We start from the raw sequence: 135,750 nt of genomic DNA, 5'->3' as shown, positions 1-135,750 counted from the left end.
GGAGTTTTTTCTCTTTTCTGCGTCCATGTATACCTGGAGTTATGAACCCTCATGCTAAAGTTGTGCAACAATGGAACAAGTTTTTCGTCATTTCTTGCTTAATAACAATTTTTGTAGACCCACTGTTTTTCTTCCTGCTGCTCGTTGACCAGGTATTTCCTTGGTTCTTCCTTGTCATTTTTATGATTTAGTTTGGAACTATCAGTTAACCGAGAACTAGTTTGGTTTTCCAATTTACACACTTTAGGTATTTATTTGTAATGATAGATTTCTATGGAGAAGATGAGAACTTTTTTATTTCATTTCGTTGTGATGTTGCTTTCCTTTGAACTTGATTTCCCCGTCTTTGAATGCAGGATAGTAACTGTATGGTTCTTGATTGGACTTTGACGACAAGACTTGTGATTTTCAGAAGCATCACTGATTTCATATACCTAATGCACATACTCCTTCAGGCAAGATTTCCTTCCCTCTCATACATTCAGATCTCATTTAGAAGTTAAATAAATGTTATGGATGAGGTAAGTTGATTAGTCTCAACCCTTGACAGATAAATGAATCTCTCTCTCCCTCTCTCTGCAGTTTAGATTGGCTTATGTGGGTCCTGAGTCTAGGGTAGTTGGTGCTGGCGTTTTAGTTGACCATCCGAAGAAAATCGCTCTGAATTACCTTCAAGGATATTTTCTACTAGACTTTTTTAACGTATTACCGCTGCCTCAGGTAAACATCTCTCTCTCTCTCTCTCTCTCTCTCTCCCCCACACACACAAACACGCGCATGATATTCTGTATTCTTGGTTTCCTTTGCTTTATTGGCATTTTTTACACCCATTTATTACTTCATGCAAGTTCTCATTGCTTTTTGCCATGGAAGAAAACTGTTTTTCAGTGGCTTTGCCGAGGGAGGGTGATAAACCCTGCCTGTTGCCCTCTCAATCCACCCTAAGTTGCATGCATCTGTCAATATATCTACTCATACGCTAACATGACATTGTAACTTGTTCTGTCTGATGTTTACACATCATTTTTTCCATGTGGTAAGTTGTTCTTCCAATTGTTTGCAGATCATAACGTTGTTATTTCTACCAAACAACTTTGGATTAAGAGGAGCAAGCCCTGCAAAAAATCTTTTACGTGCTTCAGTTCTCGTTCAGTATATTCCCAGGTTATTTAGGTTTCTGCCTTTGTTCGCTGGTCAGAATCCAAGTAGCTTCATATTTGAGTCAGCATGGACAATTTTTGTAATAAATTCTCTCACTTTTGTGTTGGCTGGCCACGTTGTTGGATCGTGCTATTACCTCATGGGGCTACAGGTGGGTGGAAAATGTTTAATTCTTAACTCTCGGAAGTTTCCTGCGATAGACATGTTTATGTTCCTCGTGTGTCTTCATTTTGCATGTCCAGAATTATTCAAGATTCGTATACAATCTCTTCTCACCTTTTTGTCAAACAAGGAAACAGACTTGGTGATAATTTCATGCCTGCAAAAATGGGAAAATTTGCATCTTTATCTACTTGCTTAAACTTACAATGTTATGATTCAATTTGATAGTTCTTTTTTTCATTATTGTATTTGTAATGAATAATATCATGAATTTTAAATAATGTAGATGGTTAATCAATCATTCACTTACTTCCCCTCTTTCTTGTCCCAGAGGATTAATCAATGTTTTGAAGATGCATGCGGTATCTCTGGTATTAATGGGTGTATAAGCTTCATAGATTGTGAGCATGGAAATGAATTTGGAGATTCTGGAGTAGATAATCCATCACTTGATAGCTGGAAAAACAATGCGAATGCTAGTGCGTGTTTAACTCCAACTGGTTATACTTACGGAGTTTTCTACCAAACTGCTGGTCTTTCAACACAAAAGAGTGTAGTCACTAGATATATGTACGCATTGTTTTGGGGATTCCAGGTATCGCTTCCATTTGTCCCTTCTTTTGGCCAAAGCCGAATCATTTAAAATAACTGTATAATTCTTACTTTATACTCAGTTAAGTTAATTGTCCATCATAATCTTTTGATTGACTACCCTTCTACCCTAAAAGCTTAAACTGTAGGGATACAATACTTGACCCTTCTCTGTACTGTGACTATTGTCCTACCTAGTTCAAATTGAACTGAGTTGGTTCTGAATCTTTTTATTCTGAAATGAAAACTCAAAGTTGATGGCATCAGTGTTTGACCGAATAATATTTTCAAGAAAAAATTTACGTTTCTTTATCTCCTGGTGTACGGATTGTTTTGGCATGGTCTCATTACAAAGCTAAATGAAAATAACCATGTCATTTACATTATGCAGCAAATCAGTACCCTGGCTGGAAATCTAGTTCCAAGCTATTATGTTTGGGAAGTCCTATTTACAATGGGCAGCATTGCCGTAGGTCTCCTGCTTTTCGCTCTTCTCATTGGAAATATGCAGAACTTTCTGCAGGCTCTTGGCCGGAGGTACAACTTTTATCCTAAGATTTATCTTCTTAAATATTCCAACATTTAGAGTCACTTGATCGTGACATATAAATGGAAATATCACTATTTTTTTATCGAAGCCGTAGATCTTTGGTTTTTCAATGTTTTCTGCCTAGTAAGTTCCTCTCGGTTTCATAATCATCCAACTGTATAAATGTTAGTAACTCTCTCCTGTTGTCTGAAATTCAAAGTTTTATGTCTGCTTTTGATTAAGTCTCAAAGTAATAGAGCAATAGATAACAGCAGTTAGTTTTCCGAGTTGACTTGTGCTATGATTTAAGAAAAGGAAAATCTGTTTCTCTGTACAGACGGTTAGAAATGTCCCTTAGACGTCGTGACGTTGAGCAGTGGATGAGCCATAGACGCTTGCCAGAGGAACTTAGAAGGTATGGTGTATCCATAACGTTTTTTTTTTTACAACTGAATTTCCTCATGCATTATGTTATACTATCCATTGTAAAAGAAATAAATTACGAAAAGAACAATCCCTTCATAAATCGATAATTCCGTAATGTTAAAAATTGACTATTAAAGCCTCACGTATTGTGCTCTGAAGGCAAGTGCGAGAAGCTGAGCGGTACACTTGGGCAGCAACCAAAGGAGTAAATGAAGAAATGCTTTTGGGATTCCTGCCTGAAGACCTTCAGACTGATATAAGACGCCATCTCTTCAAATTTATTAAGAAAGTGAGCATCTTGGTATCACGGCATAATAATATATCTAAGATTTTTAATCCATAAACTGAAACTTATAATGATCCAAATATCGGATTTTCTGCTTTCTGCATGAATGATGGTCTTCTTTTTGCTTAGAATTATTAGCTGGCTATGGTTCAAAGTTATCAGGTTGGAGCATATTAACTCATAATGCATGTTTTAAATTCCGAAAATTCTGCAGGTACGAATTTTTTCCCTGATGGATGAACCCGTCTTAGATTCCATTTGTACAAGACTCAGGCAAAAGACATACATCAAGGGAAGTAAAGTTTTTTACCCTAGTGGTCTCATCGAGAAGATGGTTTTTATAGTGAGGGGGAAAATGGAGAGCATTGGAGAAGATGGGATTATAATTTCATTATCTGAAGGAGATGTTTGTGGTGAGGAGCTTCTCACATGGTGTCTAGAACATTCTTCAGTAAACAAAGGTATCAGTCTTGAGCATTCTTCAAAAGTTTCAAAAAAACAATGTCAATTTTGTAGAAAAAGGTATGTAGGCTAAAAAATATATTTGTTATTGATACGTGAATGTGGAAAAATGGAAGAGAATGCAAATGGAAGAGAATGCTTATGGAAGAGAATGCAAATGGAAGAGAATGCTTAATTTTTTCATTATATTTCTCTACAAGATTACAAGGATATATATACATGATACAAATGTGTAGGTAGGACAAGGTAGCCGTCCTAGTGTGTAGGTAGGACAAGGTAGGACGGCTGTAGAGGACAAGGTAGCCGTCCTAGTGTGTAGGTAGGACAAGGTAGGACGGCTGTAGGACGGCTTAACGGCTGTAGGACGGCTAGTGTGTAGGTAGGACAAGGTAGGACGGCTGTAGGACGGCTTGACGGCTGTAGGACGGCTTATTCTTCCAATAATAATATTATATACAATTACACAAGGACTCCAACCATATTCCTTATTTGTCTAACAAATTTATCAATGTGGTTTCTGTTGCAGATGGTAAAAGGATCAGGACTCCTGGACAGCGGTTGCTTAGCAACAGGATGGTAAGATGCTTAACAAATGTTGAAGCATTTTCACTCCGAGCAGCTGACATTCAAGAAGTCACCAGTGTTTTCTCCAGATTCTTGCGCAACCCGCGTGTTCAAGGAGCCATAAGGTTTTTTTATTTTTAAAAAGCTATTCATATCTCATGTATGCATACGTTTGAGAATTATTTCTATCGAAATGCATGATAGAAGACTGGTGACATGCATAGATGGTCTGCGAGAAATCGTCTAGGATGCATGTGGTAGTAGTTTACGACGAACATTGGTGTTGAAGTTTGGTTTTTGTTGGCAGGTATGAGTCACCTTACTGGAGAGGCCTTGCAGCAAGATACATTCAAGTAGCATGGAGATACAGGAAAAAATGCCTACAGCGAGCAGATTCCTCTCAGTCTCAATCTCAATCTCAATTCCCATGCCGATCCCAATTCAATCATGCACTGTTATAAGCTAATTAGTGAACTTAATTTGTTTATGTACAGATGCATGTGTACTAGTTGTTGTACCTTCATTTTCAAGGAAGGCCATCCATATATATGTAATATGCTGGATAGTGTTGGAGAAATAAAAGTATACAAATATAGCTAATTAAATCGATTGAAAGCATATGCAGAACAAACAAAAGAAGGAAATAATTTTCGCGCACTTATTTTTTGAAAATTTCCAAACAATATAGGAGATTTGAATCTTGTCCGGAATATTTTGAAATAACATCGATTCCAAAATCTTAATTAATTAAATTTAACGACTAGTTGAGTAGTTTTCAATTCCCGATTAAGCATATTTAACATCAGCTAGGGATAAAGAGTTACCTTACCAACCTTTCCCTGACCTTGTGTTTTTCGCTTACCCTGATTTGAACCGCCCCAACTAAGTATATGCTGTGTATTATATAGCTTTCCTCTCTGCTTTTGTGTTTTGGTTACGCAAATGTGTGTATGTAATTTTGGTCGTAGCATTAATCTGTAAGTAGTGCTGAGTTTGAAGATTGGATGTAGTTACTAATACAAATTTCATTTTTGATTATTTTATATAAACTTTCATTTCGTTATATTTATATGAAGAAATTAGGTTCACATCCTTCCTTTTGCCACTTCTTTGATTAAAACCTTATTCATTTTCATTTTTTTTTTTTATCAAGGTCCTTGATATTAATAGCATCATTAATTATTTCAACAATTAAATATTTTTTATTTCAAAATATCTTCATTTAATGTTAAAAATGTTACAATTAGTATATTTATATTTATGGTTAAATTTTTTATCATATATTTTTAGTTTTAGTTTGTACCCAATTTTAATTTGCAACCCTTTTTTAATTTGTACCAATTTTCTTTTCAGTTTTAATTTGTACCCATATATTAATTTCTTTTTGTGCCCATATTTTATAAAGTTTTATTTGTATTTGTACCCATATTTTTTTTATTTATTTGTACCCATTTTTAATTTTGCTAAATGTACCCATGCTAATTATATGTACCATTCATGTAATTTTTTTCAAAATTTTAATCTTAAAATGTACTCATTCTTAAATATACCAATTTGTTATATGTAAAATGTACCCTTATATATATATATATATAATCTATTCAATTTTTTTTCGAATCTATTTTTCTTTTTTCTTTGATTTGAGAATATATCCATGTTAAGTTTAATCAAAGAAATTTACTAATTTTATTAAGCCTAATATCTTTTTTTTTTTTTTTTTTTTGTGATTTTGAAGAATGTACCCATGTTTTGATACAATAATTTTGTTATTAATTTTGATGAATGTACCAATGTTTATATATATATATATAGACACACACACACAATAGTATATTTATATTTTAATATTTTTAATCCCACAAATTATGGTTTTTTATTTAAAATCTCTAATATAAACAACTATAAATTTTAATTTTTAATTTAAAAATATAGTAACGTACATATAAATAAATTATCACATTAATTTCAGGAACTTAGATAAAAAATTAAAAATCAACAAGGTTTTAGTCAAAGAATATTCATAATTAGGGACCGCATCCAAAGTTTCTCTATTTATATATTTGAGTGGTGCACCCATAATCGGGCTGTAGTATTTGTGTTATGTTTGAGTATGTACCTATATACGTGCATATTACATCGGAGAAATCTGTAGTATGGGGTTGAGAGCCTTTCGACAGAGAGATTGGGGAGAGAAGAAGAGTGTTGGAGAAAAGCCCCCTGCCGAGCAGAAGATCCAAGCGGCCGCCAGACTCGAGGATCCGAGGCTCGAGATGTTGACTGACGCCCAAAGACAACACTACAAGTCCGGAGCACCTCTATTAAAATTGACCATGAAAACACAAATTTAAACAAATTGCCGACTTAATCAGGACTGATGACCCCTCGGATTCCTAGATCCAGCCTGTAGTATAGCCGAGATAATGAGAACCGAGTACCAAAAGCAACACTCATAACTTGGTAGTTTCAGCTGTCGACCCAACATTTGCTCGGCGCATATCAACTACGGTCCTCCCCGATCACAACCTAAAATGTTCACCTAGCTTGAGCTCGAAAAATGATCGAGGCGACCTCATCATGGATGGCCTCGTTTTGGTTGACCGTATGAGGCTAAAATGATTGAGCATGGTAGTATGAATAGCCAAGTTTAGTGTATTTGTAAATGGCTTGGTCCGCTTCAATTTCATGTAATTGGTTAATAGACTTTGTTCTTAGCTAGGAGGCGTATCTGACTTATTCTGCTATTCATTTTTTTTAATTAAGTCAAATCTCTAAAATATTTTCCATTATATTTTTCAATATTAATGTAGCCGGCCACTAACCATCTCAGTTAGACCAAAGACGCCATCATTGAGAGTTGGAGCTCTGATCCTCCAATTTTCCCCAAAAATAATGGGTCGGGTCACGCCACTACTCTCCTTGTTCATTCATCTCGGCTCAAGTCTCCAAACGATAAGAGTTTCTCCTAGCTTAGAACAAGTTTTCTCTCTTTTAGTTCAAGTAGAATAGCAGAATAAGTCTTGTTCAAAAAAAGAAATTTGATATAGGTTTTTTGTCTTATGGACAAATGATTTTTTTGATTTATTTCATAGTATTGCTCATCTGTAGTTTTATAAATACCTTCTTATGGAGAAGAATAATGTATTGAAGTTGTATTTGAGAACTGTGAGATTGTAGAAAATTATAAATTTACTCTAAGCCCCTTATTTTCAACTTGGTATCAAATTAGAATTTGATTCTTGGTTGAACTTTGTTGTGAGCGCTTTCTTGTGCTGGAAGCTAATTTTCTTCGTGCACCCACATGTCATGAACTTGAGGGTGAAGATTGTCTACAATTGTTAGAAGAAGATAAATTTCCACTACCATAAAGAAGAAAAAGGTTGTACTTTCGCTGCTTTGGAGAAGAGATTCGGAAAAAACTAAATAAATAAATTTCATGGTAGGATCGGTTTCCTATCATGTTTTTTTTTTTCTTGTGAAAACAGTTTGTTTTTTAGTTTGAGGAAGGATAAAAAAAAAGAAGGATAAAAAAATTTAAAAAGAAAAAAAAAACACATTTGGTGAGACGTTAGTTTCAATTGGGCTTTCGAAAAGATTAGCAATTGTTCTAACTGGACTTCTGAAAAGAAGCGTTAGTTTTAGTTGGGCTTTCGAAAAGATTAGCGTTTGTTCTAACTGGACTTTCGAGAAGAAGCGTAGTTCCAATATATCAAGAGATTTATTGATCGGGTTTTCAAAAAAAAAAACGTTAGTTCCAATTGGGCTTTCAAAAAAGATAAGCGTCAGTTCTAGTTGGACTTTTGAAAATAGGAGTTAGTTCTGAGGATCATGATTTGTCAGTCGGGTTTTTGAAAAGAGGCGTTTGTTCTAGTTGGGCTTTTGAATTTGGAGCAAGTTTGAGTTGGGCATTCGAAAAGAGACATTAGCTCTGACGGATTGTGATCTGCTGAGCTTTCGGAAAGATTGACATTAGTTTCAACATATCAGTGTAGATTTTCGATACGTGTGGCTCACTTAACGCGTGGTCCCATGTGAGGGGAGGTGTTGAATTAACAAAGTTTCAAATTAGATCTTATTTTCTTCTTGGCAAACTCACGATTTCACATTATGAGTTTGAGGGGGTGTTGGAAAATATTTTAGAGATTTGATTTAAATGGGAATTTGATATGATTTGACTTGATATAGGTTTCCTTGTCTTGTGGACAAATGATTTTTTATTTATTTCTTAGTATTGCTCCTCTATAGTCTTATAAATATCTCCTTATGGAGAAGAATAAAGTATTGAAGTTGTATTTGAAAATTGTAAAATTGAAGAGAATTGTAAATTTATCCTAAACCTTTTATTTTCAACTAGTAATTGTGCTGCATCTTTCATCGTCCTTCTCCTTATTTTCTGATCACACCCAAATGAATGGCTCAGACGACATATTAATAAGGTGGTGGCAGTGGATATTGGTAGTATGCTGACCCAAAGAGAAATTTAGGTGCCCTGATCAATTTTGGGGCGAGGTGGTTTGGAGGAACACATTGCTTGTTTGAAGTGGATTGGAGAAGCAGACTGTTTGTTGTTTTGGACGAGTCGAGCAGATCATTTTGTTTGAGGTGTCGAATGATTTTATCATGATCTCGGTGTTACAAGAAATTTAAACTCTCTTTTGAATTTGATGGTTGGTAGGAATAGCAGATGTGGTCTAACAGAGCATAAATTTTCTAGGCCGAGCCGATTTTGTTTTCGATAAGACTTGTGGCTGCTGCATTTAGGGCTCGGCTCGGTTCTTCTTGTGCAGTTTTCGATAAGAGATTTAGAGATAAGTAACACACATCACTTTTTTGTTTAATATTATGCTTAAAACATCCGTCGGAGGGAGACTAGCTACATAGGAAGATAGATAAATTATTACATAAGCAAAATCAAACAATGATCTTCTTATTTATTTACTATTAGATTTCATATAATTTGTGTAGCCGTTTTGATTAATGGTTGTTGTACCAAAATTGTTTCTGAAGATAATTAACCATATTATCGTCCACCTGGAATGCCTTGGCCAAAACATCAGGGTTGATGGGAGGGTTGGATCCGAAGACCGCATTCGCGATGGTGATCACTCCCGGGTTCTGGCTGCTGAGACCCGCGATGGCCAAAGCGTTGGTTTTTCCGACATTGAGTTGGAAGTGGATGAGACCGACTGGGAACACAAACACATCTCCCTTGTACAACACTTTGGTGAACAGTCGATTGCCGTCGCCATTGGATGTGACGAATCCGACGTAGAGTGAGCCTTCCAAGACTGTGAGTATCTCCGTGGCACGAGGGCGAGTGTGAGGAGGATTGAGGCCATTTGGTACAAAGTCTAAGCGAGCAAAGGATATGCCGAGAGTGTTGAGTCCGGGTATATCGTCTACGTTCGCAAACGTAACAATTGAACCAACCGGATTCGATGTGTTTTGGGGGTACCGGAGCTTGTCAGAGAAAAAATCATCTGCTGATGCAAGTTTTGGGTCCTTGCAGAACTTCCCGTTCACAAATACTCCTAGCAATGAAACACAAACAAATTAATCTTTTTATGTACGTACTGTTGGCAGTCCCACGTCAGTGAGAGAAATCAACAAGAGTGGTTTTAAATATGAGTACTCTACTTTAATTAATATCGAGGTTTTTTTTTTGTAAAACCTCACACCTGACGGATTAGATAAATGGTAAAGTTAGGGACTGTGTCGTTAGACTGGGCCTCTTGAGCCGGTCGATCTAAAAAAAATTTCAACATGGTATCAGAGCCCACGGTTACAAACCCCTAAGGCTTGCCACAAGGAAGTGTGGACTTGAAAACAAGTTTGGACTCTTGGATTCATAAAGCCGACCTCTGAGTTCTTAAGAGGCACTTCCTGAAAAAATTGAAAACAAGTCTAGACTGTCGATGTATGGATCTCCATGTGTGAACCACTAAATAGGGTTACACGTGAGGGGACGGGGGCGTGTTGGCAGTCCCACATTGGTGGGGAAAGTCAACAAGGGTGGTTTTAAATATAATTATTCTACTCTAACTAATATGAGATTTTTTATGGTAAAACTTCACACCTCCGAACCCGTTGATCTAAAAAAAAAAAAATTCAACATGTTGCACTTGCATGGATGATGAATTTTAGTTGATGGAAAAAGAATTTTAATTTATACAACAGAAGAACAATTTTAATTAATGATATTGTATTTACATAACTAAAACGTATAATTATACATACCAGCAAAATGAGTGTTATTAATTGCTACGCATAAGTCCTGAAGAGGACTAGGATCAGAGGCAGAGGCAAGAGGATGGCGAATGCTAATGCTAGCTAATAGGGCAACAGCAATAACAGGGAAATGAACTCCTTTCATCGCTCCCCATACTCTATAGGGGATTATCCTATGATATATGTTGGAGCAATATTAGAAAATATGAAAAATAACAATATAATTTCAATGATAATAATCATAAAGAAATTCACAACATCAATTATATATGAGATTAATATAAACAACTAGAGAAAAAGTTAGAAAAACTGACATGGAGATTGAGGCTTGCATAAATGCAATGTCTTAAAACAGAATTTCTCCCTTACTCTTGTGCTTGTAGTTCGGTAGGCGTCTGCCTTCCAGAATTCATTATTTGGTGTTTCAATATACAATATACAATTTTGCTTGAAAAAGAACAAGGGAAGAATATCTTGTTAAAGATAACTTTAATCCCACGATTGTTGAGGGCAACTGACAAATGCAACAAAGAAAAACTGCAATCTGAGATGAAAAACTAGAATTTTAAATTTTTGGATCATACGAGTATTCGATTCAATCGAGGGTTTTTCCCTTTTTTTTCGTTTTTTTAACTTTTGGGTTTTTCTGTGCTTTTTCTGCTCAACGATGGCGTTGGCGTCGGCTTTTATGGAGATTCTGAGACGACCCATGATAGTTGAGGTGCTGGGGGAGTTGATGATGTTGATAACCCCTCTGTCGATTGTTGTGATTGTTATTGGGGGTTTGGTTGGATGGGAGTGGAAGCCCAAATGGGCGAGCTTTGGTTGGTCGAGAGAACTTAAGAGATTTTTTGTTCCTAGTTTTTGAGAGAGAGCTGGAGAGATTGAGAGATCTGTATTGGAAGCAGTAGAAGAGCATTCCACGATGACCAACACGTGGGTTTACCCTTTCAAGAAAGGAGAACAACAGGTGGAACTCAAAGACGCATTATACCCACACACGTACCACATAAATAAAACTGTCATTTTACTATTAAGAGTGAAAATAAAAGAGCAAAAGAACAGCAAAACAAGGGATAAAGCGTGAAAACACTGAATGTTACTATGTTATAAAATATGTAATTTCCATTATTTTTTTCTCGTTGTAGTAATCTTCTAGTCAGGGGTAGTCATGTTTTCATAAATTGGGCAATGAACAAAGTTTGGCCCAAATCCAATGCGGACCTGATTTCTCATGTAAATCCAAATTGATCAGAAGTGAACACTTAACAAAAATATGTCTACGTTGGTGCACTTGAATTTCGAAGTGGTCCAATATAGAATGAGTTTTACTATAAGGAATATATGGGCGCGGCTTATTCAACTTCAAATATGAAGTGTTTAGGATTGGATGGAGGTCAGTTCAACTTCTCCTACCCTCGTCATGTAGTTACATCACTATATGTTAACTGGAGAGGTATCAACTACGGAACGATTCAAACCTAACCCACTAATGTACCAAGAACAAAAGTAAACAAGGAGGATACAGACTGTTCAGCTCCGACCCTCCCCATTTATTTACATCCCAAGGAGTCTTCTGTCCTGTTCTAAATTTGATCTCAAGTTGTCGTATTAAACAAATAAATATGCAGCAGCAACTAGCAAGCTTCTTTTATTTTTGTGTAAAATATTGTATTGACCGGTAGCAAAAACAAATGAAAACAAGGATAATCGTGTCCGGTCCGCACTCCTTGCTTCCATGGGAAATTTCAAGCTCCTCAAAAAATCCAATAACAAACAGTCAAACACCCCTTTGCCTGCGTTCCCTTGGAATTTCCAAGCTGCCCTCTTTTATTTAGCCCTCAAGTCCTTTGCAGCTCTTTTATTCAGGTAAGTTTCACACCTTGTTTTCAGGATTTTTGAACTCCAACTCAAATTACAATGTATGCTTTTTTGCTCTCTCTATTTTTTTGTTTTTATAATTATAAATGCAAATTTATGCCTTCAAACTAGAAATTAAAAAAAATTGGAAGCTGTAAGTTGCAGTAGGTTGTCTTATATTGTTTTTTGATATCTTTCCCTGCAGAAAACAAAGACTTTTTGAACCCAAATGGAGCTAACTAGCATGATCACTTGTGTAATTCTAACATTGTACTAATCGTATAGTAATTCTACTCGAAAATCACAATCTTCGTTTTAAGGTTCGATTTGTGAGAAATGGCTGCTGGTTATAATGGAACTGAGGTACCCATCCTACCAAACACTCTTCCGCAATACTCAGAAGATAATGACCAGCTACTGTTCGACACATTTGTGTCCCAAAAGCGAAAGGCATCAGTTTCCATTCCCATGAGTTCTATGGGCTCGGGCACGTCATATGAAAGGGAACATAGACTTGAAGGTCATACTGGTCCATTAGGGAGCCAAAGCAAACCTCTTTTCGGACCTGTGAGTGGTCCATTATATGCTAACGACAGGCCTGATAGCATTTTCCGGGCAGCTCAAGCTCTAACAGCAGGGCAAGAAGTGGTGGAACCTGCAGGAGAAAATTTTCCTTCTACCAATGCAACAAATCAGAACGAATGGACGGATGAAAACTATGCGGCTAAAAATGAACACTTGCTGAGATCTGGCCGGCTGGGGCTGTGCAATGATCCTTACTGCACAACTTGCCCAACATACAATCCCAAGGCTGCTCATCGAAGGACTTCAGAGATAATTGATTCCAAGGTGTTTTTCTCTCCCTAATCAAAGGATTTTTCTTTTAACTTGTGTACATTATTTGTAGACATTTAGGTGCTGTCTTTTATTAAATGCTATGCATTATTGCCACGTAGTAAATATGTCTAGTTCTGCATCTAATCCTGTCAAATGATTAGGATATTGCTGCATGGTAAAAGCTCATGTAGTATATTACACTACTTGATAAGTTGACGAAGGGCGCAAGTGGCCCTTTAGTGGTGGAAAGGAAAAGTTGGACCTTTGCATAACGGCATGAGTTCGTACACTATCGGTGACTAATCTAACAAAATATATCGTTTGACAAAAAAAAAAATGAGTTGACGAAGGGCAAGAGAACATGACTATTTTTCGTGTTAACAACGCAATTAAGAGCAGTGGAGATTCTGGAGAGCATGAAATAATATCTGTACTAACATTCTCAGTGTGCAAAGCACTTACAAAGCAGTAGTTCCTCTCAAGCTGCATTGTATATCTTTGTCTTTCTCGTCACTGCTTCCTTCCCTATTTCTTTTATTTTTTTGGAATGACAAGATATAAGCACTCCAAGAAACTTACGCATATTTCTTTTATCGTCAACTGTTTGTAGTTTTATAGTGCTCTGTATGGGGATGCCAAAGGCAGTGCAAGGAGTTTCTTTTCTTTTCTGAGTCCATATATACCTGGAGTTATGAACCCTCATGCTAAAGTTGTGCAGCAATGGGACAAGTTTTTCGTCATTTCTTGCATAATATCAATTTTTGTAGACCCACTGTTTTTCTTCCTCCTGCTCGTTGACCAGGTATTTCCTTGGTTCTTCCTTGTCATTTTTATGATTTAGTTTGGAACTATCGGTTAAGCAAGACCTAGTTTGGTTTTCCAATTTACACACTTAAGGTATTTATTTGTAATGATAGATTTCTATGGAGAAGATGAGATCTTTTTTAGTTCATTTCGTTGTGATGTTGCTTCCCTTTGAACTTGATTTTCCAGTCTTTGAATGCAGGATAAGAACTGTATAGTTCTTGATTGGCCTTTGACGACAAGACTTGTGATTTTCAGAAGCATTACTGATTTCATATACCTAATGCACATACTCCTTCAGGTAAGATTTCCTTCCCTCTCATACATTCAGATCTCATTTAGAAGTTAAATAAATGTTATGGATGAGGTAAGTTGATTAGTCTCAACCCTTGACAGATAAATGAATCTCTCTCTCCCTCTCTCTGCAGTTTAGATTGGCTTATGTGGGTCCTGAGTCTAGGGGGGTTGGTGCTGGCGATTTAGTTGACCATCCGAAGAAAATCGCTCTGAATTACCTTCAAGGATATTTTCTACTAGACTTTTTCGCTGTATTACCGCTGCCTCAGGTAAACTCTCTCTCTCTCTCTCTCTCTCTCTCTCTCTCTCTCTCTCTCTCTCTCTCACACACACAAACAAACACGAGCATGATATTCTGTATTCTTGGTTTCCCTTGCTTTAATGGTATTTTTTTACATCCATTTAATACTTCAAGCAAGTTTCTCATTGCTCTTTGCCATGGAAGAAAACTGTTTTTCAGTGGCTTTGCCGAGGGAGGGTGATAACCCCTGCCTGCTGCCCTCTCAATCTACCCTAAATTGCATGCATCTGTCAATATATCTATTTATACACTAACATGACATTGCGACTTTTTCTGTCTGATGTAAGCACATCTTTGCTTCCCATGTGGTAAGTTGTTCTTTCAATTGTTTGCAGATCATAATACTGTTAGTTCTACCAGACAACTTGGGATTAAGAGCAGCAAATTATGCAAAAAATCTTTTACGTGCTTCAGTTCTTGTTCAGTATATTCCCAGGTTATTTAGGTTTCTGCCTCTGCTCGCTGGTCAGACTCCAAGTGGCTTCATATTTGAGTCAGCAGGGGCAAATTTTGTAATAAATATTCTCATTTTTGTGTTGGCTAGCCACGTTATTGGATCGTGCTGGTACCTCATGGGGCTACAGGTGGGTGGAAAAGGTTTTATTCTTAACTCTCGGAAGTTTCCTGCGATAGACATGTTTATGTTCCTCGTGTGTCTTCATTTTGCATGTCCAGAATTATTAAAGGTCCATATACAATCTCTTCTCACCTTTTTGTCAAACAAGGAAGCAACTTGGTGATAACTTTTCATGCCTGCGAAAATGGGAAAAATTGCATCTTTATCTATTTGCTTAAACTTGCAATATTATGATTTAATATGATGTAAATCTTTATGGGGAAGGACCCTTATTTTTTTTATAAAAATAGGGATTAGTTGTGGAATCCACACCATATCGAACTTTAACGATCAGAACCGTCTATTTTTCAAGTTGTATCTCATAGATCATCCTTGCAAAGATTAACCAAATTGGAAATGTATAAGACATCTAATTAGGTTCAAAGAAATGAACGAATACTTTGTTATATAAGAAACAATGAAATTGGATCTTGATAATTAAATAGGCAAATGGTTTCGGATTAAATTGAATTTTTGCAAAGATGATCTATGAATCGAGACTAACAAAACGGTTCGTATCGTTGAAATTCGATATCGAGTGGGTTCCACACCTAATCTCTATTTAAAAAAATAAAATAAAATAAGGATCCCCTTGTTAAAGGATCTTTTAATATGATAGTTCTTTTTTTTCGTTTTTGTATTTGTAATGGATAATATCGTGACTTTCAAATAATGTCGAGGGTTAATCAATCATTCACTTACTTACCCTCTTTCTTGTCCCAGAGGGTTAATCAATGTTTTCGAGATGCCTGCGGTATATCTGGAATTAATGGGTGTCTAAGCTTCATAGATTGTGGGCGTGGAAATGAATTTGGAGATTCTGGAGTGGATAATCCATCACGTGATAGCTGGATAAACAATGCGAATGCTAGTGCGTGCTTAACTTCAAGTGGCTATACCTACGGAGTTTACAACCAAACCGCCGCTCTTACGACACAAAAGAGTATAGTCACTAGATATGTGTACGGATTGTTTTGGGGATTCCAGGTATCGCTTCCATTTGTCCCTTCTTTTGGCCAAAGCCAAATCATTTAAAAGAACTGTATAATTCTTACTTTATACTCAGTTAAGTTAATTGTCCATCATAATCTTGTTTTGGCATGGTCTCATTACAAAGCTGATAGAAAATAACCATGTCATTTACATTATGCAGACACTCGGTACCGTGGCTGGAAATCTAGTTCCGAGCTATTTTGGTTGGGAAGTCCTTTTTTTAATTGGCTGCATTGCCCTAGGTGTCTTGGTTTTCGCTCTTATAGTTGGAAATATGCAGAACTTGGTGCAGGCTCTTGACCGGAGGTACAACTTTTATCCTAAGATTTGATTTAAGAAAAACTAATGAAAATGGCTTAAAAACTTTAAGTTTTAATGATAATGACAGAATAAAGGATAAAGTGAATAGTACTATGATTGACTTTTTAGTGTAAAAATGTGGTTTTTCGTTAAAGTGAACAGTACCGTAGGTTTTTCGTTAAAACTCTCTAAGATTTATTCTTCTTAAATATTCCTACACATTTATAGTCATTTGATCGTGACATATCTTACTTAGTAAGTATTGAACATAGGCTAATTGAAATTGTTGGAATTTTGGATTGACGGGCTCGGGGCCCCATTATAACGACCCTCATACCGTCCACAAGGTAATCATATTTAAATTGACACGTCCCGATCCCGATGTCCTCGGGATATCGGGTTGATCACTTGCTGGCCGACACCTGAAGGTGACGCAAGCCATTTAGAATGCATGAGAACAAGAATTAAATGACTTTATAAATTTAAACATAATTAATATGTCAAGAGGAACATGTTCAGAGCACACATCTAATCTAAAACACTAAAAGAAAAAATATAAAAATTGAATGAACAAGGAATGGGTCCTACACCAAGAGGACTCGAAAATGCCGATTCGGAAGTGCCTTGACGCCAAGATCGTACGCCTCAAATCTAAATGTTGAGGGGGCGCAAAACAAACATGAGTGGACCAAGTTGATATATATATATATATAATACTGAAACGGTTATCAACATACTAACCCCCAAAAATTTATGAAAACATCAATAGTCTAATATGTAATAGGTTTTTCCGAAAACCCTAGCATGCCATAAAACCTTTCATAAACATATGTCGTATATAGTGGTATCAATATCAGTAACAGTATCAAAGCTCTTCATTTGCCAAACAGGTATATCTATCACTTGCCAAACAGGCATAATAGTATCATTTGCCAAACAGGCATGTATATCATTTGCCAAATAGGCATATTAGTATCATTTGCAAACATGCATATAAGTATCGTTTACCAAACAGGCATATAGTGACCATTAGGTATGCACAAAACGTTGAACATAATCTTTCTAAAACATAGGTACATATATCTCGAACTCATATTCATAGTATAAAGTCATTCATCATCTATACTATAAAGAAATGTTATAAAAACGTGTTTTAAATAGTATATCGTCATCCATCAAATATCCTACAACAACATGGATTCGCTAGAAAATATGCATTCCAAAATAAACTCAGTATAGCATGATAATCAATTTCTCGTAAAACGTTCACAAAACGTATTCAGTAAATCATGATTTTCATGTATGCATTTCTATTATTAAAAAACGCATTTTAGAAAGGGGTCCACTCACATATATTTCGCCACCAAAGAGCCACGCAAACTAGTGAAGACGGAAACGCCACAAATATCTAAGCACATAAAAGGTACAATTAATAAAACTATATTATAAGAATTGAATTTGGAAAAATGAATGTCAGAAATGGATTCTGGACGTCGAAATTAGTCTAGGAGGGTTTCTGGGTTAAGGGTTTTGGACTTGGATTAGGGTTAGGTCTAGGTGGGTTGGGCTTAAGATAAAGGGTTAATGCGTATATATTAATGGTTTAGGGAATTGGGTTGATAAAAAGGCCTGGGGTAAATAATTGGGTTTGGGCTTAAAAGGGTCACGGGTTGGGTTGGAGGCTCAAGGGTTTTGGGCTGGTTTCAAAGGACTTGGGTCGGATTGACCCGTTTTTTGGTCAATGAATTGGCCGGTTTCTAGGCACCACTTCAAACGTCCATAACTTATTTGTTACTCAACGAAATCAAGTGAAACAAAAATGAAAGTTGTATTACTCGACGAGATGAAAAGATTGATACCCTGCATGCCGGCCCAATAGCGGTGGTTTGGCCGGAAAACGCCTCGAAAGGGGCGGTGCTCGCCGGAAAACTGGGTTTTTGGCCAAAAGTTTGAGTAATTTTTAAAGCTTCGTAACTTCTTCGTTTCATAACCAAATTGAGCGATTCAAAAGCCAAAATGTAGTTAGGAATGTGGAGAAGAGATTCATAATAAGTGGGGACCGAGTGGTGGCCGTAGTTGGCCGGAGGACCTCAAACATGGCCAAAGGACCACGGTTTTTGAAGTTTCCAGATTTCTGGAAAATGCCCCTCGAGTTGTTTTTCATGCTAAAACCATTTTTAATCACTAACCAAGTAATGTAGACTACGGGAAAGGAAGATCAAAGGAGTCTCGAAGCTTAACTTCGCCGGAGACGGCGATATGTCATCGGAGTTCGTCGGGGCATTGAGCACCGTGACTGCCACGGTGGAGCACTCCCTTGGTTTGGGGTTTTCGTGATCACAGTCCAGGTGTGGTGGTGGTTTTGTTGCCTCTCAGGTGAAGTTCAGAGGTGAGAGAGAGGGCTTGTAGAGAAGGAGAGAGTGCGGGAGTTTTGAGAGTGGGAGAGAAGTGGGACCTGGCTTTTCTGTTCTTCCAGTTCTCATACACTTTGATCTCTTCTTATTTGTGCAGTCATAATTAAGTTACATCAATTTTTTATATCACTATTGTTTTTTATCTTATTATCTTTATAAAAAAATTAATATAAAATGTTGACGTGACTTAATCGTGATCGTACAAAACAAAAAATAATAGGAGTGTATGGAAGTAAGAGGGGCAGAGAAGCCGGGTCCAGAGAAGTGAGGAAGAAAAAGAAAGAGAGAGAGAGAGAGTTACAAAATAATAAAAGGGATAAGAAAATCCAAAAGGTGAGGGGGGATCCGGATTGGGCCAAAATTCTAAGTGGATCCTCTTGGTTCGTAGTTTAAGAACGTACAAGACGAAACATTGATCGAACGTAGAATTTTCGGAATCTTTGTTATAAATCCAAAATCGAATCCGTTTGCATCTCTGCGTTTGTGGCGATAAGTATGTTAAAAATAAATTAGTAGAATTCAAACCATGCATTTCGACGAAGCGGTCAAACAAAGTCAACTCAAAGGTAATTCGGTAGCTCATAAATCCATTAATATGAAAATTACACTTAAATTGGGACAGGATTTCACATAAACTCATTATTTTTCTTTTCCCCACCGATGTGGGATAGCCAACAAAAATATCACTATATTTTATCGAAGCTGTACATCTTTGGTTTTTCAGTGTTTTCTTCCTTGTAAGTTCCTCTTTTTTTTTTCAAAATCATCCAACTGTACAAATGTTAGTAACTCTTTCCTATTTGTCGGAAATTCAAAGTTTTGTGTCTGCTAAGAATTATTAAGTACCATGAGCGTTCGCTTGTCACTGCGATCATGATGCGATTCATTCTTTTGATTAAGTCTCAAAGAAATGGAGGAATAGATAACGCCAGTTAGTTTTCCGAGTTGACTTCTGCTATGATTTAAGAAAAGGAAAATATGTTTCTCTGCACAGACGGTTAGAAATTTCCTTCAGACGTCATGATGTTGAGCAGTGGATGAGGAATAGACGCTTGCCAGAGGAACTTAGAAGGTATGATGTATTCATAACGTCTATTTTTTTTTTTACAATTGAAATTCCACATGCATTAGGCTATAATATCCACTGTAAAAGAAATAAATTAATGCTTTATAAAAAGAACTATCCCTTCATAAATCGATAATTCTGTTATGTTAAAAATTGATCATTAAAGCCTCATGTATTGTGCTCCGAAGGCGGGTGCGAGAAGCTGAGCGGTACACTTATGCAGCAACCAGAGGAGTAAATGAAGAAGTGCTTGTGGGAATCCTGCCTGAAAACATTCAGATAGATATAAGACGTCATCTCTTCAAGTTTATTAAGAAAGTGAGTATCTTAGTATCAGGGAATAATAATATATCTAAGATTTTTAATCCATAAACTGATAAACTTATAATGATCCAAATATCGGATTTTTTGCTTTCTGCCTGAATGATGATCTTCTTGTTTCCTTAGAAGTATTAGTTGTCCACGGTTCAAAGTTATCAGCTTGGCGCATATTAACTCATAATGCATGTTTTAAATTCCGGAAATTCTGCAGGTACGAATTTTTGCCCTGATGGATGAACCCATCTTAGATTCCATTTGTGGAAGACTAAGGCAAACGACATACATGAAGGGAAGTAAAGTTTTGTACCGTGGTGGTCTCATCGAGAAGATGGTTTTTATAGTGAGGGGAAAAATGGAGAGCATGGGAGAAGATGGGATTAGAATTCCGTTATCTGAAGGAGATGTTTGTGGTGAGGAACTTCTCACATGGTGTCTTGAGCATTCTTCGGTAAACAAAGGTATCAGTCTCGAGCATTCTTCAAAAATTTCAATTAACAACATCAATTTATCAATGTGGTTTCTGTTGCAGATGCTAAAAGGATCAGGATTCCTGGACAGCGGTTGCTTAGCAACAGGATTGTAAGATGCTTAACAAACGTTGAAGCATTTTCACTCCGAGCAGCTGACATTCAAGAAGTCACCAGTGTTTTCTCCAGATTCTTGCGCAACCCGCGTGTTCAAGGAGCCATAAGGTTTTTTTTTTTTTAAAAAAAAGCTATTCATATCTCATGTATGCATATGTTTGAGAATTATTTCTATCGAAATGCATGATTGAAGACTGGTGACATGTGCATACATGGTCAGCAAGAAATCGTCTAGGATGCATGTGGCAATAGTTTACGACGAACATTGGTGTTGAAGTTTGGTTATGTTGGCAGGTATGAGTCACCTTACTGGAGAGGCCTTGCAGCAAGATACATTCAAGTAGCATGGAGATACAGGAAAAAATGCCTGCAGCAAGCAGACTCCTCTCAGTCTCAATCTCACTCTCAATCTCAATCTCAATCCCGATCTCAATCTCAATCCCGATCCCAATTCAATCATGCACTGTTATAAGCTAATTAGTGAACTTAATTTGTTTATACGTGCAACAAAAACAAGTTTGTTTGATTGGCCAAGACTTTTTCCTTATCTCCAAAGGCACAAGGACTAAACCACTAGCACTAAAACCATATTTAGTATTATCCTTTGCATTTAATGTGTTTTATATGTATTTGTATACATGTAATGAAAATTTAGAGGCTTTTCCGAATCAGGGCCCTGTGTAGTGGTACATTTTGTACACTATCAGACCTAACTCTCTGTGTATTAATTATTGTACCTTCATTTTCAAGGAAGTCCATCTATGCATATGTGATTTCATGGATAGCGTTGGAGATATAAAAGTAGACAACTATAGCTAATTAAATCTCCTGAAAACAGATGCAACAAAAAAAAAAAAAAAAAAAAAAAAAGGAAATAATTGTCAGTACACTTATTTTTTTTTAAAATAGGAAGTTTGAATCTTGTTCCAAAAATTTTGAGACAACATCGATTCCAAAAATTTCGATGGTGGAAACTAGAAAGACAGTTCGATTTCGAAGTATTTTGGATTGAAATTTGGAAACCTCCTACGGTTGTTCTACTTGTGATGCAGGAGAAGCCAAGAGTTCTTGAGGAGATGAGGGATAGATAACATGGGAATCACTCAACCAGGGGCAACGGAGTTAGCTCACGTCGCTAATCGTGGATTTGCTCACACGACCAAGCTAAATGCTTGATTGGGGAATGAGAGAAATCACTCACTTCAATTGCACAAAGCAAAATATATTTTAATTCATTCAACTCCAGCAATGGCTTCTAATACATCAATCTTTAAAGGAACTAAAGATAAAGAAGCATAAATACACCACAATTTCCTAAGAAACTCTCTAAAAATGACTTAACAAGTTCCTATGTCATTAAAATAAATTACAATGCCTTTATTATTTGAATTTCCAATGCCAACGAGAAGTTTTCAATTTGTTTTTTTTTTTTTTAAGCCTTGGCTCCCTCATCATTCTCCTCTTCTGGAAGAAAACTCGTCCTCGAGTTTCATTTGGTCTTCCCCGATCTTTGGGAGGACCTTGTAGATTGTTCCACAACAACCACAATAGTAAAATGAATTTCACAGTGATCAAAGTGTTTCAAGCCACAAAATATTCATGAAAAGACCATTTCCCCATTCTTTCAAACGTTGTAGGCCTGGTTCCTTCTTTTTGATTGAAAATGACCTCCAACCACTAGAATGCATCTTGAAACCCCTTAGAATGTACTTCGTGATGAATCTATAAATTCAACCTATCTTTAAACCCCATTTAGTTTTGTCTTCATAACCGCAACTTATCACATGAGTGGCCTCTTTAAGCATCACTGCTGGGCTTGAGGAAGAAGGGGCACCACCTTGTTCCATCCATGTTGAAGTCACAAAAATTGTAGACTGTCTGAAATTTTTTTCAAAATTCATTCACAAAATGATTATTGGCTTCATCTTCATCAACGTACTCATCGTAAATTGGTGGTGAATTCCAATCTACGAAACTAATCTCTTCAACGATGTGATCTTGAAATGGATTGATAATCATAGCCATGATCTTCAACTACAGCGAAAAACCTGCTCTGATGCCACTTGATGCAGGAGAAGCCAAGAGTTCTCGAGGAGACGAGGGATAGATAACCTAGGAATCACTCAACCAGGGGCAACGGAGTTAGCTCACGTCGCTAATCGTGGATTCGCTCACACGACCAAACCAAATGTTTGATTGGAGAAGGAGAAATCACTCACTTCAATTGCACAAAGCAAAATATATTTTAATTCATTCAACTTCAGCAATGGCTTCTAATACATCAATATTTAAAGGAACTAAAGATAAAGAAGCATAAATAGACCACAACTTCCTAAGAAACTCTCTTAAAATAACTTAACAAGTTCCTATGTCATTAAAATAAATTACAATGCCTTTATTATTTGAATTTCCAACGCCAAGAGAAGTTTTCAATTTGTTTTTTTATTTTTAAGCCTTGGCTCCCGCATCAGCTTGGATTTCTCCATTTTGGGCCTTTGGCTTCTAGGTTTTCCCTAAATTTGTGTACGTGGGTGTGACATGCGTATACGATAGAGTGTACTAAGCTTAGGTATATATTTATGGCAAATCTAGCAAAATAAGTACGACATGACTCACAAACTAATTAATAAGCCACATTGTATGGACCATGCATATCCAATCGGATAAATACCACATTAAAAACCACAAGGCCACTGCAACCTCCCTGCATGCCTTCTTATGCCTTGATTTGCATTTTCTAGCCAACTATATTTCTCTCAGTTAGGTTTATATCGTTGAACAAGCATGGTGAACTATAAATATACACCTCAACAAGTTTCAGATTTTGTAGTACTGAGCTTGAAATCTGATATCAGCTTAATTTCTTATTTCATTAGTCCTGGTTGGGAAATTTCTTTGAATATTAATTAGTTGAATTTCTTTCACTTTAATTTTGTATGCGTAATAACTTCACAAGTAAGATGAACCACCATGTAACTTACGTACTCATAAAAATTTATCTGCACATACAATCGACTTGTTGTGCATTGATGCAATGGTTGTCTTTGCAAGCAAGGAAATGGGATGATTATAGGAAGCTACAGATAAACAGAGGCCGAGCCACTAAGGGATCAGAATATTTATGAGTCCGTCGTGCCTTTTTTATGCTACTTTATCAATCGAATACTAATAAAATTCAAGTGTGCCTCTTCTCAGTCCAAACTCTCTTTTCCTTTACGCCGCCTTCTTTCGCTCCATCTCTCTTACATCCTGCTTTTGTCATCAAATTTTCTTTGTATTTTCTTTAGTCCTTTGGTAATATTTTTTAATTTTCTTGCCATAACTCTTTACCTCACATTCAAGTGTTTAAGTTTGTACAATGTTTTTAGTTCTCTGTATTGAATTTGATAGGTATTTCGATGTTTGTGCAATTTACTCCAACTTCATGTTGTGAGGCCCCTCCTCATATGAAATTCTGACTCTAATACTGCATATAGATATAAAGAAAAGCAACCTTTTTCTAAATTAAATTAACAATATTAACCAGTGTTTAATGCTGATAACCTCCATTACACCCGAACTTTTAATCTCAATCATGCATGTTGTGATTTAAGTATTCTCCATTTTCATAGGCTGAAGGGAGAATTGTTTGATTGTTTTTGTCAATATACATTTCAATTTTCTAGTAGAGGTATTAAATAATCTCTTTAAATGGCTCTTGAAAAAACAGATGGAGATGCAGCTGCTACCCAATATTAAGTATTTTCCCTGCCACGAAACCTTCCATAATTTAATAGCAATGACTTGCTGCAACAGACTATTAAGATCCTTTAATATTACTTCTGCTAATTCATATATCAATTTGATTAACTCGCTTAATTTGCTCGGTGCTCGTCATTCCAAATGGCTTCTTAAATGAACACGCGTGATATGATAATTTGAGAAATAATGAAAACATTAATTGGATATAATATAATATATATATATATATATAGCTATTGGATAATAAGGCTATGATATATACTGGCTTGAATCAGCTGAATTCAGAAACTTAAGGATCGAGAAACTGTCCATTAATAAGGTTAATTTTGTGTGTGCACGTACGTGTGTGTCTCACATAAGCTAGGGCTTGACCGGAATTGCAATATACATACAGATCATCCGTCAATTAGAGAATGACCGTTCTTCAGATCATTAGAAAAATATATATGCCTGTATATATAGGGAGGGAACAAAGTGCATATGTGTCTATATTAAAAAATTATATATAAAAAACGAAAAATAGACGAGGAATAAACGACACGAGGAGTTTTATTGATCAAGACAGAGAATAAGCAAGGTGGACTAGAACATGCATATTTCCAATTCAGTCTTTAAATAGATAAGGCATCAATAATAAATATCAGGGCACCTCAAACCAAACAAAATAACCAACACCAGACAAAGTAAACCTAACAAGTTGATGCATCATTCAGTTAGCTTCATGACGAACAATATAAGTTTATGTATGATACGAGGATGGATACGTGTATGGCGACATAATTTCCTCCAGCTAGCTAGGGAGCTAGACTACTCAAGAACAATATTGGAAGTTTAGAAACTGTTTGCTCAGACTTGATGAGTAGGTACGTAGTAGTATGCTACCACAACATCAACAACAACAGAAGCGATATAATATATATATATATATATAATTTTATGTGTATATATGTGTATATACGAGTGTATATACAAGGAATTATTAGTGTTTCAAAAATCTAATTTGGCACTCCAAACTTTCTATAATTAGAAAGAAAAATACATTTGTGAGAAGTATAGAATAAGATTTTTGAAGTACTAATAACAATTATATATATATATATATATATATATATATGAAACCTAAACTATTAATTTATTGGATCTTGATCACATCCTCCTACTCCCTCAAGAATACGAATTTGAAAGGAGTTTGGATTGATTTTCAAATTCTTGTCATGATCCCTAATTATTTACAATCCTCTCTCATTTAAGCCTGGTAAAATTTTTTATTTGGAACCGCTGCACTATTACCGTTAAAAATGTAACTGCAGCAGGATTTGGGCTTGAATATTAGAGGTAATTCTGATATATCATTAACACAAATATTTACTAAATATTTTAAATTTTCAAACAAAAATATATTTTGAGCAAGGAGCCTTTTACCACATAGGTAGGAAGGAGTTGAGCCCTTACATGGTGTGGGTTCGAACTGAGTTAGTGGTTAATCTAACAAAATCTATCGTTTGACAAAAAAAAAAAACAAAAATATATTTCAAATTTTATTGTAACCTGATATCCTGATAGATTCACATATGTAATTAATCCAAATATAGTATTTTACTTTCATTAATGGAATACCTAAATAATTTTATTATTTATTATTTTGATCGTTGAATACCCTTGAATTACGCACCCAAATATTTTCAACTGAATTCCATTTCTCATCCTACTCTGGGAAATCAGCTCAAAAACCACCATAAGATATTATCTGACGAAGGATAAATGCATGTATCGATCGAGTATTAATAAGGATGAAAATTATGAAAATATTCAACACCTTTTAATATGCCTTTGAGCTTTGATCTCTCGTGAAGACTCATCACTATTCGCGGAAAGGTTAAGACTTTCTTAGAGAAAGCAGGATACAACCGCCTGCAACAATGCCTCGTTATCCACTTAGTAATATGATCTAGTGGTATCTATTTTTATTTGTAAGCAAGAGGTCTTTGGTTCCATTATCGTCAAAAGCGAATTTGAATCAGATTATTGCTAGCTTATTATGAGGCTTAGCCCAATATTAATATAGATAATATTGTTTGTTAAAAAAAAATCGTAATAAATGGATTCAAAGAGATCTATTTTATCTCGTAATCATTCTCATTCCCTTGTAGCCGTTACGCAAATTCGCACAAGTGAACAAACACAACCCCCACAAGATTTACGAGCACCCCTTCCTGCATATCCATACATGCATGTCTTCCCTTAATTGGACTATACAGTACTCATCAATCAATTTTCCAACTATAATTAATATATTAGGCATAAGCTACTACCATGCATATATACATATATATATATATATATATATATTAGACATGTTGATATAAGTATTTAACATGCATTGTAATTTATGGAACAATTAAGTTAATTAAACTCACCAACTAAATTAAATCTCCATATAAGTAATTGAACCACTAAATGAAACAAGTATAGTGCAAATTAATCTCTCCTTAATTAGTGAAACAAATTCATTGAGACCTTGTAATTAAAACAAGAAGGCATAATTGCTTTTAATATAAGTACTTAACACAAGGCTTCTAATACTTGGTACTGACTGCTTTTAAGCACTTAACAACGAGGCTCAACTGCTTTTAAGTGAAACTACTGGTGTAGGAGTAAAGGTAAAAATAAATGGAATGGTTGAAATGGAAGGTGGGTTTGACTTGTGTTGAGAGAATTGCAGTCTCAAGGTAGAATTTTTTTAGTGTGTTGGTAACATATCTCGGTATGGAATGGTTGAAATGGAAGGTGGGTTTGACTTGTGTTGAGAGAATTGCAGTCTCAAGGTAGAATTTTTTTAGTGTGTTAGTAACATATCTCGGTACAGTAAGTGTTATAATACAAATCATTATAAATAATTCAAAATTATAAATAATTGTATTATTACACTTGATGTCTGATAAATTTAAAAAATCTCTCTCACAAAGTGGAATCATGTTTGACTTTCGACACATGTGGTAGTCAGTGTGAAAAAAAACTCTTATAAGTTACAAGTTACAACCATGAAGGAAGGACATGAATCCTCTCTGGATCCATTGGTCCTAATCCATCAAATTTTGTAATCTGGACTATTGAAATTTTTTAGTTGTTAGATCAAATTTCAATTGTCCGGATCACGAAACTTAATAGATTAGGACCAATGGATCCGGAGGTATCCATGTCCATGAAAGAATTTAGCGGAATTAGAACGAAGGGAGGAAAGTTATAAAACAATAAAGGTCAAACGTAAAAGTTGTGGTGGAAACTGGGAAAGGATAAAAAGGGTATATTTGTCATTACAAGGGAGTGGGGAGCTGCATGAGGCAGCCGGGAAATGAGCAGTGTTGTCCACCGGTGGGTAGGACTAGCAAGTAGTAAGGTTTAGGGAGCTCCTATTAAAAGCTCAACGACTGCCCACCTGGCCCTGAGAATACCCCCTTCTATATTTGTGCCACCACACACAGAAAAAAAAGAAAAATACTAAGTAAGACTCTTTCAAAAGTGAGAACTTTCATGAATTATCCGTCACCTCATATTTTTTTACGCAATATCGTATAATGGTTGCATGATAAGTGTGCCAAAAAATATAAGATGGTAGAGAGTCTCACTTTTGAAATCGTCTCCTTAGCATTTTTCCACAGAAAAAACCAGAAAAATATTATGCCCTCCAATGGGGTGTGTTGAGAGAATTTAATTGCTTTGCCCATTTGCTTCTCTCTCTCTGACCTTCAGGTGGTGTTATTAGTAGAAAAGCAAACGCTTTTAAAACTATCAGTTACGAAAAACACAGAAATCAGTGGAAGCGGGGATATAGTGATTTTGTTAAAACCGGGTTGTGGAGGGTTTAAGGAGGAAATGTGGTGGTTCGGAAAAATATATAGGGAAAGAGCATCAGTTATGGAAGCCAAGCACAGAGTCATTAGTACACCAAAATTTTGATAAACGGCTGTCAAGAGATTACCAAAGATTTCGACTTGATTTTAGAAAAGATTAAATATTGGACCGTGATTAACTTTTACCTAACAAAAAATCACCCACAAGTAAAAATATAATCTCTTGGCAGTGATTTTGTTAGGGTAAAAGTCAATCATGGGTCAAGATTTAATCTTTCCAAAATCAAGCCGATATCTTTGATAATCTCTTGATAGTCAGTTTATGAAATTTTTGGTGCATTGAAGCATCCTTTACTGATGCTCACATTTCCTCCTTAAACCCTCCACAACCACAACCCAGTTTTCCATATCCCATACACGTATGCGTGTGTATATATATTACACAACCCACACACCACACCACACCACAAAGTCAAAACCCATATAAAATATCACAGTCAGTCTTGTTGTTTGCTTGCTGTCTCTCTCGTGGGACTTGGCTTCTTCTGCTGATCATAGAACCATTTAGTAGCTTTCTTCTATCTCCTTCCAAACTCAAGAGCGAGCTATAGTGTGAGTGCGACGAATTAATCCGAGGAGTACAAAAAATGGAGTATGGCAGCGGAGGCGGTGGCTCTGGTAGTGGAGACCACCACGACGAGGCCTCCGGCTCTCAGAGAAGGAAGAAGCGCTACCACCGCCACACTACTCACCAGATTCAGAGGCTTGAAGGGTAAGTCTAAAGTCTACGACTTTTGCTGTGCTTTTTTATGGGTTTGTTTGGTTGGAAAAAGCGATTAATTTGGTTGCATGTGTTTGGTATGAAGAATGTATAAGGAGTGCCCTCACCCAGATGAAAAGCAGAGGATGCAGTTGAGCAGAGAGTTGGGTTTGGCTCCTCGCCAGATCAAATTTTGGTTTCAAAACCGCAGGACCCAGATGAAGGTAAATTCTCTCTCACTCGCTCGCTCGCTCTTCCGCTTGAAAGTTACTGCACTTTTTTCTTCATTACTTTTGTGCCTCACTGCTGTACTACTAATGGCAGGCGCAAAACGAAAGAGCAGATAACTGCGCGCTTCGAGCAGAGAACGACAAGATCCGATGCGAGAACATTGCAATCAGAGAGGCCCTCAAGAATGTGATTTGCCCCTCTTGCGGTGTCCCTCCACTCAACGAAGATTCCTACTTTGACGAACATAAATTGCGAATGGAGAATGCCCAATTGAAAGAAGAGGTTTTTACTCGATTTTCCATTTCGCTTTTGTACTGAAGTGTCAAGCTTGATGCAATTTTCTCTTCAGTTACTGTGTTTATCTATTTTTTGGATATTCAAATTTTCGCTCTCTCATTCATTTGCAGTTAGATAGAGTGTCTAGTATTGCTGCAAAATACATTGGGAGGCCAATTTCCCAGCTCTCACCAGTTCAGCCTATTCATATTTCGTCTTTGGACTTATCAATGGCAAGTTTTGGGGGCCATGGGATGGCCGGACCTTCGCTTGATCTTGATCTTCTACCTGGGAGTGCTTCATCTTCCATGCCCAATTTACCTTACCAGCCTAATGGGTTTTCGGACATGGATAAGTCCCTCATGACTGACATTGCTGCCAATGCCATGGAAGAGTTGCTTGGGCTTTTGCGGACAAATGAACCCTTGTGGATGAAGTCTTCTACTGATGGGAGGGATGTTCTTAATCTCGAAACCTACGAGAGGATTTTTCCGAGGGCTAATAGTCATTTGAAAAACCCCAATGTTAGAATTGAAGCATCAAGAGATTCTGGTGTGGTTATCATGAATGGTTTAGCATTAGTAGACATGTTTATGGACCCGGTAATTCTCTCCTCCTCCTGGTTCTCTCTGTATTTTCATATAATTTGCGATTCCCAAACCTGAATTGTAGCTTAACTGTTTACATCCAAGAGTTTAACAATTTTAAGTTTGCAGAACAAATTTGGAGAGCTATTTCCAACAATTGTCTCAATGGCAAGAACAATCGAAGTAATATCATCTGGAATGTTGGGAAGTCATAGTGGTTCTTTGCAGTTGGTATGTGGCTTAAAATTTTATTACACTTCTATTTTGCTTTGTCTAGTCTTATGCTGGAATTATGCCTGGATAAGTTCTTATCACTTGAAGGATGTTATTTAGATGTACAACGAGTTGCAAGTGCTTTCTCCATTGGTACCAACTCGGGAGTTCTACTTCCTTCGTTATTGTCAGCAAATCGAGCAAGGCCTGTGGATAATTGTTGATGTTTCTTACGATTTTCCACAAGATAACCAGTTTACAAGCCAGTGTCGATCTCATAGGCTTCCTTCCGGGTGCTTGATTCAAGACATGCCTAATGGATATTCCAAGGTTTGTTTCACAAACAAAAAGTATTTTTTCTGTATGTAAAATCTAAAATGTAATGGTATAACTTCGCTTACTTCTTCCATCATTGTGGAAAAAAATAGGTTACTTGGGTGGAACATGTGGAAATAGAAGACAAAGTTCCAACTCATCGGATTTATAGAGATCTTATTCACAGCGGATTAGCATTTGGAGCTGAACGATGGCTTGCTGCTCTGCAGAGAATGTGTGAAAGATTTGCTTGTCTAATGGTTTCAGGAACTTCTACAAGAGATCTTGAAGGAGGTAGCTTCAATTTTCAACACCAAAGTTATTCAACGATCATTTACCATTCTCCCCTAGAAGCTTAATCTCAACATTATTTTCTTTTTGTTGTGAATCAATCAGTGATTCCATCCCCTGAAGGAAAGAGGAGCATGATGAAACTAGCTCAAAGGATGGTGAACAACTTCTGCGCAAGCATTAGCTCATCCAACGGACATAGATGGACCACCCTTTCTGGGACGAACGAGATTGGAGTGCGAGTCACCATCCATAAGATCACTGATCCTGGCCAGCCCAATGGCGTGGTTCTTAGTGCGGCTACTACTATTTGGCTCCCCTTATCACCGCAGAATGTCTTCAATTTTTTCAAGGATGAAAGAACTCGACCTCAGGTACATTTATGCTTGCTAGAAAATGTTTTTCAAATCTTGTAACTTACTAATCAGATTAAATTAGCTGCAACTTATAAATTGGTTTTGATTTTTCCTCTAGTGGGATGTGCTTTCAAATGGCAATGCAGTGCAAGATGTTGCCCACATAGCAAATGGCTCACATCCAGGGAACTGCATATCTGTTCTTCGAGTAAGACAACTCTATATTTGCGAAACAAGTTATTCTGTTTTTCACATTAGCACTCCAAAAATGTCTTTATGTTCCCCTCCCCGTCTTTATTTTTACGTTAGGAAGAAATGTAAAATGACCTTTTTGGAGTGCATATAGCAGCTCTCTTCGTATTTTATTGTGAAACGCAAATTATTTTAAGGACTACTTAATTAATCGCATAGTGCAACTTATTTTCCTTGTACTGTATAGGCATTCAACACTAGCCAGAACAACATGTTGATACTCCAACAGAGCTGCATAGACTCATCAGGCTCACTTGTTGTGTACTCCCCTGTTGACCTACCGGCCATAAACATCGCAATGAGCGGTGAGGATCCTTCTTACATTCCTCTGCTGCCCTCAGGGTTCTCCATTTCTCCCGACGGGCGGGCAGATCAAGGGGACTGCGCCTCATCGAGTTCTTGCAATGCAACTGGAAGTGGATCACTAATCACAGTGGCATTTCAAATTCTGGTGAGCAGCTTGCCATCCACTAAACTGAACTTGGAGTCGGTAAATACCGTTAATACCCTAATCGGAAACACTGTGCAGCAAATTAAGACAGCCTTGAATTGCAATAGTTCCTGATGATGATCACTCTCTGCTACACAACTGTTTTTTCTTGTCTACCATTGATCTTAAATATTTCTGATCAGAAATGATCAGAGGTATTCAATGTGGGACAGATCATCTGCGTTAGTTGAAAACTTTGAATGCCCTCTCATCAAAGATCTGAAGCTTCATTTACTTCCACTGCTGCTGCTGATGGTTCAGAAGAGCTGTGTTTTTGCTTCCAAGGTTCATCACAATTTACACCAACTACAAATTTTTTTATTTTTTTTTTGGGTGGGGTAGGTTTTTGTTCTGGCCAGTGATTTTAACGCTCGTCTTTTAACCTCATGTACTCCTTCTGTGAGTGCGTAAAAAATTTTAACGCTCGTCTTTTGACCTCATGTTGGGATTGCGCGTGGATAGAAGAGGTGTTAAAATCACTAGCCTTTGTTTTTGAGTTGTCTTTGTTATTTTGCAAATTTCGTTTTGGAAAAGTAGAGCATTAAAAGAGGGAGTCAAGAACGCACCATACCCGTCTTCTTTCTTGCTGAATTTCTCTCCGTCCATCTCTCTCCATCAAAAAAAAAGGTTGTATGGTTCGGGCATTGACTTCTTGTTCATCAACTTATGTATCTTAATTTAAACCATATTTGAATTTCCTCTCAACTTTTCCTTCTTGACAAATCAAACGTGCCTTGATTAATTTGTGTATATTTTTCAGTTTAGCGAGCGGAGGGAAACGTAAACAAAGTTGTCTGATGGGAAAATTTTCAATTTTCAAATTGAACAGACTAGTATAGGTTAAAATTAAAATACATAATTTATAATATGTTTTACGAATGACGTGATCAAATACTCTTACCTAAATTTTTGTTATTTGAAGAGGGACGATAAATATTAAATAGCCAAGAATTGAGTGCAATGAAACTAGGGCCAACACGTTGACCATTGGAGGGGATCCTTGGCTTCAATTTGTGGGGCTCCGTCTCCATGCTTTTCCTTGAGGCTGGAAACGTGGAAATTGAGCTTAAAGATCTCAAATTTTATGCCTCGGCATTCTCCGGAGGGAAAAAGCATTTCCTTGATGAACTTTGATTGATATGACCCTGATTGACTAACTGTCCATTTATTACGTCACTTAACCAAATTCTTTGAGTTTGAGTTGGATTGGTCAATTTGTTGAATAAAGGTAGATCCCATCAATCAATCTAGGACTTTTGAACCTTTTGGAGCTTTCTTTGTCTAAATAAATGGCAACCAATAGGTACTACTAATTAAAACTAAGGTTTGGCCCTTCAAACTAAATATTTACATATTTTTTGAATCACGTTGGAACACCAAAAAGTTTGAGAATAAAGAATGCTAAAATCACTTGCTAAACGAGGAGCGTTAAAATCGGTGTTTGCTAGAGTCATGGGAGAAGCGGAAGAAGAAGGTGAATATCATCATCAACCCCAGCTTACATCTTAAGCCATGCCGCTACAGAAACAGTCGGTCATAATTCATAAATATGGGGTTCATCAAAGTTAGCAGCACACAAGATAATAAATTGGACTTGGTTTGTTATTGCCTAATGCCTATGGATCAGCCCAAAGCAAAACTTTATATTAGTTTAATGTTTGTGAGGAGACTGAGCAAGCGAGAGCCGAAGGTGCTGCAACAAAACCAGTATGGTATAGTCAGCCATAAAGACAGGGTCTTAAAACACCATCAATGCTTCATGTTACTCTATCTCTACAGCTAGCTATAGCTTCCCACTTTCCACACCCTCCATCCATCATCATTCACCATGCAACCCTAGCTTTCCACCACTCTACTCGGTAAACCTATTAAGTACACTACCTACCTTTGCCTTGTTACCTCTTCGGGTTGAACTGCGGGTTATGTTTCGTTGACATGATCATAAACCCCCTCCCCAATAAAAATTATTAGGTGTGGATGATCAAATTGCGTGTTTGTTTAATTGCAGATAGAAAACATCTATCTTACACGCTACTTGTTTTTAGCCATTATTATCTCATTCCCTTATGTTTGGTGCATGTGTACGGACATCCGGATTAAAGAATTTCTCTCAAATCACAAAAGACAAAAGTATTTTATTAATTAAATCCATCTAATTTGATTTGTATTATATGATATACTATACAGCCTACCATGTGGTTGTCTGCACAGGTTTACTTCATTAGTACTATGTAGGGTTTTATTAAATGACCTTGATGGTAGAGTTACGATCAGAAAAGAGGAAATTAGGAAGGCAGACATTGACATTTCTCCAAATGCAATAACCCCACAAGCCTAGACTCTAGACCTTATTTTTCAAATTTCAATTGATAAAGCTATCAATTTTAAGTATGCCGTCGATTTATGATCGCTATATCATTGTTATTTAATCGTAATATAATTAATATTTAATTTTAATCAGTTAAATAATTGAGATTTAACATGTGAGCATTTTAGGCCAATTTTATATATACACCACATACATACATACATACATATATATACATATATATATGTATATATATGTATACATAACAAGAGGGATCCCTATTTTTTTTTTTAAATATGGGGACACCTTCTTGACCGTTAGATTTGACCTTAATGAAATTGTATGGTTGAGATTGGGAAACCCTCTTGTTAAAGGATTCCTACACACACCCACACATACATACATTGCTAAATGTTTGGTTTAGAAGATTGGCCTGAGTCTGATAAGAGAGTTGGCAAACTGGCGAGCCTATGTTTTATGGGCTTCTCACCAACAACACTCAGCCCATTATGAACATATAACAATGCCCAAACTCCTAAAGCTGAAGTGGGCTTTTAACATGAATTTTCGGAAGCGTGAAAACAACATGAATCTCTGATTCTCTTGGGAGAAGGCCATTTTGGGAATCATACATAATACCACTAATGCCTCTCCCTTCCTTTTTTTTTTTTTTTTTTTTTTTTTTTCTTCCAATAATGCCTCTCCCTTCTTACAACTTATAAAAATTACAATTTATTAAATAAGGGCAAATTATGTTTAAAAAACCCACTTATGGTGAGTTACAAACCTTTTTTAAAATTATTTAAAATCATAAACTGTAAATTAAGCGTTTTTTTCCAAATAAAATTAAAACATCTAGATTAAACTAAAAGTTAAAATACAAAAAAATTAAATGGAGAGAGTGAGGAGAAAGCAAGGAAATGGAAAAGGGCATTTTATTTGTCTTTATAAAATGTGAATGGGTTTGCGGGGCACGTGTCAATTGTCTGTTGCAGCTCAAACTTGATCCCAACTAACCAAGAAAATATAAATTAAAGAGTCGGAAATCTTGCCCAACGATCCTCCATTACAGCACATACTTGAAACCTACAAACTTGTGGTTGCAAAATTTCCATTTCTTTATCTACTTTTGTTTTTGGCCTAAATTCTATTGGGTGGGTTCCACTATTCTCCTTCCGGAGAATGGCCTAAATTTTAATCAGTTTAATAACGTCATATTTTGTCATTTTTAAATGAGAGGTTTATGTTTAATTTTGGTAACAAATAAATTTGAACTAAACTATTCTAACTAGTTCATCGTTAAATTTAACCAAATCCCACTATATAATGTCAATAATATCGAATGTATTAAAAATCCCATAGTTGCTGGTATGTTGCTATCCATGGAGAGATGAACAGGACTAGGGTGAGTAAAAGTAAGAGAGATAGGTGGCGGGGCTCAGGATCGTATTGATTTTTTGTTTGTTATGTGTAGGGTTGTAATTAAGGGTATGTGTGAAAAAATAAAATTTGTGTTTTTGCGAAATAATTTCTTTAGTTTGACATATAAATGGAGTCCACACAGCACGAGATGAATTTAAAAGAAAAAAGATGAAAAGCAAATAAAAAAGATAGTTAGCATTTCTCTAGATTGAAACTTATTAAGGTGTATTTTAGTGTGTAAAATTGTTCAGATAATATTAATAAAAAAAGGGGGAATTGGATCCTCTCCAAGGCAAAGCCTTGGGATCCTTCTAACCGAACAACATGGGGCATTGGATTTTAATCTAACGGCTATAAGATCAAAATCCAACGGTCCATGTTATTCGGTCAGAAGGACCCCAAGGCTTTGCCTTGGAAAATATCCAATTCCAAAAAAGGGAAACCAAGTTATTGGATAAATTGTTCGGATAATATCCTCTTGGCCGAATATATATATATATATATATATATATATATATATATATAGATATATAGATATTCAAAGAATAGAAATCATTAGTTTTTTGTGGTCAATATATGAATATGGTTGTTTTGGCTGGACGAATAGAAAGAGAGTGACGGTCACAATGGTGGGCCCAGCGGGGCCTGCGAGCGTGGCGTTTAAATAAGGAAGACACGAAATAAAGAGCAGCTGATGTGTCAAAAAGCGCAGATAATGGTGGAGTGGGGACCACCCAGTCCCTCTCGCTCCCACCTCCCCACATTTTCAGTAGACTTACCCAAAAAATCACATTCACATGATATTTAGATATATGTTTGATATATATTAATTGGGAAACACCCGTGACATTATATTTATTTTTATATATTTTGTTTTTTGATACACGTTTTTTTAATAATCTGAATTATTTATCTTTTATAAAATCATTCATAGATTATTTTTTTTTAAATTAGACAAATTCAAAACTACTAAAACATTTATTTGTAAGGAAAAAAAAAAGGACACATACAATTCCATAAAGAAATTATAAACTCTTAATTCAATGGTCAATTTTAGTAATTTTGGGTTGATATGATTTTTGAGAAAAAAATATAGAAAAATAAACGATTGGATCGTGTAAATACCTTACAAAGTGAATTATATTGTTAAAAATTAGATAAAAAAAAATATATGGCAGGGATTTGCCATATATATTATGTGTCGAATCTTTATCATATGATCACGATCTGAGGTTGAAGGGACACCACTTGCACTTTGCACTGAGAAGTGAAGGGGACTTGGCTTTTTGTCTCTCCTTGTTTCTCGTGGCTGAGATATTTTCTTCATTTTATCATTCAATTATCACCCTTTCTATTCAACTCTTGTTCTTCTTTTTTTCTCAATTATTTGGGATGATATTATTTTGTTCCACTTATTATAACTAGTTAGTTCTAAATTTTTATATTTTAATATAAATATATCGTTATATGATTTTATTTTAATATTTCACAAATATAATAAACTATCTTTTAAATAAATATGCAAATATTAATTTAAAATGTCAATAGCAGATACTAAAAGTAATAGAAAAACATGAGATTTGGAGGAGTCTAATGTTGGAAATAAATGAAAATATCTAATTGGTGATAAAAGACTCAGTCTTGCAGTAATTATCCAAATCTCGGTTGGAGTATTGGGAAGATTAAATATCTTCCACAAAAATATCAAGAAAATACAAAAAAATTGGGGATTTTTGGAGTTTTCTTAATATGGGAGAAAAGCCGAAAAGGTGGGAGACAGGTTACAACTCACCAGAAAGTGCCGGGTGTCTGAGGGTCCCCTGCGTCCTCAGCCACAAGATTTCTCCCACCCGACCTTTTATATTTTCTTAGAAATTAAATTAAAATTAAAATTCTCCAGTCTGACTCTCACGTGGCGGATCCTGCTTTTACTTTCTTCCTCCATATAACTCTCAATTTCCTTGTGCGCTTCTTCTCTACTCTCACATTTCTTCCTCTCTTTACATCCTCCTTCCTCTTCTTCTCTGGATTTGGATTTGGGTTTCTGTATTCTTTTGTTTTTTTTCCGGCTATCCGACGCCGGAATCTGTTTGTTTGTTTCTCGGGAAAGTCCGAGGGGAGTTTATTTTCCCTTCTTCTCTCCCAGTTACAAAACTGTCGAGAAAAAGTTTATTTTCAATATTTCAAATACCATTTGAGGTAAGCTTCTGATTGATCTGCTTTATTTTCCCATAAAAATCTTTTCTTTTCTTTTTTTGAAAAAAAAAATTGATAAAGTTTGATTTTTTGTTCTTATTTGACCTTTTTGTTCATAAATAAAGTATTTATTTATTATTTAGATTCAGCGGAATATCCAATCGATGAAATTCTGTGTTTTTGATTTGTTGTGAATCAATTTTGCAGATTAAGGTTTTGTTCGGTAACGGTTTGGAGTAAACGTGTCGGACTTGTTCTGTTTGATTTGAGCAGCAATGGCAGTTGAGGTATGCAAAAGCAATTTGTCTTACTATGTTTCAATTTTCTGTCTTTTTAATCCATTGTTTTGGTCGGAATCTGATGATGGCATGTCAGTGAATACTTTCTTAGAACAATATGTTCCAAAAGTTGAGGAATTTGACTGTCGGTTCGATGCGTACTTAGATAGATGTCTCAGATCAAGATGGGGTTTTGAGGCAGTGGTTAAATTAAGTTTATGATTAATTGATGAATATGTTTCCTCATCTGTTTCTGTGGATTGATTATGTTTCTGTTAACTAGATCAAGCAATTTACCTGATTACTTACTCCGTATTGGATTAATATTGCGATGCGGCCCGTTTTGATGTTTTCGAACTCGTGCAGAATTATTTTGTTGTGTGTTTTCGAACCGAATTGTGTACTAATGATGAACGCTTTTTCGCTTGTTATTTTTACTATGCTGGAATCAAAAGTATCAACTCGACTTTGTGTTTGGACATAGGATAAGATTGAAGCCACAGGGTCCAACGCCTCCGTTGTGGTTGGAAATTGCAGTTCAAATGGTGATGCGCAATCTAATGCGGAGATTTGTTCATTTGGCAGTGACCATGCACCCAAGGTCACCTTCTTTTCATTGCCCTCGTCACGGAGGGGTCTCCTTTTGCCTCAAATTTATGTACCTGCTTAAATTTTCGCTCAACGGTTCTTTGTTTTCTTTCCTCAGGTTAGGAAACCGTATACGATTACAAAACAAAGAGCAAAATGGACAGAGGAGGAGCATCAGAAGTTCCTTGAAGCCTTGAAATTGTACGGCCGAGGTTGGCGTCAAATAGAAGGTATAAGCTCAGTGCCTTATAACTTTGTCTAGATTCTAGAGTAACTTCCTTTCACACCATCTGACGATGAAGTAAAACTCATCTTTATGCAGAACATGTAGGCACCAAAACTGCAGTTCAAATTCGAAGTCATGCTCAAAAGTTCTTCTCTAAGGTTTAATGCCTATTCGACTTTAGTACCAATTTCCTTTTGTAGTATGTACAGGATGCTGAAGTTTCTTGAGTTATATATTCAAGACCCCTATTAAATCGTCATTTGGCCGTATTTTTTATTAGCATGTATCCTTCACTGTATTGATATGGTTTTTCTTGCTTCCAGGTTTCTAAGGAGTCATGTGGACCTAGCGAAGGCTCCATCAGGCCTATTGAGATTCCTCCTCCCAGGCCTAAGCGGAAGCCTGTTCATCCTTATCCACGAAAATCAGTGGATTGTCTCAATGGAACACCAGAAAGGTCACCATCCCCACAATTTTCGGCTCAAGGGAAAGACCAACAATCTCCTTCTTCAGTATTATCTGCACAGGGTTCAGATGTACTGGGGTCTGCAGCTTTGGACCAGCATAACAGATCTTCAACCCCGACTTCATGTACCACTGACATGCGCTCAACGGGCCCATCCCATTTTGAAAAGGAGAATGATTATTTGGCGTTCAGCTCATCTGCTGAAGTGCAAGGGTCCTCGCCATCAGTCCAGTTATCTGCTGACTCAGTCTTGGAAAATTTTCCGTCCGTGGTATGATGAACTCTTTTTTTTATTCCGATTAGATTCCTGTACTCTGTTTTGGTTGGGTTCTGATATGATGTGGATTTCCAGAATTACAGATCAGGTTCCAATCACACTGTGAGTACTGAAGAAGATGCTGGCCATTCAGGAGCTTCTGCGAGCATTAAGCTCTTTGGAAGGACAGTTTTGGTACCAGACTCGGAGAAACAATCTCCAACTGGTGCCGAGGATTCTAAGACACCGACATCAAAGGTGGAACAAGACAATTGTGAGAGGGACAATGATAAGCTTGTTCAAACACCAAGATCAGATGCGATAGATACGAGTTTGACACTTGGTGGGATTGTTGGTAATTTGGATCCATCGGCATGTGGTGCTACAACTGATTGGGAACACCAAAAACATAGCCCTAATCCTGAAGCTCCTCTGCCATGGTGGGCTATGTATCATGGTCTACCGTACTTCCACATCAGATCATGTAACCAAAACTCAGCTCAAATACAAATACGTGTAGATTCTTGTGCGGACGAAACAATTAAACAGACGGAAAGATCATTTGGTAGTGCAGTGGAAAGTTTAGGAGAGAAGCACATAGAGTCTGTGAGTTCATTACGCGAAGAAACTCGTTCGGCCCCCTGCAGTTCACGGAAGGGGTTTGTGCCGTACAAAAGATGTTTAGCAGACCTAAGTAAGAACTCATCTGTCATAGTTTCCGAAGACATGAGGGACAGGCAACGGGCTCGCATCTGCTCGTAGTTTTGCATTTTAGATGTTCTGTTTTCAAGTTTTTAGCAATACCCGCTTTGATTGAAAGTTTACAATTTGATACGTTCCTGTCCGATGATGCTGCATTTATGCAACAAGCAATAATAGTAACTTCCTTTCTGGATGTATTCTTTATACGAGATTATTAGGCTTCAATTGGATACGTATTCGTTTCCTTGACAATTTTCTTGGTCGCATCGCCAGTACGTAATCATTTCAAATCTTTCTTGCCTTGACAAAAAGGAGACTGAAAATCGCTACCCTTTAACGCATCGTCACATTTGCAGACAAAGAGAGCACAAGTTTGGATCTTTAATTGAATCCAGAGCACACACATGAGAATTCTAACGAAGCGAACGCATCGATGACTTTTATGTTAAACAACAATCATAGGCTACGGCCGACACTTCAATACCGTCTTGGGTTTTGTTTGGGGTTTTGACGGAGCTCTGATCTCGGCTTTGCAACTTCAACAAATATTACCCTGCCATCCAAAAACTGAAAAAACAAAACAAGCAGCAAAGAAAATCTCAATATCTGTTACGTCATTGTGGCCGAGCCAATATAAGCAAAGCTACCAAAGATATTGGAAACGAGTGCTGGTGTGCGCAGCAATCATTAGAAACGAGAAAAAAAAGTTCAAGGTTCAAAAGGCCATCAGTTCACTATATATATCTTCTCAAGTCACATAGGACACAAACTCCATCAAACAACTAACTCAATGTTTCATCAAGCTCAAAAACAATTGACTCTCTAGACCCTAGAACAGGTATAAAAGACTATAGTCATTGACCTACACGTCAATAAGTGAAGATTTCCAATTGAAAGCATGTCCACCTAGTTGTGGTTTCCCTTCTAATGGCAACACGTCTGAGAGCAGTCATGGACTATGAAACTATGCACTACTTCACCAAACCAACATACTTTAAGGCTACCTAGCATGCACATCCTTGAGGGGATTTGATTTATGAGGTTAATGCATGTTTCTGACAATAATGAGTCACAATCGGGGCAGCACAGCTGAAAATGATGGCATAACGTTAGAGCAGAGTATGACTATGCCTACACTTCTCGTGATAACATATGTTTCACGTTTATGCTAAAGTTTACGCACCACCATTGGTTTAGATGATAATTACAAGGTGATAGAAACCTTTTCACGTTGCCATCAAAGGTACCCGTAACACATAGGGGTCCCTGATACAAGCAGGCCAAAATCCCAAGTCTCCAAGATCTCTCTTGTGCAATAAGATTATATCTAATTACTACGAAACTCTGTTCTCCTATGACACTCTCCTTGATATATTGTTGCTTCACTTGTTGGCGAATGTTATCTTATACTAGTAAAGCCCGAAAGTCTGAGAGAGTATCTCAGCCTTGAAAACAGTTCAAACGCTCTTGTACTGCGGCTTTAGTGCATGTTTGGTATGAGACTCTCAAGCAGTGTAATTTCTTTCATAATTATTTATCTTCTTTTCGAAAAGGAAAAATGGAGCCTCCTGGGCAGCACGTACCTTTCCGTGCATTCCCTCGATAGCCTTTTGGGATTGCTCTTCAGTTTCATAGCGGAGAAAAGCAAAGCCTCTTGGCCTATTTGCAATTCTATCCATCACCAAATTGACTACAAATTGAAATGGAATTATTCGAAACCCAAAACAAAGTTAAAATCAACAGAAAAACAGCTGACAGAGGCTAATCGCAGCTCAACTAAGAAAAGAAACGTGCCCAAAATCTTTGATGCTCTCACCTTCTACAAGTTGTCCAAAATTTTGGAAAGCATTTCGTAAGCTCTCTTCAGTGGTACGAAACGAAAGCCCTGCATGACAATTGACAATTGACAAAGCATCCTTAATTTGGAGAAAGTAAGAGGACCCAAATGCATAAATTGTCCATCATTCAAGCCTCCAACAGAGACCGCCTCAAGTTTGGTGCTTTACAAATGCAAATTGAAAAAGTTTTCACCTTTCAATCATACAATTGCAATTCCATGTTATCAATCAATATATAAATATATATATATATATATATGAAGGGAAATTGGGAAAGAGAGAAAAGCTAACCACTGACGTAGAGCTTGGTGGAGGTGGAGGAAGAAGAAGAAGAAGAAGAAGAAGAAGAAGAAGGAGAAAGAGACGCCGATGGCGAGAAGGTGCGGTTTTTGTGTTTGGGAGAGGAGGATAGGGACTGCTTATTCCGCCAAGCACGGCAGGCAATTGAGGAGGTGAAAGTGATGGTGCAGCAGCCGCCGACCACCTGAGAAGATGTCTTCTGTTGTTTGAGTCTGTTGCTCGAACTGGAAGGCCATGGATTTGCAGGGCTCCTCAGGATAACAACGGTCGTTGCCATTTGCAGTCAGAGCCAGTCCACACTCTGCTTCCACAAGTCTATAAAGTTGTGGGGAGAGCGTTTTAGGTACGTCTGCCCTACTAGGGCATGGTGGGTGGGGCCAAACTTGATGATTTAGGGACCAAACTTGAATTAACTTTTTCTTTTAAAACCCGAAGTGAAACAATCACTAAACTCAGGGGGCAAATTTATAATTAACTTAAAAATGAAAAACAATTAGAAGTCACAGGAGGCAGAGCGGCGGGGCGGCAAAGCTGAGTTAGGCAGCAGTGGTCGCAGTAGGCGTCCGGCACGGCTGCGAACATGAATATGGTAATTAATACGAGACCGGCAGTGTTGTACCATTACCCTTGCCCGGACGGCGCGTTTGCTGCTTTGGCGGCGCACCTCTACTTCTCCGCCATCTCTGTCGAGCCCCTCTTCTTCCCCAACACCGTTTACAGCCCCATCACCCCCCAACACCTCCCTCTCGCCGATATCGACCACCTTTACCTCCTCGACTTCGTGGGCCCCCCTGGTTTCGTCCAGAAGATCTCCTCCGCGGTCCCGAACGTCGTGGTCTTGGACCATCACAAGACTGCCATTGGAACCCCCATAGGCGGAAACGTGGCCGGCGTCGTAGACATGAACAGGAGCGGCGCCACCATCGCTTTCGATTACTTCAGGGACAAAATTGACGCCGACAACAAGGCGGCGGTTGCTCGGTTTGACGCGGTGAGGAGGCTGTTCGAGTATATCGAGGATGGGGATCTATGGAGGTGGATGCTTCCAAATAGTAAAGCTTTCAGTAGTGGTTTCAAAGATTTGAACCTTGAATACGACGTCGGGTTGAACCCATCTTTGTTCCAACAGGTGATTTCAAATTTGCTTGCCTTATTAATTTATGGTGTTGAATTTACTGAAAAGTTGTGTGCTTTATTGATATTTGGTTTGAATGAGTAGCTGCTTTCTTTGGATTTGGAGTCTTTGATTAGTGAAGGAATGGCGAGCTTATCGGAAAAGCAGAAATTAATAGATGAAGCTCTCCGTTCGTCTTATGAAATTGCACTTTGCGGTGGAGCCTTTGGACATTGCCTGGTATTATTACTTATTAGCATACTTCGTTTCTGCATTCTATTGGACTGCTGCTGCTGCTCTGTGTGTGTGTGTCTGAACAACATAAGAAAGAAATAAAATTGATACGAAATGCATAATCTTATCTTTTCTGCTTGTAGGCTGTCACTGCAGATTCTATCTCCGAGTTGAGGAGTGAACTCGGACATCAATTAGCTACTAAAAGCCGTAGTCTAAGCTTAAGGTATGTAGCATTCTGTTTCTTTACTCATGGTCTTGAAATGACATTTATTGGAATTAGCGTTCAGGGCGCGCTTCATGTTGCTTCTCTTTCCATTACTGCAATGCGTCAAGATTAGAAGTCTTGGGCTTTTTTAGTTTGAATTCAGTTTTATCATTGGTTGCGGGCCTCATAGAGAACTAAGAGGAGAGACTACTCAATTGTTGAATCCCATCCTCCTGAAACTGCACGTTTCTTAGAATCGCAATCCATACCTTTCTATCCATTCTCTTTGAAGGGGTTGCAAATCATGTCTGATTGGGAGGACCAAGTGATTCGCTCAAAATTTGAACCTCGACTACTGACACAGTAATCTTTTCAAGATCTGGATTCATGATGATGATATTTTTGGTGAAGGAAGTGTATTGAGGAAGTAGTCTTGCAAACCGATTTGCAATTAAAAGAATTTTATGAAAGAATTGTAGAAAGAAAATGTGAAAGTTTTAAGGGAGAAACCATGTGATGTAAAAATAATCGCACTATATCCAAACTGATGTTAGGATTGAACACTGAAGCATGTTGAACCGTTGGGGCTATTTTTGCTCCTGTTTTACTCGGTAAAAAGTCTGGTTAGTATAGACCCATATTAGACTCCTTGAATGTACTATTCTGGCAATTCATTATTTCATCTTGTTTTTCTGTTTGAAATCGATGTGGATAAACTTTTAGTAGAAAAGGGTTATATCCTGTCATCTACATTTTTCAGAACTATATTCATGTTATTTTGTTTGTTTTCTGTGGAATCAGTTTTTTATGCCTGTTTATTGAGGTTGTTCTCTTCCAAGCATGGTTTTATTGAGCTCAACTCAAACTGTTCCACCCATCTGGAAATCCAATGCACATTCAGTAACTTGTTTGAGATGTATTTTAATCAGTGCCATTCTTCCATTTTACACTTTAGTTATGTTTTTTGTTTCTTTTAAATTCTTTGTAGGGGCATTGGTGCTGTTGTATACAGAGTGCCTGAGCTTGAAAATGACCAAATGCTAAAAATAAGCCTTAGGAGTGTGGACACCGAAGACACAACACTCATCTCACAGGTTGTTCTGTCATCACATGGATTTTCTTTCTGCCTGTTAAACATGGAATTAACTGGCACATATATGTAGTACTTTGGAAAAAGCTAAAACACGTTTTGCATTTTCTTCTCAGGAATTTGGAGGCGGTGGGCATCGAAATGCTAGTTCCTTCATGTTAGGCTCTGCAGAATTCAAGCAGTGGAAACTGTGAAGATTAATATGCCATTCAAGAGGTAAAACATCAAATTCGATTTGTTAAAAATGTGTATATATATATATATATATAGCTTTATTCCACAAGTAACACCCAAATCACCTCAGGAAAGAGTTTAATAACAAAATCTCTAGACTGGTCATCTGAGATATTGACTCACTAGAGAATCTGCCAACAAAACCAAACCAAACCAAACCGTCATAAAATGACTAAAGCCAATTAAAGATAATTAATCTACCAATTAATGAAGGTATGATGACAAGCCTTTGTCTAGTGTTCTTCATGAAATCGTGTATATATGTTGTATTTTATTGTTTGAAAGTTACATCCGTCCATACATGCATTTTCAGGTTATTTACCGCCAACACCAATATTCCGGTAACCATCCATATACTCATCTCCATTGATCAGTTAGTTTGTGAAGGCCACATGAGAGAGCTGATCTTCACCACTGACACCAGTGTTAGAAGAACACTGCATCCACGTATCATCTGTGATGAACTGCATCCACGAATCGTCTTTGTCATCTTCCTCCTGCGGGCATGAGATTGACGATGACGATGCCATCGGATTCTCCGGTGACAGGGTTTGATCACAGTGATCATTGTTTACACCTTGTGATCTTTCATGAATATTGTTTAGTGTTAAATGACTTGATTGGCCTTGCTGCTCTTCAATCTCCGAGCAAATGCCATTTTTCTTAAACACGCGACACAATGCAAAAGAATCCTGCATATAAATTCATACTAGTTAATTAATTTCTCTAGTCAAAGTGTAAAAGGAGTTGGAATAAAATATTATATAATTGATAACAATATGTGCGTATTAATTGTTTTGGACTTTGGAATAAAGTAAAAAGTCCCCGACACCTTCTTACACAAATGAAAGTGATCGATGTGGAGTTAGGCTGCTTTATAATTAGTGGTAGGCTGTGTTTAATAAAATCGATAAAAGTTGTCTCTAAGTTTGTTTACAGGAAACATTTTAGTTATTTGTGAAAAAATTTCTCCTTTTTTTTTTCTTTTAAAAATGGGATAACTGGTGGCAAGCACAGTTATCCATCACTTTTAAGATGAAAAATCTCCTCGTTAAATAAAGGGGTTGTTTGACAAAAAAATATATATAAAAGGATGATCATGTGGTCGTTCACGTGACAATTTAACAAGATATTAATAGATTTTTATGGAATGACTAAAGTGATTTACAGTGGACAAAATCATGAACCACTTCTACAATTGTGGAGTTATGCCAGATACCATTTTAGTTTGAAAGCCTTAGTTATATGATCAAACATAAGTAGAGTATAATAATCCTTAGTTCTTAATCAAGCTTGAGTTAATTAAGGGATATTAATTCATATCTGAATCTTGTGGAGGATTGTACTTTTGTCTGATTATAAAAAGGAAAAAGAGATTTAAGTGATCCAGTGCAAGCAACGAATATATGTCAGCTATGTGTTTATTTATTACAGTATTTATATATTTCGAAAGTATAATATCGTAAATTACATGCATGCAATTCCAAACTCATGCAAGTTTCACGTTGATAGTTTTACTTTTTATTATTATACACGATAGCTTATGGTCATTATGTTCTATAATTAATCCTTTAATTTATAATTGGAGTGTTAATTAAGTTTAGGAGAAAAGAGGTAGAAATTAAAATAAAAAAGTATGAGAAAAAAAAGGAAATGCTTTTCTCCCTGCCTCAAGCATCGAACTTCATGCTTTTTAGGTCAAATATATCCTACTGATTCGAAAAAAAGATTAATCTCTGAAACAATGGTCTTATGGTTTCCTTTCTGTGCGATTTTTGGTAAAGATAATATTTGAAGAAAATATAAAAAATAGACAGTGTGATTGTAATACAATGTGAAGTTATACTTCCTAACTAAAGCTCACAATAATTATTCTAATCATCTTTTCTTTTCTTTTTCTTTTTTTGTTTTTTCATCAGCTAATCAGTAACAGTGAGTTCCTTCCTGATCACCACATAATTAGTTCTAATCAATAAATTAGTGAGAGTGGTCATCTTATTTAGTTCTATTCAATAAAATAGTGAGAGTGATCATCTTGAATTTATAAGTCACACTGGCACTTAATATTGATTGAATCCCACTATACTCAACAATTTAATGATGAGAATCGTTTGGGACAAATAAAATGAGCTACAGATACGAAGAGAATAATCCTTAATCCTCCTAACTGACTAATTAACCTGTGGACATTATAAATATAATTGGATGTGCTATCCACACACCCCTAATTACTTCTCTCACACCCCTTATTTAATTATGTCATTTGATCGTTGTCAGTTCATTCAATTAGATGATCGAAAATTAAAAAGGTGTGTGAGAAGTAAAAAGGAGTGTGTAAATATCACACCCCAGTATAATAGTACATTTGTGTATTATTAATTAATTTAGTGATGGAGAACAAGGTACCTGAATTGCGGCAGATGAGGACGAGGTGTCGGGGTCGGAGGAGCAGTAGTAGTCCTTGTCGTCGAGGCGATACTCGTGCATGACCCAGTCAGTCCGAATGCCCTGAGGGGCTCGGCCTCTGTAGTAAACCAGCGTTTTCTTCATTCCGATCGCTCGATTCTGGCACGTCACTCTCCTGTCTTTTCCAGTCGACTTCCAATATCCTGCTCTCGTTGCTCTGTTTGTTCTGAAGCCATTAGGGTACTTTCGATCCCGCGGTCCAAAGAAGTACCACTCCGGGTCTCTACTTGGCAAAAACGATTTTTCTGCATTGATTGATGCACCAATCAAATATGTAATTGTATGCAACTATACATGTAAATATAGATGACATAATTTGCATTGTACGTATACTACATTAATAGCGCTCAAACGCTAACGAGTAAGTTAAGTATCATGAATGGTATACTGCTTGAATAATAATGATGTTGATTAGTAAGAGTACTCAAATGATGATCGATGAACGACCTGCTAATTCCCAAGGCTCGCATTTGTAGAGATCAACTTCAGGAATGATGTCGAGCTCAATCTCCTGGCCGTTGATTTTCCTTTTGAGGTAATAATTCACCAGCTCCTCGTCCGTCGGGTGGAACCTAAAACCGGGAGGCAATCCCACTGGCGCCATATAATTGATATGAACGCACGGCGCAAGCTAGCTAGTTTTTTTTTGTCACTGATTGTTTCCTTGCGACCGATCGATCGTCCTTCTCCTCCTCCTCCTCCTAGCTAGCTAGCTAATGATTTATGGCATCATGATCATGTTATATATAGAGGTATAAAAAGGACCGAAAGTCCCTTGTATTAAGGTCTTTCCTCACTCCGCATCAGGACCTCACTTTTCCTTTTCCAGATTCTCAGACAAAACCTTCTTCCTGTTGACACTTCTCTGCCTTACTGAATATTTTTAAATTTTGCTTATTATATTTCAATTTTGTTTATTTTGTTAACAAAAATCATATATATATATATGAGAAATTAGGTTTTCATTCTTCTTTTTGCTACTTCATTGATTAAAATCCTATTCATTTTTAATTTTTGATCGAAGTCTTTGTGTCACATCCCGGTCCGGGGCGGATCACTTCCCGGCCCCGCTCCACCACCGTAGCACGATATTGTCCGCTTTGGGCCCCGACTATGCCCTCACGGTTTTGTTTCTGGGCACTCACACGAGAACTTCCTGATGGGTCACCCATCCTGAGAGTGTTCTCGTGCGCTACTCGCTTAACTTCGGAGTTCCTACGGAACCCGAAGCCAGTGAGCTCCCAAAAGGCCTCGTGCTAGGTAGGGATGGGAATATACATTTAAGGATCACTCCCCTGGGCGATGTGGGATGTCACAATCCACCCCTCTTAGGGGTCCGACGTCCTCGTCGGCACACCACGGCCAGGGTTAGGCTCTGATACCAAACTGTCACATCCCGGCCCGGGGCAGATCACTTCCCGGGCCCGCTCCACCACCGTAGCACGATATTGTCCGCTTTGGGCCCCGACTACGCCCTCACTGTTTTGTTTCTGAGCACTCACACGAGAACTTCCCTATGGGTGACCTAGCACGATATTGTCCGCTTTGGGCCCCAACCACGCCCTCACGGTTTTGTTTTTGGGAACTCACACGAGAACTTCCCAGTGGGTCACCCATCATGGGATTGCACTAGCCCCCTTCTCGCTTAACTTCAGAGTTTCGATAAAACCCGAAGCCAGTGAGCTCCCAAAAGGCGTCGTGCTAGGTAGAGATGGGAATATACATTTAAGAATCACTCCCCTGGGCGATGTGGGATGTCACACTTTGGGTATTAATAACATCATTAATTATTTCAATAATAAAATATTTTTTTTATTTCTAAATATATTAGTTTAATGTTAAAAATGTTACAATTAGTATATTTATATTTATGACTAAATTTTTTATCATATATTTTTAGTTTTAGTTTGTACCCATTTTTAATTTGTAATTCTTTTTTAATTTGTACCAATTTTCTTTTCAATTTTAATTTGCACCCATTTATTAATTTCTTTTTGTACCCATATTTTTTAAAGTTTATTTGTATTTGTACCCATATATTTTTTTTATTTGTACTTTTTATTTTGCTAAATGTACCCATGCTAATTATATGTACCCATTTATGTAAAACTTTTTAATCTTAAAATGTACTCATTCTTAAATATACCAATTTGTGTATACATAAAATGTACAATTTTTTATATATAATCTATTCAATTTTTTTCTAATCCATTTTTAAACTTATATGGGTGCATTCTTTTTTCTTTGATTTTAAAATGTATCCATGTCAAGTTTAATCGAAGAAATTTACTAATGTTATTAAGCCTAATATCTTTTTCTTTTTCTTTTTTTGTGATTTTGAAGAATGTACCTATGTTTTGATACAATTAATTTTTTGGTTAATTTTGATGAATGTACCCATGTTTATACACACACACACACACACACAATAGTATATTTATATTTTAATATTTTTAATCCCACAAATTATGGTTTTTTTATTTAAAATCTCATTTATATAAACAACTAAAATCTAATTTTTAATTTAAAAATATAGTAACGTACATAGAAATAAATTATCACATTAATTTTAGGGACCTTGATAAAAAAATTAAAAACCAACAAGGTCTCAATCAAAGAATATTCATAACTAAGGACCACATCCAAAGTCTCTCATATATATATATGCATGTGTGTGTGTTCATACATGTTATATATATATTCTCATGTTAAGATCTTGTCAAAAAAAAAAAAAAATTCTCCTGTTATGATTTTATGTCAAACACATTGTTGTTAGATTGAATTTGAGTCATATATTCAAACATTCGTCACAACACAGTGTAATGTGTCACTTGTTCTTACAAAACGATCATATATTTTGTTAATTAATTTGGGAGCTTAATTTCACTTTCGTTTTTTCAAGCCTCAATCCCCTTATCCCTTTCCGGCCGAAGGCCCTTTTATAAGTTACAGTTACAGTATTCTCATATTAGATCTTGACAATGAGTTGAGTTGTTACTAAATTAGCTAAAGTTATACTCTACTACTGGACGAAACACATGACAAGGCTCTTATATATTTGACATCTCCATTGACCTTTACATAGTATATTTAATTTTATTGTCTTTGATTGTTTCTCTTCTACTTTTACCAGCTATTAGTCACTACAAAATCTATATCAAACTTTAGACATAGATCGTGTGATGTCATGAGTTTCGCAAGACACAGTTTACTAAAATATGATTGGCTTCATTCATAAGTTATAAGATCATCTCTCCAATTATCAATTAGATATTATAATACACGTATACATGTGTTTATACGTCACGTATCAGGACGAAGTTGAAGAAGGACCACGGGACATGTGCCCAGCCCTTCCCCTCGTTTTTAAGGTGGAATGACAAAACTGCTTCCAAATTATAAGATATCCAATTCTTTGTAAATACATACGAGTTTCTAAACAACACACACATCTATTTATCTAGAATTATTTCTTTATTATCTTGTAGTCTTGAATTAATGTGCATGTTTTATGTGTAATTGATGACTGGTCAAATGCATGCTCTTTTGCTGCTGAAATGACATATATATGAGATGGGGTTGGTTTGGTTGGAATAGGATGATTATGTATGGGGTCTAAATGGATCAGATTTATTGGCTTATTGTGGATCTTTGTGGTGTATGTTTACCACTTTGTATTATATGACTTTTGTATGTTAGACGTTATAAATAAACAGAAGGATTATTTGCATGAGATGAGTAAGTCTCATACTATCTATTTTCATCTACTCAAATAGCATGAGCGAAATTATCTTTAAATTGATCACAACTATACTTTATAGACGGGTAATGTTAACAAGACCAAAATTTTAATTTGACCACACATTTCGTACCTTGATAATGCTAAGAAACCAATCCAATCCTTCTTTAACAACCAAAAATCTTATCGTCTCCCCCCAAAACTACGCACATAATATGTGGGCCAAATTATATTTTAGATAATGCTATTCATACCATGTTTTATACTATATTCCTATATCACCTTAGGTAGCATCTAATGTGGACAGCCACATCATTTGAAAAATTTGCAAAACCCAAGGAAATGAAGGAGAAAGACTCCTCATATACCATAATCAGCATTTAATTAACTAGTTTTTCTTAATTATTAGTTTATTAAATAATAAGCTAAATTTAAAAATCTGATTAATTCAAATGATGTAGCTGTCCACATCAAATGCCACCTAAGGTTTTTTTTTTTTTTTTTTAATTATACATACTTTACTGTTGGTTGAAATTAACCTTATTCCTTAATTTGTCCAAAAGCCAATTTAACTTGTGTTTACAGTTTGAGAGTCGTAGTGATTAGGTGAAAGTAGAGAACTAGGAGGGGGATGTTAAGTTTTGATAAAATGGTTGCGCGTGACATTATTTCATGGAATGCAATGATAGTTGGTTATGGGAATCATGGCCTTGGGATGGAAGCATGCACGGAAGCAATTTTACAGTTTCATCATATGCAGGCATGTGGTATTAAGCCCGATGATGTGACTTTCATTGGCCTCTTATCTGCTTGCAGCCATTCGGGGCTTGTAACTGAAGGCAAACACTGGTTTAGTGCAATGAGTCAGGAGTTCAACATAACCCCAAGGATGGAACATTACATATGCGTGGTGGATCTCTCGCCCGGGCTGGACGTTTGGATGGGGCACAATGTTTCATCCGAACAATGCCGTTTGAGGATGATGATCATGTGTGCAGCGCACTGCTTGCATGATGCATGCAGAGTCCATAATAATATGGAACTCGGGAAGAAGTATCCAAGAAAATTCAAGGGAAAGGACTTGCAGGTACTGGAAATTTGGTCCTTTTATGCTGTTGGAAGGCGGGATGATGCAGCCGATGTCAGAATCAAGTAGGACCAAGGCCTTAAGAAGAGTCCAGGATGCAATTGGGTTGAGATCAATGGTGTTATCCATGGATTTTTAGGTGCAGATCTGTCCCATCCTCAATCAGCTCAGATACATGAAATACTAGAAGAACTACCAGTAGATATGAAACAGCTAGGATACCGTGCAAAAAATAGTTTTTGTTCTCCGAGGTGTTGAGGAAGAGGAGAAAGAAAGAATCCTCCATTACCACAGCGAGAAACTGGCCATTGCTAATGCAATTCTTAGTCTGAGCCCGGGCAAACCGATCTTAGTTACCAAGAATTTGCGGGTTTGTGGTGATTGCCATGCTGCCATAAAGTTCATGATCACTGATCTTTTTACAAAGAGAGAAATAACTGCAAGAGACGTGAGTTGGTTTCATCATTTCAAGGATGGAATTTGCAATTGTGCAGACTTCTGGTGAAGCAGATGGATTCATGGGTGCATTATTCAACCTTCCCCTTTGTCTCTTTGGCTATATGATAGCTGCATTTTTAGCAGGTTAGTTTCGTTTACGATAAAACTGAGCACCTCCATTACATTGACAAGTCACAATTCTAGTTGTTGCAGGTGTAGTCCATACTGTAGTTTCTTTACATTGTATAATTAATTAGGCTTTGACTTCCTTGGAGATTCAACAAAAAAAAAAAAAAAAGGACTTAAAGATTCCTCAAATCTTTTGTACTGTGAGTCATGGGTTTATACAATACAATGGGTGCTTTTTCTTAAAAGAAATTAACCAAAAAAAAATAGTGAAATATCTCAAATTGGACAATTTATTAATCTTTGGATATAAATAGGACAAAATCAAAATGACTAAAATACCCACATTTAAATGGGTTATTCCTCACTTTCTCTCTCCCGTTTCTGATTTCTCTCCCTACTCTCTCTCTCTCAATTCCTTTCTCTCTTCTCTCACTTTCTCTCTCTACTCTTTCTCCCTTCCTCAGATCTTTGATCTCCGATTTTGAAGAGATGGAAGTCCTAAGAGAGGCGAGAAGAGTGAGCTGGGTTTTGGGTTCACCTCATACCTCTGATTTTGAACAAAGGAATGGAGAGAGAGGTGAGAAGAGTGAGCTGGGTTTTGTACCATATTATTTGTTTTGGCCGGAAAGTTCCATTTTTTCGACGACAGAAGCTTTGACAGACATAGCTGTAGGGTGTTTAGTTCCAAGTTCATTCATCAATGATTTATGGAATAAATGAGTTGTTTGTAAGATGAATTAATACTTAGAAGTTAAATTAGGGTTTGTGTTTCATGTTGGGGCATATGGGTTGTGGAATAAATTTCAAGTTTTGACGTATTACAAGACCATGATGGAACAATTTTTGGTTCAAGTGTCCAATTGTAGAAATTTGTGAATTTTTTTCCGTAATGTGCATGTGGTGTGAATGGTTACATCTAATATGAGAAGTGGGAATGTTCACTAGTTATGATGCACGTATGTTATTGTTGTGCCTCAAAATTTAGCGAGTATAACCACAACCTAGTTGGCCTCGGCGAAAAACAAAATTAAGAAAAAACGTAGAGGATGTTAAGGGTTATGCTGTCCGTGAAATAACAAGAACGAGTATCATGTTTTCCACGTGAACGGTTAAGCGATGCTTGATATATGTAACAAGACTTTTCAAACTATCACTGTAACTTTATATACATAACAATTATGTTTTAATTGTATCCACTATACCAATACGTTGCCGTTAAGTTTCTCTCGTTCTGTGCATATCATGTGCATGTGGTGTGCATATAGTGTATTATGCGTAGATGGTGCGTATTTACATCTTTGATACTCTTCACATTAAAGTAGTTTACTACTTTTTCCTTTGATTCAGAGGCAGGCCCTGCAAATACAAAAAAAAAAACAAACGAGTTTGTGAAACAATTTCCTTTGATTCTTAGGTTCTTTCATGCCCATTCAAATTGTAATTTTTTCAAATCCTTTAAATATTTGAACCCAATCAAATTTGATACCAAATTCAAATTAATGAATCTTCGATTCTTCATATAAAGTTTAGGGTCATTTTTCTGATTTCAAAGAGAGAGATGTGAGTTATGAGTTTTTGGGTTGAGCTCAAATTTGTGAGCATAACATGTGCATATCATGTACATACAGTGTATGAGCGAGTTTAATACCAAGAGAGCGAACGAGTATGCGAAACAATTTCATCCATATCCTTCTCTCTTCCTTCTTTCCACTCTGATTTCTCTCTTTTCCTTCAAATTTATCTCTTCTCCAAAATGCAACTGACCTTTAATACGTTTTTTCATTTAATTGCAGCAAAAGTCAAACCCTATTTTAGTGTTTGTAAATTTGGATCGAGAGAGGGAGCTGAGGGAGGGAGAAGACAAAAGAAATGAAAACCCACATATAAATAAGAGAAATGATAAAAAAAAAATTTAAATTGAAGGATTTGGGTCTTCTCCAAGAAACACCAAACCAGTCAACTTCAACTCCAAAAATCCATCAATCAAAAAGTAAAATTAAGCAAACCCAGGTCACAAAACCTACGAATGAAAAGGTAAAAATCGAAGAAGATGAGTGGGTTAGAGAGAGAGCTCTTGTGCATATTCAAAATGTAGAGAGAGGAGAGAGAGAGCTTGGATGAAGAAGATGGGTGGGTTAGAGAGAGCTCTTGGATGAAGAAGATGGGTGGGTTAGAGCTTTGAACTAGAATTAGGTCCCCTCTGTTTCTCTCTACAAAATGAGAATGAGAGCTGGAATTTCTGGATAACCCATTTATATGGGAGGACAATTTGGTCATTTCAAGGTGTAGGAAAATTACTATTTTTGTCTGATTGTTGTGCATGGCATGTGCATATTTGAAATGTCTTATTTTTGTCACAAGATTAAGAAATTGTCCTAGTTGTGGGTAGTTCCCAAAAAAATAATATGAGGAACACCTTTGTGAAGGTGCAAAAGCCCTCCGAATCCACTGGATACAAGATTTGGTTAGGATATAAGCGATTCCAATTTTATTAGTTATCTACCCAACTCAGAAAAGAAAAAAAACCGATAGAGAAATATAATATAAGCACGTATATATAATACGTGGATCCATGACACTATCTTTTTTACACAACTTTTAACACACATACGTGTGGAGCCTGCTTTGTTAACAATCCGAATTGTCTATCTTTTAGAATATCATTCATAGATTATACTTGCAAAAAATTAGACAAATCCATAACTACTAAGACATTCATTTGTAGTGAATAAAAGGGACGAATACAGTTCTACAAAAAAAACTAAACCCTTATTCCAATGGTCATATGGCTTTAGATTTGAGTAATTTTGATAGATATGATATTTGAGATAAAACTTAAAAAATAAGCAATTCGGATCGTTCAAATAATATTATTAAGTAGGTCCACGAACATGTGTGTCAAAAATTGTGTAAAAAGTGTAGTGACACGATCTATCCCCTATAATTATATATACATATGTGATGTGATATTAGGAAAACAAACAATTTGTGTGGTAATTATCTGTTTAGAGGCCATATATATTGTAAAATTCGTAGAAAGAAAGAGTGAAACTGGAATCCAATTATCGAATTATCCAATGAGGTTCGAATAACGTGAGTAGTGATATGTTGGCCTCTGTTTTATGTCTGACTCTGCGTAGGAGGAGTTAGTAGCAAGATATTATATAGTCTCTTTATCTTCTCCATCTTTGTGCGCGTGCTGATCTGTACTTCAAATCAGAGAGGTTTCCATTTGCTGGGACATTTCCCATTTGCAGAAAAATCCATCATCTTAAATATATAATAATAATATTAAGTAAGGTTTACCTTTGATAATGTATAGAGAGAGAGAGAGAGAGAGAGAGAGAGAGAGAGAGAGAGAGAGAGAGAGAGAGAGAGAGAGATAGAGAGAGACACTATTCTTGTGAATGATTGGTCGTTTCATGTCTGTGCTTCTTTTGTTTGATATCCCATTTATTCGATGATGATAATAATAATCACAGGACTAACAAACTAAACGTGCATGCAGAATTGCAGATGCAGCAGCTTCATGGGATGAAATGAAATATATAAATTGATTTATATATATGCTGCCTCCCTAACGAGAAGATATCAACTTTTTAATCTTCTTCCCTTTGCTCTATGTATGTTTGCTTGTTCTTCTGATTGTTATGCCACCCACCCACCCTCCCCGGTGGACTCGTAGAGGGAAGAGAATTGGGTTCCAACTTACACCGTCTAATTTCAAAAGTACATCGACACGTTATCGATCATCGACACGTCCTCAATATCTTGCTGCCAGGACCAAGTCAGCTAGTGAAGTGGTTTTATGACCCAAGTTTTGCAACTTGCAAAGGGCCTAAAAATCTCGAACTCGGATTCTCCTCCTCCCCTCTCCTCCTTTCACTCTTTATTTTATCTTTATTTCTCTATAAAAAGTTACATAAGATGTTGAAATAACTTAACTGTAGGGATGACAACAGTTTGGTTTGGGGACAGAAATAATATATTCATCCCCATAACCACGCAAATTAATCATATCCTACTTAATCGGGACTGTTTAAATATGAGGGGATAAAAAAACAAAGGGAAGAGAATCTTACCAAAAAAATTTCACTGCTCTACCAACATTGTGTAAGATTAGGTTCCCTTCTTTTGGAGTCAATGACTCAAGTTTGTACATATATAATCCTTTTATTACTGTGCTGATGTCATCCACACTAATTTAGTCTCTCACACTTTAAAAGATCAGTAATTACAAATCTTCTCTCGTGATTTATCTATTGTGATCATAATTTGTATTTTTATCAGTACTAGCACTTACATGAAGGAGGAATCTTATTCTTAGATGGAGAAATAAGATTTTCATCATTATAATAAAAGAATAATAATTCACGAACCCCACCAACCCACTACTTTATTCAATATTTACAATAAAATGAATTACACACGTTACATTTTTTTTCTTTTTTTTTTAATTTATGCAATTTAAAAATCAAAAATAAAAAAAATGTATGAAAATCATTTTTCAATTCAGATGAAATCACAAACCAAGCACTTTGATCGAAACCCTCATATATTTATTGTTTTACTTTGTTTAATTGGATTTACATTAGAATAATAACGTTAAGGAAAATCTATATTAGTTGAGAAGGGACTCAACAATGTTAGAAAATTACAATTTATGAGTGATTGACAAGGTATGCAACATGTCGATAATTGCTTATCGCGTTGGTATTTAAGTTTACATCTAAATGACAAAATCATACGTCGATGATTACTAATCAAGAAAACTCGAAACACATGACATGACACATACGGTTACTAAACGAAAACAAGAACAAAACTATGACGCCATTAGTGTTAATTGGAAATTGGACTGCTGATCGTGGGTGACCAAAAAATCGTCATACATAAAGATAAATCCAATGGTTGCTTCATTTCATGTGTCTCTCCATGTGCCCAAGGCCCCAAGCCAAGAGCCAGAGCCACCTGTTAAAGCACACTTGCTCATCTTCCATTCATTATGCACCACTAAATATTTGCCAACCCAATAAATAATAAATAATAAAATTAAAAGAAAGAGAGTCGAATTTTTTAATTTGCAGAGTATTGGGACCATTATTCATAGAAAAGAAACCATACACGCCTGAATTATATATTGAAGAGTACTACCATCCATTTATTGGTCGTACATCTTTTAAATCTCTAGCATTGGTACAATTGATGGACCAACAATATTATTCGTACATGCTTTCATTTTTTACTATGCACTTGTGTCAGCAATTTTTTCGTTGTTGAGTACACGTTTAATGCTTTGATCATTTGATGTATACTTGCTTACATTGGTGCATAATAAAATTTTTGAGCAAATTGACCAAAACATGTTTATTGCAAGTGAACATGTTAAGTTCTTGAGATTAATTCACCTAAATTTGACAAGAAAAAAAAAAAAGATGTTAACATAATTGAATTCTATTTAGTCGAGTCAACTGGATTATTTTCATTTATCTTTTTTTGACTTAAAATTATGTATTCATTTTAAATATTCTAATTATGTATTAACAAACAAATATTTACTGGAAAATATATGTATTAACAAACAAACTAGTTTTATTTTTCTATGAAAAATAATTTAAAATTTGTTCAATGTCACGCACTCCAAAGAATGCCACCCAAACCAAGACACAAACGCTTTGTTGGGTTGCAATTATTGGTTAAGAAGAAAATAATATGTTTTGTATTCTATTCTATTATATTATTTGCTTGTCGATTGTGCTGCTTGAGTATGTCACAGTAGCAGTATAAATGTAAAATAAATAATTGAATTAAAATATTATCAATGTAACGCATTTAGTATAAGTGAATTTATTATATTTGTATGATACTTCATTGTATGCTAATATTAATAAATCGAATAATATATGTTTTAACATTTTCACAAAATTAAAATACAGTTGCTGTGATATATTGGGTATGGGTAAATCCATGCGCTGGCAAAGAGGTAGTTTTCTTGTGCCTTTCACTGACGGAACGGGTTGTCATTTTCAAAGACCTACCAACAGCAAGGCATTGTTAATTGCGGGCATCACTAAGTTTTAAAAATAAAGATGCCCTTTTTGGCTTAATCCATTAAACTAACACTGTCTGCGGCATGTATTATAGTTAAGTGATATTTTTTTTTTTATTTGAGAAGTTTTATATTTAATTCTTGAGCAAATTTAAATTACATTATTGTTAATTTATTATGAAATTTAACATAATGTCTGCTGCTTAATGTAGATAATAGTTTTTATAATATATATTTTTTTTAAAATATACTGGCATGAGTGCCCAGCCTCCCTCCTCAGGAAAAATAAAAGTGAAACAATACTATATCCATTTCTCATACCATTAATTATTTAAGAGTAATGTTTTTTTTTTCTTTTCAAAATGAGAACAAACGGTGGCAAGCTACAATTGTCCACCATTTCTAAGAGCCGAGAAGACTCACAGAGGCATTTCAGCTTCTTCTTGGTCACATGTCTGGCTTCCACACCAACATATTTAAAAATAAAGTTAAGAAGACCAAATTTCCAAACCAAATAACGTGATGGTTGATGATTGAATTATCACTTAAGATTAACATGTTCATTTTTTATTGATCACGTATAATTTGATATAAAATTTTGACCTCTATTAACATTATCCATTATTTAATCCATTATGTTGTACGAGTAATACTGTAATGTACAATAATAATATATTTTGTATTGTACTACATCATATTCCATTTGGGAAATTCCGTTCCTATCCCTTCCCATCTCTCTCCTCTCTGAGAGAGAGAAGAAGAAGAAGAAGACAACCCTCCAAACTCCAGAGGCAGAAACAGAAGCAAAGCAATTGCTGCTCTGTGACCAGCTGGGTGCTGTTACTCTCAGAGATCTTTCCTTCCAAACACAAAACCCATTTCTGTTGCTACAAACATGAGGATGCGGCCCAGATTTCTTGCACCTTATTCTACCACTATAGTGATATTTTCCACATCAAGTTTGTGTCGATTTGATTTCTAAGCCTCCCTAAAACTTCACCTGGAAAAAGTTGCACACTAACTGGCCTTTTAAATCGCTGTTGGGAGATTTTCTCTCTATAACCTACGGATTATTGTGATTTAATCCCTAAAACTTCTGTGATTTTTCCGACTTGTATTCAGGTACCTTATAGACTTATTGCATGTAAGGATTCAAATTTGTGATTTAAAATAATTGAGTTTTAGTAAATTATTAGTTTAAATTTCTGGTTTTGGAGAATTATTCATTAAATTTATGGGTTCTTTGATTTAATTTTATCTGAGATTCAGTAATTTTTTTTTTATAGGTTTTGTAGAATTTTTCGATTAAATTTCTGGGTTTGGTAGTGGTGTTTTATTTTGTGTGCATTTGATGAATCTGGTAATTGGAGTTTGGATTTTTTGAGTGCTTATATCCGAACTCTCTCTCTCTCTTCAGTTTCCATCAACCTTTCTACTCAAATACTGTCCAAAGTGAAAATTTGTGGAAGGGGAAGAGATTTGTTGGTAGGGAAAAGCTATATTGTTGTAGAAAGATTTGAAATAGCTGAAATAGTTGAAATGTGTTTGCTTTCCATTTATCTCAGTTTTATTCGGTGTAAACGCTCACTTCTCTGGCTAGATTTTTTTGTTTGTTTTTCTGGGCAAAAAAGTGGTAATTGTAGATTCTGATATTGAAGGGTTGATCTTTTGGGAAAATGATAAAAAGGGCTGAAAGAAATTTTTATAATGATTTAGGGTTTTGTGTGATTGTATTAGTGTTCAGTTGAATCCTCAAGAGACCAAAAGGGGATTAATGATGTTCTATCTGAATTGCAGTTCATTAGGGACATTTTTATTAAGTAGAAGAAGGAATAGCTTATGAGGATTAGTCTTAATATTAGATTCAACTCAACACTAAGCTCAACCTAAACCGCTGAATATATATGTGCATTCTTATCAAATTTTTCCGTAGTTTTTCCTTTTTATTCTTCCCTACTATTGTAATAATTTCATTTTCCGAGGATTGTGTTAATTTTTTCACTGCAACTTTGTATGATTTCTGATCATTTCATGTGTTAGATTCAAATTTTTTGAGGATGTTGGACCCAAAGAAGAAGATAGCCATCAGTTGATAAGGAAACGGTGAAATACCTTTATGTAATGAATTTATTTATTTATTTATACTCACTGCAACATATAAAGAACGTCAACTGTGTGTGTCATACTTTTCTGATTTAGCTTTGAGTTATGATTTATGATACTGTAATGGTTTTGTTCTCATAATTCATGTTTGAAGTCAGGAAAACTCATATGTTGCTTTTGCAGTTTGATTAGCAGTTGCTAATTAGAATTGGCTAATTCTTCTTCGTATAAGTATTTAGCAATTGAATGATGAGGCTAATTAGAATTAGTCAGCTTGTGGATGCGTTAACATGTTTAAATAGTAATAATTAAACTCAAAAGATTTTTGGCAACGAAGAAGAAAGAAGAGTGAAATACTGAGGAACAAGTGAAAAGTTGGGACATGGAAAAACAAGATATTTTCCTATTTTTATGTGTATTATATCTATATGAACATCTTAATTCCAAACTTTTGCCATGTAATATATTCTACAAGTACCTATCTTTTGTTCCTTATTGAACACAAGGATGTAAATAGATTTTGATCATTCCACACGTTTAAAACAATTTAAAAACCCGTGGCATCGAGCAGGCATGCAGTGCTAGTAATTTGCTAGTTCAATGATATGGGTCTGCTGGATTTGGCCATAAATTTTATTGGCAAGTGTTTTTGAATGTGCTAATCCTGCATTGCCTTGATTTGGTTGCTATTTTAGTCTTAATTGCTTTTTGAGCTGATTAATTAGTGAGTGAGTGAAGTTTGAGCTGAATTATGGTTTGATCCGTATGCACTCTCACTCAGCAGACATCACTAGTTGAATTTCACCATGGTGAGGAAGAAGAGAAATCAAAATCCTGGTGGAGGTGAAAGCTCTCAGCCTCAGGAAGGTGGTGGGGGGAGTGATCAATCTTCCCAGAGGAGTTCACCCGCACCTGCACCTGCACCAGCACCACAACAATACTATGAAGGAGGAAGAGGAGGAGGACCAGGTGGTTATCAAGGTGGAGGAGGAGGAGGACCAGGCGGTTACCAAGGTGGGGGAGGAGGGCCTGGAGGTTACCAAGGTGGAAGAGCCTGGGCCCAACAAGGACCACAGGGGGGACAGAGAGGCTATGGTGGTGGTGGTGGCGGCCGTGGCCGTGGGATGCCACCACAGCAGCAATATGGTTATGGTGGGCCCTCTCCCTCGCCCTCACAGGCCCCTGAATTCCGAGGTAGATCCCGGGGTGGTCAGGGAGGAGGAGGTCGTGGAGGAACTGGTAGCGGTGGAAGTGGTCGTGGCCGTTGGGGAGGAGGACCTTCTTTTGGTGGTGGCTCAGCTAGACCATCGGTTCCCGACCTGCACCAAGCGACCTCTGCTCCGTATGTTGCTGGGGTCACCCCTCAAGCCACAGGCCCTGCACCCTCCTCATCCTATGAGCCTCAGCCTTCAGTATTGGTGGAGCCTTTGCACCAGATGACCATCCAGCAAGAAGGTGTTCCTGCTCCTTCTCCTGGCAATACAATTCAACCCATTCCAGCCTCAAGTAAGTCAGTGAGGTTCCCTCTTCGCCCTGGCAAAGGCACCACTGGCATAAAATGTATAGTCAAGGCAAACCACTTCTTCGCTGAATTGCCCGACAAAGATTTGCACCAGTATGATGTGAGTTATTTTACTGTCCATATATGTCTTTGTCCTTCTCATATTGTTCTAAAAATCTGTGTTTGATAATTGCTTTCAATGCATATTATTTGTTGTTAGGTTACAATTACACCTGATATTGCATCGCGGAGGTTGAATCGGGCTGTGATGAAGCGGTTGGTGGATTTATACAGAGAATCCCATCTTGGAAATCGGCTACCTGCCTATGATGGGCGCAAAAGTTTGTATACTGCTGGCCCTCTCCCTTTCTCATCGAAGGACTTCAGGATTGCCCTTATGGATGATGATGATGGATCAGGCGGGCAAAGGTGGGATACTTAGTGCTCAAAATTTGGTTGTACATAGTTTCTGTCAACAGTTTTCTTACCCATATGATCATCATTTGGTTCTTCTTGCAGGAGGGAGAGAGAATTTAAGGTGGTTATCAAATTTGCTGCACGTGCTGACCTGCACCATCTAGAACTCTTTCTAATGGGGAGGCAATCTGAGGCTCCTCAGGAAGCCCTGCAGGTTCTTGACATTGTTCTGCGTGAACTGCCTACTGCCAGGTATACGATATCTATCTTCTATATGTGTTCAGTACACATCAATATTCACACATTAATTTTGCTCTAGAGCTAAATCTGTTGGACTTGATTGATTGTAGTTACTATCCTGTTGCTCGTTCGTTTTATTCCCCTGACCTGGGTAGAAGGCAGTCACTTGGTGAGGGTTTGGAGAGTTGGCGCGGATTCTATCAAAGTATTCGTCCAACACAGATGGGGCTATCTCTGAATATTGGTACTGATTTTTGAAGATTTTTAAATCAAAGTTTTACAGCAACTATCTTGATTGTTTTTTCTCCAGTTCACTTCCTTTTATCAATTCGACTTTTCCATTAACATTGACAAAATATCAATGTTCCAGACATGTCATCTACTGCTTTCATTGAGCCACTTCCGGTCATTGAGTTTGTCAATGAGTTACTCAACCGAGACATTTCATCAAGACCATTGTCTGATGCTGATCGTGTGAAGGTAAGATTTTGTTCATCGTCTTTTGATAAATTGTGAAGGTAGGTTTAGTTTTCGTTTTGTCAATCTCCCTAGAGAGCTTCCACTGCAGGATCCTGCTTGTGTTGGTTTGTGTTTTATTCTGGACTGTTCAAACGGTGGAAGTCCATTTATTTTCCTGTAGGTGCAGAATCCCACTGCAGATTCTGCCTGTTATTTTTCCTTCATTTTGTGTCAAAATCTACTTCATTTCTATTAAATTTTTGGATGGAATATTGGAATATTTTATCAACTTTTCATCAAGGCTAGATGTTTATTGCGACAAACCAATCTTGTTTGTGTAATGTAACTTTCTGGATATGATGTCTGATAGTTGGTAGAATTGACTTTCATTTTAATTTATAATGGATATCAGAATCACTGTTTTTTGTGTAACAACAGATAAAGAAGGCTCTGCGAGGAATAAAGGTTGAAGTTACACACCGTGGAAATATGCGCAGAAAATATCGCATATCTGGTTTGACATCACAGGCAACAAGAGAACTGACGTGAGTATTCACATCTTATGTCGTCATTGGTTACTTGTGTGGATTAGAAATTGCTTACTATCACAAGTATTGATGATAATCATAAACCCCCCATACTTTTGGGCTGATTCATTTGCCCCCATCCTGAATGTCTAATTTCCTAAATGTTCATCCTACACTATGGAAGTGCTTTTAGTATAGTCCCCTTTATCAGCCTTACCTGTCAAAGGGGAAGGATAAAGAAGAAAATAATCAGAGGAAAGTGAAAGAGGAGAGAAAATACACAGAATTGAGAGGAAACTTTGGATCCTGAACCTTTTTGTTATTCTTTTAATGAAGTGAAGAAAAAGTATCATGAAGGTGTGAGCAGAGATGATAGAGATGAGGGAGAGAGGAGAGAAAAAACATATAATGTTATACAATAAGCACTAAAAACCATGTGAAATAGGTTTTAGTTTTACATTTCTCATGTCTCTCTTTACCTTTTTCCTCGCACATCTCCCTCTCTCTCATTTGTCCCTTAAATTAGAAAAATATATTATAAATCTTCATCAGGTAGAGCCTTAGTTTTTACTTGAGGCTGCCGCTGCATACACTTGGTTTTCTGACGCTGTTTCTTGATTGTTTAGCTTCCCACTCGATCAGCAAAATACTATGAAATCAGTTGTTGAGTACTTTCATGAAACCTATGGCTTCATCATTAAGCATACCCAGCTGCCTTGCCTACAAGTGGGAAATCAACAAAGGTCAAATTATTTGCCCATGGAGGTAAGAAGTGCAACTTTCTTTGTATTTTATTTTATTTATTTTTAACTGGACAAGCTTGTTAATAAGCAATCATTGTGTTCAGGTTTGTAAAATTGTTGAGGGTCAGAGGTACTCCCGGAGGCTGAATGAGAGACAGATTACCGCTTTGCTTAAAGTGACCTGTCAGCGTCCTTATGAAAGGGAACACGACATTATGCAGGTTAGATATTGTGGATTTCTTTTATTGGCTTACGTCACAACTGTTATGTCTCATGTATGGTGTACCAATCTTTTCATTTAGTGAAATTTAATGTGTTTGTCTTCTGATGTTGACATTCCTTGGGTCTGACTTGTAAAGTTCTACTCACTCGGTATCTATTGGTTGAAATTTTCACTCTTCAGACAGTTCGTCAAAATGCTTACCACGAAGATCCTTATGCTCAGGAGTTTGGGATTAAAATCAGCGAGAATCTCACTTTGGTTGAAGCTCGCATCCTTCCTGCGCCCAGGGTATATGTTTTTTCAAGCTTTTGGTACCACCCTTTGTTCCTTCACTAAATGGATGAAATTAAGCTGAATCTTGTTTCGCAGCTTAAATATCATGATACAGGCAGAGAAAAGGATTGCCTGCCTCGAGTTGGACAGTGGAACATGATGAATAAGGTATCTTTAGCATAAATCTATGGTTTCCTTTTTCAGAATAGCTTGTAATTGATGAGCATATGAAGGTGGATGTGTACATGTGTCTATATTTATGTGCATGCCAATTAATTTGCTTCTGCCATGAAACCTTTTATATACTTTGGGCTACATTAATACATTGTTTCACTGTGGTGGGGATGTTAGGAATTCTTTTTAATGTTGTACTGTCATAGCACTAGCCTAGAAATTAATTGTTTAAAGTAAGAGAAAGAGTGTGTTTGTGTTGTGAAGGAGAAGCATCTCAAAAAAAAATCCCAGGTTTTTCTTTTTACCTTTTTGGGGGTTTGGGTGGAGGGAAGGGAAAGTGCATGGCAGCCACAGATGTTCTATGTCTATGAGGTCATACTTAGAAATGGCATTTGTTCTAGTTTTGGTTCCTTTCAGATTGCTTGTGGAACAATAATGGTATTGTGCACTGGACCTATCGCCTATATATCGCATCTCTGCAATGGCATTTGTTCTTAGTTTTGATTCCTTTGGACTAGTTTGCTAACTTGATCAGTTGCTGATTTAGTTGGCCTTGCACATGATATTCTGCCTCTCTTATGTTGGCAATAGAAAGGCATATAATGTTTCTGTTAAGTTCTAGTGGTTTTTCTAGTAAAAGGCATTACCACTGGTGGTTGTAACTTGTCGGAGGTTATTGTGGCTGTGTTTCCCATATTGAATGATGATGATTGTGTCTCTTGTTGAAGTCGAGGGTGTAATTGTCTTTACACTTTCTTTGATTTACTATTGTATTGTTTCAGAAAATGGTTAACGGCGGCAGAGTCAACAATTGGATGTGCATAAATTTTTCGTGGAGTGTGCAAGATGCTGCTGCCCGTCGGTTCTGCCAAGACCTTGCTCAAATGTGTAACGTTTCTGGCATGGTATGAAGCTTCTGATGCCCTTATATTTTATTCATTCTCTTCTAAATCTGTGATACCTCATGCAATGTTGGATTTCCCTTAGGATTTCAATCCTGAACCAGTACTTCCACCTATTACCGCTCGTCCAGATCAGGTGGAGCGGGCTCTGAAAACTCGCTACCAAGAAGCAATGACCAAACTTCAGGGCCAGGAGATTGAGCTGCTTATTGCTATCTTGCCTGATAATAATGGCTCTCTTTATGGTTTGGAACTTGAACTAAATTAACTTAATTAACCATATTGCTCTTTCAAAGTTTTGCCATTTTTTTATTTTAGGAATGGATCTTGGACTTGACATTTGTCATTATTTGCCATCCAGGTGATTTGAAACGAATATGTGAGACAGATCTTGGCATTGTTTCCCAGTGTTGTTTAACAAAACACGTCTTTAAGACAAATAAGCAACAGTATTTGGCAAATGTAACTTTGAAGATTAATGTGAAGGTTGGGGGGAGGAATACAGTGCTAGTTGATGCTCTGTCAAGGCGAATTCCTTTAGTCAGTGACCGACCTACTATCATTTTTGGTGCTGATGTCACCCATCCTCATCCTGGAGAGGATTCAAGTCCTTCAATTGCAGCTGTGCGTTACTGAACATACATTTGTGCTTTAGCTTGCATGTGAATTTATTCTCTTCGCCCCAGAGTGGGGTTTGACTATTTCAAAATTATTATTCAGGTTGTGGCGTCTCAAGACTGGCCTGAAATTACAAAATATGCTGGTTTGGTTTCCGCTCAAACCCACCGACAGGAACTCATCCAAGATTTATTCAAAACATGGCAGGATCCAACAAGAGGGACAATGTCTGGTGGCATGATCAAGTATGACTCTCTCTCTCTCTCTCTCTCTCTCTCTCTCTCTCTCTCTCTCTCTCTCATATTCATTTAGGTTCTTCTAGTATTAGTTGTTGGACATGATTACTTTCCTTTTTCTTAATGCATATAAATCAACTTATGCTTCGGATTATAGGATTCAGATATTTATTCTTTTGAATACAGGGAATTGCTCATATCTTTCCGTAGATCAACTGGGCAGAAACCTCAACGCATCATATTTTACAGGCATGTCTTATATTCTGCTGCCACTTCCTTTACTTCGTTTTTTCTCTTATCTGATGGTGTATCTATGGTTATGCAGGGATGGTGTCAGTGAAGGGCAGTTCTATCAAGTTTTGCTGTATGAACTTGATGCCATTCGTAAGGTAAATCTACTTTTTTTAAATTCAGTTTCTCAACTTTAGTCATAAACTATAACTTCCTTTCTGTTTCGCATCTTTGTCAGGAAATTGATAAACCTTAGTTCATCCCTTTCTCATCTTAATATATACTATCCGTTTTTTTTTTTTCCTCCATAATTCAGGCATGCGCCTCTTTGGAGCCAGACTATCAGCCTCCAGTGACTTTTGTTGTGGTTCAGAAGCGCCATCATACCAGATTGTTTGCCAACCACCATAATGACCTGAAAACAGTTGACAAAAGTGGGAATATATTACCTGGTACTAATTTTGCTAGACTTGGAACTTCTTTTCCATGATTTTAAGAACTCATATGTGAAATGTGGTATAAAACGCTTTGACATTGATTTTACAGGTACTGTCGTAGACTCAAAGATTTGTCATCCAACTGAATTTGATTTCTACTTATGCAGCCATGCTGGAATTCAGGTAGTGATTCGTTTATTGTATGTTAATGTATACTCTGAAAAGTTTTGGGAGTGTTGTTAAATTGGTAGTCATCATGTTATACAGGGCACTAGCCGTCCAGCTCATTACCATGTGCTGTGGGATGAAAACAAATTTTCAGCTGATGGATTGCAGACCCTTACAAATAACCTTTGCTACACGTAAGTTTGGTGGTGAATATATTAGTTTCATGTTTGTCATTTTGTTTGTGTTTGTTTTAGTGATTGAGTTCAACTGATGCAGATATGCGAGGTGCACCCGTTCTGTTTCCGTGGGTGAGCGCACTCTCTCTCTCTCTCTCTCAGATTTTTAGAACATGCTCATTTCGTTGAATTACTAGTAAATAGTAAAATTGACGAGTTTTCCAATTTGGCAGTGCCTCCTGCGTACTATGCCCATCTTGCTGCATTTCGAGCCCGTTTCTATATGGAACCACAAACGTCGGAAGGGGGGTCAGTGACAAGTGGTGCTAATGCTGGACGTGGATTTGGGGGTGGTGGAGGATCAGGTGGACGGGGCACGCGAGCAGCAAGTGCAAATGCTGCAGTGAGGCCCTTACCTGCTCTGAAGGAGAATGTGAAGAGGGTTATGTTCTACTGTTAGGGGAGGAATAATCTGTCCTGGTCCCTGGTAATAATTGACATTTGACGATGTAGTCATTAAGTTAAACAGTAAGATAGTGATCTGGTATTTTGATACACGAGAGATGCTTCCCAAAACATATGGTTTTGGTTTGGGGTTTGGCAATAAACAATGTATGTGTTGTTGAACCTGGTGCCACTGCACTACCCCCAATGCAGATATTGGGAAAACTTTTCCCCCCAATAATAATAATAATGTGGAATGAGTAATGCTAAGAAGACTAAAGCGTTTTGTAGTATTTACAAATGCATTACTTTACCTGCAGTCGTATTTTATTCCTGCAGTTGTATTTTATTTGTTTATGAATAAACAAGTGTGTGTGTGTATTTTTTTTTTTAGTAGAACAATGTATGTTACATTAGAGGGAGGGGGGAGCTCGGCTAAGCCAGAATGAGAAATAAACAAGTAGAAAAAGGAAGAAGGGACTAAACCCAATACAATAAGAAGGATTGAGATGAGGAGCAAAAGCTTTACCTTAGCCTTAGGATCCCATGCAACAAGAGCAAAGAAAATAAGCCATCAAATGACCCAAAATAACTTGTATACAAGATCAAATCGCAATCCAAGTAACCAGGCCATCATCTGGGGCTGCCACTTGTCATGCCAAAAAAATGTTGAGTAGTTTTCATCACCAATTATATGCCTAAAAAATATATGCCTAAACTTTGTCCCTAAGATTTAAGTAACTTTTTCCAATTCCATGAACAAACACTAGACTAGACTAGGATGAATGGACCCCCTTCAAAAAGTCGGCTTTTAAATCAATCCAATCCAATCCACCCAAACAGAAATGGAGTAGAGCTTACTTGAGCTTTTTGATGAAAAGTAGCAACAAAAACAAAACAAATTGCGCAAACAAACTTAGTTGAACATGAAAACCGAAAAGGATTGGATATTGACCTTGGGACTGGATTGGATTGAATTGGATTGTATAGCAGTGGTACTTTGGTCATTTAATAAGCAGCCTCAGGAAAATAAAAGAAATTACATGAAATGAATGAATAGATGGTGCGGGTCTCGAAAATCAACTAGAAAGAAAGGAAAGAAATGAAATGAAAAGAAGAGAGAGAAAGAAAGAAAAAAAAGAAAAGAAAAAGGGGAGAGGAACAGGAAGAGGAAGAGAATCACACTCAAATCAAGCTGTGCATTTAGCTTTAAGCCCATCATTAAAGTTTTACACTAAAATTAATTGGCAATAAGTTAAGTGACTAACTCCTTAAAAATATTCTCCTTTGCAATGTTTTCTAACTTTCTCACATGAGACATTTCTTCACCCTCTCATATGCCCACTCGTGTGTGGTCAAGTCAATCACGTGGACAAGTTAACGGGTAATGTGAGACATATGCGGTTGTTTTGCCTCATACTTAGTGTAACTTGCTCTAATTTCAAAAGAAAGTTGATGTTCCAACTCAAACAAGAATGGTAAAGAATGGCCTAACCCCTTAGCATGTTTGGATAGACCTGGAAATGATTAATTAGACCTTTGTCAACGTGTCAAAATGAGTATAGAATTTTGACACGGCACAACCCATCAAAGTAACGGATCCATTCATTTTCAATATGACCCGATAAGATCGAATCTGAGTGCGTTGTTTTCGCGCAGCAACGTGTCGTGTACGATTGTTTTAGAAATTCTAAATAGCAATCGTTGCACTTTCTATTTTTATCATAAATGCAATTAAATACACCATCAAATATTATCTTTATCTAGCTTTTTACAATGAATTTAATTTTGATTGAGTGTAAAATGATTATTTTGAAACGACAATAACAACTCTGATTTTGTTAGTTTTAAAAAGAAATCCTAGCTTTGTGCAGTGTAAAAAAGAAATGTTTTATTGGATGAAGTAGGCGTAGGGAAGAAGGATGGAGTGGTCATTTCGAAATACAAACCGCTGGTGCACGTTGTTGGGTTGGGGCTTTTTTATTTATTTATAAATTTATTTACTATATTCAACCCAGAGCCACAGACAGAGTGAGTGAGTACTGCGTAGGCAGGCAAGCCCCTTTTCGATTTCCATTTTTCATCGTTCTCGCCTTCTGAAGCTACCGCTGCTGCGGCGTTGTACGACGGTCATCGGACTCTGATTTCACGGTAACCACTCGAAACGACTCGTTTTAGGGTTTCGTACTGCCATTTGTTCCCGTTGTTATTTGCTAATTTGTGGTATGGATCTGCATATTTTGCCCTAAAATTGGTGTTAGGCTTCAGTTTCTTTCACGAAGATTTATTTTCGTTTTTAATTTATATTTTTAAAGCTTTTCTGAAAGGCTTTATCGTCGCTTGGTTTTTTCGTTGCATTTTGTTTCGGTAGATCGTTAGATCTCGTGCGTTTTTTGCAATGCTGGGAAGCATGTGTGGTTGTTTAGGATTCTAAGAAGGTGATCTTTTAGGGTTTATAGTTGGTATAGTGATTTATTTATTCTGGGTTTTTTACGTTGGTGCTAGAGCAATTGATGATAGCCATTTTATCTTCTGCTTTTATTAGTTTTCTCCTACTTTTTTAAGAAACTGAATTTTACATGACATTCCTGGTGCATTTTACCAAATTCCAGGAACACATAGGATTTTCGAACTTATCGCACCGGAAAATTCTGGGTAACCTTCCCACCTTCTGATTGAAGGTGTTTTCTGTTATTTTAGTGTTTGCTTTGGGGCACTTTTATATGTTGTGGCTCTGGGTATCGTGCTCTCAGCCTTTTGAAAACCCTTGGATATGTTTGTATTCTGGAAAACCCTAACCCATGAGTGGATTCTTTGGTTTGTTGGTGTACATTATGCATTTACTTTCATTTTATACATTCGTTAATACATTGTTTTTGGGTTTATAGCCTTTTATTTCTTTGCTAATGGTTCTTTTGATGCAATACTGATTCTCTGTGTAGACATCATCATGGTGAGGAAGAGGAGAACTGAACTCCCTAGTGGGGAAAGCTCCGAGTCTCATGAACCTGCTGGGGGTCGTGGTTCCCAGCATGCTCCTGAAGGGACTCCGCCACAACAACAGGGTGGAGGAAACTACCAAGGTGGCCGTGGACCGGCCCCCCAGGGAGGTCGTGGAGGCTATGGAGGGGGCCGTGCTGGCCGTGGAGTGCCGCAACAGCAGCAGTATGGTGGGCCCCAGGAATACCAACAACAGCAGTATGGTGGGCCACAGGAATATCAAGGCAGAGGCAGGGGAGGACCGACTCAGCAAGGAGGTCGTGGAGGTTATGGAGGTGGTCGTGGTGGTGTTGGCCGTGGAGGACCACCTTCTCCTGGTGGCCCAACCAGACCTCAGTTCCCCGAGCTGCACCAAGCAACCCCAGTTCCTTACCAAGGGGTCACTCATCAAGTTCCTTATCAAGGGGTCACCTCTCCACCTGTATATGTGGGAAGTTCATCATCATCCCAGCCGCCTGAGCCTTCAGAAGTGGCGGAGCAGCTTGCTGTCCTTACCGTCCAGCAAGAGAGTGCACCTAGCCAGGCTATTCAACCGGTGGCACCCTCAAGTAAGTCAGTCAGGTTCCCGCTTCGCCCTGGTAAGGGTAGCACTGGCAGAAGGTGTACAGTCAAGGCAAACCATTTCTTTGCAGAATTACCTGACAAAGACCTCCACCAGTATGACGTAAGTTCTCTGGCCATTTGTCTGTCTTTTGATATTGTACTTCGGTTGATAATATGTCTTTTCATTATATATATTAGGTTACCATTACGCCGGAGGTCACATCAAGGGGTGTAAATCGTGCTGTGATGGAGCAGCTGGTGACACTGTACAGGGAATCCCATCTTGGAAAACGTCTACCAGCTTATGATGGACGAAAGAGCCTGTATACTGCCGGCCCACTTCCTTTCCTTTCAAAGGAGTTTAAAATCACTCTTATTGATGATGATGATGGTCCAGGTGGACAAAGGTGCGTACTCACAGCTCTTTATTTTTAGTTACATTTTTTCTGTGCACTCTTATTTTGTATGTATTTGATCATGGCTTCTTCTTGATGGCAGGAGAGAGAGGGAATTTAGGGTTGTCATAAAATTTGCAGCACGTGCTGACCTACACCATTTAGGTCTCTTTTTGCAAGGGAGGCAAGCTGATGCACCTCAAGAGGCGCTTCAGGTTTTGGACATTGTTCTTCGCGAATTGCCTACTTCTAGGTAAACAATTTTTTCTGCGTGTTGATGACATGATGACACATTCTTGTTTTATATGTTTGATAGCTAATTTTTTCCTCTTTGGTTGTAGGTACTGTCCCGTTGGCCGTTCATTTTATGCCCCTGGTTTGGGTAGAAGACAGTCACTTGGTGAGGGTTTGGAAAGTTGGCGTGGGTTTTATCAGAGTATTCGTCCGACTCAGATGGGGCTGTCTCTGAATATTGGTACTTAATTTTGTACTATCCCAACATGCATCATTTCTGTGAATAATAGATTATCTACTTTCATCAATTTGATTGTAGTAATGGTGATGTGTTACACTGCATAGTTATTCCGCTGATTGGTGTTTTGTTTACATGCTGTCTAGATATGTCCTCTACTGCTTTTATTGAGCCGTTGCCAGTTATTGAGTTCGTAACACAGCTACTGAATCGGGATGTTACACATAGGCCACTCTCTGATTCTGATCGTGTAAAGGTTAGGTTTCCCTCATTGTTTCCGTTTTGGTGATTTAATTATTTCTCTTGAGTGTTTGTTTGAAAGTGTGACAGTTATTGGGGTGTTGGTACTGTTAATCTGTTTCGTGTTTCCTTGTGTATTTCTGTTTGTGAAAATTAACTTACATGTGTAAAAACTCATTCACTGGGGTTAATGTTTATGTAGTTATTTTTGAGGTAACCTTTCATTCTTATATATTCACTGAAAACTATATGTTTTATAGATCTGATGCTGTAGATGGAGTGTGTATCACAATTGATGTACAGCTATATTTGCCATCATTTTTATATTAGATATCATAGTAACCTTTTAATTGTGAACAGATAAAAAAGGCTCTTCGTGGAGTCAAGGTTGAGGTCACACACCGAGGAAATATGCGCAGAAAGTACCGTATTTCTGGTTTAACGTCACAGGCAACAAGGGAACTGACGTGAGTACTTCTTGACTTTTATATTTGTATATTTCTTATGCTTTCCTATGCTTGTATATTTCTTAACTTCGTATTTGTATTAGGAGCACATTGAGGTGTGTGAAACTTGTTTCCCTGATATTGTATTTTGTCCATTCAGTTTCCCTGTTGATGAAAGAGGAACTATGAAATCTGTCGTTGAGTACTTCTATGAAACTTACCGGTTTGTCATTCAACATACACAATGGCCTTGCCTTCAAGTTGGAAATCAGCAGCGACCGAATTATTTGCCCATGGAGGTGAGTTGTTTCTATAATTTCTAGCTTGTAAATACTAATGGGGATATGGCTGCTAATGAGCAGTAACTGGATTCAGGTTTGTAAAATTGTCGAAGGTCAAAGGTATTCCAAGAGATTGAACGAGAGACAGATAACTGCTTTGCTTAAGGTCACCTGTCAGCGCCCTCATGACAGGGAGCAAGATATTATTCGGGTGTGTTATCTTTTGATTATTCTATTTATCAAGATATATTTTTTGTTGCAGTTGATGCCATGAGCCCTTTGGTTACTGCTTGCTTTGTTATTTGATAATATTGTCATCTTGCTGTCCTTAACTTATCTTCTGTGTCATAATTTAAATGCTCACATCATTTGAAGTTTTATGGTAGAAGGCATCTTTTATCCAGAAATACGATTGATGGTGATATGTTAATTCCCAGTTTAATATTTTGGTACATGTTACAGACAGTTCGTCATAATGCTTACCATGAAGATCCTTACGCCAAGGAGTTTGGAATCAAAATTAGTGAGAATCTGGCTCAGGTTGAAGCTCGTATTCTTCCTGCACCCTGGGTAAGATATGTAATTGCATTCAGTCCCAAAACGTAGTTTGATAGTATATCTGTATTGATTTTTATTTTGCGTAGCTGAAATATCATGATACTGGACGGGAAAAGGATTGCCTGCCCCAAGTTGGTCAGTGGAACATGATGAATAAGGTAATATTCTGGCACCCCTCTAAACCCTTATTTATTTACTTTTACTTAAGTGTGTGGTCAATGTGATCTACCTTTCGACCCAAAGAAAGTCCTATTATTTATGCATTAATGTTTCTTTAATGCCTTTTTTTATTGTCTTCAGTCACACAAGTGAAATTATATATCTGGATATTTGTATGATTGACTGTTTTTAACCTGTTTACCCACTTTACTATGTGATTATTCATGTAGTAGTTCTCATGTTTATGTGGTTAATAAATACTTAGTTGGACATATGGTTATATCTGTAGACAAATGAATGTCCCATGTCTTGCTGAATTATTACAGCCCATTTGGATTACTATGATATTTTGCAGAAAATGGTCAATGGAGGAAAAGTAAACAATTGGATTTGCATTAATTTTTCAAGAAATGTTCAAGACAGTGTGGCCCGGTCCTTCTGTAATGAACTTGCTCAAATGTGTTACATTTCTGGCATGGTATGGAAATTTTCTTTATTATTACAGTTTCCACTGGCTTTAATTGTATTGTTAGTTTTCTATATTTGGATTTCTCTGATGCTGAAGTTTTTTTTTTAATAGGCGTTCAATCCAGAACCCGTACTTCCACCACTTGGAGCTCGACCTGATCAGGCAGAGAAGGCCTTAAAAACTAGGTACCATGATGCAATGACCAAACTCCGGCCCCAGAGCAAGGAGCTTGACCTGCTTGTCGTTATTTTACCAGATAATAATGGCAATCTTTACGGTATGCGTTTGAAATCATTTGGCTCTATTATCTCTTTCTGCTTTTTATTTCTCTCTATAATATCGTCCCAATTTTGTGTTGTCCTGAAGTTCTAGATTCTTGTATGTACTGATAGTCTGATATCCATCCAGGTGACTTGAAACGAATTTGCGAGACGGATCTTGGCCTGGTATCCCAGTGCTGTTTGACGAAACACGTTTTCAGAATGAGTAAACAATACTTGGCAAATGTTGCTTTGAAGATAAATGTGAAGGTTGGCGGAAGGAACACAGTACTTATTGATGCACTGTCAAGACGTATTCCTTTAGTCAGTGACCGTCCTACTATAATTTTTGGTGCTGATGTTACCCATCCTCATCCAGGGGAGGATTCAAGCCCATCAATTGCGGCTGTATGTTGTCGATGATATCTATGGGTTTTGGCTAGTGCTTTCGTATTTGTCTTGAATTCACGTGGAGAGTCACAGTTTAATTGTTCGCATGTCGTTTATGACACAGGTTGTGGCCTCACAAGACTGGCCAGAAATTACCAAGTATGCTGGCTTGGTCTGTGCTCAAGCTCATCGCCAGGAGCTCATCCAGGACCTGTTCAAAACATGGCAGGATCCTCAGAGGGGTACTGTAACTGGTGGAATGATAAAGTATCTCCCTCCCTCTCTCTATCTCTCTCAATTATATTAATTCTCTACTTACTGGGGATTGTTAATTGCAGAACTGAGTTAAATTTGTATGTTAATGTAGGGAACTGCTGATTTCATTCCGTAGAGCAACAGGACAGAAGCCACAGCGCATCATATTTTACAGGCATTTAATGCTCCTTTGCCATTGTTTGTGTCCTACGTACTTCTCCTATTTCTAATGGTGTGTGTATATACACGTTTGTGTTTTCAGGGACGGTGTCAGTGAAGGGCAGTTCTACCAAGTTCTACTATACGAGCTTGATGCGATTCGTAAGGTGAACTTGCATTTTTGGGATTATTCTTTAGTATAGTTGTGCATTTTGTTCTTTGTTAGTAATATTATTAACCTCTTTTTGCTTCTTGTCATTGTTTTCTTCTTCAGGCTTGTGCTTCCTTGGAGCCAAACTATCAGCCACCTGTGACTTTTGTTGTGGTTCAAAAACGGCACCACACCAGGTTGTTTGCCAACAATCACAATGACCGTAATGCAGTTGACAGGAGTGGAAATATCTTACCTGGTAATTAATTTTACCGAATATGAAATGTTTGGATGATGTAGTTCAGTTTTCATGCTTGTTATACGGAAGTTTTACCCAATTGTTTCTGCAGGTACGGTTGTGGACTCCAAAATCTGTCATCCAACAGAGTTTGACTTCTACCTCTGCAGCCATGCTGGAATTCAGGCAATGATTTTTCCTTGGGTTATCAGTGGGGTGTGTGTGTTTGTGAAGCAGCATGTTTATAAATCTGTATACACCATGTTTTGACAGGGTACAAGCCGTCCGGCTCATTACCATGTGCTGTGGGATGAAAACAAGTTTACAGCTGATGAACTGCAGTCACTCACAAACAATCTTTGCTATACGTAAGTTGGCTGATTTAGCAGTTTTAGTCATTGAAATTTTTATTTATTTATATTTTTGAATCCTTGAACTCCAGTGCTGAATGGTTGATCTTTTGAACTCTTGCAGGTATGCAAGATGCACTCGTTCTGTTTCCATTGGTAGACTATCTCTGATGCTTTCTCATTATTTTCTTGTTTGTACTTAAAATAGGCAGTGTTCTGATTTTAGCTTTAAAATTGCAGTTCCTCCGGCGTACTATGCCCATCTTGCTGCATTCCGAGCTCGGTTTTACATGGAACCAGAGACATCAGACAGCGGATCAATGACCAGTGCTGCTCCTGGACGTGGGGCCATGGGTGGCGGTATGGGTCCGCGGAGCACAAGAGCACCAGGTGCAAATGCTGCAGTGAGGCCCTTGCCTGCCCTCAAGGAGAATGTCAAAAGGGTTATGTTCTACTGTTAGAGAGAGAGAGAGGGGAGTCGTTTAGTAGAGGTTGCGAAGAGATGTCGCCTTAACAATGTAGGAAGATTATGCATTGTAATGTCGTCGTTTTGGAGTCTGCCAAGTGCCAAGGGTGTTTATAGCCTTTGCTGCACCTGTGTTTTAGATGTCTGTCGTTAAGTATTTGGAATTTGCCGTTGCAACTGACTGGTACGCGGTTGCTACTGCACTGCGCCAGTCGGGTGTTTTGGGAAGTTAGTAATCTTATGCTGTCGTTTAGATGGAATTCGGACAACCATGACTAGTTGATGCTTTCGTTTAATTTATTCAGTGTCGTCTTGTACGACTTTCAGCTTTAATTCTCTTGTTGGAATGCATTCTTGCTCTTTGTTTTAAGAGAGGTTTAACAAAAAGCCTTCGGTCATGTTTACTTTAACGAAAAATCATATTTGTACGTTAAAAAGTCAATCTCAGTACTATTCATTTTATTCTTTTTCGTTAAAACTTAAAGTTTTCATATTCTTTTCATTAGTTTTTCTTTGTTTTAATTTATCTTAAAGAATTAACATAAAAGAAGAATGATATGGTTTTTTATTTCCAAGGGTTTATGGGATTAGACATTTACGAAAAGTATCTTTCTAAGTCTACTATTTTCGTGAGACTTGGAATGGATAAGTTAGATTCGTGAGAAATCCATTACCTGACGAGTTTTTCATTTCTTCCTTCAAGCTTCTTAGAAATACTTTATTCATTCTATTCCAATATTCTCTACCAAATGAGGCTTCTCTCGCATAATTTTTTTTGTTTTCCTTGGTCAATTTGAAGTACAAATTAGTTTTCCTTTGTTTTATTACGTTAGTAAGAGTGTGTATTGGTGGTGTTACTAGTTTATTTATTATTTTATATGGATAATAAGGTTGATATATCATAAACTTCGATATAGCATTAATGAAAAATTCACGTAATATGAATGAATGTATTGGTAACACTTAGTGACAGTGTGTCATGATTGTGGTGGTGAAAAACGTGTGGACAACTTGAAAAAAAAACACGTCGTAAACTTGAGATCGGAACAAGTAAAGGATAAAAATGCACGTTTACGAAGACCAAGTACGAATTGCTTGAGATTCTTTCCCTCCACTTTTAAAACAAATATACCACAACGAACACCAAATCTGGTTGATTTGCTTCAACCCATTTTATAATTCCTTTCTTGCTTTCATCTTTCCTTTCCCACGTAAAGGTACTAAAGAATAAAGGTTGTTCTTTCTCCGCCCATGGCAATTTCAGCCATATGTAACCTAACCACTCTTCTCTTCCTGCATTTTAAAGTTCCCTATAAATTCACCAATAAACGGAACCAACGTTCATAAAACTAAACCAACTTCGAAGATCGCTTGTGATCAATTGTGCTAATTCGTTGACTGAAATGGCTTCCACCTCCTCAGCTGTGAAGCGATCTGAAAATATTGCAGAAACCATGCCAGACGCACTCAGGGAGAGCCACTTTCATATGAAGAAATGTTTTGCCAGGTTCTTTGATTTTTTATTTTTCATACAATATTTATTTATTTGTTCGTTATAAAATGTTTGTGAAATTCGAATATTGATGTTCTTGTTTAATTAATTATTAATTAAAAAATTCAAACATGCGTGCAAAAAGTTTTGTTGGAACCGGGAAAAGGCTAATAAAGCCCCAGCATATAATGGAGGAGCTGGAAAAATCGATAGAAGACAGGCATGAAAGAAGCAAGGTCTTGGAGGGTTTACTTGGTTACATCCTCAGTTGCACTCAGGAGGCAGCTGTTGTTCCACCGTATGTCGCTTTTGCGGTGAGACCGAATCCCGGTTTCTCAGAATTTGTTAAGGTGAATGCAGACGATCTAGCAGTGGATGGCATTTCTGCTACCCAATACTTGAAGTTCAAAGAAATGATCTTTGACGAAAGCTGGTACGTGTTATACGCATGCGTATGTAGCTACGTGTATATATAATATATATGCATAACTGCTGTCAAATTTGAGCGATGCATGCATGCAACAGGGCGAACGATGAAAATGCTTTGGAAATAGACTTTGGAACCATCGATTTCTCTACTCCTCGAATGACGCTTCCTTCTTCGATCGGAAATGGACTCAACTTCGTCTTAAAGTTAATCTCGTCAAGGCTCAGTACTCATGCCAGCTGCTCCGATTATGCTAAACCACTCCTTGACTACTTATTACCACTTAATTATCACGGAGAGGTAGAAATCATATATGTTACTTTTGTTTGAGATTAACTGATTAATTACTTGATCTTTTGCGGCCTCTCTATTAATTTGTTCTAATTAAAGTACAATGTATATATATATATGCAGAATCTTATGATCAATGAAAGTCTGGATACCGTTGAAAAACTTCAAACCGCATTGATCCGAGCAGAAGTACTCGTCTCCACACTTCCAAAAACCACACCATTCCCGAATTTTGAGCAAAGGTTATCTCTCATGCACCTTTAACTAAAGAATGTATGTGTTATATATATATATATAGATCTTGATTGTGGCAAATGTATTTAATCTTGATCAGGTTTAAAGTGTTGGGTTTTGAGAAAGGATGGGGAGATACAGCAGAAAGAGTTGGGGAGACAATGAGGCTGCTGTCAGAAGTACTCCAAGCGCCAGACTCGGTGAAGTTGGGGTCGTTGTTTAGCAGACTTCCTAACACATTCAACATTGTTATCTTCTCTCCTCACGGCTACTTTGGCCAGTCGAATGTCCTTGGATTGCCCGACACGGGTGGCCAGGTGGTTTATATTCTTGATCAAGTGAGAGCCTTGGAGGAAGAGTTGCTCCTCAGAATAAAACAACAAGGCCTTGCTGTGAAACCTCAGATTCTTGTGGTGAGCTGGACTGACTATGCATAAACAAAAGAATACTGAATAATATGTACATATTGCATTTCTAATTTGTACTTTGTACCTACAATGTATGTACGTACCTGTCATGTACACAGGTGACACGACTTATACCAGACGCTCGAGGAACAAAATGCAACCAGGAGTTGGAAGCTATCATCGACACTAAGCACTCCCACATCCTTAGGGTTCCATTCAGGACAGACAAAGGCGTTCTCCGCCAATGGGTTTCTCGTTTCGATATCTACCCTTATCTCGAGACATTTGCACAGGTTCATCTTCTCACTCTAGGTGTCATATATATGACCAATTTATTCTACCGATCTCATTTCTCCAGTACTAGACATGAGTGTTTGGAAAGAAAAAGTACGATTTACATATTTATTCTGTTCTCATCGTTGTTTATTAGGATGCAACTGCAAAGATCTTACGACACATGGAATGCAAACCGGATCTCATAATTGGGAACTACAGTGATGGAAACCTGGTGGCCTCTCTGATTGCTTCTAAACTTGGAATCACTCAGGTCTAAGTCTACACGTAACCACCTCCTTCGATATATAATTGTTGGTTAAAAACTTGATCTCAACTTAATTAACCTGTTCCAAGTAATTGACCCTCTGCAGGGAACGATTGCGCATGCGCTAGAAAAGACCAAGTACGAAGATTCTGACGCCAAATGGAAGGAATTTGATCCAAAATACCACTTCTCTTGTCAGTTCACAGCTGACATAATCTCTATGAATTGTGCTGATTTTGTCATAACAAGCACATTTCAAGAAATTGCCGGAGGGTTAGTAGTCTTTTATGCCAAAACCATAATTACTATACAAGGTTGACACGATCATCTCCTTAATCGATCAATGTGTTCTTTTCATGTTGCAGCAAGGACCGACCTGGACAGTACGAAAGCCACACAGCATTTACAATGCCAGGACTTTATCGAGTCGTGTCAGGCGTTGATGTGTTTGATCCAAAGTTCAACATTGCTGCCCCTGGTGCTGACCAATCCGTCTACTTTCCCTACTCCGAGAAACAAAAACGATTTACCCAGTTTCAACCTGTCATCGAAGAACTACTCTACACGAAAGAGGAAAACGATGAGCACATGTAATTAATTCTTACACATCTGTCAATTCTTGCACATTTGTTGTGGCAATTTCTAAATAAAAACTCTTGAAAAATAAAACATGCTTGGAACAGAGGATTTTTGGCGGACCAGAAGAAACCGATCATATTCTCAATGGCAAGGCTGGACACAGTGAAGAACCTCACAGGACTCGTTGAGTGGTTTGGAAAGAACAAGAGGCTGAGGAATTTGGTCAATCTTGTAATCGTTGGGGGATTCTTCGATCCATCTAAATCCAAAGACAGAGAAGAAATTGCTGAAATCAAGAAATTGCATGCCTTGGTGCAAGAATATCAACTTAGCGGTCAGTTCAGATGGATAGCGGCTCAGACTGACAGATACCGAAATGGGGAGCTGTACCGGTGCATTGCAGACACTAAGGGAGCTTTTGTGCAGCCTGCGCTGTACGAAGCGTTCGGTCTCACAGTCATTGAGGCCATGAACTGTGGGTTGCCTACATTTGCAACCAACCAAGGAGGCCCTGCAGAAATCATTGTGGATGGCGTCTCAGGTTTCCATATTGATCCCAACAATGGTGATGAATCCAGCAACAAGATTGCTGACTTCTTTGAGAAATGCAAGACGGATGGCGAATACTGGAAGAAGATGTCAGCTGCCGGTCTGCAGCGTATAAACGAATGGTATGACCGCAGGCCTATTTGAGACAGTTTTTGGAATAACTAAAGTGTTTTACAATAACGGAAAAGCGTTTCTAACTACGTTTTAAACCTGAAGAACACTTAAACGCACTTGTAGCAAAAGGGTTTGCTATTGTGCATGATCTTATTGATTTTTGGTTTTGTTGCAGCTATACATGGAAGATATATGCAAACAAAGTGTTGAACATGGGATCAACTTATGGATTTTGGAGGCAGTTGAGAGATGCGCAAAAGTTAGCCAAGGAAACCTACATTCATATGTTTTACAATCTCCTCTTTAGGAAATTGGTACGTCTCGTGATTCTGACCCTGCCATAATCACTCTTAAACAGGCCGTAAAATACACGTTGTATGTTAATGCAGGCAAAGAATGTAGCTGTTCCAAGTGATGGATACGAACAACCGGCGCCAAAGGCCGTAACTGCAGCTGTCGACCAACGCACGTCGGCATCCAAACCTCCGCAGCCAGAAGCAGCACCAACCTTAGCAATCCCTCAGCTGACACCATGGTATATAATTAGTACCTAACATAGGGAACTTGCTTAATTAAATTCTGAATTTTTTTAATGCTAATTAGTTGGATTAATTCATTTGGCAGGGAGAGGGATGAAGGTGGGGAGCTTAGCCAACCTCGAAGCCACAGCAGAGCACGATGCCTATGGAATTGCTGCTGCGTCATCCTTGGTCTTCTCATCATACTTTATTACAAGATTAGGAATATGTACAATTAAGTGTTAAGTGTATAAATAAATTAAATTTAAAGCGAGATCAACTCACAATGATCATGTAAATTCTATATTCTCTCCAACTTCCAATAAAATAACAAAGATCAGTTGCAATACTCAATATTTTGTGTTCTTTTTTCCTTTTTTTTTTGAAAGGAAACCGCACCGTATCACCCTCTGCCGTTGAATTGGTGCAACTGCAGTTTCAAGTTTCTACCAACGCAATTTAAACCAATTTATATAATTTGAACAAATATAAGTTTCCAACAATAATATAAATGTCTGCTTTCGTGTATGGGGGGTTGTAGGCAAGGAAGAAGAGGATCTGTGACAATCACAAAATTCAGTGCACTACAGCAACTGCAGTTGCAGTGACTGGGGCTGGGGATTTGGTGGCTGTGAGAGGTGGGATGAGCGACTGGGGAAGGGAGGGGAAGGTGGCCTGGCGTTTTCAGCGTTTAGGTGGATTAATTTTTAGATTAAATTTGCAAATGTGACATGTCACTGAAAAAAAACAAATATGTTTGTTAATAATTTAATAATAATTCAATCATCAGTCATCATATCATTCAATTTATAAAATATGATTTAAGTAAATGATACTCCTAACATTACTCGTTTTATAGTTCAAATGCATTTTAAAATTTATAAGCAATTGTTATTGGTGGATTAATATTGTATTATTTTTTTAATAGAAAGTTAACGAAAGTGACTAAGATGCAAACATTGTCAACCATAGTGGCTAAATTGGCTAAGTTAAAATCAAACTTACTAAAATAAAATCCTATTATATTTACATATTATATATATATATATATATATTACAGTAATTTTTTTTTCCATATATATATATTACAGTAATTGATTTGATAGCGATTTTGATAAGGCCCCCCTCATCAACTTGAGTTGATAGAGAGTTTAAGGGCCTCCTCCTCCTCATCAACTTTGCGAAGTGGTCCAGCACAAATAATAATACTTTGGACGTTAAAACTAGAAACTAAACCGAATCATCCCCCACTCAATCTTCTTTACTTTTCCAATTTACACTTACACACCAAAATTCAAAAATTTAATTTAAATTTGTGAAAAAAGAATTCCAAGAAAGAAATGAGTAGTGGGTCCTGCTGTGCTGGCAGTGGCAGGCACCAGGCACTGCCACCCTCGACCACGGTGGACCACTTTGTTTTTTAACGTGGCAATTTACTCTTTGGACGTGATTAAGAAAGATCGGTTGATAATAGAATAGGATATTTTCCGGATCTTTTTTGTAGGAATATGTTGTGTTCGTTCATCGTATATAATGCGGTTAGAAATTATTTTAAAATTTAATTTAAAATTGAATATAAATAATACCTAACGAAAACTAACAATACAATATACGATGATTAATTGATCTTCAGATCCCTACAAAGAGAATTTAAAGAAAATCCTTATCTGTCAATAATCAAGAGGTAAACGATGACCATGCCAGTGCACGTGCCACTCTATACCACATGCATTAGCATTGCCACTACCTCTTGATTTTTTTGGGTCAAACACAAGCTTTATTAATATAAGAAAATGTTACCAGAGATAAAATATAAAACATAAAAACTAGGTCAAGTGGACATAAAAAGTCCAAACATTTAATTATTTAACTTAAGTATGAATAACTACTTAATTTTAGGATGATATTAGTCTTAACATTTTAAAATATTTTTAGTAATTATTTAACGTTTTAAAAAATAGACATATGTTAGGTTACCATTGTAAGTGATGAAGGCAAATATTAAGATAATTTTAACAAATACGATGAAATCATATCACCAAGTCACCAACACTTAATGCTAGTGACTTAACAAGTGCATAAATCTCAAATCGTTAGGTGTTTGTTTTAAATGTTTTAAAAAGTTAATCATCCTTGTTAGTAACTTTTTTTACGTAAGTAACACAAATTTGCAGACCTATGCATAACCAAATTGACTAGAGTAATATACTCTCCCATCTGAATCCGAAATTGAATCTCTCTCCTTTAATGTATAATATCATCAGTTGTAAAAAATAAAAAGACTTAATACAAACCACCCCTGCTCTCTCCCCCCCCCCCCCCAAAAAAAAATCTCCAGGACTCCAATTCTAATTTATAGATTAGTATGTGAAAAAATAAAAAGGTGTTAGACTAATTTGGCAAAGGATGATACTAGAAAAACTATTTACTTGAATTATATTTTATAAATTACATAATGTGATAGTTGATGGTTGACTTTGTACATTTAATCCAATTCATTAAATTATTAAAAAAAAATTAATCATCAACCGTCACATCACATAGTCTGCAAAATATGGTCTAAAAACATGATGTTCTTAGCAGTTTTCTTTGGTAAATAAATTACGAAACGAATTTTGAAGTTTTTATTCTGTCAATGATCAATCAATCAACAGGGTTTGGACTTTGGCCTAAGAATAAATCTTGAAGAGGCAAATTTATAATTTATAAAATTGAACAATAATTATTTAGGGAAGTTATACTTGATTTATGTGATTCACAATGAATGGTACCTTTCCTTTCGTAATCAATGTTGGAAATTAACCCCAAAATAAAATTAAAAAATCGACGTAGAAATCAAAGCCAAGAGGTCTAAGACAACGAGGAAATACGACGAGGACGCTTTCTTCGTAAGCTCGTGGATGGGTGAGTGGAATATTTTGAGGAATCTTTATATATAATTGAGAGAATATTATTATAATTATACATTCATCGTCATCGAAAAACATCCAAAATAGAAAAATAAGATATAAACTTGGTTTTCTTGATGAAGATGCATGTTCATAGGCTAACCTCAAAGACAGAAATGAGCTATACGACAAACTCTAAATATTGGACAAGGATTGTCTGCCCTCCCACTTCTGGTGCCCTCCTGTGCCCTTCTGTTTGTATGGTCACGGTTAAGCCACGTCAACATTTTATATTACTATTCATTTTTATCTTATTATCTTTATAAAAAAAACAATATAAAATGTTGACGTGGCTTAACCGTGACCACACAAAATATAGGAGGGCACGGAAGGGCACCGCAAGTGGGAGGACAGACAATCATTGTCCCTAAATATTTCCTAAAAACTGCAAACATAAAATTAACAAGTAAAACATTAAGTGACGAATTGCCTTAGTATAGTTTAAACCAGTAATATCGATTGTAATAAAAAAAAATAAAATATACTAATTAAGTGTTTTAGTGTGTTAAATATTCTATACTATGCATTATGGAGAGATGACAAAATTGGGCACAAAATTAACAAATTTCAAAATGAGGCAGAAAATTAATGAACATAGCGTTGAAATATGGGTTGCAGGCTTGCAGCTGAATTGAAGTGAAGAATTAGGCACAAAATTAAGAAAACTCCAAATTTTGAAAAGTCTTCTCTCTATTATTGATGTAATTCCCAACATTATCTCTCTTGTGGTTCATGTTAGACCAATGACTAGTGGCCATCACCAAAACAACACATCTTTGCGTCTTGCATGTGTGGGCATCGTTTGACTTGGCAACTTGTAACCAAAAATTAAATCCATTCCCCCAAATAGGTTTAACATAACAAGTTCTTTTTGAAATTGTTTAAGGCTTTTGATTGATTAATTTTGTGAAAGAAAATACATTTAGGCTTTTGACATGACATGATATATTAATTCCTTGAATTTTGGAAGAGAAGAGGCTGATTTAAACTCCATGCTGGCCTGGCGGCTGGCCTCATTGTCTGTCCGCTATGTGCAATGATTTACTGGTAAAATTATAATTACATGTATTTCGATAATAACTAGAATTATATGTAAATTGTTCCAGGGGTGGACATTATTAATTTATTATATATATGCAGATGCCTGCGTGCAGTATATATAGATGGACTAACCCTAGTTAGTACTTGCCTTACCTGGTAGACTTGTACAAGCTATGGTGGTCATCCCTTCAATTTTCAATTTATTTATGAAAAAATATTAATTTTATTACTTTTTTTATATGTAGATTCTAGAGCTTTAGAGGTCTTAAGTAAAAATTAGGTACATATTAACAGAAGGATAGTAAGGCTCAGAGGAAGAAACAAATAGCCAGGCAGGCAGGCAGGCATGTAATACAAGTTGACACCTCGTATTAGCAAAACAATCAGGGAATTAAGACTCGAGGCGGAGTTTGCCGAAATATATCCATCCGACAGTCCGACTCCAAAAGCAAGCGAGCGAGAGAGAGAGGGAAGTAAGAATGAGCAAATTATCGGCAGATGAAGCAGCTGGAAATTATGTTAGCGAGAATGATATGATGAAATTGCCAATATCATCATCACCATCGTCACCAACATCCAACGGTGGAAAAGGATCATCAGGCAGCAGTAACCGAGCGTTGTTGGTGAAGAGGATTATAAGGGTGACGTTGCTGTTTGTGGCAGCCACTGTGGGTTGCTTTATCATCTCCGGATTTCTGCTCGGATCCTATTATGACTACGATTTGTCTTCTCATCAGGCCAGTACTCTCTCTCTCTCTCTCTCTCTCTCTCTCTCATGTTCTATTTTGCGTTCATCCGAAGGCTTGTTATTTTAGTTCATAATTAATGCCGGCATATTCCAACAGCTGCATGTTTTATTTATTAGTTTTTTCTGATAACGTTCGATTACAGATATAAAAAATCAAAGCGGTAGTAATTACTTGTAGACTCTTGTAGCAAATTAAGTAAAACAATATATTTTTGTTGTATGCTAGCTAATCTGAAATCAATATATACACAATTATAAAAGGATTTGGCACTCAGATAATTATGTTTATCGATATATGTTTCATAATCTTCAATGGTGAAGAGAGAGAGAGAGAAGAAGTCAATTTGCGCTTCTGGAATTCTAACAATACTTGTCCAAATAGTAGACTTTTTGTTTCTGTTTGCTCACATGGTTAATCAAAGTTTTAAGATCATTACCTTTCTCTCTACTCATCGAACCATGCCAATTTTTGTTTTCTCAACCAATTTAATTCGGATTTTACCCATATTTAATAATTAGCTAGCTCTCCTTGTATATACTACTATTCTTTTTTATCCTGTAATTGTGGATGCTACATGACTCAAAAAGGGTTAATGCTTTTACACATGTAATGGCTGTCCTTGTCGTGTGTACTGGCACACTTGCTCCCGTCCGGGTCGGGGCCCAATGAAAAATCTTGGGTCAAGTTGCCGTACCACCGGGTATGCTCAACCGTTCTCACATAGTTATGAAAACCTGTATAATTTTATCTCATCTAACCTCACGTTGATCTCATATGTGTTTGAGTTGCGCTGTACGAAAAAACTTATCGGACAATCCCTCAGATGTAGGGGTTGGGGTTATGCAATGCCATTACATAGACCAATAATTTGATTTGATCTTTGATGATACAGACCACTCTAGAATATACATTGGATACGGTTCTCAAAAATGCATCTATGAAGGACAAAACCATTATACTAACTACCCTAAATGATGCATGGGCTGAACCCAATTCAATATTCGATCTCTTTTTAGAGAGTTTCGAGATTGGAAGTAACACAAAATGGTTGCTTAAGCATTTGGTAGTCATATGCTTGGACGGAAAAGCATACGCCCGTTGCTTGGCGTCACACCCTCATTGCTACCAACTCTACACTCAAGGTGCCAACTTCACCAGCGAGGCTGCTTTTATGTCTTCCGAGTACTTGGACATGATGTGGAGACGAATCCGATTTTTGTCTTCTATTCTCGACATAGGTTACAACTTTGTCTTTACGGTAATTCCTTTAATCCAATATTCCTAATTTTCCATTGTCTTTCACCTACTAATCTACCTATATATTTATCCAACTTTTACTTACTTTTTTTTTCTTTCTAAAATTGGATGCACAGGACACTGATATAATGTGGCTAAGAGATCCATTCCCACAATTCTACTCAAATGCAGATTTTCAAATTGCATGTGACTTCTTCAACGGTGATTCTTACAGCGTAAATAATTTTCCCAATGGAGGGTTTACCTATGTAAAATCAAACCACCGCACGATTAAATTTTATAAGTATTGGTACTTCTCCAGAAAGGCGTATCCAAAGAAGCATGACCAAGACGTTCTCAACAAGATCAAATTTGATCGCTTCCTCACCCAAATTGGATTGAAAATGAGGTTCTTGGATACACTATACTTTGGTGGGTTCTGCCAGGCTAGTAAGGACTTTAACCAAGTTTGCACAATGCATGCCAATTGTTGTGTTGGTCTCGAAAACAAAGTCAATGATCTTAAAATTTTGCTACAAGTTTGGAGAAGGTACATGTCCTTACCTCCTAATACAACTGCCACGCCACAACTTTCATGGACCGTTCCACAAAATTGCAGGTATATATAATATATTATCGATCATATTGAGTTGTGATTTGTTCTTATTTTATTTGTGTAGGTGATTTTCACTATTTTTTAGTTTTTTACACATTCTTGTTTAATCTGATTATTGGTTTTGTTTGATTTATTCAATCCGATAACCATAAATAAAGAGGGTGTATAAGAAATTAGAAAAAAGTGTGAAAATCACTTTCCCTTTATTTAAAATTGTTATTTTTTGAGAAGCTTTACCTATGTAGACAAAAACACAATATAAATTTTATGAAATTTCGCTAGTTTTGAATGATTTTAAAGAAAGACAAATGTTCAAAAAGATAAAAAGCAAACTAAAATTTAAAATTTCAGTCTTGTTTGTTACCTCACCAAGTTAAAACTACAAACTAAAATCATCTATAGAAACTTCAAATTAGTTTTGAATGTATGTGTAGTTGTCTCTCTTTCTTTTGTTTGGGCAAATACGACTGGTCATCATATGTCGACTTTTTTAATCCAAAACATTTTCTAGAACTTGTTCCGCATTGGTGCAGTCGTATCGTATGTGGGTTCCCGGCCGTCTGATGGGTCCCGCCGATGATGAAAGTGAGGGAAATAAATTTTTACTATTCTTAAACATTTTCTTCTAGAGTTACGTGGTTTGACTTTTTTTTATGTTTGTTTCTTCTAGAAGTATACGATTTGTCGTTTAAAATATTGAACCTTTTTTATTCGACTTTGTTATTGGCTTGAAGCACTTCCTTCCAACGCCTTGGAAAGCACTCGTGACAGGAGGAGAAAGGAAAGGAAATTGCACAAAATTCATTGCAATTGGTAAGTCGTATATGTATATGTGTACATATATATGTATTTAATTAAATTGGCCTCGATACATATCTAACATGTATACAAGATTAGCTGTGAAACACTTGTACAATATTGCATTGTTTATGACTTTTCCAAATTGGAAAATGATTTAAGAAGCATGGATCTGACGTTTTGTATTTTATGTTGTTATTTTAGGTGGCGGGGCGATGGAAATGGCAGCTTGGTGATCAATTATCATGTCATCTTAATATAAAATTGTTCAATACAAAACTGACTCAGTTTGCACTTTGCACTCCTCTTTCATTTTCTTAGCTTTTTTTATTTATTTTTTATTTTTTTATTTTGTGGGTAGAGGAAACAATGAAATGTAGAGAAAATAATTTTACAAAAAAAAAAAAAAAGAAAAAGAAACTTTTTAGCTAAAACGGTCTCTAAGATTTGCATAACACATTACTTTGATCTTTGAGATTGAAAATCAATAGAAATAGTCCCTGAGATTGTCCACCATCCATTATTTTGGTCATTCCGTTAACAATTTCATTAAGCGTCTCAGAGCTCTTGGCCAAAAGTTTGGGCAATTTTCAAAGCTTTGTAACTCAATCGTTTCTTAACCAAATTTGACTCATAATATATCAAAATAAAGATAGGAAAGTGTAGAACAAGATTATACCTATTTGGAAGCCCAATGGTTGTTAGATATTGCCGGAAAATAGCCTGAAAGATGACTGATCTACAGAAAACTCGCTAGAAATTGGGTAAATTTTAAACATTCATAACTTCTTCAATATTCAACGAAATCGAGTGATTCAAAAATGAAAATCATACTTCTCGACGAGACAAAAAGAATGGTACCTTTCTCTAGACGGCTAACTCGCCGTTGTTTATAGTACTTGTTTTATACAAGGGTCATGATTTCCATTTGTACAATGAAATCATAATGATACGCAACTCCTTCCTCCCATATGGCCATGCATGAACACCAAAGGCCACACGAGTACACATATCATATAACATCGTCAAAAAGGAAAAGGAAAAAAACGATGTTTGATAACCATTTAGTTCAACTTTTATTTTTTGTTTTTTTTTTAATTACTGATAGAGAGAAAATAAGAGGGATAAAGAAGAATGGATGAAGGATGATGGGAGAGACGTAGAAGATATTTACAACAAAAAGCACACAAAATGAAAATTGCAAATTATTTAGAGCCCACCGTTTGGTAACTATTTGAGCTAAGAAATTGGGACTTGCGTAATGCTATTGCCTACTCCAACTTGGAACCTGCAACTTGAAATGTAAAAAATAATATTCCTATACATCCGAAAGTCCAATGCCCCAGTTGTCTACGAATTCAATCTCGGACTTTGACGCTGTACTAATACTATTTTAGAGTAGAGGCTATTATATTAATACTATTGTGCGTAATGACTAGTCGAGTTAGCCTTCCTGCTATTCGCAGCAAGCTTATACATGATTCTTGATTTTAGAAAAAATCTCTCTAATATCTATACATATAAATTAAATACTACACTTATATATATATACACACACACACACACACACACACACAGAGGTAAGGGACCAAGTCTAACGCAGTTAGGCATATCTATTACCAACCCAGTTATCCAAGAGATGAAGAAGTGAATTTATAAGTTTGAAGAAGCATCGAGAATGAGAAACTCGGTGGTTCTTGATCTTACTGGGAAGATGACTAATGTACGGACGACGCTGGTGTTTATGGCGGCAGCAGCTGTCGCCGGTTGCTTTATCGCCTACAATTTTGTGTATCCTCCTGGATTTCTTTATGATGGCTTGGCACCACGCCTCCCCTCCTGCAGAAACACAACCCCTCCACTTCAGCAGGCGAGTACACTAGTCCTCTTATTCATCACTTATCTCTCATTAATCAATCCCTTTTACTTTCTACTCCACAAATCAACTTATGGGTTCATTAGACAGATGTTATTGCAATTTTTATTTCCTAGTTCTGTCAATAAACTTTATTAATACCTATAATGATGAAATCCCAACAACAATGATGAAATCTTAAATTTGATCTAGTTTCTTTCGTTTTTTTTTTTCAAGCATTTAAAACACCACAATCTGATGTTATTTATTTTTACTTATAAGTAAGAGGTTTAAAATCTAAATCTCGTAGATAATGAATTCGATACCAAAATTGTTAATTATATGGTTTAGCCAAACTCTCAATCCATGTAAAATGTATCATTTTACTAAAAAAACAAAAATTCAACTCGTAGGTACATTATGCTTTAATAATTGTTTAGTCAACACTTTGTTCAAAATTTCGTTTTTATAGACTATACATATATATGTTCTTATATATATATATATATATATATATATATATATATATATATATATATATATATATATATATATATATATATATATATATTCCTTATGAAAAATAAAATAAAAATGTATTTCAAATTGGTACTTTAATCTTCATGCAAGTGGCCCTTCACCATAATGGTGGAAAGATGTTGAATTTTTGCATAACAACGTGAGTTCAAATCCTGTTAATGGCTAATCTAACAAAATCTACCACTTGACAAAAAAAAAATCTTCATAAAAGTAATTTGTCTATATATATATATATATATATTTTTTTTTTTAACCAAATGACATCCTTTATTTTCAAAGAGAGAGGATCTCGAGGATCATCTAATCACATCTATTCATTGCACATCGTGCGGCCAGTTTTGGCCAGTTTTCATCAGGTACTGTTTATATTCAATTTTAAATTAAAAAATTTACAATAATTTCTGACAGTTCAATGTACGATGAATGGATGTGCTTTGAGAATCACCAGGATCCTTACAAACAAGATCCGGCGAGAATCCTAACTCATTTTCAAATAGATACATAAATTCCCTATATCTATGTGAAATATAGGTAAATTAAATATTGAACTAAATGACATATGTTATGTTGTAGGTAAATTACATATATTATTACATACATTAGGCACATTTTATTGTTATTATATATGTGTGGTAAATTAATTTACCTATAGTTTTGAAAAAATGCAGGGCAACCAGCTGGAGGATAATATGGATCCATTGGATAAAATTCTGAAAAATGCATGCATGAAAAACAAAACGGTTATAATAACCACGTTAAATGACGCATGGGCAGAACCCAATTCAATATTTGATCTCTTTCTTGAAAGCTTTAACATCGGAAGTAACACCAAATGGCTGCTCAAGCATTTGCTAGTAATTTGCGTGGACCAAACAGCATATGCTCGTTGTTTAGCGATACACCCTCATTGTTACCTACTTTACACTCAAGGTGCCAACTTTACCGGCGAGGTATTTTATCTAACTCCCGATTACTTACAAATGATGTGGAGAAGAACCCAGATTTTGTCTTCCATTCTCGACAAAGGCTACAACTTTATCTTTACGGTATTTTTCTTAGTCCTTAATTTCTTCCAATTTTTGCTTACTTTTCCATGCATGAACTATTTAGTGAAATTAATGAACAGGATACCGATATAATGTGGCTTCGAGATCCATTCCCACAATTCTATCCAGATGCAGATTTTCAAATTGCAACTGATAAATTCATGGGTGATTCTTCTAGTTTTAAAAATCCTCCCAATTGTGGATTTGTCAATGTAAAATCCAATGATCGGACAATTGGGTTTTACAAATTTTGGTACCTCTCCAAATACACATATCCAGAAACGAATGAACAAGAAGTGCTTAATAGGATTAAATTTGATCCTTTCATTGCCAAGATTGGATTAAAAGTGAGATTCTTGGATACAAAATACTTTGGTGGATTCTGTGAGCCAAGTGAGGACTTTAACCAAGTTTGCACAATGCATGCTAATTGTTGTATTGGTCTTGAGAACAAAGTGAACGATCTTAAAGCTTTGCTTCAAGTTTGGAAAAAATACATGTCATCGCCTCATAACACTACTGGCACATCACAAGCTGTGTGGACCGTCCCACAAAATTGCAGGTAAATTTTTTATCCATCGGTTATGAGTCTTCTATTAAGCCCTTTTCTTATGCCAACAGTTTTTATATCTTTTGCAACCAAATAAAAAATTTCATATTGATCTTTCGAAGTTGCAGTCCCATTTCTAATTTCTTTTGGAACTTAATTATAAGGACTGTTGGTTTTTTATTTTTCATATATATATATATGTATGTATGTATGTATGTATGTATGTATGTATATTGACCCCTTTGAGTATCTGATTGACTTGAAGCACTTCCTTCCAACGCCGTTGGAAGCATAGTAACAGGACAAGGGAGTGAAACTATAAAAAGATTATTCCAATCGTAGAGCTTTCTAAATTACAGGTAAATCTTATAAAATGTTACGTTGATGACCAAATATCTTTGAAACTTAATTTGAAAACCATCCCATGCATGCATGAATCTGACGCGTATAGTTCTACTTTTTCATGTATATACTTCAGGTAGAAGAAAAAGAGGCTTAAATTCAACGATGGAAATTGCTCCCTGGCGATCAAATATATTTCATCTTGCTCGTGAATACTATTACAAAACTTATATCTTGCTCACTACATTATTACAAAACTTATTTTGCAGCTGTGTTTCTTTTTCCAAGTTATCTAAAGTGAATTAGTGAAAGAAATATGCCACCATTAATTTATGGATTACCTTTGCGTAATGTCTATTTCAACTTCAAATAGTATGCAACCTTGAAATGTACAAATCAAAAGGGACAGATGCCTAATGTACAAGTTTTTTTTCACAAATATTATCCACTAGCATGTGCAGAAGCATAGTTCAGATTAATAAAATGAAATAGATTAGTAACACCGATGCGGTACAACTTTCACACTTTTTTTCCTCACACTTTATACTGAGAGAAATTCTTAAATAGGTGGAGTTAAACTATGACTATTCTTAAATGGATGAGATCACAGGGATGTGGAAATCCACCGTCCTACAGTTGTTGGCGATGTTCTGTCAACCAATCAAAACTCTATATTAGGAGTACTTTCGGGGATCCATGACAATGGACCTTTGAAGATTTATGAAGAAAGTTAAGAGTACGTATTTTTCTAGCATGATTAAATGCATCGATTGTCTGTCTCGGCAATAAATAATTTGCCAAAGTTCTTGGCAAGAAAATTACGAAAATATAAAAAGGTACAAAATCTATCATTTTGAAAGCGATGACTTAATTTGATACAAAAAAATTATATTAAATTGTTTTTACTTTCAAGATTTTGTTTTCAATAATCATTGCTTTTTACTTTCCCGCGCTTCCATCCCCATTTTTCATCCATTCTTTTTCTTTCCTTTATATACTCTTCTCAAGTCTGAAGCACAAACCTTGAAACCCAAACCTAAAAAAAAATTGACACTACGAAAATGGGACTTTCGTAATGTCTACTTCGACTTCGAACCTGCAACTTGAAATGTACAAATTAGAGTTTCCCATCCAAAAATTCCATGTCACAATTGTTTACCAATTAAATCTCGCAGTTTCGACGCAACCCACTAAAAACAAAATTGTTGCTCCAGTCGGTTTTAACCAAACCAAAAGATAGAGTCGTTCTTAATCGACCTGGATTGTCTGCTCTTCACGTCTCATACTCTTTCCATTCCTTCATATATTCTGTGATTACGGTTAAGTCATGTTAATATTTTATATTGATTTTTTTTATAGATATAATAAGATGAAAAACAATAGAAATATAAAATGTTAACGTAGTTTAACCGTGACCACATAAATAAGAGAGGATGGGAAATGTATGGGATTGGGTGCTTAATGACTACTCTAGTTAGCTTAGTTTAGCTAGCTAGCTGTGAAAAGCGGGAAAGCCAAGATGTGGTGGCATACACTAAACCTTTATGTAAAGGGATTCCCATTTTTTTCAAAAAAATAGAGATTAGATGCGGGACTCACTTTACATCGAACTTTAACAATCTGAACTGTCTATTTTGTAAGTCTCGATTCTTATATCATTTTCCAAAAATTCAATTCAATTCGAAACCATTTGCCTATTTAATTATCAAGATAATATTTCTTTGTTTCTTATATAATAAAGTATTCATTAATTTCTTTGAACCCAATTAGATGTTTTAAACATTTCCGATTTGGTTAATATTTTGCAAGGATGATCTATGAGGTACAACTTAAAAAATAGACGGTTCATATTGTTAAAATTCAATGTAGTGTAGATCTTATAACTAATCCCCATTTTTATAAAAAAAAAAAATAGAGATCCATTCCCATAAAGATTTCCGTGGTATACATACATACATACATACATACATACATACATACATATACATATATATATATATATATATTTGCCAAATTGCAACCCAATTATCCAATAGAATAAAAGAAGTGAATTTGTAATTGAAAAAGCATCAAGAATTAGAAACTCGGTGGTTTTCGATGTTACTGAGAAGAGGATTAATGCATGGACGACACTGGTTTTTATGGCTGCCGCAGCTGTTACCGGTTGCTTTATTGGCTACAATTTTGTGTATCCTCCTAGATCTCGTTATGATGCCTTGGCGGGGGTACCACACCTCCCCTCCTGCAGAAACCACAACCCCTCCCTCTCAGCAGGCGAGTACGGTTGTCCGCTTAATTAATTACTAATTAGTTCTCTCTCACTGATTAACCCATTTTACTTTTTACTCCACAAACACAAATAAATTGATTACTTTAGTACCTAATTAAGTGCCTACGTACACATAACACATGCATGCATGGTTACCGGTGCACGCAGGGCAAGCAGCTGGAGGAAAAGGATCCTTTGGATAAAGTTCTGAAAAATGCATGCATGAAGTACAAAACTATCATAAAAACTGAGTTGAATGGGGCATGCATGGGGAGAACCCAATTCAATTTTAGAACTATTTCTAGAGAGTTTCGAGATCGGAAGTAATACGAAATGGCTGCTCAAACATTTTGTAGTCATCTGCTTGGACGAAAAAGCATATGCTCGTTGCCTAGCGTTGCACCCTCATTGTTATCAACTCAAAACTCAAGGTGCCAACTTTACCCACGAGGCAGTTTTTACGTCGTCAAACTACTTGCAGATAACGTGAGGAAAAGTCCAGTCTATATCTCTTATTCTCGAGAAAGGCTATAGCTTTGTCATTAAGGTAAGAGTAAATTGTAGCATTAGTCTTTTAATTAAAAGTTCATTATCATTGGTCCCCTCAGCTTATAAAAACGTGTAGCTATGGTCCCTCAACTAAAAATTCATTACCAATGGTCCCTCAACTTTAATCCAACTAGAGAAATGGTCCCTTAACTTTAACCCAATTAGAGAAATGGTTCCTCAACTCTAACTCACTTGTAGCAATAGTCCTTCCAAAATAACTCATTTTGACAAAATTCTGACGAAGTTGACAAAAAAGACCATAACTACACGTTTTGATGAGTTGAGTGACCAATGGTAATAGATTTTTAGTTGAGGGACCAATGGTAATAGATTTTTAGTTGAGGGATCATTGCTACAATTTATTCTTACGGTAATTCCTGTTCAATTTTTTGCTTACTTTCCCAAAACTTACAATATCAAGAAAGAAAGAAAAAAGGTAGCCTGCCAATTTATTTTAACTGTTGTTGATTTTGTTGCATGCGTTTAATATTGGAATGTACAGGATAATGATATAATGTGGCTTCGAAATCCATTCTCACAATTCTATTCAGATGCCGATCTTCAAATTTCTTGTGATAACTTCACAGGTGATTCTTATAGTGTAAAAATTTCACCCAACACTGGATTTTCCTATGTAAAATCCAATAATCGGACTATTCTGTTTTATAAGTTTTGGTACTTCTCCAGAAACACGTATCCAAGAAAACAAGAACAAGATGTACAAAATGGGATTAAATCTGATCCCTTTGTTGCTGAGATTGGACTGAAAATGAGGTTTTTTTGACGCACTAGACTTTGGTGGCTTTTGTCAACCCTGTAAGGATTTTAATCAAGTTTGCATTTGGTCTCGATAACAAAGTCAATGATCTTAAATTTTGCTGCAAGTATGGAGAAATTACATGTCATCGCCTCGCAACGCCAATGGTACATTACATGCTTTATGGACAATCCCACAAAATTGCAGGTATATATTTATCAATCGCTTGTAAGTCTTCTTTCATTTCATTTTTAAGCATTCGCTTTTTTGTTTTGTTCTTTACACAAGCAAGGTGGATTCGAACTTAATACCTTGGGTTTAAGAAGTGATATTCTTAACCAACAAATCAATAAACCCCTTGCTAAGCATTCGGATTTTTTTTTTCTTTTTTTTTTAAATGTAGCTTCTGGTCATATGTTAAACCCTATTTCTTATGCCAACATTTCTCATGTCAACCTTTAACATTTCCTTCCTATTTCTTTTGGAACTTTATATACGGTCTGTTGTTTGTATTGACCCCTTTGACCTTCTAATTGATTGAAGCACTTCTTTCCAACGCCTTTGGAAGCATTAGGATCACCGGAGAAGGGATGCAACATCTGATCACATGGTATATCTTATAACGTATTCAAGATCAGTGCGTAAACACTTTTACAATGTTACATTGCTTTATTTAATTATAACGGTTTAAAATGAAGTTTATTTCTAAAGGATCATTAGATAACCATTTCGTTTTTCAGTTTTCAGTTTTCAGTTTTTGTAACTTACGAAATAGATGATGATGATGATGAACATGAACTAGTATTTGAAAGTTAAGTTGAAAACCGTGGATCTGATTACAAAACTTATTTTGCGGCTATTTATTTTTATTTTATTTATATGAAAATGAAATATAAAGAAAGCACTTCAGACCAACCAGTTTGAAATGTAGAAATCAAAAGAGATCGAGAATACATAATGCCTGTACAATTGTGGTTTGCCCACATATACGCTGGAATGCCTGGATCCGATCCGTTGGATTTATGATGGGCCGCCTCGGTTGTATTATGTTTGGGCCGGGCCTCGTGCGACAGTGAGAGGAGGGAGAATAAGGGTTAATAACACTAACACCCATTGAGGTTTATCAAGTTTTCACAAAACCCCATCACGTTTGAGACATTATACAAACATCCCCTCAGGTTTTAAATTTCCTTTCTTATAACCCCTTCAGTCAAAATTTTCCTTATAAATTTACTAATTTACCCTTATTAATTACTCAAAACTAATAGAAAAACTTTATAATTGTATAAAATAAATTATAAGTCATTGAGCACTTCAAAAAGGACAAGAAAAAGATCACGTTGGCAAAAACAAATTAAGAAAAGAAATTTATTTATTACTTTAAAATAATATTTTATTATAAAAAAAGTGTTCATCTTCTTCTTTCCCTCCCACCCCATCTCCTCCCTTCTCCATCACCACCACCCATTCAACTTTTGAACAAAACAAAAAAAGGATATCTCCATCTCCGACATTGTGTAAAATATTTATAATTTTACACAAACAAAATCGAGATTAGCAATAATAATTAAGAAAATATTAGTATCGTAAATATTATGTGGTTGACACACCGGCATCGACGACGTGAAAAAAAAACATTGTACAAGATCAGTGAAGCAACTTAATTCATAAGAGCGAACAAATTGAACCGGCAGTATTTGCATGGACATGTAACCTCTTTTAAAATCACTCTAAACTTCTCATTTCTTCCGAACAAAAAATTCTAATGAACCAAATCCAATCCCACAGTACGACACAACGGACGACGATGGATTCGATTGTTGTCTATTTCTTAATAAAATATTATTTTTAAAGCAATAATTAATTTTTTTCAAAGAAGAAGACCATATCTTTCTTCTTCCTCTGTTTAAAATTTTCGATACGCAACTTCTGGTCCATGGTTTTTTTTGCCATCCTAAGACCATCTCCAATGGTTGGGCTAAAAGTCAAATATTTTAGCCCGGAAAATTTAGCTTTTAGCCCAGAAACAGCTTTTCTGCTCCAACCGTTCTAACCTAAAATTTTAGCCCGGGATTATTAAAGAATGAACTTAGGCTATTTTTTTTTGTTAAATTAAATTTAAAAAAATAAATAAATAAATATGTAGACCATCGTAAATTAATTTTATGAACATTTTAATCTAAAAAAATTTAAATTCCGATAAATATTGGGTGGAATTCACCCCGATTTCTAGGCTAAATTTTGGGGGGAATTTGGCCTTGGTTTAACATTTAGCATTTAGCCCAAATTTTCCCCTTAGGTTGGAGTGGGTTTGGGGGGGAAATTTTGGAGGGTAATTTGGCTTTTAGCCCACCATTAGAGTTGGTCTAAAGAACAATTCAATTTGCCGGGTTTTTTTTTTTTTTTTTTTTTGCTCAATTTTGCCCTAATTTTTGGTCCATTGGGATTAGGCAATTCCAAAGTCATCTTTATGAACCCTAATAATGAAAAAAAATATTTTATTTATCGTCTCCAAAGTTAAGTTGAATGGCTGTTTGCTTTATGATCATCTATTTTTTAATAAACTATTATTTTCAAAGAATTAATTAAATTTTTTTCTTAGTTTTTTTTCGTCGAATGGTTTTCTACTTGTCTTTTTTTTAAGTGTTTAATGACTTATAATTTATTTTACTGAAAATATGACTTTAGCCCCTGAAACTCAAGTTTCTTTACATAAAACCCGACATAGTCTTTTTATCTGAATAAAACCCAATGACTAGGCTCCACATAAGTAAATTCATTAATTTTGTTTGCCTTTACACATTTTTCATTTTTTAGATACCTAAAATACCCCTAATTACTGTTTTGATGTAGACATTTAATTCTATGCATATTTGAAGGGAGAAATTAATAAAAAGAAATGTATTAATGAAGTCACTATCATTTCAACTCTTGCATTGTTGTATGTCGTCTTCTTGACATTAATAAAGTCGCTATCATTTCAACTCAAAAAAAAAAAAAAAATTAATTATAGAATAAAAAATGTTATTTGATTCAAAATAAATTTATCTATATTTTATATGATAATATAGGTAAATTTTTCCACACATATATATTAGTAGTAAAATATGCCCAATATATATAATAATGCATGAAAATAATTCACCAACAAATAAAGGAAATTTGATTAAAAATTAATATATCTATTGCTTTTTGTTTATGAATTTCAATTCTTTTTTTATATTACAAACATAATGTACCTACAATATAATTTACCTATTGTTTAATCTTATAAGAAAATAATGTATCTACTATTTTATTTATTTATTTATTTTGTTTTTGTCGAATATGTACTGTTTTATTTTAATGGAGATAATTTGTCTTGGTTTAATTTTTACGAAATTATTTATGCACTGTTTAACTTTCCCAAAATAATGGAACTACTATTTTAATTTACCTACAAAATAAATACTATTTGATTCAAAATTAATTTACTTATATTTTAAATATAAATATAGATAAATTATTTTTAACAAGCAGATATGATAACAAACAAAAAATGCCTAATGTATGTAATAATCTAGGTAAAATAATTTACCTACAACATAAAAGAATATTAATTGGTTTTTTGTTGTTTTATAAAACAATATTATTATTTGATGCAAAATAACTGATTGTACAAAGGATTTTTCTTTCCAAACGAAAAATGTGCCCATAAATTGTTTATGAACATAGCTAAATATATATATATATATATATATATATATTCCTAATATTTATCATACAAGAAAGGTAAAATTTTCATATGGGGTTAATTGCTAATCATAATTAGGGTGGGTAATAATATTTATTGACATAACTAGAGTTTTGTGGCATAAGTTGTAAATATGTGATGATAATTGGTTACATATTTGTCTACATGGTACTCTATTTGAAATTTGGATTTTATTTGGAAGTTTAATATTATGTGGGTTTTTGCTTGGAAAATAAGAGTTTCAAGGGCCTTTTTCTAAAGAACCCTTTATTTTATAAAATTATAAATTTTCTTTATTAAATTAGTAAAGGGTAAATTAGTAAATCTATAAGAAATTTTTTGACTAAAAGGGTTATATGAAAGAGAATTAAAACTTGAGGGGATGTTTGCGTAATGTCTCAAATGTGAGGGGATTTTGTGAAAACTCGATAAACCTCAGAGAGTATTAGTGTAATTAACTGGGGAAAATAACTATAATCAGCATGTGACATGCATTTGTATCCCAAAAAAAGGCTGTACTACAATTGGAGGTGGAGGGAGAAGGCGGTGGTGGAATTTTGGATTGGGGTTTCCCCGCCGCATGCGGAGATCTTGGCGGCAAGGCATGCTGCGAAAATTTTGGTGCAGATCGTCAATGGAGGACAAGACGTCGTGTTCGAAGGTGATTCGAGCATAACTATAGCTGCTCTACAAAGGAAGGAAGATGGTTTGTCCACCTTTGGGAGATACTAGGAGCTTTCTCCCGGTAATTGCGCATATTGAAATGCGCCACATTCGACGCGAAGCCAATCAAGCAGCGCAACGGCTTGCTCGTGCACGAATTGGAAGACATTGCGAAGTGTTATGGTTTGAAGACCCTCCGGACTTGATCTAGGACATCCTAGTAGAAGAAAGACCCAGTTAATTTTACTTTGATCATAATATTTGATGATAATTTACTATACATTGGTTGTGCCATATACTTTTTTTTTTCCTCCGACCGGATTAAAATTCCTAACAAGATTTTTATGGAGACCCATCTATGCATCTTATCCTTAATATTGTAGGTTGTTATTCCAACTTAATGAATATCGTGCTTTTGCTTAAAAAATATTATCTCATATTTTGAAAAATAGACATGTTGAGTTATCAGTGTTAAGTGATGACGTTATTAATGTTAAGTGATAAGGACAATATTGAGATACACAAACACAGTGAAATTCTATACTTGTCCACATGATGTCACCGACACTTAATGCTAGTGACTAAGCAAATGCATAATTCTCAAAATGTTGGGTATTTATTATTGTTTTTTTTTTTTTTGGTCAACTAATAGATTTTTTAAATTAAATATTAGATTAGGGGGCCGACGGGGTTCAATCTCATGCCGTAAGGGTAACACTTTTCTCTACTATTGTAGTAGATAGCCACTTGCAATGTTAGGTATTTATTTGAAATGTTTTAAAAGTTTAGAACAATTTAAAATTATTCTTGTTTGGTAATTATTTGTACGTAACTAACACAAATTTGTAGACTGGGTTTAACCATGTTGTCTACAATAATGTATACTCTCTCATCTGAATCAAAAATTGAATCTGATCTCCCCTTAGTATATAATGGGCTTTTTTGTAGCTGCTTTTAAAATAACTGGAATCATTTTTAGAAAAAATATTTTTGGGTTTCAAAAGCATTTAAAGTGCTTCCTACAAAAAGCATTTAAAGTGCTTCCTACAAGAAGCACAAACTTGTGCTTTTTGCATGAAGCAATGAAATGTTTTTCTAGAATTCATTTGTCATTTTACTATAGATTGGTTCCAAAAACATTTTTACCAAAAACGTTGTTAACCATTTCAAACAAGTCCAATATCACCGGTTTTGAAAAACAAAATTAAAATTAAAAAAAAAATTAACACAAACCCCCCAAATATGGTCTATTAGAGAAGGAATCCAACTATCGACTGCCGCATCATGTATTCTACAAAATATGTTCTAAAAATATGATAACTTTAGCATTCTCTTTTGGTAAATAGATTATGAAACGAGTGTTGAAGTTTATTAAGTCAATGATCAATAAATCATTAGGGTTTGGCCTAAGAATTTTACAATTGAACAATAATTATTTAGGGAAATAAATTATGCTTGATTTATGTGATTCGCAATGAATGGTCCCTTTCGTAATCAATACAAGAAATTAACCCCAAAATAAAATAAAAAAAATTCAATGTAGGAATAGAAGCCACGAGGTAAGACAATTATAATTATAATCATAATTGAGAGATATTGAATATATAATTGAGAGAATATTTTGGAGCAATATTGACATATTATATATATATATATATATATAATATTGAGAGAATATAATAATAATTATACACTCATCATCATCGAAAAGATCCAAAATAGGAGAATAAGATATAAACTTGGTTTCCTTGATGAAGTTGCATGTACTACTAACATGAAATAATTCCTAAAAAATGCGAATATAAAATTAGCATGAGATAGTAAAATAAGAATGTATACGTAATTTTTCTGGTGTGTTAAATATTCTATACTTGAATATGCATCATGGAGAAGAGATGACAAAATTAATAAACATATATAGCGTTGAAATGTCGGTTGCAGCCGGATTGAATAAAATTAGGCGGAAAGTTAAGAAAACTCTTAATTTTGAAAAGTCTTCTCTCCGATTGAATATTGATAATAATTCCCAACATCATCTTCATCTCTCTTGTGAGTCATGTTAGACTAGTACCCATCACCAGAACAACACAAGTTTACATGTTCTGTCTGTGTCGGCATCTTTTGACTTGGCAACCAACAAGCAAAAATTAAATCAATTCCCCCAATTAGGTTTAACAAGTTCATTTTGAAATTGTTTAATGGCTTTGATTGATTAATTTTGTGAAAGAATATTATCATTAATTTTTTTGAAAACGGTACGATATTCATTGATAAGGTAATAGAATACATACAATCATTGAGGATATGGTGCATATAATGGATATCGATAAAAATCTTATTAGAGATTTCAATCCAATCTAAAGAAAAAAGAGCATCCAACATCATAAAAGGAATTAATTATACATGATTTAGTGGCTAAATTTTGAAAGAGAGAGGTCGCACCTTTCCTAGCCTAGCCTGCCGACTGGCCTCACTATCAGTTCGCTACGTGCAATGATTTAGTGGTTAAAATTAAAATTATATATACATATTCGATAATAATTACAAAAGTAAATTACATTTTACTACATCATATTTGAAGTCTATTGCAACTTTATACAATATCTTCAAAAAATTTCACTTTCATACCTCACGTACTATTTTATTTCAATATAATACATTCGTTATATTTTCCATCTATTAGCCCGTTAAAAGCTGAGGTGGTTACCAAATTTATGACACGTGATAAATTTTGTTTTTTTATGCATTTAACATATTATAATAATTTACCTTATTAAAAAAAATTTAAAAAAACCCAAACCCACACCAGATGCAGATCCCCTTCCTTCCCCCTCACCTTTCTGCAACCTTCGCCCTCTCTCCCCCTCTCTTCCTTCACGCCATTGTTACGCTCACTCTTCAATGAGGACTAATTCGCCTTCTTCTCCTCGATTCTCACCCCCTTAGCACCACCGCCGTTGCCCATTGGAGCCCTCTTTGTCCTTAGATTCCACGGCCTCCTCTCTGGTAGCTCTGGCGTGAGCGATGGCGCAACTAGCTGCATATCCGTTTGATGGCGGAGCTCATCGAGATCGGAGGGAACAGAGGGAAAGGGGGAATTGTACAAGATGTTAGGTGGAAGGGTATGTTGAAGACTATAATTGAAGATTTGCAATTACAGATCTACCTTTTGCTTTTTACATATTTTTCTTTCATTTTCAAAATTTTAATTTGGTTTATTGATTATTTCCAGTATTGAAAACTGGAAACGAGAAAGCTCTGCAGTGGTGATGGGGAAGGGGTGGCTGGGTAAGAAGATATGGGGTTTTTTATTTTTATTTTTTTTATTTATTACTTGTCTTTAGTTAATTGTGGTGGGTTTTTTTGGGGATGGGAGGGGAGGTTTTTTGGGGTTTTGGGTGGGGTGGGATGGAGGGTTTGGGTTGTAGGGAAGGGGTTGGGGAAGGAAGATGGTTTTTTTTTTTTTTTTTAATAGGTTAAATGCATAAAAAGTTATATTTTTGTCATGTGGCATGGCAACCACGTCAACATAAATGTTGATCTTATATTTGCCATGTCATCACTTAACGGTTTACATAACGGATTTTCTAACGGATGTATGAAATTGAAATAAAATGATAAGTAAATGTATGAAATTGAAATAAAATGATAAGTAAATGTATGAAATTGAAATGTTTTAAAGATGTTGTAAGAAATTGAAATTGATCACAAACCTGAAGGGGTAAAATATAATTCATCCTAATTAGAATTATATGTAAATTTGTTCCAAGGGTGAACATTAAATTATTAAATATATGTAGAATGGTCTGCATGGATTATGTGTGTGTGTCTATATATATATATAGATGGACTAACCCTAGTTTTTTTTTATTTTTTTTGGAAACTAGGAATACCATTCCAAGGCTAAGAAGCCAAATAGGTACAGGTAAGCCTACCAAGAGGCAAACACCAAGAGAGACATACTAAGATAGAAGTAGTGCAAAGGGATACAACCAGAAGACACTTCAACCAAGTGAAAGCGTCACCCCAAACACTACCAAAGCAAAATTAATGAGGACACAGAAAACCATCATTATTCAACATATGAACCAGCGAAGATGGGGCCTATTGACCTAAACAAATTCACTCATTCCCGGAAAAACCAACTAATGCAATAACATGTGCCGCCATATTGGCTGATCTCGGCACCCAAAACTAGCGACAATTCTGGAAAGCCCCACCCATCTGTTTAACCCTTGCCAAGATAGGATAAGCCTCCCAACTGCCATTGTCTAGAGAATGACATAAACAAGAAACAACTTCTAGAAAGTCCGACTCGAGAATAACAGAACCAATACCTACAGAAGCACCCAACTCACAGCCACGAAGCAGCGCCACAACTTCCGCCGCTGTAGCATTAGGAACCCTTAGAGAGTACCTTGCTGCTGCCAAAAACCTACCGCCTGCTACCCTTATAACCACCCCAACGAAACCCAACTTAGACAACTTAGACCAGCTAGCATCCACATTGATTTTTGAATAAGGAGAGATAAGATAACACCATCTTGAAACCTGCCCTCCCACGCATTCACCAATGCCCTTCTGATCCCCGAGTCCTTCACCGTATCCAATAAGAAATCCATTGCATTGGTTAAAGTCATAAGCACCCTGGTAGTGGTAAGATTAATTGGTACTTGATTAAACACAAAATCACAGTGGGCTTTCCAAATAAACCAACAAGTGAATGCAACATAGGATTGAACCCACTTTCTATTAGCTGCGGACCTAAGATTAGAAAACAAAAATGCTTGCAACCACATCACCTAAGATTGAATACCTGCACGATCCACTTTATAGTTTAGAGCACCTCCAAACCAAATAGGTTCCACCCAAGGACAAAAAAGGAAGAGATGCTCAATTGACTCATCTTGGCAACGACAAATAAGACATAATTTGGAAGGGGATGACCGTCATTTAAAGAAAGCAGCTCTAGTTGACAGGCAATTATGCATCGAGATCCAAAGGAAATGCCAGATCTTTGGAGGCACCTCCAGCTGCCAGATACATCTCCAACATTCATTTGGGACCAAATAAGCAGTATACTCAGGTCATCGATTGGAGTGTCTCTAATCGCCTCTTGATCTACCGTAGAGAGGAAAGGCTGCAAAAAGCTTAAATCCCACTGCCTTGAAACTGGGCATATAAGAGAGTTAACACGTAAGTTTTTAGTGACTGCAACCTCTCCAAGTGGCATAGGGTACCCCGAAGGTAACGATGGCAGCCACCGATCCACCCACACTCGCACATCCTCGCCCATCATAATTTGCCAATGGGAACCATTTCAAAACAACTCCTTACCTGTGAGAAGACTTGTCCAAGCCCAGGAAGCTTAGCCCCATTTTTTGGCCTCTAAAATGGAACAATGTGGGAAATAACGAGCCTTGATTACTTACGCTCAAAGCGAATTTAGCTCATAAATCAAACGCCAACATTGTTCGGCAAGTAAAGCATCATTAAACTCTTGAAAGTTCCTGAAGCCCAATCCACCCAAATCTTTAGGAAGGCCTAAGACCTCATTTGACACCCAATGGATCTTCCGTACCTCCCCCTTACTCCCCCACCAAAAGCCCGCAACCAAGGCATCTAACTCCTGACAAACAATAGCGGGGAATTTAAGAATACTCATAGGGTAGGCGGGAATAGCCTGTACTTTGCTTCCGACCTTGTAGCTTCCCCAATATCCTCTCCTTCACATGGGCAAGGCCACGTTTCTTCGAACATCACCATATAGCAGGAACACCCAAATAAGTGCCCAGATTATCCACCAGCGGAATACCAAGAATGTTACCCAGCTCAACCAAAACCTCATTTGGAATATTTGCCCCGAAGAAGACACTTGATTTCTGGTGCCAAAAACTTTCCTCTTAAGCCTTTAAGTCATCAATTAGTTGAGACTTCTCCTTTATTTTTGTTATATTAGGTCCCCAATCCTTTTGGAGCTCATCTAACTGAGCAAGTAGGTCCCGAATTTGCACTCCCCGCCTTTTAAACTTGTTACCACTCCAACGTATGAGACTGGAACGGCAATCATTTATCTTTTTCACCCACTGGGACGAAACATCGCTAATCTACCGCCTAGCCCAACACTTCCGCACCAACTCTTGACACTCCACCTCCTTCACCCAAATAGCCTCAAACCTAAAGATCTTCCTACCTTTCGATCCTATTGAATCAGATTGGAAGATGAGAGGACAGTGGTCAGACCCCAAAACCGTCCCATGCGTAACAATTGAGTTAGTACTTACCTTACTCTTCCTTATTTATTTCTCTCTTTTTCGTCACCATTTTTCATTAATTCATTTCCTCATACACTCATCATACATCTCAAGCATAAACAATAAAACCAAACTGGCTTTTTAGCCAAAATGATCAATGAGATTGACATAACTTGTCATTTTGGTTTATGAGATTTGAAATTGATAGAAGGAATCCTTGAGTTTGTCATCAATTTGATCATTCCGTGAAAAATCTATGTTAAATAAAGACCAAAATGATAAAAATACCCTCAATTTAATAAACAATGGGCCAAAATAATTTGACAATTGAGGGTGTTTTTTTCTTCTTATTTAAGGGAAATTTTGACCAAAATGATTGATGGTGGACAAACTCAAGAATCAGTTTTATCAATTTTAAATCACATGAACCAAAATGAAGAGTTAGACCAATCTCAATTACCATTTTGACAAAAAGCCAACCAAACCTTAAAAACAAATTGCCACCATCAAAATGGGACTTTCGTAATGCTTATTTATTTATTTAACAAATTATATTATCTAAACTAAAAGTGGAGTAGTGGACTAGTTCAACTTCGAACCATCAACTTGAAATGTCAAAAAAATAGAGTTTATATATATATACACCCGAAAGTCCAATGCCCCTGTTGTGCGTAATGACAAGTCCATAGCTTTCGTGCTTTTCGCAGCCAGCTGACACATGATTCTTGAATCTTGATTTTAGAAAAAAATCTCTCTAAGATGTATACATATAAGCTAAATACAATACTTTATATACATATACAGCTAAGGGACTAAATCTAACGCAGTTTGCCATATGTATTACAACCCAGTTACCCAAGAGAAGAAAATCTGGATTTATAATGAGAAACTCTGTGAATCTTGATATTACTGGGAAGAGGATTAATGCACGGACGATACTGGTGTTTATGGCGGCAGCAGCTGTCGCCGGTTGCTTTATTGTCTACAATTTTGTGTATCCTTCTGGATTTCGTTATGATGGCTTGGCAACACCCCTCCCCTCCTGCAGAATCACAACTCCTCCGCTTCAGCAGGCGAATACCACAACCCCTCCGCTTCAGCAGGCGAATACCACAACCCCTCCACTTCAGCAGGCCAGTACAGTACGTAGTCCTCTTAATTCATTACTTATCTCTCCCTAATTAATCCTTTTTACTTTCTACCCCACAAATCAATATATTTAGGGGTTCTTTAGAGATATGCCATTGGAATTTTTGTTTCCTAGACAAAATTTATCTTTATTTAAACATTCAATTAAAACCCAAAATTCAAATCCATTGATATGTAGACAAAGAAATAACATATACTATTTACAACCTATGCCCCAATACACCCTGATTATGTCAATGGATTTTACTAATACCTTCAATAATGATGAAATGTTAAATTTGATCTAAGTTTTTTTCCTTTTTTTTTTTCCAAGCATCTAAAATTCAACTCGTAGGTGCACTATACTTGATTTACATATGTTTTAGTCAATAATTGCTCAAAATTTCAATTTCTATAAGCTACAATTGAAACAATATACATATATATTCTCTTTTTCATTAAATATATAAAATATTTCCTTATAAAAAATATAAATATATTTCAGAGTCAGTACTTTAATATTTGTAAAAATAATTTGCATATATTTTTTTCATTTAACCAAATGAAATATGACATCCTTTATCGTAGCAAATGACATCTTTATCTTCATGTATGTGCTTTAATTTCATAAAATAATTTACCCGTACCTACATGTGAAATATTGGTAATTAAATTGAACCAAATGACATCTTTTATGTTGTAGTAAATTATTTTGCACATATTATTACATGCTTTAGGCACATTTTATTTTTATTATATATGTGTGGTAAAATAATTTACCTATATTTATATATATAATACAGGTAAATTTATTTTGAGAAGATAACATTCTTATATTTTATTGGCAACTAAGAGGCACATTTTGTTTTTATATAATGCTCACATATTTTGAAAAGGGAAAAATTAAACGAAAAAATTCCTAATTTTATGCAAATTCGAAAAGCAACTAAGAATTTTTTTAACCAACGATATTGTCTACACTAAAGTAGGAGGATGTGGGTGTAACCTCACAATGATCTAGCAATAATGGGGTTTAAATTCGCCTTTGGCGAGAATCGAACTTAAGACATCTCACTTATAAGTGAAGAGGAACGTCACTAGACCGTAGTACTAAGTGACAAAATAACTAATAACTTAAAAAAGGATAAAAATGAAACGAATTCAAACCCTAATATCATATCATTGTGTTATTAATATGCATTGAAACCACGACATTAAATTTTGTTTTTAATCCGACATAAGTTATTAGGGGTATTTTAGGTGTTAAAAAATATGAAATTCTGTGAAGTCAAATTTAATTAAGAAAATTGTTGAGTTGGATCCTAATCATTGGATTTTTGTTAAGAAAATATAATACGGTGAATTTTAGTTTTAAAAAAAAAAAATTTCTATGAATAAAGTCATATTTTCATTAATTAATTATGTTAGCATGTAAGTATGTTTGTACATATATATAACATGCATGAATGGTTATGGGTGCATGCAGGGCAACCAACAGGAGGATATGGATCCATTGGATAAAGTTCTGAAAAATGCATGCATGAAGAACAAAACGGTTATAATAACTACGTTAAATGATGCATGGGCAGAGCCCAATTCAATATTTGATCTCTTTCTTGAGAGCTTTAACATCGGAAGCAACACGAAATGGCTGCTCAAGCATTTGCTAGTCATCTGCGTGGACCAAAAAGCACATGCTCGTTGCTTAGCATTACACCCTCATTGTTACTTACTTTACACTCAAGGCGCTAACTTTACCGGCGAGGTATTTTATCTGACTCCCAATTACCTACAGATGATGTGGAGAAGAACCCAGATTTTGTCTTCCATTCTCGACAAAGGCTACAACTTTGTCTTTACGGTATTTTCCTTAGTCCTTCATTTCTTCCAATTTTTGCTTACTTTTCCATGAATGAACTATTTAGTGAAATTAATGGACAGGATACCGATATAATGTGGCTTCGAGATCCATTTCCACAATTCTATCCAGATGCAGATTTTCAAATTGCAACCGATCAATTCCTAGCTGATTCTTATAGTTTTGACAATCCTCCCAATTGTGGATTTGTCAATGTAAAATCCAATGATCGAACTATTGGGTTTTACAAATTTTGGTACCTCTCCAAATACACATATCCAGATACGAATGAACAAGAAGTGCTTAATAGGATTAAATTTGATCCCTTCATTGCCAAGATTGGATTGAAAGTGAGATTCTTGGATACAAAATACTTTGGTGGCTTCTGTGAGCCAAGTAAGGATTTTAAACAAGTTTGCACAATGCATGCTAATTGTTGTGTTGGTCTTGAAAACAAAGTGAACGATCTCAAAGCTTTGCTTCAAGTTTGGAAAAATTACATGTCATCGCCTCGTAACGCCACAGGCACATCACAAGCTTTATGGACCGTCCCACAAAAATGCAGGTAATTTTAGCCGTCGGTTATGAATCTTCTTCCGTTAAGCCCATTTCTTATGGCAACAATTTTTATACAGGTGTGCTATCCACATAATCTTTTTTCCTTTTCACACATCCTTATTAATTTTTGTCATTTGATTTTCTTTAATTTAGTCGATCCGATGACCGCAAATTAAGAGGAAGTTTATGAAGTAAAAAAGTATGTGTAGATAGCACACCCCTTTAAATATACCTTTTGCAACCAAAGAAAAAAGGTTGTTGCGTTGATGATCAAATATCTTTGAAACTTAAATTTGAGAACCATCCCCTGCATGCATGAATCTGACGTGTATAGTCCTATTTTATCACGTATGTTGTTACTTCAGGTAGAAGAAAAGGAGGGTTAAATTCAACGATGGAAATTGCTCCTGCGGATCAAATATATGTCATCTTGCTCATGATTATTATTACAGAACTTATTTTGCAGCAGTTTTTCTTTTTGCAATGTTTATGTGAAGTGAATTAGTGAAAAGAATATACCCTCCATTTATGAATTAACAATTTCAAATGTACAAACCAGAAGGGATAGATAAATGCCTAAATGTACGTACAAATTCGATTTTATTTACTCACTTATATTGTCTGCTATCATGTGCATAAGCGTAGTTTAGATTATCAAAATGAAATAGATTAGTAACACCGCTGAGTACTGACTTTCAAACATTTTTTTCCTCACACTTTAGTAAGAGCAATGTTTAAACGAGATGTTTCAATTCCACGTTTCTGCTACGTTTGCAGCTGCTTGTTGTTTCCTATAGCAGAAGAGTTAGGCCGATGTATTTTCTGGAGACTTAAGGCTGCAAGCTAACATGATCATAGACACCAAACTTGCCTTTCTCCTTTGTTAGAAAAGAATAGGGAAATTTGTCTAAATTCGCCATGCACTGCATCCATCCAACAGGAAGACAAGCATGATGCCCACCAGATGTGCTCTGGTTTAGTTTAGATAAATGATGAACCGCCCTGAGGATTTACGAGTCTGATCAAGCCGTCAACTGGCTCTGTGGAATTGAATCTTGATACGTGTGCCACTTCTTGTATCTCTGAAACCTTGGAAGAACAGCTCTAAGTCGAGGAGCAGTCGTGCAGTTGGAACAGCAACGTCCTCTTAAATCCTTCACACGGTTCAAACAGCATCTGAAATAGAAATCCTTACGTAATGCAGACAGTAAAATGGCATTTAAGCAGTGACGCTTCAACTTGTAGGATGGAGGGCTGAATGGAGAGAGAATAGCTAACAATAGGAACTTACAGATACAGCAGATTGCAGTGCAATCATTGCACTCGAGATTTGCACAGTTTCTATGCCTTAACTCACTGACTTGTGAACCACATGTATAGCACCTAGCGAATGTATTATTCTCTGGTCTTCATGTATGCTTGCTTTAGTCGTGGCTTCATGCTTGTAGGCAGGCGGTGGGAGAGAGAGACGAGAGTCAAATACCAACAAATTACCAATCCACTGGACAGGACCTTTATTCTCCAGATAATGATAAACACCTTGCTTTAATGTGTATAAATGTTGAAAGCCCTTTTGTCTGGCATATGAAATTAAATTACAACTAAATGTCCAAAATAAGAAAAGCGAGAGAAGAAGATAAAGAATTGATTCCAACATCACACCCACGATCCGTTCCATCACAAATTTTCCCATTAATCATGCAGTACAATCATCAATATACATTGCAAAGGCTGGCGGGTTACCTTAGGATTGTGGAATATACATCGCAACGGATACCTCCAGTGCAATACATCAATATATCTGTTTTTTCTTTATCAACATTTCCTAATGGATCTGCAGCAATGACCTGAATAAGCACTAACAGAGACAGAAAGTAGTATGTTCACATTTGTCACCAGAAAATGAAGTTTCTACTGCCTTCAGAACATATTAATGCCTAAATTTTCGTATATAAAACAGTAGACTGCGACCTTCACTATATAATACCGCAAAAGTGTTGCTTGACTACAAACTATGGAACCTCCTAACTGCTGACGTGCCTGATCTTAATCTCCATACCAAGGCATAAACCTTCACATCAGAACTTCATTTCAAACCATTACACATCAATATCAATACGTCTGTGGGACTTCTGCACAGCTTTTTTGTTTTACCGAAACAACACTACTTCAACCATCACACTTTGGCTACAAACAGAATGTCTCCAGATGTAACATATCGTTGAACTAAAAGTCACGTACCTCTGGTTGCGAAAACCCAAACGAAGTGCTCCTAAAGCAGTCCATATCAGGTCGCCGAGCCCCTTCAAAATGACCAATATCCCACTCATAACCTGATTACAAGCAATGACAAAATCTTCAAACTTCTGTGGCTGAAATTATGAACACAATTATTATATGGCTGATGTAGAAGCTGTTGTGCCTTGGCCCGTTCGTTAGTGCGGAACCGAGATTCAGATTACAACCTCACCAAAATCACACACAGTTGAACAAAATAAAATACAAGAAATAAAGACACAGAGAAATTTACGAGGTTCGGCAAAAAACTGCCTACGTCCCCGGAGAGATATTGCTCTTCACTATGAGAATAACAGTACAAGTATACATGAGTTAAATCGATATAACCCAATCCCATATCCCTTGTACACCCACTCACAGAATTTTCCCAAGAGCCTCACTCTACCCCAAGAGTTCTTTCACTAGAATACTTTTCACTCTAGCTCTCTTGATTTTCTCTCAACCCATGTTCAACCTTTTCCATGGGAGAGCCGAATGCTCTCCCCCTTGGATGATCTCTTTCACCCTTCACCTTCTTATACCAAATGCTCTCACCATCTCCTTTTATGCTTTTCTTAATCCAAGCCTTCTCCCACCCGAAAGCCACAAAACATTGCTTTGGAAAAGCCACAAAACATGGCTTTGAAAAAGCCACAAAACATTGCTTTGAAAAAGCCACAAAACATGGCTTTGAAAAAACCCACAAAACATGGCACTAATTTGGCCACTATCCAACAGAAGCTACACAAATAACAAGACTTGCATGCGCAATTATACATTAGAAACATGACCAAGGCAACATATCAAACAACACAAGAAGAAACGACAGTGCTAAACAAATCTAGCCATCAAGGACTGTTCAAATGTACAGTTATGAACAAGTCTACATTGAACACTCAAAATTTTGAAGGGAATTGCCGGATTAACGATAAGAGGAAAATCATTTAAAAATAAAAGGCTCAGAAGTAACATACCATTTCTCACTTCCAATAAATTATGGTTTCTTTTAAGATTGTCATTTGACGCATCACTAGTTGTATTCACTGCTTCCAATCTCTTTCTTCATTCAGATGGAGATAGAGGTGTTGCTCGCATTGAAGGGTCCAGCAAAGGAAGATGTGAAACACCTCCTTCTAACTGGAAGCGGGGGAGATATATGTTATGACATCAGCGACAAGATGTAGAAGAAAAAGAAGAAGTTCTATTGGGGGCTTGCCTGAACCAGTGAGGGCTTATACCGCAATGGCCACTTGTTGCTGCAGAAACCTGCACTAGGATGCCGGAAAATCTCTCGTTTCCTCTTAACCATTCAAAATATGCAAGTGCAGCTCTCGACAGCCCACTGTACTGCACACATGCACAACACAGGATATTAAACACTTCTCATTTGTTTGTCTTGCAGTAATATGTATGGTTCATGAAATCAGTTCACTTGTACATACAAACCGGCTGTGGAACGAACATCCTCCACAGAGAATTTCTGCTCATTAACATTAGTACATTACAAATACAAAGCAATATGCTAAGATAGATTATAACATTGTATAAGCATTTCATTCATTCATTCCACTGATTTCATAAGCAAACATTACAAAAAGAAAGCAATAAATACCTGTGCATTATAAGCAATAAATACCTGTGCATTATCCCTTGTTCATTCAGATATATCCGCCCACGTATGTTGAGACCCTCTACGAAAGAGAGATGCTTGGCCACCTCCGCCTCCGCGTCTTTGATCATTACGAAATAGTAGAAATTCACCACCACCCATTCGTTATCCTCTCCCCTGCTTTCGTAGCTGCACTTGCATTGCAAGCCAATGCCCGCACGACGTCCGCCTATCCGTTTGGTTCTTTCTGGTAACCAAACGCATTGTCTTCGTCTTGTCTTTGCCTCTGCTGGTTATGCTCGTTGTGATTAGAGAAAGAAAGGCAAGCTGTTTGGCGGCGGAGGAGCAGACTGGGAATTCAAAAGAACCTTTCCTTCTTCTGCCCACCAAAGCAATTTGAGTAACTGTGGAGCTCGACGCACGGATATTACCGCCGGCGCCGGAAAACACCCTCTCATATTTTCTCTCTCCGTATCTGTTGAGTCTGTGAGCAGTGAGTGAGTACCGTGAGACTGGATGAATGGAGACTCCGACAGTGTATTCCATTTGACACGCCGTCGTATTACAGTTGCTTTTATCCAGCCCAAAGACTATAGGCCCAATTCAGACGTGTCAAAGCCCAATACCAACGGCGTCGTATGGGCTTAAAATGACCCAAGAAAAAGAAAATCCAAAAAATACTATTCAACTTTACTCCGGCAAGTAAAGTGACTCAATCGAAAAATTAGGTCGATAGATTTCGTTATCTGAAATTTGTTCTTGTTGGGGCGCAAAATAAAAAAACCCTAACCGTCGTGGTGTTGCAATCAGATTATCCGATTTGGAAAATCAGAGGATGGGGGCGAGTCGGAAGCTCCAGGGCGAGATCGACCGCGTTCTCAAGAAGGTCCAAGAAGGCGTCGACGTCTTCGATAGCATTTGGAACAAGGTTTGTAGCCTCTTCTACCTTCCTCCGCTAGCTTACAAAAACGCAAATTCCAACTGATAAAACGAGTGATGCTTGTTTGTGTGCAATGCGATTAGGTTTACGATACGGACAATGCGAACCAGAAAGAGAAGTTTGAGGCCGACCTCAAGAAGGAGATTAAGAAGCTCCAGAGGTACAGGGACCAGATCAAGACTTGGATTCAATCCAGTGAAATCAAGGATAAAAAGGTTTTATCTTTTTATTTTCGATATGCAATTTTGAATTTTTCTACCTTCGTTTGTACTCGTTGATTTTGGACGTGACAATTGATTCATTTTTTGATACATGTTGACGTAGGTCAGTGCCTCTTATGAGCAGGCTCTGGTGGATGCTCGCAAACTCATTGAGCGCGAAATGGAAAGGTTCAAGATATGTGAAAAGGAGACAAAAACAAAAGCATTTTCTAAAGAAGGATTGGGCCAACAACCTAAAACCGTAACTACTTATCCTATCTGTTTCTTTTCATTCGCACCTAGTTTTTAATCAATTCATGATTTTTGTTCTTTGGTAATACCATTGTGGCAATGCTCATGATAATGTGAATCGAATTGCCAACTGTGTAATTCCTTTTTTATGATAGGATCCGAGGGAGAAGGCCAAATCAGAGACAAGGGATTGGATAAACAACGTGGTATGTGAAACAAAAGCTTTTTCTTGAAGTCTGTTGTTACCTAATTCTGCTGCCTTAAAAAGCCTGTGACTGTATAAAAAAGTGTGGTTTAAGATGTCTGCTGCGTTTGTAGTTTAAATTATGTCAATATTTCATTTTATTGCATGATCCATGTTTAATTGATGTATAAGTTTTGGCTTGTGTGTGCTCATGTCTGATATATATTTAATTATATGTACAATGGTAATGGATGGTTGTTAAAGGGGAACTGGACTTTTTTAATTGATTGATGGTTGCCATTGATGCTTTGGTGCCACTGATTGTCTTTATTGAAGTTTTATACTTTTGTTGTTCCTTTTTTTTTTCTTCCAGTTATGCTTTAGATCACATTTGTTTCTTATGTCATTATAACTTGACAATAATGGTTTTAAATATCACATTTGATGTGATCAGTTTTACAAGTTATGTATTGGAAATTATCCATTATCACTCAGTGAGTATTTTTGGTGTTTCATTGTGTTGAGAAGGTTGGGGAGTTGGAATCTCAGATTGACAGCTTTGAAGCTGAGATTGAAGGGCTATCTTTCAAGAAAGGGAAGGGCAGACCACCCAGACTGGTAGGAGAAAGAAACCTGCATTCTTGGGAAACATGTGGTTTTTCTGCATCCTTTGACAAATATTTTTTAATTTGTCTCGCAGACCCATCTAGAGACATCAATTACTCGGCATAAGGCTCATATAATGAAGTTAGAACTGATCTTGAGGCTATTGGATAATGATGAGCTGAGTCCTGAGCAGGTCAATGATGTTAAAGACTTTTTGGAAGACTATGTGGAACGCAATCAGGTTTATTGTGCTCTGAATTTTATATTTGTTTTTTTTTTTTTGAGTATTTAAATATGCATATAGAACATTCTCAATCATGGTCATGTATTGCTTTTGAATTACCTATGTCAGACTTTTTTTTATTTTGTTATGTTAATTTTTAGGAGGATTTTGATGAATTTAGTGAAGTTGATGAGCTTTACAACACCTTAGCATTGGACAAGGTGGAGTCCCTTGAAGATCTGGCCATTATTCCTCCTGGTCTTATCAAGGTACTTTTTTTGTTTTTGTTTTGCTGAATGCAATTTCTATTTAAGTTTCTTATATTCAGTTGGAGGTTGTAGTTATTTAATTTTTCATTACATTTGTAAACGTATCTTGTTAGTTGAGATAGACGTGAAGAAGAGAGAAATGGTTAACAAAGTCTTTTTAAACCGTAGTTCTTTTTATTACGAAGTAAATATTTGCTTATACGTTTGTTGATCCCTTATTGAATATATAACCACTTTGTAAGATGCTAGTTAACGTTATATTTAGATTCCAGGTTGTCTTCATCTTTGTTAATGGAGTTCTTAGTTGGGACATGTGGTTGACTCATCTAAACCTATTCCTAGTTGTTTCTTTAAGTTTACAAATCAATTGTTTGCTTATCAATTTTGTTGTTTTGCCATTTGGATTCCATTATCTTTCATGGTATCATATATTTTTTAGTATTTTAATGACCATGTCAAAACCCAGTTTAATTTTTTGTTTTTGGGGGGCAGGGTGCACCGATGCTTGGCTTGAAGACTAATTTGGCACCACCCGCATCTCCACTGCCTGTATGTCCTCAAAATCTTGAGTGAATGGTACTTGAATAAGTAGGTGGTTGTATACTTGAATCCGTATGGGTTCTGTTAAGGGAATTGAAGTTTGCTTCTTTAGTTTTTGATAAAAACAATTGCATTCATATTTGGTGTGATGCTGAAGAGTGCTGTTAAGATGTGTTTGTAGTAGACATTTATATAACATATCTACGGGGTAATCGTTTCTTTTTATTCTTTTAGTTGATTTTAAATCAAAATTGGTAATCAATTGAACTGACCATTGATTTAAAGGAAGTTTAAATTGAATGAGAAAGTCTTTTCCCTCAGGTTTTTCCGTTAGAATTTTTTAGAATTTGGAGATATGTTGATGACCTCTGCTTCCTTTCTGTAAGATGCTGTCCGATGTTACTGTACTAAAGGTTGGTTTTTCTTTTCCAGCCCACTGCTACTTCTACTAATCAGCAGAGTGTTTCTGTCCAAGAGCCAGTTGAAGATACAGTTTCCCAGGACAGTAATGCTGATAACGTTCCTAGAACTCCACCTCCTAGAAGTGGTGCGCTTTCATCTTCTCCTGCATCAACACCAACGGGGAGTCATGCAACTCCTGTCTCTGCAAGTGTTCCAACTCATAATCTGCCCAGTGTGCCTAGTGTTTTGGCCATTCCAGGTTCAAATGTTGTTCGGGGTGTCACAGAGAATGCAGGGGCTGCTAATTCTTCATCTCCTGTAAGTTTGTCTGCTTCTGTGAAGGAAGAAGAGTCAGCAAGCTTCCCTGGCCGTAGACCTTCACCATCTCTTTCTGATGCTGGACTTGTAAGGGGCATCAATCGAGGTGGCTTCTCTGCCCCAATTCCATCCAGTATCCCTGTTAGCTCTAGCAATGTGTCTCCTAGTAATAGTGCCCTTGGTGCAGTTCCTTCAGTTTCTGATGTGACCAAGAGAAATATATTGGGAGCTGATGAGAGAATTGGGAGTAGTGGCGTGGTGCAGCCACTTGTTTCCCCTATAACTAACAGACTGATCTTGCCTCAAGCTGCCAAGGCTAGTGATGGAAGTGCTCCAGTTGATTCTAGTAATGCTAGTGAGGCTGCTATACCTGGCAGAGCATTTTCTCCTTCTATTGTCTCTGGCATGCAGTGGAGGCCTGGAAGTTCCTTTCAAAACCAAAATGAAGCAGTATGTAACTTTTCACTAAGGGTTTCTTCTATCTTTATCTCTCTATTTGTCATACTCTTTATTAATTTCCAGTTTTATACGTAGGTTGCATAGCCTTGTGCTACCTCGAATGTATACCATTTGTAGAATTGAAAATATGCTTTTGTTTTGTGGCTTTGCCATTGTATCTATTCTTTATCTGACTGCATTATCGGATTCAAATTTTATGGACTAGTTAAATTTTGTGAAATTTTAAGTCAGTTTACCAATTTTCAGGGGATATTTCGTGGAAGGACTGAAATAGCACCCGATCAGAGGGAGAAATTTTTGCAGCGGCTCCAACAAGTGCAGCAACAAGGTCACAGTACCATTCTTGGCATGCCTCCTCTTGCTGGTGGAAATCATAAGCAATTTTCTGCACAGCAAAACCCACTTTTGCAACAGGTATTGTACCTTTTTTAGAATCAGCTGTTGGTTGTGTTTCTTCTGATTCAGTGAAATGTGGACAAATCTAATTCATATCATGCTGTCATCGAAAGAGATTGATATTTTTTCCCCCACAAGAATCTCTCTGGCTGCACTTTGTTGGTCATCCAATTCATTGCGCATTGCTTTAGTTAATATCATGCATAATAATATCCATCATTTATTACTGAATAAGATATGTTAGTTTGGTGCAAGAGTTATTGTAGATGACATTTGATTATATGTGCAGTTTAATCCTCAAAACTCATCTGTATCTTCTCAAGCTGGCCCTGGACTAGGAGTACAGCCCCCAGGTCTTGGTACTGTTGCACCTACCACCTTACAGCAGCAGCAGCTAAATTCTATCCATCAACAGTCTAACCAACAGGCATTGATGTCGGGTGGACCAAAAGAAACTGGTAATCTCCATCGTCAATTCAGTTTACGATATTGATCTGATGTTCAATTTTCCCTTTTTTTATTTATGCTATCTTATCATGACTCTTTTATTTATTTTTTCCACCAAGAAGTGAAAAGACTGAATTAAATACAGAAAACTCAAATACATGGAATTCTTTTGTAATGAAAAAATTCAGGATCAATAAAGAGTGGCAGTTTCTTGTCCAAACCCACACTACTCCTAACACTGGGGATCAAATTTAAAAAGTAGCGTACTGTACTGATCAGCCCAGTGTAACATGTAACATGGGTGCACTATCATCAAAACTGAATGATCTGGTTTATTTGATGCAGATGCAAGTCATCCAAAAGTTGAGGAACAACAGCAACAACAGAATATACCTGATGATTCTACTGCGGACTCTACTAGTTCTGGACTCGTAAAGAATCTAATGAATGAAGATGACTTGAAAGCCTCATATGCAATTGATTCTCTGGTATGAATATTTTCTTGATTACTATATTATGATTTGTTGCCAATATTTTTTATCTTTTGTATGATTTTTAACTGGTTATTGCAGAAAATTTATTTTAGTGTAGAGCTGGTAGTAAATCGTTATCATTGTAAGTTGTATTATTTTCTTCAAAAAATTTAGGGTGGTACTATTCACACACCTATTTTTACCTCTCACCCACCCCTATTAATTTTTGGCTGTCGGATCGAATGAATTGAAGAAGATCAATGGACAAAATTTAACAAGAGTGTAGGAGGTAAGAGGGGGTTTGTGAATAGCACTACCCAAAATGTAAAGGCAGAGCAAGATGAACAGGTTGGCTACTCTCTGTACTGCCTTCCCAAGTGGAATACAGAAAAGGAAAGGCAAAAAAAAGTTGTGTCAACTTCCTTTATTCCTAAATGCTCTCCATGTCACATAGCATTCTTACCAACTTATTTGCTCTCTATATGATTGTGGTGTGCATCATAAATATTTTAATTTATTTGTGGAAGGATGGATGTCCCTACTCGGTGGGAAAAGGCTTTGTTGTTGTTGTTGTTGTGGAAGGATGGATGTGGGATGTGGCTTGATATGTGTTACTGAATCTTATTTTTTGAAGGCTGGAGTTTCTGGCTCTTCAACAGAGCCTGCTCAAGTACCACGAGATATTGATCTCTCTCCTGGGCAACCTTTACAGTCCAATCAACCTTCTCCTAGCCTTGGCGTTATTGGCCGAAGAAGTGTTTCTGATCTTGGTGCAATTGGTGATAACCTTTCTGGATCAACTGCTAATTCTGGGGTATTGCATGATCAGTTGTATAATTTGCAGATGCTTGAGGCTGCTTACTACAAACTTCCACAACCCAAAGACTCAGAACGTGCAAGGAGCTATACTCCAGTATGGACCTGATTATTTTTATCATTTGATCTCCCTTTTACTGTGAATAAGAGTCGAGGTTTTTTTTAATACTCATCTTCATTCGTTTTGCCATCAACAGAGGCACCCTGCAATAACACCTCTAAGCTACCCCCAAGCGCAGGCACCTATTGTTAATAATCCTGCCTTCTGGGAACGGTTAGGTCTTGAACCATATGGCACTGATACCCTGTTCTTTGCATTTTACTATCAGCAGGTACTTTTTATAAATTGAGTTACATTCAATGTCGTATGGTAGAATCACTATAAAGTATAAACTTGTGCCCATATTCATTATTGTCTGCAGAACACTTATCAGCAATATTTGGCGGCAAAAGAACTGAAGAAGCAATCTTGGAGATACCATAGGAAATATAACACTTGGTTTCAACGGCACGAGGAGCCAAAAGTTGCCACAGATGAATATGAACAGGGGACGTATGTGTACTTTGACTTTCATATTGCAAATGATGATCTACAACACGGATGGTATGTTTTATTTATCCTTTAGTTTCGCATTCAAGTTTCTTTGTGTCGTCGTACTTGGTGTTGGGGAGTCTTAAGTAGCCAGAATTGAGCTCCCCCCTCTTTTGCCCAAGTTATTTGAGCGTTTGAGGGACTAGGAGGGGGCACGATTTGATTATTTGAGAGATTTTAAATGCTATAGCTTCTATTATTGTTAGGAAATATTGTTGTGAATATCGCGTTTAAGAATGGGAAAAACAAAACTAAGCCGGAAATGAAAAAAAAAAATAACCAAGACAAATAACTCTAAAAATTAGCGTGGTTCGGCTGTATGTGCCTACGTTCATGGGGCAGCAATAACAATCTTTCACTATATTAATAATGAGTACTATGGATAATCTTGTCAATGAAAAACCTGAAAGAACAAGAATAAGAAATACACAATCTGTTTTCTTTTCATACTTTGCCCTTCTCTCACTCTGGCTCCTTGAGTGATATACAACCTATTGTTTTGCTCAGATTCATAACTACTGCAATAGCCCTTTATATAGACAAACTTCAATAAAGATTACTAATCCTAATTGGATTCTCCAATTGAGAAAGCCAACTCCAATTAGGAAAACAACTTCAGTTGGGTAAACAACTCCAATTGGGAAACTACTCTAATTGGGAAAACCACTCAAATTCGGAAATCAACTTAATCTTATAAATTCTAGTAGACTTGGTGTTAAAATTTCGACTCCCTCTAGATTTGCTCTTTGATGTATTTGTCAATAGATTAAAACTTAGCAAAAAAGAGAAAACTAGAAACACACAAGATTTATACTGGTTCGGCCGAACTTTTGCGTACGTCCAGTTGTGATTTCTCTGGGTAGAGAAATCATGGCTTATTTGATTAATAATAGAGATTACAATACTCTTGCAAACCCTAAAACTAATCCCCCATAAACTTTCTCGACTGTATCTAGCTCTCTCTCTCAGATATTTCTGCCTTGCCGCACCCTGTTTATATGTATGGGGTTCAGCTCACATGCCCCTTTACAGATTATATTTTATATTCCAAGTGGAAACTAGGATTCTTTCCTAGTCCTTTTAGGATAAGAATCGTTGCACCCTTTGTTTCCCTAAAACAATCATAAACGAAAAAGGACACTATTTGACGAGCCAAAAATTCTAACAATCTCCAACTTGGTGAGTCAAACAAAGTCTTGATCGTTGCACCCTAGAGTATCTTTGAACTTTCTTGAAGCAGCTCTGGAAATCTTCAAGAACTTTCACCTTGACAATCTTCTTCTTGCCTTATTGCACCTTAAGTGAGGAGGTGTTCCACCTTAATCAATCAACAAGATTGATCAAGTTCAAGCAATGCTTGAACTTCTTGGCCGGCACTATCTTCATAAGGAAATTTGCGGCATTGTCGTCTGTCTGAACTTTTTCAACCCAAATCTCCTTATACTCCATCCTATCTCTGATTCTATGATACCTTGCTTCAATGTGCTTTGATCTTCCATGAAAAACCTGATTCTTTGCCAAGTGAATGGCACTTTGATCATCACATTTCAGCTTCAGAAAATCCTGAGTGGTTCCCATTTGACTTACTAAGCCACTAAGCCAAATTGCTTGCTTTCTAGTTTTGGCCAAAGCAATATAGTCTGCCTCTGTGGTCGACAAAGCTGTAATTGGTTGCAGAGGTGCCCTCCAACTGATTGGTCCTCCTGTGCATGGAAAGACATAACCAGAAGTTGACCTTCTCTTGTCTAAGTCCCCTGCAGAATCGGCATCCACATATCCCAATGCCTTTGCATTTTCTTTTTGCTTCTCAAATATAATCCTTTGTTGCCAAAAACCCTTCAAATAACCCATAATCCACTTGACTGCATCCCAGTGTTGCTTTCCTAGATTTGACATGTACATGGAAATGACACTGATTGCTTGAGCTATGTCGGGTCGATGCATACCATTGCATATATGAGGCAATCCATGACATTAGCATAAGGCACCGTCTCCATTGCTTGTTTCTCCTATTCGGACTTAGGACATTATTGTTCGCTTTATCTGAAGTGAGCTGCCGATGAGTAGAAGCTGCATTTGCTTTTTGCATGTTGAACTTCTCAAGAGCCTTCGAAATATACTTCTTCTGTCATAGCACTTATCCAACTATATTGCTCATCACTTGCTATGACTTCTTGATAAGTAGTTGGATCTCCTTGATAGCATAATTAACTTCGTCTTGGTCAAACCCAAACCTATATGGTTTCTTCTTGTTTCGATGGGGTTTGTCCAGTGATATGCATCTTCGGAATACGGGTTTTGTGGGTTGGATTTCAAACCCCTTTGGATGTTTGGCGGATTGGAGTGCCTTAATTTGCCCTGTTTCTTGTTCCATCTGATTCCTAATTGGTGAACGATGTTGATGCTTGTCTTCCCCAAAATCATTAGATTCGACACCTTGCTCAATTGGCTCCACCTGAGCTTCATCTTTCGGTTTTATTCAAAGGCATGATTGTCTCATCAAAGACAACATCTTGATCGAAAACCTTGTTCATATCCCAAAGCTTGATCCCTCACTCCTCAAAACCTAAGAATAAGCAATGTGCAGACTTAGGTCTGAGCTTGGACCTTTCATCACTTGTGAAGTGTTATGTCTTCCTACTTATAGTAATTGGCAAACTCATTACTTGTACACTCACCTCCATTGTCACTTCTCAGGTACTTGATCTTTCTTTCAATTTGATTTTCGGTTTTTGTCTTCCATTCCTTGAACTTTTCAAAAACCTTGGATTTTTCCTTCATGAAATAAACCTAAACTTTTGTAGAAAAATAAAAGTAACAAAATACCTAGCTCGACCATTGGATTTATTTGGTGCAGGCCCCAAACATCTGAATGAACATGGCCGAGTTGCTCGTTGCTTTGGTTATCTGAAGTGTTACTTGCGAATGATACATTTGTTTTTCGAGAACACAATATTTACAAAAAGTCCAGCGTGCAATGTGACATGCCTTCCAATAGGCCTTTCTTGTGCAATTCTTGCAACCCCTTCTGACTAATGTGCCCTAGCCTATGATGCCAGAGTTCAGTCTTTTCTTCTTCACTCTGCTTTGTGGAAACGGCTGCTTCCCTAACTATTGTAGTCCATATTAGCTTGTACGCGTATTGTTTTGTAGGTCACCTTTCTTGTGCAATCCTTTGGTTGCCTTGAGCCTTCCTGCTTCATAAATGTACCCATAGCTGGTATTGTCTAAAGTACTAAGGAAATTAAATTCTTCTTCACTCTTAAGGATATATCTGACGTTCTCTTAACTCGATGACTCCATCAAACATTTTGATTTTTACAGTGCTGGTTCCTTATGGTACCGTTTGGTATGTGGGACGGGACGGAACAGAGTGGAACAAGGTGTTCCGTCCCATGTTTGGTGCGCCTTAAACGGGTGGAACGAGCTGTTCCACGGGACGAGATTTGAGTGAATTTTCGTTCCACCTCACCCCCCTGGAACGACTCGTTCCACATCTATGGAACACAAAATTATAACCTCTCTGTCTCCTTCTTCCTCTTTGTTTCCATCCGAGGGCATCTTTGCTCCCGCTCCGTTCCGTTCCGTCTTGTCCCGTCCCGTCCTGTCCCATCCCGTCCCGTCTGCATACCAAACGATACCTATAGGACATGGTGAATTGTCCCCCAACAAAACTTCTCTGCTGCTGACCTCCTTGTAAGTATCGAACCATTCTCTTACTGCACACATATGGAATGTGCATCGAATATCCAAAATCCAACTTGTGAAAGTCTTGGAGCTTGATGTTACTGAAAGCTCCCTGTCACTTTCTTGCTGGGTGATTGACTAGCTGAACCTGAGTTACATCTTGGCATTCTTCCAATGATCGGGAGAACACATTCGAAGCAACCTTTTTTCCCTTTTGTCTTATTGGATTTTGACCTACTCCTGTTGTTGCTATTCTTCCTGTCTTTTTTTGTTCCCTCTCCTTGCCTTTGGCATAAGGGACTTGAGAGCTCTCAGTTATATCATCTAGTATAGCATATGACTGAAGGGCTTGAATTACGTCTTCAAGCTTTAGAGAATACTTTCCAAACATTAGGGTTCGAAAGTCCTTGAAAGACGAAGGTAGAGACCTTAGCAAGATGATTGCCATATCATGGTCTTTGTAAGTTTCTTCGACCTTCTCAAGATTGACTATGTAATACTGAAACCTACATACGTGATCTTCAATATCATCTCCTCCTCCTAGTCAAAGCCTAAATGGTTCATCCTTGAGAAAAAGTTTATTGGATACGGCTTTGCCCATATAAACATTCTCCAACTTGTCCCATGCTTCTTGAGCTGCATCTTTTCTGTGACGTAGGACCGACTGATCTCGTGAGACGGATCTCGAAGGAGCTCTTGACCTTTTTGAGAACCTTGGTCCATGCCTTTGCTGTCATGGTCGTAGGCTTCCCACCAATGAGTGCATCATCCAAATCCTACTGCATGAGTACGTTCTTCATCATCCTTCACCAATTCGTGAAGTCATCATTGCCATCAAAAGGTTTTAACGCAGGTCCTAGATCTGCGGTCACCTTTCCTTTTGACATCGTAGGCCACCTTGAACCAAGCTTTCGATACCAATTGTTAAAATTTTGACTTGCACTTGATCTTTGCTCTTTGATGTATTCAGCAATAGACTAAAACTTAGCAATATAGAGAAAACCAAAAACACCCAATGTTTATACTCGTTCGGCAAAACTTTTGCCTATGTCCTGTTGTGATTTCTTTGGGTAGAGAAATCACAGCTTCTTGATTAATAATACAGATTACAATACTCTTGCAAATCCTAGAACTAATCCCTCAAAACTTGCTTGGCTATCTCTGGCTTTTTCTCTCTCACATGTTTCAGCCTTGCCACGCCCTGTTTATATGTTTAGGGTTCGGGTCACATGCCCAATTACATATTATGTTTCCTATTTTAAGTGGAATAGGAAATTACACTTCCCTTCCAATTCCAAATAGACTTCTAGGATTCCTAATCTAAATTGAATAAGGAAACAAATATTCTTTTCTAGTCCTTTTAGGAGAAGAATTGGTGCATCCTTTGCTTTCCTAAAACAATCCTAAATGTAATAGGACAATTATTGACAGGCCAAAAATCTTAACACTTAGGACAACTTATATTTGGTTGGAAAAACCTAACAATCTCCCCCTCTAGACCATGAGAAAGGTATACCAAAATAGGTTCCACCTCTTGATCAAACTTCCATTGATTCAACTTTTGATATCTAGGCTTCCTTGATCGAAGTACTCTTGACCAGGCTCAAGCTGATCAGAAATCTAGTCATTGGCAAGGACAATTATAGACCTCTTCGCCAAAAAGCGTCGCTCGTCTTCATCTTGGTCTAATCAGACATACTTGCTAGTTTGCTCTTAACACCTTCAATAAAGCATGTCCTCCACTCTTGATTTCTATGTAACACAGTTGGAGCGGGTGAGTTTCGTCATAGTGCTAATCGCACCTTCCATTCAAAACGGATATCAGCCAAATGGGGTTGTGATACCACTTGTTGTGAATATCGCGTTTAAGAACACGAAAAACAGAATAAAGTCAGAAATTGAAACAAAACAACCAAGACAAATAACACTAAGAATTAACGTGGTTTGGCTATATGTGTCTTCAATAAGGATTACTAATTCTAACTGGGAATCTACTCATGAATTCTTCTCAATTGAGAAGCCAACTCCAATTGGGAAAACAACTTCAATTTGCTAAACAAGTCCAATTGGGAAAACCATTCCAGTTGGGAAAACGACTCCAATTGGGGAAAACATTCCAATTGGAAAATCAACTTAATCCTCTTAGGACTATATAATTCCTAATAGACTTCTCATCATGGGCTGGAAAAATCCAACATATACATCTCAAGAAAAAGGGTTGTGTTCCGTTTGCTTCATATTTGTGTTAAATTTACATTTATGGCTTTGGGGTTTGTTTGTTACAGCACACGGACAATCATACTTGTTATGGGAAAAACCAATCAGTTAATGTGCTTGACATTTTTGTTTGCATTGATGACGTGACGTATTTAACTGTGATTATATGTTTTGTTGTGGTACGGTACGGTACAGGTGCCAAAGGATCAAAACTGAGTTCACTTTTGAATATAACTATCTTGAAGATGAGCTTATCGTATAGAAGATGTTGAGAGGATGCTACAACGTTGAGCCTAAACCCCTCATGGTATTTGACATAGAAAAATGATGACATTGAGCTTAACTGCTTCGCATAGTTCATTTGGGGGAACCTTTGATACCTTTCATTAAACGGTTCGGCCTTTTGTTGTGTGCAGGTTAGGTTATTTCGTAAACGGGCCTGGAAACTTCCTCCTTTCGGCTCTGCTTCTTGACCTCGTACAGCTTAGGTTTAAGTTTAATGTTATTGGCCGTATCTAGTTTTCGTGAAAAAAGAAATTTTTTGAACATTTCAAATTTTATTGGTACATGCATTCAAAAAAAGTTCTATAAGCCTTTCCGAACCAGTTGGACCAATTATTCAAGTCCCGTAAGCACTTTTTACGGATTTTTAATGTGGATAAAATAGAAAAATAAAAAAAATACTGGTGGCGATCACAATTGATATTTGAGATCTAAAAAATTCGTTAAAACTCAATACCAATTTATTGATAAGTTTATCGATGGAGTAAAAGGAAGCAAAGTAGGCTTAGGATCGCTACTGCAAAAACTAGCAAAATCGATCTAAAATAATGACATATGGCTTATGGTTTTCTTGAATACCACAAATTTAGAAAAATTTGCAAGATTTTTTGGAATACTCTTTTAAAAAAAAGTTTTATAAGTTCTTCCGAAGTATTTGGACCATTTATAAAGACTCTTTTAAGTATATTTTATGGATTCGGAAAAATCCCAACATAGATTACTGAGAAGCTTATAGATCAATCGAAATGATACAGATCACTATTCTAAGGATTTTCGATTCAAAATTATGATTTGTAGCTCACAGTTTTCATGAAAAATGCAAATTTTGATCATTTGGTATTTTTTTGGTATACGCATTAAAGAAAGTACTATAAGCTCTTGGGAAGTAGTTGCACCGGTGTTTATGACTCATAACTAGACTTTATGAATTCTTAATGTGGTGAAATAGGAAAAATAAATAAAAATGTGGTGAAATAGAAAAAATAAATAAACACTGATGCAGAGCGAAAATGATATTTAAGATCTAGAAAAATCATTAAGAGCCCTACACAAGTTATTCAGAAGCTTATTGATCAATCAAAATGACAAGATAATAGGCTTACGATCACTAGTTTAGAAAGTAGCAAAATCGATCTGTAATTGTGACTTATAGCTCACAGTTTTCGTGAAAATTGCAAGTTTTAAACATTCCGAGATCTAGAAAAATCATTCAGAACCCTACGCAGATTATTGAGAAGCTTATTGATCGAGCAAGATGATATGAAAGTAGGCTTACAATCACTACTTTATAAATTAGCAAAATCGATTCGTAATTGTAACTAATAGCTTACAATTTTTATGAAAAATGTAATTTTTTTGAACATTTCCAAATTTTAGGTATATGCATTCAAGAAAGTTTTATAAGTTCTTCGGAAGTGTGGGATCATTTTTTTAAGACCTATAAGTATTTTTTACGATTTATTAATGCGCTGAAATAAAAAAAAATAAATAAACACTACCGGAGAGTGAAAATTATATCCGAGTTCTGGAAAAATCACTACGACCTACACAGATTATTGAAAAGCATATAGATCAATCAAAAGGACACGATAGGTGGCTTATAATCACTAGTTTTAAAATTAGCAAAATTGATCCAAAATTATGACTCAACTCACAGTTTTCATGAAAAATGCAAGTTTTGAACATTTGCAATTTTTTTGGTATATGCATTAAAGAAAGTATTATAAGCTTTTCGGAAGTAGTTGGGCCGTTTTTTAAGACTTATAAGTATATTTTACTTATTTTTAATGTGGCGAAATAGAAAAATAAACAAAAATTGGCGCAAAGTGAAAATGATGTTCGAGATCTAATAAAATCAGTAAGAGCCCTACACAGATTATTGAGAAGCTTATTGATCAATAAAAATGACACGAAAGTAGGCTTACGTTCACTACTTTAGAAATTACTCAAATTAGCAAAATCGATCCATAATCATTAGCTCACAATTTTCATGAAAAATGCAAATGTTGAACATTTGCAAATTTTTTGGTATACACATTCAAGAATGTTTTATAAGCTCTTCGGAAGTAGATGGACCATTTTTTAAGACCAATAAGTTTTTTTACGGGTTACTAATGTGGTGAAATAGGAAAATAAATAAACACTAGCGGAGAGCGGAAATGATACCCGAGATCTGAAAAACTCATTAAGAGCCCTACACAGATATTAAGCTTACTAATCGATCAAAATAGCACAAAAGTAGGCTTACGATCACTAGTTTAAATATTAGCAAAATTGATTCTGAATCGTGACTTATAGCTAACAGTTTTAATGAAAAATGAAACTTTTGAACATTTGCAATTTTTTTGGTATAAGCTTTAAAGAAAGTATTATAAGCTCTTCGGAAATAGTTAGACAATTTTTTAGGATTCGTAAGGATATTTTACAGAATTTTTTTTTTTTTTTTTTTTTTTGTGGTGAAATAGAAAAATAAACAAACGCTGGCGCTAAGAAAAATGATATGTGAGATCTAGTAAAATCATTAAGAGCCCTACACAGAATATTAAGAAGCTTATTGATCAATAATATGACACGAAAGTAGGCTTACAATCACTACTTTAGAAATTAGCAAAATTGATCAGTAATCGTGACTTATAGCTCACAATTTTCGTGAAAAATGCAAATTTTGGACATTTGCAAATTTTTTGGTATACACATTCAAGAATGTTTTATAAACTCTTCAGAAGTAGCTAGACCATTTTTTTACGACCTATAAGGTTTTTTTTTTTTAACGGGTTATTAATGTGATGAAATAGAAAATAAATAAATACTAATGGAAATGATATCCGGGATCCAAAAAAATCATTAAGAGCCCAACATTCTTAAAAACCCGGATATCATGTAGGGCTCTTAATGATTTTTTTGGATCCCGGTAAAATAAGCTTCTCAATAATTTGAGTAAGGCGCTTATTGATCTACCAAAAACACAAAAGTAGGCTTATCATCACTACTTTAGAAATTCACAAAATCGATCCGTAATCGTGACTTATAGCTCACAATTTTCGTGAAAAATGCAAATCTTGAACATTTGCAATTTTTTTGGTATACGCATTCAAGAATGTTTTATAAGCTCTTCGGAAGTAGTTGGACCATTTTTTAAGATCCCTAAGTTTTTTTGGTTTTTTTACAGATTATTAATGTGGTGAAATAGAAAAATAAATAAACACTAGCGGAGAGCGGAAATGATATCCGAGATCTAGAAAAATCATTAAGAGCCTTGCACAAATTATTTAGAAGCCTATTGATCAATCAAAATGACACAAAAGTAGGCTTACGATCATTACTTTAGAAATATCGTGATCTATAGCTCACAGTTTTCGTGAAAAATGCAAATTTTGAACATTTGCAATTTTTTTTGGTATACGCATTCAAGAATGTTTTATAAGCTCTTAATGTGGTGAAATAGAAAAATAAATAAGTGCTAGTGGGGAGTGAAAAGATGTCCGAGATCCGAAAAAATCATTAAGAGCCCTAAACAGATTTTTTTTTTTTGAACGAACAATATTATCTACACTAGGAGCAAGGGGACGGGTTTATTTCACAATGTGCTAGCAATAATATGGTTCAAATTCGCCTTTGGCGAGAATCTAACCCAAGACATCTCACTTACAAGTGAAAATGAATACCACTAGACCGTAGTACTATGTGGCTCCCTAAACAGATTATTGAGAAGCTTATTGATCCATCAAAATGACATGAAAGTTGGCTTACGATCACTAGTTTAAATATTAGCAAAATTGATCCAAAATCAGGACTTATTGTTCACAGTTTTAATGAAAAAAAAAAAGTAACGTTTGAACATTTGCAATTTTTTTTTGGTATACATTTTAAAGAAAGTATTATAAGCTCTTCGAAAGTAGTTGGACAGTTTTTTAGGACTCATAAGGATAATTTATGGATTTTTTTTGGTGGTGAAATAGAAAAATAAACAAAAACTAGTGCTAAGCGAAAGTGATATCCGAGATCTAGTAAAATCGTTAAAAGCCCTACACAGATTATTGAGAAGCTTATTGATAGATCAAAATGGCATGAAAGTGGGCTTACGATCACTAGTTTAAAAATTAGCAAAATTGATCCAAATCGTGAGTTATAACTCACAGTTTTAATGAAAAATGAAATTTTGAACATTTGCAATTTTTTTGGTAGACACTTCAAAGAAAGTATTATAAGCTCTTCAGAAGTGGTTCTACAGTTTTTTAGAAATCATAATTATATGTTATGGATTTTTTAATGTGGTGAAATAGAAAAATAAATAAACACTGGCGTTGGGCGAAAATGATATCCGAGATCTGGAAAAATCATTAAGAGCCTTACACAGATTATTGAGAAGCTTATTGATCAAACAAAATGACAAGAAGGTAGGCTTCCGACCACTACATTAGAAATTAACAAAATCAATCCATAATCGTGACTAATAGCTCACAGTTTTCGTGAAAAATGCAAATTTTCAACATTTGAATTTTTTGGTATACGCAATCAAGAATGTTTTATAAGTTCCTTGGAAGTGGTTGGACCATTTTTTAAGACCTATAAGTTTTTTTTTAACGGGTTATTAATGTGGTGAAATAGCAATTTTTTTGGTATTTGCTTTATAGAAAGTATTATAAGCTCTTTGGAAGTGGTTCGACAATTTTTTAAGACTGATAATCTTATGTTTAAATATTAGCAAAATTATGTATGGCTTAAATATTAACAAAATTGATCCTAAATCGTGAGTTATATAGCTCACAGTTTTAATGAAAAATGAAACTTTTCAAAATTTGTAATTTTTTTGATATACGCTTTAAAGAAAGTATTATAAGCCCTTCGAAAGTGGTTGGACAATTTTTCAGGACTCATAAGTATATTTTACGGATTTTTTTTTGGGTGAAATAGACAAATAAACAAACACTGGCGCTCATCGAAAACAATAACTGAGATCTAGAAAAATCAAAAAGTGCCCTCCACATATTATTGAGAATTTTATTGATCAATCAAAATGACACGAAAGTAAGCTTATGGTCACTAGTTTAAAGATTGGCAAAATTGATCCAAAATCGTGATAGCTCACAGTTTTAATGAAAATGAAACTTTTGAACGTTTAAAATTTTTTGGGTACACGCTTTATAGAAATTATTATAAGCTCTTCGAAAGTGGTTCGACCATTTTGTAGGCCTCATAACCATATATTATAGACATTTAATGTGGTGAAACACAAAAATAAATAAACAATGGTGCTGAACAAAAATGATATCCGAGGTCTAAAAAAATTATTCAGAGCCTACGCCGATCAGTAATTGTGACTTATAGCTCACAGTTTTTGCGAAAAATGAAAATTTTCAACATTTACAAATTTTTTGGTATACACATTAAAGACTGTTTTATAAGCTCTTCGGAAGTAGTTGGACCATTTTTTAAGACATATAAGTTTTTTTTATGGATTATTATTGTGGTGAAAAGAAAAATAAATAAACACTAGCGGTGAACGCAAATGATATCCGTGATTTGAAAAAATCATTAAGAGCCAACACTGATTATTGAGAAGCTTATTTATCAATCAAAATGACATGAAAGTAGGCTTATGATCACTAGTTTAAAGATTAGCAAAATTGATCCAAAATCGTGACTTATAGCTCACAGTTTTAATGAAAAAAGAAACTTTTGAAC

At 36.3% G+C, this 135,750-nt stretch overlaps 15 protein-coding genes and 2 pseudogenes across 37 annotated transcripts in view; 13 read left to right on the top strand and 4 right to left on the bottom strand.

Annotated features, from left to right (window-relative positions):
• LOC137711655 (putative cyclic nucleotide-gated ion channel 20, chloroplastic) overlaps positions 1–4,788 on the top strand; it is a 10,616-nt gene extending 5,828 nt beyond the window's left edge. Inside the window, exons 3-13 of the mRNA XM_068450909.2 lie at positions 1–152; positions 357–455; positions 583–720; positions 1,064–1,312; positions 1,655–1,918; positions 2,306–2,451; positions 2,781–2,858; positions 3,029–3,158; positions 3,370–3,616; positions 4,144–4,306; positions 4,489–4,788. The exon at positions 1–152 is cut by the window's left edge and continues 40 nt beyond it. Coding sequence (XP_068307010.2) covers positions 1–152; positions 357–455; positions 583–720; positions 1,064–1,312; positions 1,655–1,918; positions 2,306–2,451; positions 2,781–2,858; positions 3,029–3,158; positions 3,370–3,616; positions 4,144–4,306; positions 4,489–4,642 — 1,820 coding nt within the window. The 3' untranslated portion in view covers positions 4,643–4,788. The remainder of the gene's footprint in view (positions 153–356; positions 456–582; positions 721–1,063; positions 1,313–1,654; positions 1,919–2,305; positions 2,452–2,780; positions 2,859–3,028; positions 3,159–3,369; positions 3,617–4,143; positions 4,307–4,488) is intronic.
• Positions 4,789–9,152: 4,364 nt separating this feature from the next.
• On the bottom strand, positions 9,153–14,186 carry LOC137709863 (germin-like protein subfamily 1 member 13). Of its 4 annotated transcripts, XM_088695271.1 has the most exons (3): positions 14,141–14,186; positions 10,416–10,487; positions 9,153–9,706 (listed from the first exon to the last, which is right to left on the bottom strand). In XM_088695271.1, the coding sequence occupies exons 1-3, from the start codon at positions 14,181–14,183 to the stop codon at positions 9,153–9,155; spliced, it is 669 nt and encodes a 222-aa protein (XP_088551397.1). In that variant the 5' UTR covers positions 14,184–14,186. The 4 variants fall into 4 exon arrangements, with proteins under 4 accessions (XP_088551397.1, XP_088551394.1, XP_088551395.1 ...); XM_088695268.1 differs by lacking the exon at positions 14,141–14,186 and having other exon boundaries at positions 9,153–9,710; positions 10,408–10,575; XM_088695269.1 differs by lacking the exon at positions 14,141–14,186 and having other exon boundaries at positions 9,153–9,709; positions 10,416–10,575.
• On the top strand, positions 12,479–21,512 carry LOC137709666 (putative cyclic nucleotide-gated ion channel 20, chloroplastic). Its single transcript, XM_068448653.2, has 12 exons — positions 12,479–13,115; positions 13,714–13,905; positions 14,110–14,208; positions 14,336–14,473; positions 14,841–15,089; positions 15,845–16,108; positions 16,275–16,420; positions 19,823–19,900; positions 20,083–20,212; positions 20,427–20,673; positions 20,745–20,907; positions 21,094–21,512. Exons 1-12 carry the CDS (start codon positions 12,603–12,605, stop codon positions 21,269–21,271), a joined length of 2,397 nt encoding a protein of 798 aa, XP_068304754.2. The 5' UTR covers positions 12,479–12,602; the 3' UTR covers positions 21,272–21,512.
• A 7,339-nt stretch (positions 21,513–28,851) lies between these two features.
• LOC137711654 (homeobox-leucine zipper protein HDG11-like) lies at positions 28,852–32,867 on the top strand. 2 transcript variants are annotated; one of them, XM_088695267.1, is made up of 11 exons: positions 28,853–29,163; positions 29,258–29,375; positions 29,476–29,664; positions 29,790–30,260; positions 30,375–30,476; positions 30,579–30,788; positions 30,887–31,067; positions 31,170–31,438; positions 31,539–31,628; positions 31,860–32,123; positions 32,202–32,867. In XM_088695267.1, exons 1-11 carry the CDS (start codon positions 29,039–29,041, stop codon positions 32,235–32,237), a joined length of 2,055 nt encoding a protein of 684 aa, XP_088551393.1. In that variant the 5' UTR covers positions 28,853–29,038; the 3' UTR covers positions 32,238–32,867. The 2 variants fall into 2 exon arrangements, with proteins under 2 accessions (XP_068307009.2, XP_088551393.1); XM_068450908.2 differs by having other exon boundaries at positions 28,852–29,163; positions 31,860–32,867.
• A 4,942-nt stretch (positions 32,868–37,809) lies between these two features.
• LOC137710920 (protein REVEILLE 7-like) lies at positions 37,810–40,808 on the top strand. The gene is made up of 7 exons (XM_068450083.2): positions 37,810–38,091; positions 38,296–38,375; positions 38,851–38,967; positions 39,073–39,184; positions 39,277–39,338; positions 39,504–39,917; positions 39,999–40,808. The coding sequence occupies exons 2-7, from the start codon at positions 38,364–38,366 to the stop codon at positions 40,662–40,664; spliced, it is 1,383 nt and encodes a 460-aa protein (XP_068306184.1). The 5' UTR covers positions 37,810–38,091; positions 38,296–38,363; the 3' UTR covers positions 40,665–40,808.
• Positions 40,809–40,931: 123 nt separating this feature from the next.
• On the bottom strand, positions 40,932–43,194 carry LOC137710922 (RNA-binding (RRM/RBD/RNP motifs) family protein). The gene is made up of 4 exons (XM_068450085.2): positions 42,734–43,194; positions 42,421–42,489; positions 42,188–42,294; positions 40,932–41,171 (listed from the first exon to the last, which is right to left on the bottom strand). The coding sequence occupies exons 1-4, from the start codon at positions 43,017–43,019 to the stop codon at positions 41,082–41,084; spliced, it is 552 nt and encodes a 183-aa protein (XP_068306186.1). The 5' UTR covers positions 43,020–43,194; the 3' UTR covers positions 40,932–41,081.
• A 128-nt stretch (positions 43,195–43,322) lies between these two features.
• Positions 43,323–46,400, top strand: LOC137710921 (DHHA1 domain protein). The gene is made up of 6 exons (XM_068450084.2): positions 43,323–43,871; positions 43,962–44,096; positions 44,234–44,316; positions 45,287–45,392; positions 45,505–45,604; positions 45,936–46,400. The coding sequence occupies exons 1-5, from the start codon at positions 43,323–43,325 to the stop codon at positions 45,580–45,582; spliced, it is 951 nt and encodes a 316-aa protein (XP_068306185.2). The 3' UTR covers positions 45,583–45,604; positions 45,936–46,400.
• On the bottom strand, positions 45,812–48,785 carry LOC137710262 (NAC domain-containing protein 54-like). Its single transcript, XM_088695266.1, has 3 exons — positions 48,536–48,785; positions 48,029–48,333; positions 45,812–46,314 (listed from the first exon to the last, which is right to left on the bottom strand). The coding sequence occupies exons 1-3, from the start codon at positions 48,690–48,692 to the stop codon at positions 45,997–45,999; spliced, it is 780 nt and encodes a 259-aa protein (XP_088551392.1). The 5' UTR covers positions 48,693–48,785; the 3' UTR covers positions 45,812–45,996.
• Positions 48,786–60,170: 11,385 nt separating this feature from the next.
• LOC137709723 (protein argonaute 1) lies at positions 60,171–69,695 on the top strand. Of its 9 annotated transcripts, none has more exons than XM_068448703.2 (23): positions 60,171–60,652; positions 61,571–61,648; positions 62,418–63,255; positions 63,355–63,563; positions 63,654–63,803; positions 63,902–64,035; positions 64,162–64,271; positions 64,689–64,795; positions 65,404–65,542; positions 65,625–65,741; positions 65,924–66,031; positions 66,113–66,184; positions 66,973–67,095; positions 67,178–67,337; positions 67,454–67,716; positions 67,813–67,955; positions 68,133–68,195; positions 68,272–68,335; positions 68,494–68,629; positions 68,724–68,797; positions 68,882–68,976; positions 69,059–69,090; positions 69,192–69,695. In XM_068448703.2, the coding sequence occupies exons 3-23, from the start codon at positions 62,440–62,442 to the stop codon at positions 69,416–69,418; spliced, it is 3,342 nt and encodes a 1,113-aa protein (XP_068304804.1). In that variant the 5' UTR covers positions 60,171–60,652; positions 61,571–61,648; positions 62,418–62,439; the 3' UTR covers positions 69,419–69,695. The 9 variants fall into 9 exon arrangements, with proteins under 9 accessions (XP_068304804.1, XP_068304809.1, XP_068304808.1 ...); XM_068448705.2 differs by having other exon boundaries at positions 60,231–60,652; positions 61,571–61,633; XM_068448706.2 differs by having other exon boundaries at positions 60,231–60,652; positions 61,571–61,633; positions 62,415–63,255.
• A 1,582-nt stretch (positions 69,696–71,277) lies between these two features.
• On the top strand, positions 71,278–78,567 carry LOC137709925 (protein argonaute 1). Its single transcript, XM_068448907.2, has 22 exons — positions 71,278–71,553; positions 72,345–73,066; positions 73,144–73,352; positions 73,444–73,593; positions 73,682–73,815; positions 73,959–74,068; positions 74,413–74,519; positions 74,659–74,797; positions 74,874–74,990; positions 75,242–75,349; positions 75,424–75,495; positions 75,852–75,974; positions 76,077–76,242; positions 76,374–76,633; positions 76,740–76,882; positions 76,983–77,045; positions 77,133–77,196; positions 77,304–77,439; positions 77,531–77,604; positions 77,692–77,786; positions 77,893–77,924; positions 78,009–78,567. Exons 2-22 carry the CDS (start codon positions 72,353–72,355, stop codon positions 78,227–78,229), a joined length of 3,237 nt encoding a protein of 1,078 aa, XP_068305008.1. The 5' UTR covers positions 71,278–71,553; positions 72,345–72,352; the 3' UTR covers positions 78,230–78,567.
• Positions 78,568–79,379: 812 nt separating this feature from the next.
• LOC137711186 (sucrose synthase 6) lies at positions 79,380–83,740 on the top strand. The gene is made up of 13 exons (XM_068450395.2): positions 79,380–79,741; positions 79,872–80,159; positions 80,252–80,453; positions 80,568–80,686; positions 80,779–81,091; positions 81,205–81,378; positions 81,516–81,632; positions 81,733–81,899; positions 81,992–82,216; positions 82,310–82,876; positions 83,044–83,182; positions 83,258–83,403; positions 83,493–83,740. Exons 1-13 carry the CDS (start codon positions 79,638–79,640, stop codon positions 83,623–83,625), a joined length of 2,694 nt encoding a protein of 897 aa, XP_068306496.1. The 5' UTR covers positions 79,380–79,637; the 3' UTR covers positions 83,626–83,740.
• Positions 83,741–87,240: 3,500 nt separating this feature from the next.
• LOC137710961 (uncharacterized protein At4g15970) lies at positions 87,241–91,071 on the top strand. Of its 2 annotated transcripts, XM_068450134.2 has the most exons (6): positions 87,241–87,381; positions 87,621–88,112; positions 89,017–89,382; positions 89,498–89,979; positions 90,711–90,789; positions 90,979–91,071. In XM_068450134.2, exons 2-5 carry the CDS (start codon positions 87,855–87,857, stop codon positions 90,742–90,744), a joined length of 1,140 nt encoding a protein of 379 aa, XP_068306235.1. In that variant the 5' UTR covers positions 87,241–87,381; positions 87,621–87,854; the 3' UTR covers positions 90,745–90,789; positions 90,979–91,071. The 2 variants fall into 2 exon arrangements, with proteins under 2 accessions (XP_068306235.1, XP_068306234.1); XM_068450133.2 differs by lacking the exon at positions 87,241–87,381 and having other exon boundaries at positions 87,423–88,112.
• Positions 91,072–92,184: 1,113 nt separating this feature from the next.
• Positions 92,185–95,458, top strand: LOC137711635 (uncharacterized protein At4g15970-like). 2 transcript variants are annotated; one of them, XM_068450888.2, is made up of 5 exons: positions 92,185–92,644; positions 93,838–94,215; positions 94,296–94,777; positions 95,031–95,124; positions 95,244–95,458. In XM_068450888.2, exons 1-4 carry the CDS (start codon positions 92,453–92,455, stop codon positions 95,077–95,079), a joined length of 1,101 nt encoding a protein of 366 aa, XP_068306989.1. In that variant the 5' UTR covers positions 92,185–92,452; the 3' UTR covers positions 95,080–95,124; positions 95,244–95,458. The 2 variants fall into 2 exon arrangements, with proteins under 2 accessions (XP_068306989.1, XP_088551388.1); XM_088695262.1 differs by lacking the exon at positions 95,244–95,458 and having other exon boundaries at positions 92,330–92,644; positions 95,031–95,127.
• Positions 95,459–97,520: 2,062 nt separating this feature from the next.
• Positions 97,521–99,256, top strand: LOC137710263 (uncharacterized protein At4g15970 pseudogene; annotated as a pseudogene).
• Positions 99,257–109,995: 10,739 nt separating this feature from the next.
• Positions 109,996–113,501, top strand: LOC137711225 (uncharacterized protein At4g15970). The gene is made up of 4 exons (XM_068450451.2): positions 109,996–110,474; positions 111,947–112,321; positions 112,402–112,883; positions 113,242–113,501. The coding sequence occupies exons 1-4, from the start codon at positions 110,214–110,216 to the stop codon at positions 113,243–113,245; spliced, it is 1,122 nt and encodes a 373-aa protein (XP_068306552.2). The 5' UTR covers positions 109,996–110,213; the 3' UTR covers positions 113,246–113,501.
• A 61-nt stretch (positions 113,502–113,562) lies between these two features.
• On the bottom strand, positions 113,563–117,220 carry LOC148696071 (rhodanese-like domain-containing protein 8, chloroplastic; annotated as a pseudogene). Its single transcript, XR_015963287.1, has 7 exons — positions 116,766–117,220; positions 116,370–116,548; positions 116,128–116,290; positions 115,118–115,209; positions 114,620–114,723; positions 114,168–114,453; positions 113,563–114,052 (listed from the first exon to the last, which is right to left on the bottom strand). The product of XR_015963287.1 is annotated as a rhodanese-like domain-containing protein 8, chloroplastic (transcript).
• Positions 117,221–117,281: 61 nt separating this feature from the next.
• LOC137710533 (uncharacterized) lies at positions 117,282–130,486 on the top strand. 8 transcript variants are annotated; one of them, XM_068449577.2, is made up of 17 exons: positions 117,282–117,690; positions 117,786–117,917; positions 118,027–118,164; positions 118,310–118,360; positions 118,867–118,956; positions 119,039–119,185; positions 119,329–119,436; positions 119,929–119,985; positions 120,409–121,146; positions 121,402–121,569; positions 121,841–122,009; positions 122,344–122,486; positions 123,106–123,384; positions 123,485–123,619; positions 123,710–123,891; positions 129,979–130,090; positions 130,200–130,486. In XM_068449577.2, exons 1-16 carry the CDS (start codon positions 117,598–117,600, stop codon positions 130,043–130,045), a joined length of 2,697 nt encoding a protein of 898 aa, XP_068305678.1. In that variant the 5' UTR covers positions 117,282–117,597; the 3' UTR covers positions 130,046–130,090; positions 130,200–130,486. The 8 variants fall into 8 exon arrangements, with proteins under 8 accessions (XP_068305678.1, XP_068305680.1, XP_088551384.1 ...); XM_068449579.2 differs by having other exon boundaries at positions 117,468–117,690; positions 118,048–118,164; XM_088695258.1 differs by having other exon boundaries at positions 117,468–117,690; positions 118,048–118,164; positions 121,387–121,569.
• Positions 130,487–135,750: the final 5,264 nt, after the last annotated feature.

The sequence above is a fragment of the Pyrus communis genome, chromosome 6 (genome assembly GCF_041283825.1).
Source record: "Pyrus communis isolate YQ-2024b chromosome 6, ASM4128382v1, whole genome shotgun sequence".
In the NCBI taxonomy this organism is placed as follows: Eukaryota; Viridiplantae; Streptophyta; class Magnoliopsida; order Rosales; family Rosaceae; genus Pyrus; species Pyrus communis.
This window is presented reverse-complemented; position numbering and strand designations above follow the sequence as displayed.

Bases quoted from the DNA above. Each gene is read 5' to 3' on its own strand.
- LOC137709863 (XM_088695268.1), bottom strand. From the start codon at position 10,551: ATGAAAGGAGTTCATTTCCCTGTTATTGCTGTTGCCCTATTAGCTAGC. The intron at 9,711-10,407 runs AATTATACGTTT...GTTTCATTGCTA, and splicing joins CTCATTTTGCTGGTATGTAT to GGAGTATTTGTGAACGGGAA.
- LOC137709666 (XM_068448653.2), top strand. From the start codon at position 12,603: ATGGCTGCTGGTTATAATGGAACTGAGGTACCCATCCTACCAAACACT. The intron at 16,109-16,274 runs GTATCGCTTCCA...TACATTATGCAG, and splicing joins GATTGTTTTGGGGATTCCAG to ACACTCGGTACCGTGGCTGG. The intron at 16,421-19,822 runs GTACAACTTTTA...TTCTCTGCACAG, and splicing joins GTGCAGGCTCTTGACCGGAG to ACGGTTAGAAATTTCCTTCA.
- LOC137711654 (XM_068450908.2), top strand. From the start codon at position 29,039: ATGGAGTATGGCAGCGGAGGCGGTGGCTCTGGTAGTGGAGACCACCAC. The intron at 29,665-29,789 runs GTTTTTACTCGA...ATTCATTTGCAG, and splicing joins ATGCCCAATTGAAAGAAGAG to TTAGATAGAGTGTCTAGTAT. The intron at 31,068-31,169 runs GTAGCTTCAATT...TGAATCAATCAG, and splicing joins TACAAGAGATCTTGAAGGAG to TGATTCCATCCCCTGAAGGA.
- LOC137710920 (XM_068450083.2), top strand. The intron at 38,968-39,072 runs GTCACCTTCTTT...TTCTTTCCTCAG, and splicing joins GCAGTGACCATGCACCCAAG to GTTAGGAAACCGTATACGAT. The intron at 39,185-39,276 runs GTATAAGCTCAG...ATCTTTATGCAG, and splicing joins AGGTTGGCGTCAAATAGAAG to AACATGTAGGCACCAAAACT.
- LOC137710922 (XM_068450085.2), bottom strand. From the start codon at position 43,019: ATGGCAACGACCGTTGTTATCCTGAGGAGCCCTGCAAATCCATGGCCT. The intron at 42,295-42,420 runs GTGAGAGCATCA...TTCAATTTGTAG, and splicing joins TTTTGGACAACTTGTAGAAG to TCAATTTGGTGATGGATAGA. The intron at 41,172-42,187 runs GTACGTGCTGCC...TTGTTTTTTCAG, and splicing joins TCGAGGGAATGCACGGAAAG to TTTTTGGATGGCAGGGTAAT.
- LOC137710921 (XM_068450084.2), top strand. From the start codon at position 43,323: ATGAATATGGTAATTAATACGAGACCGGCAGTGTTGTACCATTACCCT. The intron at 44,097-44,233 runs GTATTATTACTT...TTCTGCTTGTAG, and splicing joins GAGCCTTTGGACATTGCCTG to GCTGTCACTGCAGATTCTAT. The intron at 44,317-45,286 runs GTATGTAGCATT...AATTCTTTGTAG, and splicing joins AGCCGTAGTCTAAGCTTAAG to GGGCATTGGTGCTGTTGTAT.
- LOC137710262 (XM_088695266.1), bottom strand. From the start codon at position 48,692: ATGGCGCCAGTGGGATTGCCTCCCGGTTTTAGGTTCCACCCGACGGAC. The intron at 48,334-48,535 runs GTCGTTCATCGA...CAATCAATGCAG, and splicing joins CGAGCCTTGGGAATTAGCAG to AAAAATCGTTTTTGCCAAGT. The intron at 46,315-48,028 runs GTACCTTGTTCT...ATTTATATGCAG, and splicing joins CCTCATCTGCCGCAATTCAG to GATTCTTTTGCATTGTGTCG.
- LOC137709723 (XM_068448703.2), top strand. From the start codon at position 62,440: ATGGTGAGGAAGAAGAGAAATCAAAATCCTGGTGGAGGTGAAAGCTCT. The intron at 67,096-67,177 runs GTATGAAGCTTC...GATTTCCCTTAG, and splicing joins TGTGTAACGTTTCTGGCATG to GATTTCAATCCTGAACCAGT. The intron at 67,956-68,132 runs GTATGACTCTCT...TTTTGAATACAG, and splicing joins ATGTCTGGTGGCATGATCAA to GGAATTGCTCATATCTTTCC.
- LOC137709925 (XM_068448907.2), top strand. From the start codon at position 72,353: ATGGTGAGGAAGAGGAGAACTGAACTCCCTAGTGGGGAAAGCTCCGAG. The intron at 74,520-74,658 runs GTGAGTACTTCT...TTGTCCATTCAG, and splicing joins CAGGCAACAAGGGAACTGAC to TTTCCCTGTTGATGAAAGAG. The intron at 74,991-75,241 runs GTGTGTTATCTT...TACATGTTACAG, and splicing joins GGGAGCAAGATATTATTCGG to ACAGTTCGTCATAATGCTTA.
- LOC137711186 (XM_068450395.2), top strand. From the start codon at position 79,638: ATGGCTTCCACCTCCTCAGCTGTGAAGCGATCTGAAAATATTGCAGAA. The intron at 79,742-79,871 runs GTTCTTTGATTT...GCGTGCAAAAAG, and splicing joins ATGAAGAAATGTTTTGCCAG to TTTTGTTGGAACCGGGAAAA. The intron at 82,217-82,309 runs GTAATTAATTCT...TGCTTGGAACAG, and splicing joins GAGGAAAACGATGAGCACAT to AGGATTTTTGGCGGACCAGA.
- LOC137710961 (XM_068450134.2), top strand. From the start codon at position 87,855: ATGAGCAAATTATCGGCAGATGAAGCAGCTGGAAATTATGTTAGCGAG. The intron at 88,113-89,016 runs GCCAGTACTCTC...TTGATGATACAG, and splicing joins ACGATTTGTCTTCTCATCAG to ACCACTCTAGAATATACATT. The intron at 89,383-89,497 runs GTAATTCCTTTA...TTGGATGCACAG, and splicing joins GTTACAACTTTGTCTTTACG to GACACTGATATAATGTGGCT.
- LOC137711635 (XM_068450888.2), top strand. From the start codon at position 92,453: ATGAGAAACTCGGTGGTTCTTGATCTTACTGGGAAGATGACTAATGTA. The intron at 94,216-94,295 runs GTATTTTTCTTA...ATTAATGAACAG, and splicing joins GCTACAACTTTATCTTTACG to GATACCGATATAATGTGGCT. The intron at 94,778-95,030 runs GTAAATTTTTTA...ATTGACTTGAAG, and splicing joins ACCGTCCCACAAAATTGCAG to CACTTCCTTCCAACGCCGTT.
- LOC137711225 (XM_068450451.2), top strand. From the start codon at position 110,214: ATGAGAAACTCTGTGAATCTTGATATTACTGGGAAGAGGATTAATGCA. The intron at 110,475-111,946 runs GTACGTAGTCCT...GGGTGCATGCAG, and splicing joins CACTTCAGCAGGCCAGTACA to GGCAACCAACAGGAGGATAT. The intron at 112,322-112,401 runs GTATTTTCCTTA...ATTAATGGACAG, and splicing joins GCTACAACTTTGTCTTTACG to GATACCGATATAATGTGGCT.
- LOC137710533 (XM_088695257.1), top strand. From the start codon at position 117,598: ATGGGGGCGAGTCGGAAGCTCCAGGGCGAGATCGACCGCGTTCTCAAG. The intron at 118,361-118,866 runs GTATGTGAAACA...TGTGTTGAGAAG, and splicing joins GGGATTGGATAAACAACGTG to GTTGGGGAGTTGGAATCTCA. The intron at 121,147-121,386 runs GTATGTAACTTT...ATTTTAAGTCAG, and splicing joins TTCAAAACCAAAATGAAGCA to TTTACCAATTTTCAGGGGAT.